Source organism: Hyaena hyaena, unplaced genomic scaffold (assembly GCF_003009895.1).
Source record: "Hyaena hyaena isolate Hyena2069 unplaced genomic scaffold, ASM300989v1 scaffold_253, whole genome shotgun sequence".
Lineage (NCBI taxonomy): Eukaryota > Metazoa > Chordata > Mammalia > Carnivora > Hyaenidae > Hyaena > Hyaena hyaena.
Genome location: NW_024080887.1, coordinates 1,692,975 through 1,837,153, shown reverse-complemented (window position 1 = coordinate 1,837,153; position 144,179 = coordinate 1,692,975). Strand labels below are relative to the sequence as shown.

General features: G+C 41.9%; 3 protein-coding genes and 1 long non-coding RNA gene across 10 annotated transcripts; 2 read left to right on the top strand and 2 right to left on the bottom strand.

The window, feature by feature from the left end:
• Positions 1 to 58,391: 58,391 nt before the first annotated feature.
• Positions 58,392 to 71,244, bottom strand: LOC120240602. The gene is made up of 3 exons (XR_005530661.1): positions 71,037 to 71,244; positions 70,347 to 70,427; positions 58,392 to 58,787 (listed from the first exon to the last, which is right to left on the bottom strand). It is a non-coding gene; the product is annotated as an uncharacterized LOC120240602 (long non-coding RNA).
• Positions 71,245 to 92,537: 21,293 nt separating this feature from the next.
• On the bottom strand, positions 92,538 to 104,619 carry PTTG1 (PTTG1 regulator of sister chromatid separation, securin). Of its 7 annotated transcripts, XM_039245349.1 has the most exons (7): positions 104,508 to 104,554; positions 101,366 to 101,493; positions 100,780 to 100,880; positions 100,192 to 100,376; positions 98,415 to 98,508; positions 93,460 to 93,618; positions 92,538 to 92,672 (listed from the first exon to the last, which is right to left on the bottom strand). In XM_039245349.1, exons 3-7 carry the CDS (start codon positions 100,868 to 100,870, stop codon positions 92,596 to 92,598), a joined length of 606 nt encoding a protein of 201 aa, XP_039101280.1. In that variant the 5' UTR covers positions 100,871 to 100,880; positions 101,366 to 101,493; positions 104,508 to 104,554; the 3' UTR covers positions 92,538 to 92,595. The 7 variants fall into 7 exon arrangements, with proteins under 7 accessions (XP_039101280.1, XP_039101278.1, XP_039101281.1 ...); XM_039245347.1 differs by lacking the exon at positions 101,366 to 101,493 and having other exon boundaries at positions 104,508 to 104,619; XM_039245350.1 differs by lacking the exons at positions 101,366 to 101,493; positions 104,508 to 104,554 and adding an exon at positions 104,167 to 104,185.
• A 73-nt stretch (positions 104,620 to 104,692) lies between these two features.
• SLU7 (SLU7 homolog, splicing factor) lies at positions 104,693 to 122,215 on the top strand. The gene is made up of 16 exons (XM_039245344.1): positions 104,693 to 104,791; positions 106,971 to 107,156; positions 110,149 to 110,302; positions 110,646 to 110,726; positions 111,021 to 111,185; positions 112,073 to 112,141; positions 116,464 to 116,511; positions 116,697 to 116,828; positions 117,091 to 117,188; positions 117,365 to 117,432; positions 117,567 to 117,706; positions 118,560 to 118,721; positions 120,514 to 120,618; positions 120,775 to 120,846; positions 121,168 to 121,284; positions 121,895 to 122,215. Exons 2-16 carry the CDS (start codon positions 106,987 to 106,989, stop codon positions 122,072 to 122,074), a joined length of 1,761 nt encoding a protein of 586 aa, XP_039101275.1. The 5' UTR covers positions 104,693 to 104,791; positions 106,971 to 106,986; the 3' UTR covers positions 122,075 to 122,215.
• A 2,895-nt stretch (positions 122,216 to 125,110) lies between these two features.
• Positions 125,111 to 131,358, top strand: ZBED8 (zinc finger BED-type containing 8). The gene is made up of 2 exons (XM_039245333.1): positions 125,111 to 125,514; positions 128,941 to 131,358. The coding sequence occupies exon 2, from the start codon at positions 128,986 to 128,988 to the stop codon at positions 130,768 to 130,770; it is 1,785 nt and encodes a 594-aa protein (XP_039101264.1). The 5' UTR covers positions 125,111 to 125,514; positions 128,941 to 128,985; the 3' UTR covers positions 130,771 to 131,358.
• Positions 131,359 to 144,179: the final 12,821 nt, after the last annotated feature.

Genomic DNA, 144,179 nt, shown 5'->3' with positions numbered 1-144,179 from the left:
ATATTTATATCATTTTTATGAAATGATATTCTGAAACTTAATCTTTTGAAACTTACTGAGAAATATGTCAAATATACAGAATAAGCTCTACTTTCTCTGACAACCTATTCTAAGAATGATAGCAAAGCTAGTTGCTTTGGTTAAATATAATTCTTTTTTTTTGTTTTGTTTTGTTTTGTTTAAATGTAATTCTTGCCTAACGGCAGGACTGAAGATAAAATGATTTTGAAGACTGGATATCTTCATAACATCCTCCTAGGGCAGGAGTGACCAAAGAGTGGTGAGACTGCTTAGCATCCTCTGGGTCCCCCTGTAAATATCTCTCAGTATCACATTAACTTTTTCTTAGAAAAACCCATATACATCCTAGTCTATGTTTTGAATCGTATGTAAAAGAGCTCAAACAGAAGCAGAGAGGAGCTTCCACCAGAGCCCAGAACAAATGAAGTGGGTTCATTTCCCTTCCATCAGCATCTCCTCCTCCAACCACTGGATAAATAGTTCTTGCCCAATATACACACTTAATGATAAAGGAAGAGCAAAGGACCAGACCCTGCCTGGAAAGGTTTATCACCTAGGTTAAAAGATTTGAACACATAGACATTAAAAGGGAACAAACATTTCAGGGGAAGACATGTGATGCCAAGTGAGGTGAATGAATTGTAAATGCCATGGGACTTTAAACCACAGAGAAATCATTACTGATACTTATAGAAAAGACTTAGCCAAAAGAGATGGATCAGAAGCTAGGGCTTAAATAATGGCAAGAATTGGAAGGACATGAGCGAGGGTGTTCCCAAAGGGGGAAACAGTGAACAAAGGACCCAAAAAACGAAAACGATAAGATGTATGAAAGTGGGAAGGCTTATCTGAACACATGTAGGCTGTTTGATTAGAGGTGGAAACTGAGGCCAAACCATGAAGGGTCTTAAGAACCAGACAGAGGAGTTTATATCTGCCCTTGCTCCCTCCATCCCCTGGATGACACTAATCTGATGAAATAACTCACACACAGGGCTTACTGACAGACGCCTTGCCTCCTCACCCTCAGAAACCCAGGAACGGCAAAGACCTTTCCTGCTCCATGCAAAATCCCATCTATTGGTTAAAGCTGTAAGAGCTGTACTGTGAAAGATTCTAAGGTCACACCTAAGCTCACCGTGAGTGTTGTGATTTATAATTACCACCTGTCAAGAAGTGCAGTAGGAATAACAGTGCAGATGTTTTGTATTTGCTAACTCTGCTCTATCCAAAAACTATCATAGTGGGAAATTCAGGCATTGAGTCTGTAATGGGGAAAGTGTTGTGGAGTAGGAAAGGACTTACAATTTCTGTTAGGTTAACTACTAACATTATCTTTGCTTAAGACCAACCCAAAAAGACTGTTATGCCCCAGACTATAAGTAAAAATACTTAAGCACTTGTGCTAACATCTGGCCTTGGTAGAGTACTGTAATTGACTAGTGCTGTCTGCCATGAGCTCAGCAGTGAGAAGTAATGCTATGCATACCCCATACTTACTATGCCTACCTTGACCAAAAGGACCACATTAAAAGTATTTTATGCATCAGAATCAACTGATGCAAGAAGTCAGGTATTCTTGTTTGATTTGGTTTGGTTTTTCAAATTATATATGTTTTTCAAATTTTATAACTAAGTTGGCAGGTACGCTTTCTCTATACTTATGTAATCAATGCATAAGATCAGCCCAAAATAGATGTTATGCCCTAGAATGAATTCGAGGCAGGACCACGGAGCTCACTCACAAGAGAGTTAAAACAAGGGATTTTAAAGGCTTTAATCATAGCAGCTGTGTTTATCTTAACCTGTTTTTTCTGTGAGACCTAGAGACCTACCCAGTACTTGAAAACTTGCAGCCCCCACTGCCCATGATTCCTGGTGCATATCAGCCCTACTCTTTCATCTCCCTGCCTCTAATTTTCTCTTCTGTTGGAAGCCCTTCATCTCCTTCCCTACCACACTCTTGGGGACAATGGAGTTTGTCGGCAGGGAGAGCAGTTTTTTTTTTCCTTCTTTTTATTCTTCCTGTAAATGCAAACAAGCAACCAACACTACAAGAACTTTCATATTTGCAAACACCCCAGGGTGTTTCACAAAAATCAATCTGACCAAAAACCATAAAATATAAATTCACCTGATACAAGCACATGATGACTATGGAGATTTCTCCCCCCCACCCCCACCTCTACATTACACAGTGTCCATACAAATGACTCTGGAAACTGCACCAATTATTAGAGCCACTGGTTAAATCTGAAGGTCAGGAGAATTTGCAGGAAAAAGAAAGCAAATGAAATGTATCTTTAAAGAGGGCCCTCTGCCCAGGAGAGGCTGCTTTGGAGCACATTCAAACAAAAGTAGATGCTTTTTGCAAGATATTTTTCACCTTCCCTTTATGATACTGCCGGTATCTGGGAATCACAGCCCCACCATCCATTCCCAGAGGCTTTTCCTAACAGGAGTCTATGTGATGTGCTTCTGTGATTGTGGAAGAAATGAGCATTGCACTGGGCACAGGGAAAGGCAGACCAGACCGGGGGAGCATAGCTACTGAATAGTTTTGCATATAAAATGTTTACCTTTTTCTGATCATAAGAAAAATTCTTACTTTGTGTTGAAATTTTACAAAATACAAGGACAAAGACTAAAATCATGCCTAATCTTTCCCCAACCACTGCTTAGTGGTCTCCCAAGGTCAGAACAGAATGTCCTTGTGCGTACACAGAATGAAGATTCATGGGCCTACCCCCATAGCTACAGAAGCCAGATTTCTGGGGGTGGATGGGTTCCCAGCATCTGCATTTTTGAAAGGCCCACTCAGCAAGTCTTACAAGGTCCTAATGCAGATACCTGTTTCTTTTGTTCATCATTGTATTCCAAAAGTTAAATAAGTAAATAAATTCTATCTTTTCTCCTTGCACATAGACTTTCCTTCCCTTTTTTCTGAAACATGCCCTCACAGCTTTCACTCAACAATAGGTAAGGCAATTGCCATTGTCCTATGAATTTTGGGAGCACTTACAACAAACTTATAAAGCAATTATTTATGCCCCCTATTTATTTTTTTAAGTTTATTTATTTTTATTTTGAGAGAGAGAGAGAGCCCTAGCAGAGGAGGGGCAGAGAGAAGGTGAGACAGAATCCCAAGCAGGTTCCACACTGTCGGTGCAGAGCCCGATGAGGAGCTCAAACTCATGAGCCACGAGATCATGATTATGACCTGAGCCAAGATTAAGAGGCAGATGCTTAACCAACTGAGCCACCCAGGTGCTCTTAGACCCTCTACTTCTGATGAAGAATCCTAGATAGAGAGAAGTCAGGTAATTTGTCCAATGTCACACAGCTAGGAAATAGTAAAAGCAGGTTTAAACCCCAATGGTGTAGATCCAGTCTCCGTGCCTCACCTCTGCATCCAACTTGAGTCTTTTCTCAGGTTTGTAATAACATTCTACCTTTCTTCATGGTAATATGTACTCTACTGTACAGATTCACCAGAACTTAAAAAATTATTGGACAGCTCTTCTCTGTTTTTACACTATATAAAAAGCATGTTAACTAAATTTTCCCATAACCATATTTTTTCCCTTAGAATCACTTCCTGAAAGTGGAATTACTAGATCAAAAAATCTGAACATTTTTTGGGCTCTTGATCATATTGACAAATTGTCCTAAGATATTTTAATAAGATAACACATGCACAGCAGCACAAAGGTGCCTATATATATCTCCATTTAAAAAATACAGAAAATTTGAATATCACTAAAAATATGTATTTGTGGCTGCTGTAATTTGGGGAGTATTTTAGTTCTTTTTTAACAGGGACACTTCTCACAGGACAGGATCCTGACAGTACCTGCGGACAAAGAATTAAACAGGAAGAAAGACATAGTTCTTTCCCACATCTCCTCAAAACACCTTAGGTACTCCTCCCCCCACACGTTTTGGGGTGTATAGTTTTATTTTATTTTGTTTTACCTCTGGACCTTTACTTATGTTACACACCCAAGACGTTTTCATTTCTATTCAGTGCACAAATTTACCTCCTCATTGTTCCAGCCTTGGTGATCATGCTTCTCACAAGATTTATGAATCTTTGAATGCTAAAACTCAACAGAAGCCTTGTCTACTGTGATTACCCACTGACTCCTAATAAAGAAACTGAGGCTCAGCCAGTCTGAACAAATTGGGTCACACAGCACAGTCTGGATTCTCAGAGTAGATGCTCTTCACCACCATCCTCCATTGCCTCTTTCTTGGCAGAACTTGTCACCTGTGAGACAAAACCCAGGCTGCAAATCAACCATTCCCAGGGCTGACTAGCCTAACAATGCTACTGCAAAAAAATAAAAAGAAGAAGAAGAAGAAGAAGACGACGACGACGACGGCTGACTTCTCCCTATGCAGAGGAGAGAAAGAGTGTATTCTTTGCCAGAGCACTCCAAATGTAACCATCACTCCTCCCATCACTGGCTTCCAACACTTTTCCTCTGGTGTAACTGAAATCATTATCGATCCAGAGCATTCTCTAAATGAGCTAACAATCTACTACAGTCTGCAGACCAGCCAGGCTCCTAGGAGCACCTGCTTGATCAGTTCTTCCTGGCTCATATTTACTCTGAGAAATTGGAAGTTAAAAGTAAAAGCAAATGAAGATGGAATTTAATTATGCTGAGCAAAGACACAGTGTTCAGGGAATGCTGTTCTTTTCTTCTGATAAGCAAAAGACAAAGGTTGAGTTGGCACCCAGGCATTGCCTGAGTTGACAACTTCGCTCTCTACCCATCCCCACATCTCTCATCCATTGATTGCATGTAAGCTCTGTGGGGTCAGGGACTCACTCCTCTCACTCATCATGCTGGTATCTGTTAGGACTGATAAAGAGGTTTAGACTGACTTAAACCATTCTGAGTTGATTGTTTTCCAAGTGAGCCCAGAGGAAGGCAGCCTCAGCTTGGTCTGACAGCTCAACCAAGTCATCAGGATCCAGGTTGTTCTATATTTCTGGTCTAACTTCCTCATGTTTGTTCTCCCTATGGAAGCTTAGTGCCCCCAGGCTCTGGAGCTCCAGGCGTCAACTCCCCTCTCAAGGCAGGAGAACAGGAGAGGGGCTGGCACCACCTTTCATGTCAGAGCTTTTTATCCAGAAAGCAAATGCTTCCCCAGGAGTAGCCATCCTTCTTTTAACATCTCATCTAGCTTAGGATCACACTACTACTAGATTGGGGGAGGGGGGGGAGTGGAGGGGAGATTATTCTGCTCAGTTTACAATAATCATGGGGTGCCTGGGTGGCTCAGTCAGTTAAGTGCCTGACTTCAGCTCAGGTCATGAGCTCATGGTCTGTGGGTTCGAGCCCCATGTCGGGTTCTGTGCTGACAGCTCAAAGCCTGCTTCAGACTCTGTGTCTCCCTCTCCCTGCCTCCCCCCACTCCCAGCCCTGCTCATATCTGTCTCTTTCAAAAGTAAATAAACATTAAAAAAAAATAATCACAAGTCTTCACTGAATCAGACAAACTCTTGCTCCAGTAGAATTTCCTATAGAATTGAAATTCTATGAGAAAAGGAGAAAAAAAAAGGGTTTGACAAATAACAAACCATATACCCAGCACACAGCAAAAGGCCACACATAGCAAGCACTCAATGAAAACATATTCAATAAGTCAATAAACACCTTTGTTCTGTAGCTAAGACTGGAGAGAGGAGTGTGGATTGAGTTCAAAGAGGAAAACAGAGGAGGATGGAAGGAATGGGGTGGCATCTGCTTCCCATCTATTCTTGGAATAGGTTTAAGCTGCCATGGTTGAGGGAGTGAAGGCCAAAAACTGATAGGATAATAATTCATGAGCATGACCATAACTCCTGGTGATATTTTGGATGAGGGATGATGGCTAGGGGCTCCTGGCACTATTCACAAGAGTCCAGTGATTGCAGGGCACAGGACTAGGAAGGGGCCCTTCTCTGGGTCACTACCTAGCCCAGCAGTGCTCTGCTCATGAGAAGTTGCAAGCTTTGAGAGCATCCAGAAAACCCCTCCTTTGGCACAGAAAGCCTACAATGTCCTTGTGATGGACACTGAGGAAGCTTCAGCAGGTGGCTTTCCAGGCAGTGAACTCTATCAGGTGGGAGCAGAAGAGAGGTGGGAGGAGGCCATGTAGACACTGCAGTTGACAGACTGGCTGTGGGAGAACTCGAGCTGAGCCTTGGCAATCCCAGAAATCACCAAGACCTTGAGGGGGCAAATGCTGTCAGCCAAGCAGGTGCAGGCTTGTACCAACACAATTTGTATTTCCAAGCTGGTGACATTTGGATTGCACATGGACAAGACAGAGTTTGCTACAGTTTTAGCATACAGAGAATTGTGGCCTACTGATATTCTCAGAGCAGGTGACATTGCCAGTGAGAAGCCAACCTGGGAAGACAGAGTTCAACTTCTCTCTTAGGATTTGAGGATTATGTAGACAGAACAGGTATCAGGAGAACAGTTGGCAGCCAGGACTCCCACTACCTCTAGGCTGTACATGGAACAAGATCCACTGCTCTGTAACTGGTTCCGATGGTCCTTTCTGCTCCTCTGAGCCTCATTTATAAGATAATTTATAAGGCAATTTCCTCATTTATAAGGTAAAGGGATCACATTACATCTTTAAGGTCCTTTCAATGCTAGCATCCTATTTTGCTAAAGAATCTACAAACAAGAAAAAAAAGTTAAAATAAATCAGAGTGAGCATATGAATAAAGTTGTGACCAGACCAACAGGCAGTAAGACGCAGTGGTTGAGAATTCAGGCCCTAGACCCAGCCAGGCCTGGTGTTAGGGCCAAGATCTGTCACTTAGTATATGATCTTATGCTTTGAAGCCTGAGATGGGTTTTCCTCATCAAATGGAAATAATAATAGCAATCTCATGAAGTAGTGCTGAGAACTCATATTGCCTAGCAAAGTAGCAGGCAAATACTAGGTGCCTCAAAAATGGGCCTTCCAACAAACCAAAGAGATGAATCCCTAAGTAACAGTCTTCCTTTAGGACTTCAGAAATCTCAATATCCTGGTTTTGGTTTCCAAATCTTTGTTCCAAAAGAACTCTCCATTTTCTGACTACCAACTTTGAGTTCAAGGAATGGACCAGAATCATCATACTTTTCTGAAAGCTTGATAATTGCGTGTTTTATATAAGGTATTGCAAGGGTTAACTCTAGACTCGGAAAGGTCTCTATTCCAGGAAGGGCCCACCCTTTTTCCCTTCATGGGCTTTGTCTTGTTGGATAACCAAATAAAAGGCTCTGCCCACTTACATTCAAAAATCTATTCATTAATGGGATGCAATTCACATTATGTGCCACTAATTACCCTAGGAAGGTAGTAAAAATTAAAAAGGACCTAGAGTTTAATTGTTTGATAATGACAGGGAGTTCCAAAGTGCTCTCTTGAGTAATAAAATTAACATTTAAACTAGTTCAGCCAAAGAACCTTCCCTTAAATATAACTCTTCACTATTAGTATGGCTTATTTATTTATTTTAATCTTCGGGCAGCTCCAAAATATCACAAATTTATACTGAACTCCGAGAATCTGCCTAATGTTCCAAGATGGTAACTAGAGTATTTATAGTGTTTTAGGTGAACGATGGATGGACCCCACCATACACATGCACAGACAATAAAATCATATTGTCCTACATTTATTTAGCCAAAGGTAGAGAAACTTCTTAGAAGCCACAACATCTAGGAGAGGGAGGCTGGAGGAAGGTACCAAAACACTGCCTAGAATTGGGTCCTACAAAATTTCAAAAATCAAATTGTTGCTATAGAGTCATTCTTTTACATGAGCCTGTATCACTGTTCCAGAGCCCTCTCTGGGCTTTTGTTAAAAGGAATATGGTGGTTTTAAAATATGCCTGTAATAAGTGGAGTTTAACTTCCTTTCCCTTGAACATAGTGATTTAGTGATTCTCTTCTAACAAATAAAACATGGCACACGAGATGCTGTGTGACTTCTAGAATCAGGTTCTAAAATGGATTCAGCTTCCACCTGGCTCTCTTTAGACACTTGCCCTTGGAATCCAATACCTGGGTTGTAGAGAAGCCCAAGCACATGGAGACGCTATATCTGGCTGTCCCAGCCAGCTAGGCCCCCAGCCAAAAGCATCAATTGCCAGACTTGTAAGTGAATAAGCCTTTAGATGATTCCAGCATGCAGCCTTCAACCCATCCCATCTGAGGCCCCAGAGACATATCATGCCCCCTGTGCTCTGTATTCCTAACCCACAGAAACCATGAAAGATATTAAATAATTATCATTATCTTATGCCACCAAATTCAGGGATAAGCTATTATGAGGCAGTAGATGACTCAAACAGGAAGGTGTACAGACGTTGGGCCTACTGGTTATTAAATGTAACCTTGAGGCCAGCAAGATCTCATTCACAGGGGGTCAGTCTCAGTTGTCTCTGACCTCTGCCCCAGCCAGCAGCATTTCAACGTGCTGGTCCCTTGCCGAGCAATGTCACAGGGTATGACAAAATAAACTATTTAGCTCTGAGCAATTTTAAGGTTGAAGGGTTGTCTTATAATTCACAGAAATAGGGGGCACCTGGGTGACTCAGGTTGGAAGTCTGACTTGTGCTCAGGTCATGATCTCACCGTTCATGAGTTCAAGCCCCATGTTAGGCTCTATGCTGACTGCTCAGAACTTGGAGTTTCCTTTGGATTCTGTGTCTCCCTTTCTCTCTCTGCCCCTCCCCCCTCTCAAAAATAAATAAATATTTTTTTAAAAAATAACTTTAATTCACAGAGATAGAGCCACACGCAGTTTATCTACCCGGGATGTTTGCTTGCCCTAAAGAGACACATATTGGCATGGATAATCCTTGCCAAGTAGCTTTTCAGAGAGTCCCTTTCATATTTTGGTATATTTCATATATGCTTGGGAGAGAGAAGAAGCCAGCAAGGAAGAAACAGCTGTGTTCTGGGATGGCCCATGCCCACCCCTCCTCCTTCAGTCCTAACTTCACGCCCCATGTCCACTGTCTCACACATCAGCACTGTGCTATCCTCCTAGTCAGGCCAGCTATCTTCTCATTCAGTCATTTGTCCAACATGTACAAGTGCTTACCTCATCAAGGGAGACAGATATTAAACAACTAATCATATAAATAAAGAACTCCACTCATCATAAGCACTTAGTAGGGGGACATACAGGATCCTCTGAGGAGCTAGGGATATTTAAGCTGAGACCTGAAAAATCAGAACTAGTGAGGCAGACAGGGAAGGGGTGGGGACATAGGAAAAGCCTTCCAACAAAAGACCACACAATAGGAAGAAAGTATGTATATGCGGAGATCTAAGGAAAGATAAGTCAGGATGCCAGGAGTGGAAAAAACAAGAGAGAGGATGCTCCAGAAGAGTCTGAGATGAGAGGGAGCAACCAGATCATGTGAGGCCTTGTGAGCAGATTTTGTCTGTATTCTAAGGACAGATAGCTACAAAATATTTAAAACAGGGGTGTGACATGGTCAAATTTCTTCTGCCAAATCACTTCAGTCCACCTAACCCCATCATTTCCCATCTGCATGTATACCTCTTATAACCCAGATCACATTCTATTATAGCTAGTTGCTTAAGTATCTTCTCTCCCCAACCAGGCTGATAGCCTCTTGAGAGCAGAGACCATGTCCTAACCATATCTGTAATTCCATTAGGCTTCCTACTTCCCTGGGTATCAAGCGCAAACTCCTTTTATGTCCTGGCACCATATGTCCCTTACCCACCTCCTCAGTATCACCTTGAGTCACTTCCTCTGCTCTTCAGTGATCCATCATGTTCCAGCCAGACAACAGGTACATCACTTTCTAGGGGGCCGAGATGCCCTAACTAGGATAGCACAACTGTTTAATATTCTCAGAGCAACCAATGCTTTACCATCACAGCACCTACCAGGATTTTTTACTTGATTTTTTATTAGTGATTTGATTCTGTCTCCCCTCCTAGACTGTCCATTTCATAAAATCAAAGAACTTGTCAGCCTTGGTCACCATTAGATCCTCAGTACCTGGCACTATGATGCTCATAGTTGGCATTCCACAAAGAGTTGTTGAATGACAGAATAAATGAATAAGAACACATGAATAGGTAAATGAATGGATGAATTAATACATGATCCCAGTGGCCACCCAGGCCAATTCAACAGCCATTGTTGGAGACCTGTCTCTGATTGCTCTCCAGTACCTTCAATGACATAACCTCTTTGCTGCCCTCACTGACTTTCCATCAGAAAAAATCAATGCTAGTGAAGGTTTTATGGAACAAATGGAAAATAGAAATGGATAGAGAATGCCCTTCTGGCAAACTCTGAGTAGCTATTATCTTACTCCTTCTGCCAAGCAAGAGGAGGAAAGCTGGCAAACACCCACATTCAGTGAACAAGTCCATGTAAATGTTGATGTGCATAGGACTTTGGCTGCATTCATAAGCTCCCAAGCCCAGGGCATTTCAAAATCTTTCACAGCAACTAATGGGGTGAAATAGATCCCTCCAGGTCAGTGCATCTCAAACTATCTCTGGTAAAAGGCCAGGTTTTATTCTTATTTTCTATCCATCAGAGATCAATACTTTACAAAAAACAGAAATTATTCACTTGGATGAGGCAGCAATGTCAAATTGCTATAAAGTTTCTAAATGCTTACTTCCCATTTCTGTAATCATTTCATCATGGGTAACAAATATTTTGTAGGACTAAATCCAATTGCCAACCACACTTTGAATAGCACTGATTCAGGTCAGTACTTATGCTCCCAAAGCCTAATTCCTAGCCATAACAGACACTACTAATCAATAATCGATTGTTACATATTTACACATCAAGCCAATGTCTGGCCTTAAAATCTTTCTCTTCCTAGTGCTCAAGACAGTCACCACCATGTAAATAATTAGGGACCCCACAAGAAGTTAAACCTATTTACCATCACTGCTCTGTAGGGCCCACAGATTGGCCACTTATCATATCCATGCCCAGGATAGGGAAATGTCTATACTTTTGTCTCTAGTCTAGAGAAAACTTCATGAAGAATGGCCATCATCATCAAAGAGAGTCCCTCCTGGACTCATTCAGTCCATTAACAATCTTTTTGCTGCTTGAGAAGCCCTTAATTCATACGTAATAAGAGAAGATATAGCAGTCTATATCACATACAGAAATTTCTGGTGTGTTCTCAGATTTGAACTGTGTGGATCACAGTCAGGAACAAAATGACTGGCCCTTCACTCTTTTGACTCTTTCTTCCCTCAAATTCTCCATTCCTACGACTCACCTGCTTGTATTTCAAGTTGTCACAGGGGCTCATTCACAGTGGTTGTTTTCATTTCTCATTATTCTCTTCGTTAAAACAGTGAAGGTTTTCATTCCTTCCACATTCAATCTTTTCCCAAGCAAGATTAAAACTCCTTAGCCCTTCTCTGGTAACAATCAAGCTGTAACCCAACCTCCAGTCATTGTCCCTGAGAAGCCACAGAAGAAGAATACATAAGGGAAAATTAATTAATCTGTTGTCTCTGGGCTACATATCTGAAGTTAACGCCGAAGAAAGACAAGTTTCACTTCGAACCTTTACTCTCAACCTTGCCTGTAAAGTTCCCTTTGAAACATTTTTGCAACTTCTTCTTGGTCCCTGCAAACCACAGATTCACAGACTGTTAGAGCTGGAATGTGTCATCCAGAGCATCTGGCTAACCTGGAGCCCTCTTTGGACCAGGGGAAAAACAATGAGGCTTGTCTGAGGAGTCAGAAGGCTGAGGCCTCTCACTGACTAGCTGGATAACCTCAAAAGAGCTAATTTACCTCTCAGAGACCATTCTGAAGAAACAGACAAGATCCTTAAAATGGATTGTGACCCAATCACAGGGCTAGTTGAGAACTAGATGAGACAAGGTGAACAAAAGTACTTTGACAATGAGAGCCCCATGTGAATGTGGGTATCTTAACTGTCCTTCTGATAGCACCACAGTGAACAGAAGGCCCACACCAGAGTAGAAACCCTGGGAGTAGAAAGAAGGGAATGGATGATCCAACATGTACTTTGACAAAGGCCTCTTGGGAGCTGGAATGCATTTAAGGAAAAGAATTGTCCAGGAAGCAGGGGGTAGATGTCCCCGTTTGCAGCCAAGGCAAGAGATGACACTAGCTTGAACTAGCATGGAGATCATGAAAGGAAAGTGGACAAATTCAATAATATTCATTATGCAAAATCATCCAGGCTAGGAGATGGACTGGACTTAACTAGATGATGGTGTGGTTTGATGAGATAAGAAACAACAGGAGAGATCCAGGTAGGTAGGGCACAGATGGGAGATCAGGCTTGCTTTCAACGTGCTGAGTTTGAGGCACCTTTGAGACATCCAAGTGGAAATGTCAAATAGGCCACTGGAGCTGAACATATATGTGTGACTCAAGATCTAAAAATGCCAAGTATACCCACATAGTTTGGAATTAGAATTGTTGTCCAGGATAAGATCACCTAGAGAGAGAGTACAAGATAAGAAAAGAAGTGAACCTAGGACCAAGTCTTGAGAAACCATCACATTTAATGGCAGAGTAGGCTGAGCCTCTAGAGAAACCAAGGAGAAACCAGAGAGACAGAAGGAAAAGCAGAATAGTGTTTTTAACCAAGGAAAGAACATAATTCAAGAATGAAGAAATGGCCTTAACACCAAGTACTGATAAGAGTTCATTTAAGATAGAGCCTGAGGGGTGCCTGTGTGGCTCAGTCAGCTGAGCATCTGACTCTTGATTTGGGCCCAGGTCACGATCCCAGGGTCGTGGTATCGAGCCCCGTGTCAGGTTCCACACTAAGCATGGAGACGGCCTGAGATTCTCTCTCTCTTCCTCTTCCCTTCTCCCCAGCCCATTCTCTATCTCTCTCTAAAAATAAAAATAAATTAAAGGTTTGTTTAAAATACTGAAAAATATCCATCGGATTAGCAATGGAGGCCATCAGTGCCCTTTGTCCTTTCATGATAGAGATCAAACTCCAGGTCCTTTCCAGGCACAGTCTATTGCCTATTCCTTGGCCCCTTTACCATCCAAGGTTCAGAATGGACCTTAAATCTCTGGGAAAACCAACCTTCCTTGGGGTCCTGAACACTATGACTAATTCAACACAACAGCTTTAGCTAAGCCTATAACTTTCAGGCAGCCCTATTCCACACTACGTATTAAGAAATCCTGTCTACTGACATTGGTTTCTTCCAGATCATAGATAGCAAATGTGCAGCATGCCTATTAATACTCACCAAACCTGGGTCCACCCCAGCCATCACTAATCAATCACAAGTCCTCACCTAAAAATGTGTGCCTCTGGAGGTCACTATCCCTATATCTCACAGTGCAGGATGGTTGTACAGTACAGAACCCTGAATCTCTGCCCACCTCATTGTTCCCCATTCACTATCTTCCCCTGAGGGAGGCTAGACACAGAAGACACAGAGATGAGACACACTCTGCACCCAATGTCCCTTTGTCCCCGGTTCCATGTCCCTGGCTGACTGGCTGCACCCAATCGTTGGCCAGGCTGTTGCATCTATTCCCAATATTGATGTGATTTGCAGTGATTTACTTTGGAAATCAAAGCTGGGGATTGTGGGCTTTATGTGAAAAGCAGTCCTGCTGCACTAGAAACGGGAAATGACTCGGCTCACAGCAGAGCGGTGTCAGACATGAATATCCACCAGGTCCTGCCCAGCACGGACAATGCGCATGCCACCTCACCAGCCTGATTTGGGAGGATAATAAGGTAAACAAAAGAGCAGATGATCACGGAGGCTTATTTGCAGTCTGCACAGTATATATTTAGCCATCTTGTGACAGGGTTGCAGGCCCTGTGTGGCAGTCACCCTTGGGAAATTCAATCCTTGGGGGTGTAGAGGTGGGACAGGGCTGGGAGAAGGTAAGGAGGACTTAAAATGCCACTTTAGGGCACAGGAAGGAGGGTCAGACCAATAAGCTGTCAGCTGGGGACAGCAGAGACTTACTGATTAGAAGCGTGGCAGAGAATGTAAAAATGTGTAAGGGGACATCTTTAATAGTCTGTAAACTGCCCACCACAGAGGCACTGAAGACTCTTCTCTTCCCTTTGCGTCTACCCAGTCTACCATCTGCTAGATGCCATTTCCCTGTTCTGTAAAATGAACAGGCTAGAGAGGATGATGCTGTGACTCCATCCATGGTAAGATAAAGAGAGGCAACCTATGGGTGTGCAATGAGACGGGTGAGTGGGGAGCTGTAGGCTTGTTAAAGCCTTGGGGCAATCATAACAGCACATCCTGACATCATTAAAAATGGTAGTGCTGATGCCACCCAACAAAAAAAGAACTTCCATTAAAATGTATCTCAAAGGATTAAAGAGTACACACACACACACACACACACACACACACACACGTATCTCAAAATTAAAATCATCATTAGAAAGAACAATGGCAGTGCTAATCTATATTAGTTGAAATTGAAAGTATTGATAATAACTTGCTAAGTGAGAAGGGCGCAGCCTTGTGAAGTGGCCATTTATTGTCAATAAGGCAGCAGTGGGATGGGAGACAGTGATCACTGGAGGTGGGAGGGGGCTCGTCAAAGAGGAAGGAGAATGCAACCAGAGCCTCACCTCTCCCCGGCTGACTCCTCCCACTCTGTATTTTGGGACTAAGGTGTCTGGGAATGTGAATCCCAGAAACTGATGCTGCCAGAGACAGGTTTTTATACACGGCTTTTGTTGTCACATGTTTTGATTTGGTTTGGTTTTTTGTCTCTGCGATGTTTGATAGTGGAATACATAGAAGGAGAGCCCAATCCACCATCCTTCCCCAGCCTGAGGCAGCACAGGGAGTGTAAACAGGAGTGTGAGTCCTTAGGGACCCAGTCTGCTAGGGCCCTTCTTAGAACAAGACTGTGGTTTTAGGCAAAAGCTGCTTCACCTCTCGGTGAGACCCAGTCTCCTAGAGATGGTCTTGTCTGGGCGTACATCTTGTAATTCTACAATGACAAGGCAGAAGGGGCCTTATAGATCAGCCCTCACTCCCAGAGTGGGCCTGTTTCCATGCTGTTCTCAAGCCAGCAGCCTCCTGAGCTAGTCCAATAAGGCTCTGGATTCCAGGATAACGGAGGGTTTAATGCGAGTTTCAGGGAGAGACCTGCTCCTCACAGATATTCACCGAGTCCCCACAGCAGATTCAATGCCTCATCCCCATTAAAGGCAAAGTGGATTCTATCATGTTGTGATTTGAAAGACCAAGAGTTTCTCTCCACTTGCCAAAACTCCACCGGTAGTTCTCCATTCCTTTGTGTTAAAGTATATTCATCTGCTAAAATGAAAGGACATGTGAGTCAGGCAACAAAACTTCATATGAAAGAGCCCCCAGAATTAGAAATTACACAAATGGGCATCTAAGGGGCGGGGAGAGAGCAGTTCTCCAGGCTCGTTTTCACTGCTTGGCTTCTTTGAATCAAAGGGACTTTTCACATCTTGCCATGCTTTAACAAAGGAGCAATTTAGGTCCAGAGGGGCTCGGTCTCTTAAGCAAGGTCACACAACACACTGGGAATCAGGAATGGGGTCCTCTGGCTCCAATGCATCCTGCAAAGGACTTGTAAAGATTACATTGTACTCTGAGACCCCATTCTTTTGTTTTACAGACAACAGGAACCTCGCTCACCAAAATCCCCGTTTAAAATTTTTCTCTTCTGGCACTAGCATCTATAGCGAATGGCATTGTCATTGTAGGTAAGCTCCGTGTATATGAACCCACACAGGAAGAGCTTGGGCTTGGGAACTTGACTGTCCCGCACCAGCGCAAACCCTATCGGACTGCCGGTGTTACCTGCCGGCTTCAGCGGCCTTCTTCCAGGGCCTTAGTCGTTAGCCTTGGTGCTCCTGCCCCCTAGTGGCAGCAAACTTTGCTGCAGTCACGTTCACCAGACCAACGAAAAGAAGGGAAAACCTTGAGAAGAGACAGAGGCAACCCGCATCCTTCTCTAAAAGAGGCTGGCCTGGTTATAGGGACATTTTTTTAACCTCGCACACAAAAACGCGACGAACTAGACATTAGCCCGCAGCAGATTTGAACCTGCGGAGAGGTGAGGCCAGAGCACCAAGGATCCTCCTAGGTTGAAAACAGATTATATAATTGACTCAGGGATTCGTGAGACTAGGAGGCTCTGAAAATCCCACGGAGGCAGGAAAAGAGGACCTAAAATAGCAGAAGAGCGGGATATTGCCATATGGCGGCCCCCCTCCCATCCAGCAATCACCAGCATGAATGAATTCAAAGTCCTGCCCCCAACTCCTCCCAGACTGCTGGGTGTTCAAACCACCGGCCCCCACTCTGCTTAGCTGATTCCTGGTCCTTCTGTGCGTCTCAGTTCAGAGCGTCCCTCCCTTCAGCGGCAGAGATGCGCTCTCATCATGAGCTCTCAAGGCACCAAGTGCTTTCCCTTCATGGTCCTGATTCTGTTTCTTTGATTACTTTCATGCCCCCACTGAAGTGTCAGTTCCCTGAGACACTGAGGCTACTTTATTGACTATTGAATATATGCCCTTAAAACAGTGATTAGTACATAGAGGACTTTAATCAATACTTTTCAATGGAATTAATAAAATTGCAAGCGTTAGTTGAATGACTAAATTACATGTTTACAGGATAAAAAAAAAAATAACAGTTCTCATCTCAATGGAAAAAGAAGGCCTCATTTCGGGGCCCCAGGGCTGTGCCACAGGGACTATGTGATTAGTGTCCTTCTTGCCTGACTCAGGACCTTTCTCGTCTATGAAAGACACAAAGATCTTCTGAGGGTGGAGACCTCCCAAATCACCCCAAATGTTCACCATCACCCTTGGGGTGGGTAGCTGCGCAGGTGTCTTTACCATAATTATCCTTTTTGATGGTCAGCTTCCCCAGGCTGAGCTCTCTTCCCTGCTGTGGCCAGAAAATCTGACTGAGACTGACCTTTGGGGCTGCCTCTCTGTGTGACCTCAGATGGTGCCTCCACAGTGGCTTTCCATTGTCCCGTTTGTAAAATAAGGATCTTGGGGTATGCAACATCAAAGTCACCAGTTTTCAGGTGGCAGAAAACCCAACTTAAACTGCCTTAAGGGAGGAGTGAAAAGGGGATATATATTGCTCATGAAACTGAAAAGCCATTGATTCAGGGTTGACTCAATCCAGGGTATTAAGCAAGTTCATCTAAGCCTGGTTTCTCTTCTCCATCCTTCAGCTCTGCTTCCCTCTGTGTTGCTCCCCTTGCAGCAGGTTCCTTATATATGGGGGTCTTCAGCATTCCAGGCTTTCATTCTTTTGGCAGGAAAATAGAGGGGATTTCTCTCAAGAGTACTGGACGAAAGTCCCAGAACTACCCCCCGCTGGTAACTTTGGGCCACATGCTCATCTGTGTCACTGTAGTCAGGAGAAATTCTGGGCTCTACCTGAACCACATGATTGATAGAAGCAGAGGCCCAGTACCCGGAAGATGATCAGGAAAACACTCTCAGAATGTGGGGGAAGAGCTGCTAGACAAGCAAAAACAAAATGGAACTGCAGAGTGAGTGATCTGGAAGGACTTTTCCAGCTTTGAATACCCTGATGTGACTCTGATTTGATGGCAGGGAAGTGAAAGGGAGAGCAAAGCCACAGGCATGCTTTAGAGTTAGTCCAACTCCAAACCCTTTCAAAAAGCCTAAATGCCAAATGAGAGCCTCACCCACTCTGAAGGGAGAGAAGGGTGACATGAGCAGCCCTAGAAAGCAAGCAGTGACGTTGACCCTCCAGAAGCCAAGGGGCATAAAATGAATGGTGTTTTGATAACACCACTAAAATGGAACATTTCTATTTCCCGAAAAGATGGACACTGTCAGTGAGATACATAAAAAAAAATTTTTTTTAAATCTTATTAAACTTTCCCTTTCACTGCTTCTTTGTATCTCTGGTTGAAATGGAGCAGGATGCAGGTTGCCATGGTGATGGCTGAATTTTAAATAACAGGGCTCAGGAGCTCAGGCTGCTGACTGTACCCGCCCCAGGCAGGAAACTGGGGGAAGGAGAGAGGCAAAGTGAGCAAAGGAAGAAAGCTGCTGGGCTCATCCCAGGATGCTAACTTCTCCAACTTGTTCTCCTTTGTACTGGGAATAAGGCCCAAAAATTGCAGACTCTGGTTTCTTTATAGAATGAGAGAATGTAGAGCCCAAATGCATAAGGACAGAACCCTGAAAGTCACTTTGTCTAGTCCCTCCATGATTCACTCTTGTGACAAACGGATTTCTCCTGCACTTAACATCCTTTCCCGGGAGCAGTGAGCCCAACCCACCCAAGTTTTAGAAGGGCCACTGGAAACCTGACCCTAAGAGAAACATTTGAAGACCTAGAGACCTTGAGAGTGAGAACCTATAGGATTTTAAGTGAAAGAGGAATTTGAAGGTAAAAGTCCAGTAGCTGTCAATTCAAAGAGCCTTGGCCACAAATCCCAGTTCTGCTTTTCTCTCTAGAACCATCTAAGAATGAAATGGAGAAATTCAGGAAATGTGAGTTCCCTGTGACTGGACATACTCAGGCCGGCATAGGCCAGGGAGGAGCTGACTGGCAGGAATGTGTTTTTTTAATGTTTATTTATTTTTGAGAGAGAGAGAGAAAGTACAAACGGGGAAAGGGAGGGGCATAGAGAGAAGGGGAACAGAGGATCCAAAGCAGGCTCTGTGCTGACAGCAGAGAGTCCAATGTGGGGCTCAAACTCATAAACCGTGAGATCATGACCTCAGTCAAAGTCTGACACTTAACTGACCTAGACACCAAGGTGGCCAAAAATGTATTTAGGTAGTGGCCAGCAAGGGAGGGGACAGGCCCTGCTGAGGAAAGCTCAGAGGAGTGGCACAGCAAGGCCTTCCCCCAGAAACCTTCTACGGTCCAGGCCAGGGAAAGAGGAAACCAGACAGCACAGTTGGAGAGAAGCAGCAACCAGGAAGCAGGAGCTCTGCTTTGCCGCCTAAGCGCCATGGGGACTGGCCCTGACCAGGACAGTCTCGTGTCAGCGGCCTCTCTCTGCTCGCCCCCACAGACCCCAGGAGAAACTCACATTCTCAGCTGGCCCATTCCTTGTCTCTCAAACAAAATGGCTATTCTGTATATGTTACAGTGAAGGTCATTCTGTGTATGTCACAGAATGGCCTCTAGAAGTTAAATAATAGTAGTAATAATAAGGACAGACACATGGGCGCCTGGGTGGCTTAGTCGGTTAAGCGTCCGACTTTCGCTTAGGTCATGATCTCGCGGTTCGTGGGTTCGAGCCCTGTGTCGGGCTCTGTGCTGACTGCCAGCTCAGAGCCTGGAGCCTGTTTCAGTCTGTGACTCCCTCTGTCTCTGACCCTCCCCTGCTCACGCTGTCTCTCTCTCTCTCTCCTAGAAATAAATAAAAATATTTAAAAAATATATTTAAAAAAATAATGACAGACACAAAAAATGTTCCTTACAGCTGGGAAGGAGCAAGATTATTGAAGCTGAGTGAGTCTGACATTTCCCACAGAAGCTGGGTGAGCAGAGGCACCAGGAGAAAGGGAAAGAGCCAAGCAGATGGGGTCCTTGGGCCTGTGACCCACACCCTTCCATGACCTGCATCCCTATGCCCATCCTGTGCCCCAGACCTGATAATACAGCAGCTTGGGACCTAGGATTCCCCCACCAGCCTTCCTGGGCAGATTGGAATGAGCAGGGGAATGGCAGCACCATAAGAAAGAGAATAAAAGCCAAACTTAGAGCGAAGGGAAGTGGCCCTCCATTCATACCACTGGCTCATACTCCTGTGCCTTCCTGAAGAGCATCAGGAACTCAAAGACCTCCAGCCATCCAACCAACATTGGCCTTGGTCCATCACTGGTGGCCCAAGACCTACTGGCCTCTCTTTTCAAGGGCAAATTTAGGTCCCAGACCACCACTTCTGCCCTCATAAAGTCAGCCCTGCCTGTCCCGCATGTGCACACGTGCACGCGTGCACACACACACACACACACACACATCTTGAACAGGGGCAGGAGCTGCATGCGGCCTTAGAAATAGCACCCAGTAATCTATACACACTAAGCTTGTACAGGCATGAAACAGCTCCTGAAGGAAGCCCAGAATCCATCAGCAGAAAGGGATGTGGAGACCTGAGGTTAGAGCAATGGGAAGGAAGGTGGTGTATTTTCCACTACACAACTTTTTGAAAAAAAAAAAATTCTCACATACATAGATGCCTTTTCAGAAAATAAATTCTGTTCCTCTTTTGAGAACACACATACTAAATCCCTCTTTGTACTGGCCACTCAAGGTCAGGAAAACCAAGTCTCAGTTCTATACTGCCAATAATACTGAAGCAGTGTGCTGCCAGCCTGGGTCTTAACCACCCTTTGCCTCAGTTCCTGGGGCTGTAAAAGGGGTTTGGAGAAACCTACTCTGCTCTCATGACAGACACAACAGGAGTTCAATGAGACACAACGATAATAGCAATGATAAGAGTTAAATATATTGATTGCTTATCATAGCACAGGGCTATTATCTCAATCCTAAAACAAGCTTGTAACATTACTATAAATCTCATTTTAAAAGACAAGAAAAACAAGGCAGAGAGAAGTAACTTGCTCAAAGGCATGCAATTACATATCCAGGTTTCTGACTCCAGAACCAACACTGTAGATTAGTATTCATTATTCTAGATGCAACTTCCTGTCCCAAGAGGTTTAGGTGAGTGTGCAGATAGCCTCCATCTGTTTTCCCAATATCAGAGTCTCTGCATTTGTTTAAGACAGTTTAATGAGTTGCTAGAACATAGAGATAGGGATATAAGCAAACTGGTATCCTAGTCCTAGATGTTAGGATCTATTTCATGGCAGAGACTGGGATGGTGGATGTGCCTCTAATGGCAAAAAACCCCACATGAGGCTCCAACACACACAAGTAACTTGTTAGGGTCCCACCCCCTGTCACCATGGCAATGAGGGACCTAGGATGCCAGGCCTCAATGGCTGTTCCTGATTTACAGAGCCGTCCTAATTCACACTTTCCCTTTCAATCTCCTCTTCTCTCTCCCATGGACTTAACAACCCTCTGCAATATCTACTAACTGACAGTCATGCAGCCCCTCCTTGAACACCACGAGGGACAAGCAGAACACTATTCACCGGGCCCAAACCATTCTCAATCCATGCTTACCTGCTTGCAAAGTCTCCTTTCTATTGCCCTAAAATCTGTCTCCCCGTGTTGTCTCACTCTCTGCCTCTTCTTCCACTATCTCTGCTGCTGCCACCCATTCCTTATCTTCTCTCCCCTTATAGATTGTCTCTGCCACATAGCTTCTGCTTCCTCATTCTTGCTTCTGTTTTCTTACATTCTGTATGCCCTCTCTTGCCCTCTATAATGGCCTCTCTCCATGAACACTTCAGCTTCTGGGCCACCACCAACTGCCTGATTTGCTCTTCCTCCCCCACTCCCCAGTTCAAATTCCCAAAAGAGACAATCAGATTGAATGGACTTGTTCCATTTTGAATAAAGCTCTTCAAATAGTCTATAGATTAGCAGCTCTTGGGTCCACACCCAATCTGTTGTGGTTGGTAAAAGGTTGGACCATATGATAGAAGTATGGGCTGCCCCCAAGAAGATCCTAGGAGTGGCCTGTAGGCTATTGGCTACCAATAAGTTTAATCTTACATACTAACTGCATTAAAAAAATATTGGCTGATTTACAGACTGTGCTGAGGACTCAGGAGTTACATCTGAAATCACTGCAATATGATTAATGGGTTTTATTTGCCATGGGCACACACACAAAAGCCTCAGCCTATATGCCAGTTACTTGCCATTTTAGTGTTAGACCATGTGGTCTGATGAGAACAAAGTAAGTGGAGGCATCACCTTCCTCATTCTGAATTTCCTGCTTCCCTTTATAAGGGTAAGATTACATTTGGTAGTTTAGATGGCTGGATTACACCATAACTTCACATTGAACTTCAGCCACATGAGACCTCTAAGCCTTTCATGCCTGCTATTAAAACACATTTCTCCCATTCCATACCACACCAAAAAGAGAAAGAGAGGGGTGCCAGAGTGGCTCAGTCAGTTAAGCATTGGACTTTGGCTCAGGTCATGATCTCACCATGTGAGTTCGAGCTTCGTGTTGGACTCTGTGCTGACAGCTCAGAGCCTGGAGCTTGCTTTGGATTCTGTGTCTCCATCTCTCTCTGCCCTGTACCTGTTCTCTCTCTCTCTCTCTCAAAAATAAACGAACATGAAGCAAACAAAATTCTTAAAAGAAAGAAATCAAACAGTTAAATTTTACATTTTTCCCTAATAAAGCTCACCTAGTTTAATTTCACCTGTCACTCCAGCCTACTGATTTCTTTTTAATGTTTTTATTTATTTCTGGGGGAGAGAAAGAGAGAGAGAGAGAGAGCATGAGCAGGGAAGGGCCAGACAGAGAGGGCGACAAAGAATCTGAATAAGGCTCCAGGCTCTGAGCTGTCAGCACAGAGCCCAACTCGGGGTTTGAACCCACGAACCGTGAGATCATGACCTGAGCCGAAGTTGGACGCTTAACCAACTGAGCCACCCAGATGCCCCAAGCCTATTGAGATCTTACTGTGAATGATGTCCTTTCTCCAGCCTGTTTGATAAATTGCTCACACTATGTCTGTAAGCCTCTTACCCATGAAATGGAGGTTAAATGTTTACACTATCTTCCTCACAGGACTGACACAATGGAGAGTTTTGATTAGTTGTTTCCATGGACATACTTTTCACTGTTTGTGGGCCAACCACTCAATAATTTCAGAAAATTATTTTAGACCCCAAGTGCATATGGGTACTTGTCCATTGTGTCCACAGTGAAGATAACTAAAAATAGTTTAACTATTTCATGGAGGAGGCTCCTTTCTTACAACAAGCTGCTGTTCGTTGAACAACCATGCTGGGTGATAGATGCTTTCACACATTATTTCTAACCCTTACGACAATTTCAAGAGGTAGGTTTTATTACTCCCCCCATTTTTCTTTTTAGGGATAAGACAACTGAGGCATAAAGCATTCAATCACTTTCTGAGATCACACAGATGGTGTGCCGTAAGGCTGAATCCCAACCGTTGGCCCAAATCCTGCATTCCTTCCATTGCATCACACGGCTTCTCCCTGAGCGTACCTCTCTGAGTGACAGCAAAACTTGGTGTCAGTGACTGAAGGCAGAGACTAGGGGTCAGGAATACAGTTACCCATGGGTTACGTTTTTTACAAGCACATCTGTATTAGGTCTCTAAAGGTATGACGTATCCATACTTGGAATATTATGCAGTTATTAAAAAGAATGAGGTAGGGGCACCTGGTTAGCTCAGTCGGTTAAGCATCTGAGTTCAGCTCAGGTCATGAACTCATGGTTCACAAGTTTGAGCCCCACATCAGGCTTTGTACTGACAGCTCAGAGCCTGGAGCCTGCTTCAGATTCTGTGTCTCCCTTTCTCTCCACTCTCCCTCTCTCTCTGCTTTTCCCTGCTCATGTCCTTGCTTTCTCTCGATCTCTCTCTCTCTCTCAAATATAAATAAACATTTAAAAAATAAAAAAGAAAGAGAAATCAGTGCTGGACCCAGGAAAGAACTAACTGAACTAAGATGCAAAACTGGTCATTGCTTTTCTTGTGGGTCTTTGAAAGTACTCACATCTGAGGTAATGTCAGGTCCAGCCCTACCCCTGCTAATGCTCTGTCTCTCTGTCTCTCTCTCTCACAAAAATAAATAAAAACATTAATTTTTTAAAAAAAGAACAAGGTAGATCTACATGTATCCATACAAAAGATATCCAAAATACTATTCTGATCCTGGCTTTTAACATGGCATTCACATGTGCAAGTGAGAAGTGGAGAATTGTAGGCGACTTCCAGTTTCCACTCTTAATATTTCCATTTTGATTGAATTTTTACATTTGTATATTATTTTTGGAATAAAAAAAAGAATTTAGGAAAACAGTGTGTCAAAATCAGCATTTCCCTCGCCCTTCAACTCCTGAATGTCATGCATCTATCGGTGGGATGCACAGAGATCTGAGTCTCCCACATCTGTGGCAACAAAACAAGAAGCACACTGTCTCACACATGAAGATATGAGGTAGGAGAGCACCTGTGTTGGTTACCTCAGTGGCTGACTGCATGTGATGTCTTAAGGCATCTTTGCACCCTCCCTCCTCAGCATGCCTCCTGGCTCCCTTTAATCATTAACTGGCTGTCACAGTACGAGGCGTCCCAAGCAACTATGATAATATCCAGTGACAGAGAAGACAACTACTTTTTAGCAGCAGGATGAGCCTATTCTAGATACCTCCACAGCAGACTTCTCACATCCTGTTAGTCAGAATTTCCCTGCCTCCTGCTAATCCAATCACTGATAGATGGGATGAAGTCATCAACTTTGGACCGCTCCCTGGGACTGGAGAGGCCAGCCCCCTTTGAGGCACATCATTTGCCTACTCTGAACCATACTGGGGTTGTTAACGGAAAAAGGGGGCGGGGGGGAAGGCTGATAAGTACACAGTTCGTGGTGTTACAGCTCTTCCCTAAATCTGTTATGATACCGTGCTCCTCTTACGAGTATTCTCACCCAGCAGTTCTTCATCCCTCCTGACCCACCCCTACCCATGCATTCTCAGAAGCACATGGTTTCTGAGTCAGGTATGCTGGCTTTATAAACTATTTGAATATCAAAGTGTCCTCTAAAGTGCTCCTAATTTTTTTATCATTACTTATGCTGAAAGGAATATTGACAAAAACCTCTACTGAAGATCCAAAGCCATGGCCCAGTTGGTTTGAGAAATTGAGAATTCTAAAAGCAAGCAAGCAAGCAAATCATTTTTAGTGGTAGTAATATATGACTCAGTTTAGCAGAATATGCAGTTTTTGATAAGAAGAATTAAGCTGAATAGATTTTTTTAATGTTATTTATTTTTGAGAGAGAGAGAGAGAGAGAGAGAGCAGGGGAGGGGCAGAGAGAGAGGGAGACACAGAATCCGAAGCAGGCTCCAGGCTCTGAGCTGTCAGCACAGAGCCTGAAGCAAGGCTCAAACTTATGAACCGTAAGATCATGACCTGAGCCAGGTCAGATGCTTAACCGACTGAGCTCCCCAGGTGCCCCAAAGCTGAATAGATTTTAGAGGAGAAATCTAAAAACAGACAGAACTGTCTTAGATGTTTTATGGTATAGCTTTCTACAAGTAGGGTCCAATGTGCTCTACCAATCCTCTGCAAAACTGGAAGAAGGTACCACCCTGCATAGTTCACCCTTTTGTCCATTTGGGAAGTCACCAAGATAAAAGTCTCAAGCTCTGTGTCACCAACTTGAGAAATCTCTGATATGGGATTGATTTTTCTGGTACAAGAGGCTGCAGAACATGGCTGCCACAGAGAGAGTGAGGAAGAGGAGCTTCCCCAGACTCATCAAAACTGGACCTTGAATTCAGTTATCATAACATCTTCCCCTACCCCCATCATCACTATCTGTCCCCTAAAATGCCCTTGCCTTTGGCTTGCCCCTTGTGCTAGATGCCTTCATTTGCTCCTCCCAATTCGCTATTTTCCCCAGTCCTGCTCTGTGCCCCCAGAGGGTGGCCTGCAGGATGTATCAACAGGCTCCTTGACCTCTGACTTCTAGTTGAGTCTGGCACTGGCAGGAGACCAATGGGAAGAAACAGAGAGCACTTGGTGAGTTTGGGTGTTTATTCTCCAAGTTCCCCCCCTTTGGGGTCCCCAAGCTCTAGCTTCATCAGGAGTTCTCAGTGAATAGTCCTAATTCCCCTATCCTAGTAACCCACTCCCTCATCTGCCATAGCAGGGGTAATAGATTCCCCACTATTACTAATCTCGGGCTCTGCACTATGCCTTGTGGTTTCCCTACACCCTGCCCACGCCTTTGTAAATAGCTTCTTTATGAAACTCTGCTTGAGTTATCCTAATTTGAGGGTGCCATCTGTTTCCTGCTAACACACCTCTCTAATTTGATCTTATATGGGCTGAATGTTTTGCTTGGTGATATTTCTGTGCTCCTCCCTCCCAAATCACTGCTCTGCACAGGGCACCTCAGCCTCTGAAGTCTCATAGAAGTGGGTTCAAACCCCCACTCCACCTTCTATGGCTAGAAAACCTCAGACCAGTCCTTTTACTTCTCTGAGCCTCAGTTTCTTCATCTGCAATATGAGAGTGGTAATAATAATAGTGGTATGCTCTCCATAGGGACCCTGTGAGAATCAAATGACAATAGGGAGTGGCGGGGAGTGGGAAAAAGTACAGAGCTCTCCCCGTATCCTCATGGGAGCAGCCAGCTCCCCAGATCCTGTCATGAAGAAAACCCAGACCAGAGTTGCTAATTCTTCTGATACTTCAAGAGGCCAGAAATCTAGATTTCTTTTCCTTTTTAGTTTTTTTTTTTTTAAATATTTATTTATTTGGGCGGGAGGTACAGAGAGAGAAGGAGGGAGAGAGAATCCCAAGTAGGCTCCACACTTAGCACAGAGCCCAACATGGGCCTCGATCTCACAATCACAAGACAATAACCTAATCCAAAAATCAAGAGTCAGACACTTAACCAACTGAACCTCCTAGGCACCCCAGAAACCTAGATCTCTATATCAAATCTCTCCTTTAGTACAATATCAGTACCATAAAGATAGTAATGACTATTTTATTTATTACTATATCCTAGTGTCTAGAATACACCCAGCACATAAAAATGATCAAAAAATCTTTGTGGAATAATTTTTCCAATTTTTGAGTACTAGCAACTAGCGAGGGTGAAACCAAACCAGGACCAGGCAAGTGCTGTGTGGCTATGAGAGAGAGCCCCTCCCTGAATTTTGCACCCTAGGCATGTCACTCACCCCAGCCCTGACCCTGAACACAGCACTCTTGTGAGTTGCTCCTTTGACTTCTGCTCTAGAACTAACCACAATAGAAAGGTGCAAATAAATACTGGACACTTTGGGGACACCTATTAATTAGATAAGGCTATATTTTCATGAGGTGGGGTATTACCATTATCTGCAGAATATGCAGTGGACACGGAGCTCACCTGCATCCAGGCACTTAATCATTGTGCCCAGGGCTGGGAGGAGATACAGCAGCTTTTTTCAGCTCAAACAGCTCACGGATCCTCCTTTTCCTCTACCACAGCCTCAGGATACAAACCCAGTGAGCTGCAGATTTGTTACCCAGTTTATAAATGCCAAGGAGACAGCTCTCCAGCAAAAGAATGACTCGGTGGACACATTGCAGATAAATAATGTATGAAACCACTTCTATTTTAACGGCACTTTGCAATGACACTAATATTGATGAAAAATGTTAGCATGTGTTATATGGTGCTATATTCAGTGAGAGATTGGGTTTGGCAGGCTCTGGACCACTCTAGTCTGGGCCAGAAATGTGAGAAATAGCAATTCCTAGCTGAAGGGTGTTAGCCCCTATATGAAATAGGCTCATTGGGTTAAATAAGACAAACACTTGACCTTGGCAAGTATATTGTGGTGACTACTGCTGGCTGGCTGACCCAGCAGTCAAATCCCTCTCCTGGTCAACTTCTAATCCACAGGTTGGAAGAGTTTCCAGTCTCTTATGCATTCGGCAGTGGTCACATAAAACACAGTGAATCATGAGTGGGATTCTGCTGGGCAGAGTAAAGAGTTCTGGGAAGAAAATGCACTTTTCTGATAAAAGGAGCAAAAGTAGTTGGTCAGCACCACCTGTTTCCCTCTCTTCCTGCGGGATGTGGATGGGATGTCCAAAGCCATTGCAGCCACTTTAAAATCAAGAAGCATGGGAGAGAAAGACTTCAGTGATAGTAATCTTGATGTCCCTGAGCTTCTAAAACAATGCTAATAGGTGCCCATATTCAAACTAGGGAAGAAAAAACAAATGCCTATTTGTTTAAGGCTCTGTGAGCTAGATGTTTTGCTCAAAACAAATGGGTCCCTTCTGATACTTATCTTAACCTCTCTGTGCTTCTCTTCAGTATAATAGGAATAATAACAGTATCAATTGTTGTGAGAGGCAGGGGCTTTAATGAAAATGAATTCAAAGTCTTGAAATAGAGCTTGGCCCATTCTAAATCCTGAACACTAGCATCATTATGTATTCATGAACAAACAGCTACTAGACTTTTTTTACACTCCTAAAGCCATCACAAATAATGCCGGAATCAATGTAAGCAAAAAACTAAAAGGAAATAGATATAGATACAGATACATGGCATATATAGATAATAAATAGATGGATGGATGGATGGATAGATAGATAGATAGATGATAGATTGATAGATGAATGCATGCAGCAGATTTGGAGTCAGGAGATACAAAGAACATTCACTCCATGAACAACATATGCAGCCATTTAAAATGCACAGTAAAGGCCACAGAAAGACATGGGGAAATGCTTACGATAAAATTTTGAATAACAAAACACAGAACACACAGACACATAAATTGCATTTAAAGGATGATCCCAATTGTATTTAAAAGAATTTTTTTAATGTTTATTTATTTTTTAGAGAGAGACAGAGTGCAAGGTGGGGAGGGGCAGATAAAGAGGGAGACACAGAATCCAAAGCAGGTTCCAGGCTCTGAGCTGCCAGCACAGAGCACAATGCAGGACTCTAACTCACAAACTGTGAGATCATGACCTGAGCTGAAGTTGGACACTGAAGCAACTAAGCCACCCAGATGCCCCGATAGTATTTTTAAAAACAGTGAAAATGAAAATAACCCGAAATGATAATCTCTGAGTTTATGGATAACTTTTTTCTCCTTTATGATTTTCTATCCTTTCCCAGAAAAAAAAAAAAATATATATATATATATAATCATTGTACAATACAAAATTTTACATGATTTAAATTTCTTCTTTTATGAGTTTTTTTTGTTTGCATTTTCAAAATTCTTTGCAGTAAACTCCTACTATTTATTTAATAAGAAAAATAATTTTGGTTTTTTTTTTAAGTTTATGTATTTATTTTGAGAGAGAACATGCACGCAAGTGAAGAAGGGACAGAGGGAGAGGGAAAGAAAAGAATCCCAAGCAAGCCCCACATTGTCAGCACAGAGCCCAAGGCAGGGCTCACTCCCACAACCCTGGGATCATGACCTGAGCCAAAATCAAGAGTCAGATGCTTAACTGACTGAGCCACCCAAGTGCCCTAATAATTTCATTTTTAAAACAAAGAAACACATTTGTTGCCCAGAGACAAATGGAATCTGACCAGTCTTAGTAACATCATAGGACCCAGAGCGAAAATACATTATGGTTTCTTAAAAGCTACCAACAATGTAATTTTAACATATTTTAAAGTATGACTGTGCACCAGAGGGTGAAATTGGTCAAGGGCTCACTCCTGCTTACCAAAGACATAGGCAGAGGAATAATTCAGTGTGGCCTCAGTATATACTGTTCTCTTTTTAGTCACACTAGAGAAATGGATGCAGGGGATTCTTTTTCTTTCCTTCTAAGTTTATGGGTAGTCCTGTGACTTTTTTAGACAAAAACTATCTTTTTATTATAGAGGTTTTGGATTTGAGGGTTGGCTTCACCAGTTACTAGCTGTATGACACAGAGAACAGAAAAGTCACAGAACCTTTTGAAAACACCATTTTCCCATCTCTAAAATTATGGATATATCTACTTCACTGGGGAATGCCATGTTCAGCAAAGATGATGTGTGCTAAAGTGTTTTCTAAACTGTAAAGCCCAGTTCAAACTTTGGCAAAAAGGACATCAGCTCTAATTAGACAGCCTTGATTAACATCCTGGCTGTGACACTGAATAGTGTGTGAAATTTAAGCAAGGTATATAACCTTCCTGAGCTTCAGTTTTCTCATCTAGAAAGTAGAGGTCATATTTTTCCTTATCAATAAGGCACCTGGATCATTGTAAACACCTAACATAGGAAAGCTGCAATTACATTGCCTACACTTTCTCAAGGATAATCAAAGTTAGCTCTTCTGCTTCAAACAGCTGCCCCAGGAGATGGGAAGAAGAGGGGAGTTCTTTCAAAAACAGTTCCCAAAAGTACTTTAGTGTAATGAAGAGCAAAGGGGAACTAGGGAAGATGCCTGGTTCCCTACCCACCCCACCCCCAGAGCATTTTTCCAGACTCTCCAACCATCCAAACACTCAAGCTCTGAGTTACCACTCTGAAATGCTATCAAAAAAGAAAGCAAGAGAGTCTAGATGCAAAAATATATACCATAAAACCTTGGTTTGCAAGCATAATTCATTCCAGAAACATGCTTATAATCTAAAACACTCATATATCAAAGGCATTCAATAACCCATTAGCTCAGTTGTGATCATGACATTCAGCATTGCATATTACTTGTATTGCAAGACATTGCTTGTTTATCAAGTTAAAATTTATTGGAAATGTTTGCCAGTCTTGCAGAACACTCACAAAACAAGTTACTTGTAACCCAAGGTTTTACTGTATATATGAAAAGGAAATTGTGGAGGTTAATTTTATGTGTCTACTTGACTGAGCCACAGGGTGCCAAGATATTTGGTTGAATATTATTCTAGGTGTGTCTGTAAGGATGTTTTTAGGTGTGATTAATATTGGAATTGGTCAACTAAATAAAACAGATTATCCTCCCTAATGTGGGTGGGCCTCATCCAATTAGTTGAAGCCCTCCTCCAACTGACCTCCTGGGAGGAAGAGAGAATTTCTTCTCCTTGATTTCTTGAACGTTAGTATTTCCCTGCTTTCAGACTCAAACTGAAATTTCAGCTCTTTGTGGGTCTTGAACCTGCAGCCTTCAGACTGGAACTACACCTTGGTTTTCACAGTTCTTAGGCCTCCTAATTCAGACTCCTGGGTCTCCAGCTTGCTGACTCACCCTGCAGATCGTGGGCATTGCCACTCTCCATAATCAACATGAGTCAATTTCCTATAATAAATCTATCTACCTACCTTCCTGAGAGAGAGAGAGAGAGAGAGAGAGAGAGAGAGAGAGAGAGATACATATATACTATTTATCTGGAGAACCCTAAGCTGGAATCTTCACCTTAACTGACAGAGATTTAACTGCAAGAGGACTTAAGGAGCCGCTGTGTTCCTGAATCACGTATCTCCACAGCCACGCTGTATGATTAGGCAGCAACTATTGAGTAGTGTGTCCAGCTTCCCACTGTGTCTCATCAACATGAGCTGATAAATCATGACCTCCCCTATTATTTGAAGATGGCAAATCAATACTTCCATTATTATTATTACTCCCAAGGCACCTTTCCAGAAGCATCTGACCTGCTCTCTCCCAAGCACAGAGCAGAAAGGATGATGAATCTGCTTCTGAGACCTCATCGATCACAGCAGGAAGGAATGGAGAAGATAGGAAGAAGAGACATAAGGTTCAGCGGAAAGAGAGAGAAAGAAAGCAAGCAGAAGTTTGAAAAGTAAAAGCTCAGTGTTTTCCTAGAACTTCCTTGATGGAAGCCCTTAGGGGTGATGGTTAAAATGGAAGAACCCTGGAAGAAGATGCCAAGTCTATAGGTCAGGGGAATGACCCAAAAATTTGCCTTAATGAACCACCTCTTCACATGACTCTATGCACCTAAAGTTTGTAGCTTAAAAACTTAGAGATCTGCTATTCACTTCTGGAAGATTACTGGTGAGGAACTCCAGGTTTTGGGGTCCTGTAGGTCATCTCTCGGAGACAGGTCTTGCAGAATACCTGTATGCACATTTGTAGGAATGGGACAGCATCTGTTATGTCAACATGAGCTGCCTTCCAGTTTAGTGCAGTGGGGATGTCCCTTGACTGACACCTAGGGTTCTAAAACCCTACTGTGCATTAGTCAGTCAAAGAGCTTGTTAAAACAGAAATTGCTTGGCCCCACTCCCAGAGTTTCTTATTCTGTAGGTCTTGAGCAGAGCTTGAGAATTTACATTTCTAACAATTTCTCAGGTGATACTAACGTTGCTTGTTCAGGAAACACACTTTGAAAACCACTGGTTTACATAGTAGATGGATTCTTGGAAAGCAGCACATACACTGAGTGTTCTTTTTTTTTATTTGGGCAGAAAAGCATAAATAACAGAGGGGGAAAATCACCTGCTACTAGAAAAAAATACACTATATATTGGACTATGCTTACCTTCTTCACTAAACATGTCAGGGACCTCCCTCCACTCTTCCATGACACACCTCTGCAGCATAACTTGCAACAAATGCACAGCACTAGCACCGTCCAGATTCATCAGAAGTGTGTGTGAAATTTCCTTCAATAACTTTACTGTTTGAATTAAATATGCCCAGTGTAAGAACTAAACAACAGAGAAAAATACAAAGAAGGGAAAATGTATCTCAATTCCCACCACCCCAAAGATGATCCCTGTTTAATAAACTGATGTACATCTTTCAAAGCATATATTCCTATATATTTATAATTTTACATAAATTGAATCATATAATCTAAGCTGTTTTATAACCTGCTTTTGCTTCTTACATAAGTTTTGATAAAGCAAATACAACCTTAAAAATCCTCAGGAAATGTATTACTTAATGGAATATTTTCTTTTTTTGAGAGAGAGAGGGAGAGAGCCTGAGGGAAGGACAGAGGGAGAGGGAGGGAGAGAGAGAATCTCACCACAGCCTCCATGCCCAGCCCAGAGCCCAAGGCAGGACTCAATCTCAGGACTGTGAGATCATGACCTGAGCTGAAATCAAGAGTTGGTCACTTAACTGACTGAGCCACCCAGGTACCCACATAATGGAATCTTAAATTCAAATCCTCTTGGGAAATGAAACAGTCTTTTATTTTTTTTTTAATTTTTAAATTTTATTTTAGAGAGGGAGAGCAGGAGAGGGGCTGGGGAGAGGGGGCGGGACAAGAGAGAGAGAGGATCTTAAGCAGGCTCTACACTCAGCACGGAGCCCAACATGGTCCTTGATCCCATGACTCTGGGATCATGACCTGAGCCAAAATCAAAAGTCGGACACTCAACTGACTGAGCCACCCAGGCACCCTGAAACAGTCTTTTATATGGGGAACATTTACTCACAGATCTATGGCACTATCATTTTTCAGTGCATGGGTGTGTGCACGTGTTTGTATGTATTCCATATTTCATTTATGAGGTTTGTTTTAGGAAGACTCACCTGTGGTAAGGATGAGCCTTTTGTAGTAAGTCAGAGTTCTGGGTCTGAGTGTTCACAGAACAGCTGGTCTGAAACCCAGAGCATTTGGAGCTTCTGGTGTCAATTCTGGATTTCCTCCAGCAGCCTAGGTCTAAAGACGCTGATCTCTGGTCTCAGTCGAGCTTCACCAATGTTCTGGTTCAAGAATGAGTCACTGGCTAGGGGTCTAGTAAGCAAAGGGCGGAAGTGGGCAGGGTGACATGGGTGGGGGAGGCTGTTGATACTATCAGCACAGCCGAGAGCGTGCACATGTTCCACACCCGTGCCAGGGGGCTTTCATAAGAATCAAGCACCTCGTTACATCCATAGAACGTAGCTACAATATCCCTTTGCTAATTGGTCCCTATTTTCCAGACAAGGCTTGGTGTGAATGCAAGAAATGCCCTGAGCACAGTGGCCATCCATGGTACGCACTCGATCAACCTCAGTGTCACTGAGAAGAGAGTGTGAGAATATGCGTGCTTTGGTGACTCCCACTTTGTGCCTGCCTCTCCTCTCTGGGCCAGACTGCACTTCACTTCTGTAGACTATACAGAGATGGACCTTTCAGGACACCAAGAGATGGTGATGGACCAATGAGTTTCCAAGAGATAAAACTCCTTATTCCCCCATCAAATCTAAAACCTAATGAATGTCCAGGTATTACTTATACAGCCCCAGCACTCTGCCTAAAGGTAGAAATTGTCATCATCATACCAAACCTGAGCCTCAAAATAAATCTAACTGACTTGCTGACAGAGGAAGACAATGGAAGGGCTTGACCCACCACATGCAACTAACCATGCCAGCAAATGGAGAGAGCCTTCAAAACCTCTGTATCCCTCTTCCCTTTGGGAGAAACTAGGGATCCTGGTAAAGTCTAATTACAGCCTATTTTGCCTTGCTAGTAATACAAGGACACAATGTATCCTAATGTATTTATAGAAGGCAAGGAAGTAGAGATTCAAATAAAAGGACAGAGTCCCATAAGAGGGATGTACCCATGATTCTCATCTTCAAAAGGGTTTTATCTCAGTTATCTCAGCAATCCATGCTAAAGAATAACGGTCACATTCTATTAATTCTGTCTGATCCCATGAAGAGGGGAAGATATCATTACGTGGCAGTTCTGGGTGTCTCAAGCTTCATTAGTGATTTTCCCCCGGAGTCTCCTATAACAGCATGTAAGGCAGTACAGTACCTGGATGGCCGGAAGTAATCAATATATGTAAAGTAGTAGTGGCAGCAGCTGTAGCAAGAATGACTTGCAGAGAGCATTCATTTAGCCATTTGGGAAACTGCTCTGCATAGAATTCAAGTTTTCTCACAATCAATTGAATGCTTTTCCCATGAGCCCAACCTCCCTATTTCTTTGGAGTCAGAGACTTTGCCCATCTGCTCCAGTCTTCCAAATTCTTCTGCCACCCTTGGGTCTGCTGTCTGCAATGTCCCCAAGTCCACGACGACAGAGATATCCCAGCTGAAGAACTGAACTTCACAGGTCTGACACTGACACAACCCATGGAATTCAGTTCTCAAAGCTGAGGATACACACCCAGCCTTCCGGAGTCAGCACAAAGCCCCCCTCCTTGCGGTCCTGGCTCATCCCAGCCCTGCAAGATATGAGAGAGAAAAGGCAGGTGAATCCAGGTCAAGTCGTGGCACTCACAGGTTCTAAGAATCAGGAGGGGTGTGTGTGGTGGATATCATCAGCACTAAGCAGCATTAAATGGTAGAGCTGGTCTCTCCTGCCTCATGTCCCTGACACATGTCATCCCTCTTGCCTGGAAAACTCTTCCCTTTCTTTAACACCAACTCATCCATAGGTTCTCACCCTCCATGTCACCTCCTCAGAGAGACCATCAATGGCAGAGACTGCTAGCTACTCACCCAAATTTTGCCCCCCCTTCATAGTAATAGAACCCCAGAATTTAATCTGGACACATGAACACCTGGGACATCCCCGTCATGTGTGACTGGCTCTGAGCGGAAGTGATGAGACTTCAGTGCCCCTTTCCTCCTTTTCACTGCTTGGACTATAGACATAGTAGAAAGCCCCTTCAATGGAGGGGAAGAGCAACATGTTAGTAGATCCTTGAAATTGTAGGGCTTCTATATAAGCTTTAGACTGCTTACACCTGCTGTACTGCACCAGCGAGGATTAAGCATCTGCCTCATCTAAGCCAGTGCTATTTGGGGATCTCTGCTGGAGCACCTGAATGTTAGAGTTTTTCTAATACCTTTTCTGTAACCCCCATTAGCCTCCTGCTATTCTTTTATAATATCCAGTTCTTTCCCTAGCACTGACCATAATTTGTAACTATAAATTTCTCTGGATAATTATTTGATTAATATTTATCTTCCTAGCAAGATTATGTTTCCCACAAAGGCAGAGACCATGCTAGGGTTCTTTAAATATATATAACAGGGGGCACCTGGGTGGCTCAGTCAGTTTAGCATCTAACTCTTGATTTGGCTCAGGCCATAATGTCATGGTCGTGAGATCAAGCCCCAAGCCCTGCGATGGGTTCCTCTGAGCCCAGAGCACGGAGCATGGAGCCTGCTTGGGATTCTCTCTCTCCCTCCCCCTCTGCCCCTGCCCAGTTCACTCTCTTTCTCTCTCAAAAAATAAAAAATAAATAAAATATGTATAAGAGGTTTATTGAGATATAATTCATTTTCCATATTATTCACTTGTACAATACATTGGTTTTTAGTATATTCACAGACAGTGCAACCATCAACATAATCAACTTTAGAACACTTTCATCATCCCCAAAATAAACCCAGTACCCATTAGCAGTCACTCCCCATTTTTCTCAGCCCTAAGCAACCACAAATCTGTTTTCTGTCTCTAAAGATTTGCTCATTCTGATTGATTCATTTTATATCAGTGGAATTGTACAATATGTGACCTTTTGTGGTCGACTTCTTTTACTTAGCATGATGTTTTCAAAGTTTATCTATGTTTCAGCATGTAGAAGTACTTCATTCCTTTCTACGGGTGGATAATATTCCATTCCATTGTATTGATATACCACATTTTGTTTATCCATCCATCAGTTGATGGGCATTTGGGTTTTTGCCTATTATGCATAAGGCTCCTGTGAACACTTGTGTACAGTCTTCTGGTAGACATTATGTTTTCCTGTCTCTTGGGTTTATACCTACGGGTAGAATTGCTGGATCATATGGTAACTCTATGGTTGACCTTTTCATGAACTGCCAGACTGTTTTCCAAAGTGGCTGTGCTATTTTACAACTCTACTAGAAGTATAGGAGGATTTCAATTTCTCCACCAATACTTGTTATTCTCTTTCTTTTGATCATAGCTATCCTACTGGGTGTGAAGTGGCATCTCACTGTGGTTTTGATTTGCATCTCCCTGATGGTTAATGATACTGAGTATCTTTTCATGTGCTTACTGGCCATTTGTATGTCTTCTCTGAAAAAATGTGTATTCAGATCCTTTGCCAATTTCTTAAGTGGGTTGTCTTTTGTAACAGTTCCTTGTATGTTCTGAATACAATCCCCTTAAATATGATTGCAAATATTTCTTTCCCATTCTGTGGGTTGTCTTTTAGCTTTCTTGATTGGTGTGTGTGTGTGTGTTTTTCATAACATTATTTCCAGCTTTAGTTGTATAGACTCTGTAGGTATTCCAGAATTAAAGTAGGAAGGCAGGAAGGCAGGAAGGAAGGGAAGGAGGAAGTTAGTTTTAGAAATCATGTGGCTTAATGTCCTTATTTTATAGATGGGGAAACTGAAAGCCTAAAGACATTAAGATGTCAGCATGATGGATAAGAAAAACAAGGAACTAGAACTTGGAACTAGGTTCTGGTCCCAGCTTGTCTCCTATCACTGTAAGAATTAGGCAAGTCATGTAACCTCTCTACGCATCAGAGGCCTCCTCTTTCCAATCAGGGGCTGGCAGCAGCAAAGTGAGCCATGCATGAGAAAGCATTGCTTGACCATGAGTTATAATTGAGGCCCAAGACCATACAGCTTAATCAATCACATCAGAAAAAAGGTGGCGGCTGGCCCAATTTTGATTCAGGGTGCATCCTGGGGCATCATAATTCATTTTCTAGGTTGTTGCTGATTTCTATCATCAATTGGGAAACATTCTGGTTCAATGCAAGGAAGGAGGCACTAAGTCCCAAATCACATAAATGCTGAGCCTTCCTACCCACTGAGGGTCCTAAACAAGAAGTGATCCTTCCACTCAGTAGAGCCCTAAGCAGGGATTTTGTCTTATTCACTACTGAATTCTTAGCACTTAACACTGTGCCTGGCATATGGTAGATGCACCAAAATATTGTTTAATTAGTGAATGAATGAATGAGCAAATGAATGTTAACTGTAATATGAATCTGAATCCCAAAATCTTAATGAAGCAGATGAGAATGAATTTACCAGGTAGAAGGATTCTGAGGTAGCATCTGTGCATATCTAGAGGCAGTAACACAAAATGGTTAGAGAGCAGGCTTTCGAGTTTGGCTGCCAAAGTCCTACTCCCAGCTCTGCTACCAGCCAGCTGTGTGATCCTGGACAAGTTACTGACCTCTCTGAGACTCACTTTTCTCACCTGTACTTTAAGGATAATATTAGCTCTATGGCACTGAGTTGTTGGGATTCAGCCAGGTAATGTTTCTAGAACATAGTGCCTACTATTCAGTCAATACCCAATAAATGGTAGTTTTATATCAGAATCAGGAACAAATGATGTGATAGATTAACAAAGTCTGTCACAAATACAGAGAGGGAAACAGGCAGCCACATATTTTCATCTCTGTTTATACTTACATTTGTTTCTATCTATCACTGTGCTACACCCAAGACTTTCACTCCTGTTCCATGCCAGGCTTCAGGCTCTGTTCATCCATGGCCCTAAGCCAAAGCTCCAGGCATTTTTTAATTCTGGTTGGATCCACACAATTTGGTGATTATTATATGCACATCCTGTATTGGTCATGCACCACCTACTCAGAATGATCCACTGGGTGTTTGCTTTCCTGCTGGGCATGTAATGGCTTCTCCAGCACCCTCAACTCAATGTAGCCTTTTAGACTTAGAATACAATGTAATGCACAATGTAAATACCAGCACTGAAGGGCCTCACCTGTTTTATTTCTTAAGTCTTGCTTCCCTCTTTTATGTGAAGGAAAACCAAGACATGGAAGGGAGGAAAGTGATAGCCTCACTCTAGAGTGCTCCAACATAGATGACCCTGAGATAGGACAGCCAGCAAAAATCTAATGGGAAGTGGGGAGCCACACAACATAGTAACTGCCAAGAGCCAACTGTTTGCCAGAACCAAACAAGTCACCTCATGTGCAAACTTCACTTTACTCTTACAAGCCATAAGAAGCAGATAATTTTGCCATCTCTGCTTGACGAGGGTAGAAAAATATTAAGAAGGAGGAAGTGGAGGAAGAAAAAAGGAAGAAGGAGGAGTAGAAGGTAAATGGTTAAATCCTCACCCTAGCACACACAACTAACATTTCTAACGATTCTGCCCCACTACCTGCCTCTTAGAGAAGTTACAAAAAAATAAATAAAGGTTTCCTCCATAAAGTAAAATAAGGTGGCAAGGTACAGCTATGAAAAATAAGTAACCGTAGGAGGCAACATATAACACATACTCAGTCTGGCCTCAAAAAAGGGAGCCAGCAGCTGGTGGAAGGAAGACCTCACTCTAAGACTGCCCCCTGGGAAGATAACCCTCCTCCCACAGTCTACCTCTGTTCAGTAAGTGGAATCCAGGGCATATTGACTTGTTTCTTTCACACCCTCCATGCAACTCTCTGCAAGTCCTGAGAACTCTTCCTTCATAGCACAAGGAACCTAACCCCTCACCTGCACCCCCACCACCGTTTCCTGCCCCAGAGACCCCAGCAGCCACCTCCTCACTGCCCCATTCCACTCTTGCCTCTACAATCCACCCTCAAACAGCAGCCAGAGGGATCTGATCAGCAGGTAAATCAGATTATGGCACTTCCCTGAAGAAAGCTCTCCATGGCTTCCTTGCACATCCAGTGCAAAGTGCAGAACCCTCTTAGTATGACCTGCAGGGCTTGTGTGGTCTGGCCCCACCCAGGCTTATTTCCTACCATCCTTTTCTCACTCATCCACTCCCGCCCAACTGGCTTCCTTGCTGTTTCGATTCCTCCACTCTATTTCCTTTTCCCGGAATGCTCTTCATCCAAATATTTGCCATGTTCACCTCTTGCTTCTCCCAGACTCAAATGTCACCTCATCAGGATCACCTGACCCCAGAGCCAAAATAATCACAAACATGCCAACACTCACCCCTGTGTGCTCCATCCCCTCACCCTGTTTTCCTTCTTCATAAAATGTCTTATTCTGTGATAGTCATGGTTACTTATTTGCCTATCTGCCACATAAGAATGAAAACTCCATGGGGGAGCCTGGATGGCTCAGTTGGTTAAGCATCTGACTGTTGATTTCAGCTCAGGTCATGATCTCACAGTTCATGAGTTTGAGCCCCACATCGGCTTCTGTACTGTCAGTGCAGAGCCTGCTTGGGATTCTCTCTCTCTCTCTTTCTCTCTCTCCCCCCACCCCAAAATAAATAAATAAACTTTTTTTTTAAAAGAAAAAAAAGCTCCATGAGGCTATGCCCTTTGACCAGAATCATGCCTGGTAGAGAATCAGTCAGTTTGCAACCTGAGAACTTTTTTTTTTCATTATCATCCCCTGAATGAGCCACTTCAGATATATTTTCCTAATCACCCCCACTATGAAATTTTAATATCACGGATATATCGTATGCTGTTACATGCTATTTGTATATCTGTGCTTCAGACATATACATAAAAACATAACATACATATATGCATAAAAAACACTAAGATTTTTTTCACCCCCAAGAGCCAATTTTCATGCTCTGGGGGCATATTTCCCCCACCAGAAATGCGTGTAACAGGTGCTTGATAAATATTTCTTGAATGCCTAAAGCTCCTGAGGTGACCAGCAAGCTGAAAGACAGACATCATACAAGGTATTAAGTGCAGCTGGGGAAATTCCAAGCGACCTCCCCACCCCAACCCTGCAAACTGTAGTATGAGTACATCCTGTCAGGCTGTGTCTGGTGGCTGCCCAGGATTTTTCTAATTCAGGTTTTCAGCTTGATGTTTTAACCCTAATCAGGTTTGCATCTCAGCTCTTACTGCTATTTCGGGTGCTTACATTCACTTTTCCTCCACCTTCCTCTCATCCCCAAGCACACTTTAAAACACAGAGAAGTCCCCCTCCACTCATGCCCAATGCATGCTCCATCCCATAAACTATCACTGAGCTTCTGTGTGAGCTACACTCTGGAGATAAAAAGTTGATTATGCCCTTTAGGAGCTTTTGGGTACATGAGGGTAGACAAGCAGGACATTTAGTACAACATGCCAAGTGCCTAGCAGGAGAGACAGTTTGCTTTGAAAGGGCAACTGCATCAGCCCGAGGGAATCTCTCCTTCCACAACATCCATCCATCCATCCGTCCATACATACATACATACATACATACATTTGCTCATTACTTTGTTCATTTATTCATTCTCAGTCATTTAGGGAGCACCTGCTCCATGTCAGGCCCTGGGACAAACGCTGGAGGTATTGCAGGGAGCAAGAGGAACACGGCTCTTGTCTTTGACCCCATGGAGTTCACCAAATAACAAGATCTCAGGAATAATCATACATAACAAGTGAGCTGTGCCAACCAATGGAAAAGCACAAAATCCTATAAAGCACTTGGTGGTTAGGAAGTGACATTTAAGAAATCCTGGAGGCATCTGGCTGGCTCATTTGGTAGGGGTCTTGATCTCAGAGTTTGGAGTTCAAGCCCCACATTTGATTTAGAGGTTGTTTTAAAAAATAAAATTAAAAAAAAAAAAGGAGGGGGATGTCTGGGTGGCTCAGTTGGTAAAGCCCCGAAATGTTTTTTAAACTTTTTTAAATGTTTATTTGTTTTTGAGAGAGAGAGAAACACAGAGTGCAAGTAGAGGAGGAGCAGAGAGAGAGAGAGAGACACAGAATCTGAAGCAGGATCCAGGCTGAGCTGTCAGCACAGAGCCTGATGTGGGGCTCAAATTTAAGAGCTGTGAGATCATGACCTGAGCCACAGTTGGACGCTTAAACTGAGCCATCCAGGCTCTCCTTAAGTGCCCAACTCTTGATTTCAGCTCAGGTCATTATCTCATGGTTTGTGAGCTACACTAACAGTGCAGAGCCTGCTTGGGATTTTCTCTCTCTCTCTTTTTCTCTCTCTCTCTCTCCCTCTGCCTATCCCCTGCCCTCACTCTCTCTCTCAAAAGTAAATATGTAAACTTAAAATATATGTATTTTTAAAATAATTTTAAAAGGAAGAGGAGGAATGAATCCTGAAGGATAAACAGTCTGTGGTTTGGTGAGGAGCAGGCAAAAAGGCATATAGGCAGAGGGAACAGAATGTTCAAATACTCTGAGATAGGATGTGACTGGGCACAGGTGGGGACTGGCAGGGGTCCCTCGGCTGGGGCCAGTAATGAGACCGGGGATAGTGTAGAAGTAAGGGAGGCCCAGACAGCCAAGGGCCAGTTCCCATCAGCCTTACTCAGGAATTTGGAGTTGACCCTAATAGAAGATAGAGGAAACAGGAAAATACTGTGATCTCCATTACACATTTTTAAAAACACTTTTTTATGTTTATTTTATTTTTGTGTGAGATAGAGACAGAGCATGAACAGGGGAGGGGCAGAGAGAGAGGGAGACACCGAATCGGAAGCAGGATCCAGGCTCTGAGCTGTCAGCACAGAGCCCAATGTGGGGCTCGAGCTCACAAACCGCGAGATCATGACCCAAGCCAAAGTCGGTGCTTAACCAAGTGAGCCACCCAGGCACCTGCCCCCACCTCATTGCACTTTTTGAATATTCTGGATGAGTTTGGCAAAAATTGGGAGGGGAGCAAGAAATAATCCTGTGTATCCATCACCTAATCACACAATTTAACACTTGATCCCACAAGGTCTTGACTCTATCAGTACAAGTCCTGCGGGACTACGAAATTCTCAAAGGCGGGTATGATATTTTTCAACCTCTTTACCCCCAACCCATAGCAACAGTGCATTGCACATGGTAGATGATTTGAAAACATTTCTTGGGTAATTATTTTGTGATAAATTCTAGGCTTTTCTTATAATTAACAACTCCTTCTCTCTGCCCATAGGAAGATCGTCGCTTGTCCCCACTCTCCTACCCTCTGCCCAACTGACACATTCTTGTTCCATAGCCCACCATAACCGCCAGAGCACCTGTCTACGGGCTGTCTGAACAGTTACTATGTTGCGGGGACAGGGGACATCAGAGGCTCCCCCTGTACGAGGCACACAGACCCTCCAACCTCAGGTTCCTCAACGTCTGCATCTCCAACAAGGCAGTACTTTGTTCCTGTGCTGCCGATGCAGCCAGGTCAAAACGAACTTAAACAGCACAGCCAGAATCATCTCTCTGCCAGGATGGAGAGCAAGACAGAGCGACTCAGAAAAGGAAATTACCTCCCATTTACCAGAATGTACTCCACGCTATGAGCCGTTTTGTCAACTTTATGAGATTTGTAGTCAGAAAACATGGACACACACACCAAAAACAATAACACAAAGAATGGATTTTTAACCATTGACCATTTACATTTATCAACACAACTGTTCTCACCATTATTAGCATTTCCCCGGTGTAGAGCCCAGGAAAACTGAAGTTGTATTAAATCAATAAAAAGTTAAATTCGTTTTTAAGACAGAATTCTATTATGTAACTCTATTGGGCAAATGTATAATTGATCCTATGAAAAGAAATCCCTCACCTGATTTGGTCTCGGTGCATTATGATAGTAGCATTATTCACTTCTATTTCCAAGACTCCATCCCCTTCTCTCTGATGTATTTTTCCCACCATTTGAGGGAAAAATAAAAACTAACCCAAAAGCTGTTATGAATATAATCTCACCAAACAAAATTACTACTGTGGCATTCTGCTTTTGCTATATAGGGTTAGAAGAAAGGAATGCATTTTCAGTATGTAAGGCTTTTAGGAGATCTACTCATCTTGTTATAACTTTACAAATCTAAAATCTTTTCAAAGCTAAATTAATCCTTGTCTTCCAGTTCACTCCCAAAAGGTGTAAAGGAAATGCATCCAACATACTTTATATGCTCACTATTAAAAAAGTTCCTTTTATAGCACTTTATTTTTAAAAAGATTTTAAATAGTCTGCATAATTATCTCATTTAGATCTCTGCTTGTAGCCTTAGGAGGAAAGCTGGAGCAGACATGGTGATACTAAAGAAACAGAGACAATAAACCTTCACCAGTAAGAAACTGCAGAGTTATCCTCTAGTACTGAACTTCCTCGGTACTTTGTGTGAAACAAAATTCCCTTAAAACCATGAGGCACCTTCTTGCAATGAGAAAAGAGACTTAACAGAACACAGCTCCCCAAAAAAATGATTGCAGCCACATACCAGATACCGAGCATCTCCATGCTCCGGGGCCCAGTCGGCCAGGAAGCAGACAGAACCTAGCTTAATGCAAATTATGTTTAAAGTCTGCAGAAAATGTCTGATGGCTGGATTCGCTCAGCAAAAACAGACAATTCTTTTCTGTCTGGTCTTCCAGCCTATCCACTTCAAATTTGGTAATTGTTTCCTAATTCGGGGAAAAATCATTCAAAGCTCCACACACCTGCATCCATGGCCTTGAATGTCTGACCCCGGTGCATAGGCTCTGCCCATATCTGGGGTCCATGCCCTTGTGGTTACTAAGGTACCATCAATGGGGACTTCTCTGACTCCATCCGACTTACACAGATTTCAAGGTTCACCTATCCAGACGGTCTAATTTCCAGGGTTTATTTCCCTTCAGAGCCACAAATTGTCTTATCTGAACTGGATGAGTCCCCTGCCCCTCGCACAGTGCCCAGCTCAGGAAGGACACTCAAATAAATAATAACCATAACAATTGTCATAATAGCTACGATGTATAAGTACTTATGTGCCAGTCACTGGGCTAAATGAATCACCTCCTTTAAAATTCACAACAAAGCTAGGAGATAGGTACTATGATCCACATCCCCTTATCGAGGAGAAAAGGTTATGTGGTTTGCCCAAGGGCATGCAGTCAGCAAGTTAAAGAACTGGAATTTTGGCTTAATTATTTCAGCTCCAGAACTAAAGGCTGCCAATTACCCAGCTGCACTGGCTAAGTAAATTAACCAAGCCTCACCAAGGTCATCAAACTAATAGCCTTGCCTGGACTCCTGACCCTCCAGCCCAGACCAGGGCATTCCTCTCTCCTCTGCAAACCAAGTCCTACTTTCACTGGAGGAAGTGAGCCCTGGACAAAGGTACAGACAGTCCACATGTCCCATGTCATACAGATCTTCCTAAACACTAAAAATAATCGTCCCCATAAGACAGGCTCTCCAGCAAGCTTAATAGCAAACATTATGGTTTTACAAAAGCTGTTGCTATGAAAAGAAAAAAAAAGGGGGTGGGGGAACTCAGTAACCTGAATTGTCTTCCATCCATTCCCCTTGGCATCTCAACATGATGATGCATTTCAACAGAAAATGAACACAGTGCCCCCAATGCCATCAAGTGAATAAATCATGTATATCCTCAGTCTTCTCCTTTCCCAGATTTCTCTCTTCCCACTGTCATTACCACCTTGCTTAGAAAATCATTTCTGGGCTTTTCTGCTACTCACAGAGCTGGATTGTCACTTAAAAGCCTGTTAACTAACTGGAATTGCTCTTTAGTAGATGCAAATAAAATTCACAGGCAGCTCAGATGAGTTTATCATGGGAGCTGATTAATTAGTAGTTATGGAGCTCTGAAAATACAGTTCCATGTCATTAACAAAGACATGTAATCTTTTGGTAAATATTGTTGATTTAAATATAGTTGCGCCATGGTGGAGAAGATATGGAGGCAGGAGAAAAATGGGAAGTCTGTACGGTTACTAGGAACGAGAAAAAGCATAAAAGATTTTTAAAATAATAGTAATAACTACCATTGAGCTAGGGTCTGACCTAGCAGGGTCTGTTCTGAGTGCTTCATGTGTATTTGTTCCTTTGGTCCTCAGGACCATCCTGGGAGACAGGCATTCTACACGATAGGAAACGCAGGCACATAGCTACTAAGCAGCAGAACCATGGCCAACCCTCAGGCAGCTTGCAGAATAGTACTTCTCCACTGCTGAGGGGGACCAGAGGGTTGACACCTAGGCACACGTGCAATGTCTGCAGAAAATTTTGATTGTCTTGAGTAGTAAAGGGTGCTAATGGCACCTGGTGGGTGGAGGCCAGGGATCCTGCTAAACATCCTATAATGCACAAGACAGTCCCCACAGCCAATGATCAGTCCCAAAATATCAATAGTCCTGAGGAGAAACTCTACTCCAGAGTCTCATCCTTACCACTGTGTCCAAGGCTCGTGCTCAGAGAACAGGGCGTGCTGTACAAGGGGCAGGTCACTAATGATGACCTCCTTCCCTATGTACTAGAGAGATGCATGTGTTCCTTCCTGGCCAGTCACCTCAGCAGCAACATCATCCACAAACAGGGTTATTAATGCTTTACCAGCCTGAAGTCTGGATGTAATCCTTTAAAAGCCCCGTGAGATCTCAGATTCCCTACCATAGCTATGAATTCTCCAGAAATAATATTAATTAAACATACGATTTGGGGACAGAAAGAGCAAAAACATCAATAAAACAAGTGAAATTCTAGAAAGACATCTGTATCTATGCGAGAAATTAGGTCTAGGCAAAAATATACCTTCAAATCAAAAACCAGCTAAGAGGGATATATAGGACTGTCTGTTATCCCTGCAACTTCTCTATAATTCTAAAACTACCCTAAAGTTAAAAAGCTATTTAAAAAAAAAAAAAGCAGAGGGAAAAACTGACATCCATAAAGGACAAAATTAACTTCAGATCTGTCTTGCATTTATCAAATATATACTCACATGGATAAAAGAAGTAACTGCAAATAAACAGTAGATAGCAATTAAAACTATAAAGTTTCCTAAGTAAAGGTAAGAATAACTCTTTATAACCTTCCCTTTGGAAGGGCCTTCCTAAACAAGGCAAAAAAATCCCCAAAAACCCATTAAGAAACAGACTGGCAAGTTCGAGACCACCTAGGCTTGTTGAAGAAGGAAGAAGTATCAATTCAATAAAGAAGTCATCAAAACAGTTTTTGCAGCTTTCCTCTGGGAGAAATTTCACAGCCAAAGCTTCGAATCTCCAGTTACAGAAGTCAAAGGGAAAGGCCCTTGGGCGGATACCCACTGGCATTCCTCTCTGATTAGCTTTAGATTTAGGAGGGAAATTCTCCCTCTTTCTCTCTGCTCCTGTGTCACGAGGTTGAAGGAAGTCCCTGGCAATCAGATGGAATGTTGTTGAATGGCTCCAACCCTACAGCCTAAGCCTTGGCCCTGATAGAACAAGGGGCTCTTATCTTATTATTTTAATATCTGAGCTGACCTGGGTGACTTTCCTCCAGCAGCGGGAGCAGCTGCTACAGGCCACACAGCTGTGATCCCTGCACACCAGGTCCCCACCAAAATGGTGGCATGCATGACTCTCCCCAGTACCGCAAGAAACGAAGCTAGAGAAATTTCTCAGCTCCACACCCAATGCTCTTGTATTACCTTCCCCTGACATCTATGAGGTTTAATGCCCAAACATCTAAGAAATAGTAAAAATCCAAAACAGTCATTTTTTCAGCATGATCTTGTGTTTTTATCCCTAATAAGGAATGTATCCAAATAGTCATGTCTTTAAGGATACAAATTTCTGGCAGAGTAAGGAATCTAAGAAAAATCTATATAGAGGGGTAGGCAAGGCTCTCTGTCACCCCTCCAATAGTATAGCCATCTGTCTGCATTTCCCCCAGAATCTTTTTTAGAGAATCATAGACTTTCCTGGAGAAAGGACAACAAATAGCATATTACACACTATTATCAGAGCTGGTCTTAGTGGAAAAAGTCAGAAGATATGAGTTTGAGTCCATCCTGGGCAGTGGGTTCTTGAATGGGTCACTCGACCTCTTTGGGTCTCAATTTCCTTAGTAGCAAAATGGGTATAATTCATTCATTCAACAAATATTTAATAAACTCCCATTATGTGCTAATTCTACTTGTCTTTACTAACCTTACAAATTTTACGGAAGAATTACATGACCTATGAAAATGCTTTGCAAACTGTAAATCATAAAAATACTTCAGTAGTTTTGTTAAAATCTTTTAATCTGTTACAATTGTTGTTATTATTATTATTAAGAATGAGGCCAGAACCAAACTAAGGACATTTTGGCACAATCGAGAACCACCAGTGGAAGAATCACCATTTGAATCCAAAAAATGCCCAAAATCTGGCTTTTAGGGACCATGCCCATGACTGTAAACTGTGAACAGCCAGAGAAAATAAATATTTGCTACAGATTTAACCCAAAGGCCTACACTGAAAAGATGAGACTGCAGTGAATTCCCACAGGGCCCTTGGAAAAAGTGGGATGACAGGAATTCAGAGACAGGATGACCAAGAAGCATCACTGGCCTTTCTCAGCACTGCACCCCATCCCATACCTGGACCTGGGGAATCCTAAAAGGAGACCACCACCTACCCCACGCACTAGCAACCCTAGCAATTCCAAACAATAGGAGCAAACCCCAAAGTCAAGGTTTCCGCAGTTCTGAGGAGTACAGTGCATCATGAGAGCAAGGTGGTTTTTATTAAAAACAACCAAAGAGAAATTCGTTCTGTTCAAAAACCCAGAGCTAACAACTTGGGGGCAAATGTCAGCACAGCACACCGTAATCGAAAGGGTTTGGGGCAAAAACAAGTGCAAGCCTGAGCAGGCAAATGAAATAATGGGCACTGAATGTGAAGGTCCCAAATGACAAGAAAAAACAATAGCACAATAATTAACCTTTCAAGAAAGAGAAGCTACACTACTTGCCCAATTAATATACAAGTCAAGTTCAGTATGTTAAAAAAAATTTTTTAAAATAACCTCTTGTATCAAAGATTGAATCAGGAATAGGAAACAATAAACAAAACACAGCAGCCACAATCCCCATAATCCCCCACTCCCTAAGCCCCCAAATTACATCATATGTATGTCCCATATTTACATGCTATTGTTACTGCAAGAAAGTTTATGACTTGCTAAACAGAGGCCACAGTCTACAACTCCAGGGTTTAAAGCATATTATTTGATGATCCATATAGGTTCTATGCCACTTCCCAATCCCACCCTACCCCATCCTGAAAATAACAAAAGGTTAGAAATAGTTTCCTTCTGGAAATGGAGTCACATCTTAACTAAAGCAGTGGAAATGCATCCAAGCCACTGACATTTTTATATTTATAGACCATAACAAGAGTCTCACCTATTTTAACTCTAATGTCATTCAGATGCCTTAAACATCTTGATTATATCTTTAATGTGCCATTTACTCTGCAATAATCCACCGTACAAAGACTGCTGCCTCTCAGAGAGAAGATAAGTACATAATAAATCAGCTTGCAATGATTATTTTTCCCAGCTCACACTCACAGAGAGCTCCTAAAATTTCATTTTACTTTATCTTTTCCAATGCAGCGGCCCGTTCTCCCCCTCCTCATTTTGCCATTTCCTCCTGTCCATCCAGCCCTCCCCTTTGGCATGGCTTCCTGCCCAGGCTTTACCACTCCACTCGGCCCTGTCGCCGCCGTCCAGGGAAGGAAGAGACCTGTCAAGTGTCTTGGAGCTAGAGCATCTTTTCTGGAGAAAGGCTCTTGCTCACTGGAGTAGAGGAAGGCACGCAAGGGCCTATTTGCATATGCTTTTATTCCATTTCCACACCCTGCACGCAAACGCTCTCTGGAAAGTCCCTTCTCAATTCCCTCCTCAGAGCAGAGAGGGGTGGGGCAGGGGGGAGAGGTTGGGCCAGAATGGAAGGTTCCAGCCTGACAGTGTCAGCCTCTCCCAGGGGTGGGGAGGCCTCAGCTTCCCTCCTGCTGTTGGCTGGGTCTGGACCCAAGGGTCAGGGCCAGGGTCCCTCTTCCAAGCGCGCCCCTGGGAGCAGAACAGTGCTTGCTCTGGAGAGTTCGAGCAGGATGCCGTGCTCTGCTCCAGCCTCCCCGGAGGAAGTTCTGGTCAGGCGCTGGGTCCCGGGCTTCCTGTCTGTACTCTCCGCAGCCCCGCGGGGAAATCCCAAGACCTTTATCCGCGGCCCAACAAGCCTGATGGCTTTTCAAGTATGTGCAAGCTGAGTTTCGGTCAAAACCTCAATTTAACGTTAACCAAAAATAAATAAATAACATGTGTGCAGGCATTTATTTTAAAAGAAAGAAAGAAAAGAAAGAAAAAAGACAAGAAAAGGAAAAGAAAAAAGAAAGAATCAGAAAAAAAATGAGGATCAGGCAGAAAGTTCTTTTTCTTGCTGTGGGTACAGGAGGCCTGGATTTGCTCAAGGTTCAGAACAAATGGATGCTTTCAAGTGTAAACTGACAGCTTGAATGGAATGCTGTTGACCTGGGAGGTGGGGGACCCAGAAATTTCTCTCCCTGGACCCTTCTCCAAAATATAGATGCACCTGTGCTTCACTCAACTAAGGATAACATTATAGGCTAATTTTTAACGGGCATTTTACTGTGCACCATGCACTCTGCTAAACATTTCACATGCACAGTCTCCTGATCCCGTAGCAAGCGTGCCGGGCAGCCAGTAGTATGATCCCCATATTACTGATGAGGGGATTTTATTTGTGAGGAGGCAAGGGTGACTTGCCCAAGGTCACACAATTAGTAACTGCTTTCATGGGTGCTCTTTGTGTCTTCTTTCCCCAGAATGGAAAGGAAAGGCCTTTGGAATGTGCAACTGCAAAGTAAGGTCCCCAGAGAAGATCAGTGTAACCTCCCCACGCTGGAAATTTACTCACGGAAGGAAAAGAGCCAGTTCAAAGGTTTTTGCTTCCAGGTAGAGTTAGTCATAACCCTGACACCACCACCCCCCTTCCCAGAAGGTGTTCACTGCTCCCCTTGCTGGGCTCCCAAAAGGTTTTTTTGAACTTCTATTAGAGATAACTTTTTAAAAAGCAAATATTTATTGAGCACTTACTATATGCCAAACACTGTACCTACATACATGCATACAGGTTCTTACTCAATCCTTCCAACCCTAAAAAGTGGATACTGTTGTTAGACCCCAATTACAGATGAGGAAACTGAGGCTCTGAGAGATTTAAAAAATTGCCCCAGGTCACACAGATGAAAGTTAGCAGAGCCAGATTTCCCCTCCTTAAATCTCTGAACCCCATCTGCTGCATTACACTGACTCTCAACAGGGTCAACATCAAAACTGTTTCCAGATGGGAGACTCTCTCTGGTGGCAACAGGAGTTTCTTAGAGGTGTGGGCCAGGCGCCAGGCACAGAGACCTCTCTGAGCTGACCTTCAGGCACTATTCAGCATTTGCTGAAGCACTGGATGGATGAGCAGGAGGAAGGATAAGATGACCAGAAGAGTTAAGAGTACTCTTAACCCATCCCACATTGAACTAAGGAGAACTGACCTATTTGTGAAACTTTTATAAAAGGTTAAGAGCTGCCTAATGTCAATTAGTGATGATCTTGTTTAAAGAAACGTGAAGTCATTTGGATCCATTTTAAGGGCCAAGGGCAGGCTGCCCCAAAATGGGCTACTTTGACATATTTGTGATTTTAAGCAAAAATTACTAAAGAGACAGTCTGTGCAAGGACCCTCAGACCCTTCTTTGTCCCTCTGAAAGCAGAAAATAAATCTCCCACAGAAAAGGTACCCTCCCTAGGGCACCTGGGTGGCTTAGTTGGTTAAGTGTCCAACTTCAGCTCAGGTCATGATCTCACGGTCCGTGGGTTCGAGCCCGGCTTCGGGCTCTGTGCTGAGAGAGCCTGCTTCAGATTCTGTATCTCCCTCTCTTTTTGTGCCTCTCCCACACATTCTCTCTTTCTCTCTCTCAAAAATAAACATTAAAAAGTTAAAAATTTTTTATAAACTATTTGTAAAAAAAAAAAGTTAAAAATTTTTTTAAAAAGCTTTCTAAAAAATATGAAAGAAAGAAAGAAAGGAAGGAAGGAAGGAAGGAAGGAAGGAAGGAAGGGAAGAAAGAAAGTCACCCTTCCTCCCTCCTGTACCAGGAGGTAAAGAGACAGCCTTATCACCAGAGATGGGGAAACAACGCTTGTTACTACTCACTAATTTCCTACCCCAGCCCAAATTCTAATTGCAGCTCCCAGAGTTAAATCTTCTTTGTCTTGTTGATTTCACACAGACTTATTTGTCTTTTTGTCCTAAAAAGTATAAAAACTGCCTGCCTTGGTCATTTCTTTAGGTCTCAATTTCACTATTGGGCCTCCAGGCACCCATAATGAAATTTTGTGGGGGGTTTTCTCCTATTAATCTGTTCCATGTAAATTTAGTTCTTAATTCAGCTGGAAGACCCCTTGAGGGTACAGAGGAATTTTTCCTTCCCTTCACCATTAAGTGGGGCTAGATCCAAATGGAATAAACAGGAAGAATCCAGATCTGGCTGGTTTCTGCTAACAAGTTCATTACCCCATTCCAATCAGTTAACCTGACTTCTGCATTCCTAAGGGCTCCTTCACAATACCTGGGGCCCATCCAGTACAGTTTTCCAGAAATATGCAAGAGGCAGGATTTAAACGCCCATATGCTGCCAGCAATAAGCATCTCTGTTATCTGCCTCTGTTATTGCCTCAGTAGGAATAGACTTAAAATCTTGAGCCAGGTTTTCATGGACAATATAGGAATTTATCCACATCCTTTTATAATCAAAAGTTATTATAGCATTTTTGTTTTATTTTGTGGGGAGCAGGTAGGGTGGAGGTGAGCTTAAACACTATTTGTGGAACTTATGTGCCAGAAAAAAGTGCTAAGCACTTTTCCTACATTATCTCATTTAATGTTCATAAAATGGGTATCACCATCTCAATCTCACAGATGAGAACGTACAGACAACGGAAGCCCTGAGAAGTTAAACACCTTTCCAGTTACATAGTTAGAGAGGCAGGGACAGGAGGAGGAGATGGTGGAATGAGTGGGGACCTTTCTGGGGGACAAGAACACTCCCTTTCCTGGTTTGAAGTCTCATCTAACTAAATGCCACACTTATGCTCTTTACAGGAACTCGAAAACACAAAGATTAATAGGATTATTGAGTTGGAGCTATTTTCTACCCAGTTACTTGGAAAGCAATGGGAACAACATCAGTAGAAAGTGTTGAGCCCTGCATTGTCTCATTTTAAATCCAAGCAGGGCCACCCTTCCTTTTGAATAACTCACTCACTGCTGCCAACCCTCTACCATTGTATTAGGCATTTCCAAATGCATCCATATCCCACAGTCAATATTATATACAGGCAGGCCTTGATTTTGCACAATACTGTATTAGCTGAAACTAATGATATATGAGTTGAGTTAAAGCCCATAAATTGTTACCAGGTTATGATGTTATGTTGGGGAGGCATTTAATTAAACATGTATTAACTTTGATTGTGGTTTTCATTTTGAATTTTGGAACCAACTTCTCCCCCATAGGCCATTGACAAACACATACACACAGTGTCCAGAGTCTCTAATGTGTTACCTGGCTCCATGTTTAAAAGACAGCTTTACCCATGTTTCACAATGCACAGATAGGAAGCTCTAGGATCTTGCCTCTCTTCACCTTAGATATCACAGTGTCGGCCCAGGGTACAAAAATGTCAAACTGGAAAGATGAGCCTCAAAAAGCATGCCCCTGAGTACTACGAGGATGTCTCCACCTGAGGTCTTTGATCCGCTACTAGGAAACTGTGACATATCTGGCTATGAAAAATACCCCCAAATGTCACGATGATGCTTGTGTTTCCAGCCCACTCAGTAGCTGAGATGCTTGGGCTTCTTGAACCCAGGAAATCCCCCAGGAGACAGCCTCTGGTGCAATAGGGGTTAGAGCTGGTACCTCAGCCAGCTTACAGTTCAGCTGGAGCCGAGTCAGGATTCAGACCCTTGCCTGTGCAGGTCCACCTGGTGGCCTGCTGCTATCTGAAGGAAACTACCATGTAACCAAGTGCCCTTCTGCTCAGGTGAAGGCCTCCAGGCTGCCACAACCCGGCTTCCCCCTCCCACCATCTTGTCACATAACTGTCTGGCACCCATGCCTATCCAATGTTTTAATTTCCCATAGATGAACACTTGTCTCTCCAACTAGTTTAACACCTATACAGGCAACAAGGACTAGTAGAGAGAGCCAAACATCAGACTCTAGCTGAGAAAAACTAACATAGCTTCTAATTAACTTCTAACATGATCAAGAATAACTCCTACCTGACATGGGTGAGTTAAAGCCTAAATTTTAAAAAAGGAATAAAGTGCCAACCATAGTACATGGTCTATAGCAGGGTCTGGAAAATGACAGCGCAAAATGATTACCTACTAAGTACCTTGGTATTTCTTGTGTGGCCTTTCTCCACGCTGGACATCCAGACAGCTATCTCAAACATCGCACAACAGGGTAAAGAGAGCATACTAGCCTGTTGTATAACAAGCTGGAAGACAGTGATGATCCCAATTGATGTTCCTGAATTCAGAGGGTCTGCTCCTGAAATGAAAATGTGTGAGTGGAGAATCAAGACTCCCTGAGGGTAGAAATACCATAGTGGGCCCCAAAGAGAAACAGAGCATTCCCACCACCGCCAGCAGGGGACAGATGATGGAGCACTGACACACTGGGATCCAGCAAATGAAGGAAGCCATCAATAATGTAACAAAGATTTAGCCAAGCAATGCTCAGGAGTAAAGCTGTTATAAAGTCAAAATACTGGCAAAAAATCTATCATCCCCAATAGGGAATTGATTAAATAAATTACAATGCATTGACCAATTAAGCATATCTACTCTATTTAAAATGATGATGATAGGGGTGCTTGGGTAGCTCAGTCGGTTAAATGTCCGACTTTGGCTCAGGTCATGATCTCTTGGTTTGTGGGTTCGAGCCCCGCACTGGGCTTTGTGCTGACAGGTCAGAGCCTGGAGCCTGTTTTACATTCTGTGTCTCCCTCTCTCTGCTCCTCATCTGCTCATGTTCTCTCTCTCTGTCTCTCTCTCTCTCTCTCTCTCTGTCTCTCTCTCTGTCTCTCTCTGTCTCAAAAGTATATAAACATTAAAAAAATAAAATAAATGATAAAGAATTCTTGATAATATTTTTAAAAAATCTTCTAGAGATCTTTCAAGAGGGAAATAATACTATAAAAAGCTTCTTGTCATGTAATTTCTGTAAGAAAAAGTGAAAGTAACACACCAAAAAGATAAGAGTAGTTATTTATAGAAGATGTGACTATTCTGACATTCTCATCGATGCTTCTACTTAAAAAAAAAAAAATCCAAGTGCACTACTTGTATAAAAAGGGGGGAAATGTTAGTTTGAGAGAGAAAAAGGAAGAAAGAAAAGGAGGAGAAGGGGGAAAGGAAAGGGAGGTCAGAAAGCAGGGCTTCATAAACATCTTCCCACCAAGATGCTTCTCCTCTGCAAACCTTTCTGCTCTGCTTCCTTCAAAGCTTTGGCTGGGGAAGAACAACACTAGCCATGATGCTGGTAAAAGATTATAGATAAAAGGCTAGCAACATACACAAAGCATTAACAGAGAGTAAATATTCATAGATCAAAGTAAAATTTAAGAGTAATTTTAAGCCAAAAGTACTTTGCCTTTCCCATGTACTCCTCCTAAAAGCATACAAGGGCCCTAAAACAACCCAAAAACTTTCAACTAAGTGGAATGATCCAGAGCAGTATAATATAGGAACATCATCTTCTTCAAAAAGCATCCCAAGACAAAATATCATTTGCAGCAAATGGCATTAAGGAAATGATTTTGTGGAGAATTACTTAAAGTCCCAACCTGGGTCTGGTAAAAACCATGGTGTAATATTGAAGCAAAGCATCTGAAGCCAGACTGCTCAGGTTGAAGTTTTTCACTTATACTCATCAAACGGGCAACTCACTTGACTTCTTTCCCCTCTGTTGCCTTATCAGGGATAGGAAAAAAATTGTATCTTATGGGGTTTTCATTAGCACCAAATGAATTGGTATGTGTAAAATGTTTATAACTATGGCCAACATATAGTAGGGTACTCCATAAATGAATGATTGATAATACTCATAGATGGTTATTATGTACTGGCTACCTAGCATCCATTTCCTTCCCAAACACTATTTTGGATCTCCTTAATGAAATCACTACTCCCCTGTTCTCAACTCTATTATGTTGAGTGGGATTGATCCTATACTCCCCTTCAGAGGTGGTCATTAATTGGCTTAAATCACTGTTGCAAGAAATGATGATTTGCTCAGGAAAGGACATATGACCCATTCAGGCCAATGAGAGAGAAGTGATTCTGAGGCTTGGGAAGAGTCTCCTAAAGAAACTCTCTCCTACCCACTAGACGATACAGTATACGAATGTGGGGCTGTGGCTGCCATAGCTATTTGGCTATCATAATAAGGCCTGGATCAGGCCCACCTGAGGCTAGCCTACTGCTACACAATTTGGTTACATGAAGCAATAAACTGTTATTTAATCCAGTTTGGTCTGGCCTTCTGTAAATTGCACATAAGAAGCTCTAATTGATTCACTTTTCTGAGATGAATAATCCTTTGCATTTCTTTCTCTTTGAACGTTCTAGGCATTATCTACATTAGAATTTGATTGAGTCTCAAACCCTCTTTCTCTGAAGAAAATGAAAAGAAATAAGCCTTCAGCTACCTTCAACCTTTAATATCTCAACTATTTCAACCCACTCCAATTTCTTTTTTTTTTTTTACAAACAGTTTATTGTCAAATTGGTTTCCACATAACACCCAGTGCTCATCCCCACAAGTGCCCTCCTCCATGCCCATCTCCCCCCTCCCCCCCGACATCCATCAGTCCTCAGTTTTTGTCAGCATTCAAGAGTCTCTCATGGTTTGCCTCTCTCTCTTTCCCTCATTTCCCCCCTTCTTCTCCCCCTTGTTTCTCAGTTAAGTTCCTCCTAATCCTCCTATACGTGCAAACATATGATATTTGTCCTTCTCTGCCTGACTTATTTCGCTCAGCATAACACCCTCAAGGTCCATTCATGTTGCTACACATGGCCAGATTTCATTGTTTCTCATTGTCATCTAGTATTCCATGGTATAGATAAACCACATCTTCTTGATCCATTCGTCTGCTGATGGATACTTAGGCTCTTTCCATGTTTTAGCTATTGTTGAACCCACTCCAATTTCTAAGATACCTTCTAAAACGATCACTTGAAAAATGGTCCAGGTATTTGGACTAAGAAAAGCACAGAAACTAAATCAAATGCATAAAACTCTACGTTGTGTCTTTAAATTCAGTAACTACTCAAAGAGAGAGAATAAGAAATATGATTTGCAACAATGTATTTAACCATTTGGTAAAATTGCACTATGAAATTGATGTCTCTCAGATTTTCTGATGAGCTACTTGAAGGACAGGGCAGGTTATCACACAACTTTAAAGCACCACAGCACTTAAGCCAGTCTCTCCCATCTAATAGACTTGTCAAGTTGAAATGCCCATCATTTAGGCTACACCCTGCTCAGACCACAACTGCAGCCATGTACTGAGCATCCACTGTCCACCAGGGACTTTGCCGGGCAATTCACACATATTCTTTTAGAGAATTTACCTCAAAGCACATCTGCATGGTAAATACTAAACTCCCATTCCTATTTATAGAGGAGGAAACAGGGCCAAATTGCCCCAGGGACACACAGGTAGTAAATGATGGCACTAAGATTAGAACCCTGACCTAATATGTAAAAGACACATTGACAGTGAAACACACATCACATGAGTATCAGGAGAAGAACAAAAGATCATGTGGTTGCAAGATGTAAAGGTCAAGGGTATTTGAGGTAAGAGGCAGTGTGATGTAGAGGAAAAAGACACGAGCTCACATCACTCTGCAATGATAGAGCTTCATGACCTTAAATAAGAAAAAGAATCATTCATCTGTTTGTTCAACAAATGTTCATTATAGGTCTACTACGTGCTTAATATTCAAGAAACAATAGTGAATAAAACAGACATGGTCCCTTCCCCTTGTGAAACTTGCAATTCCATTAGGATCCTAGAAAGAGAAAGCCCTTTCGGGTTCACCTAGTCCAATTCTCCCTTTGACAGTTGGAAAGACTGAGATACAGACAGGGGAAAGACTTGCTCAAAGTTACACAATGAGTTGGTGAGTGGTAGAACTGGACGAAAGCCCAGATTTTCATATGACCTACTGCAAAGTTGCATAAGTGGGAAGAAGGTTAACTGACTCGCCCACCCCATAGGACTCCCCAAACAGCTGAGATAGAGTATCCAAAAGAAGTTGAAAGGTATATAAAGATATTCATGGCAGCTCTGTCAGAGAAGGCACACACAAGCACATAAATACAAAGCAACTTACATGTGCTCCAGCTAGAGACTGTTAAGTAAACTATGGCACATTCATATGATGGATGCTTTTGCTATTATCACAAGTAATAACAAAGGTTAGTTTTGTTGGTTTGGTCTGGAGAATTGCCATGGAGTTTTGTGAAGCAGGGGGGAAGGCAAGTTGTATAATGAACATAACATAATCCCATTTCTTGTTGACTTCTTCATTTCAAGAAAACATAGATGTGTTTCGTATATTCATATTTAAAGATAAAGAAATATGTGAAAAAATACACATCTTTGGTTTTCTCAGGGGGGTAGCACTGGAAGAGGGGAGTAATTCTTAACTTCTTTATATACAAACTTTACTTTTGATCATTCTTTTTTGAATAGGTAATATATTGACATGGCTCAAAATACAAAAGAGGAAGTATCATACTAGCTCCATTCTCCAAAGGCTCTAAGCTCCCATGGACTGCCAGTTTACTACATATCTTTTCAGAGATACTTCATGCAAACACAGTGATCTCTGTATACATGCAAGATACAAAACATCTCACCATGCATTTGTTCACTTGACAACAAACACACCTTAGATATCGTATTGTCTCAGTCAATTTGGGCTGTGTAACAGAATACCATACACTTGGTGGGTTCAACAACACATATTTATTTCTCACAGTTCTGGAGGCTGGAAATCCAAGATCAGGGTACCAGCACTGTCAGGTTCTTGATGAGGACCCTCTTCCTGGTTTGCAAATAGAAGGCTCATATGATGGAGAGCAGAGAGAAAAAGCAAGCTGTCTCTTCTCCTAAGGGCACTAATCTCATCATAAGGATTCTACCACCATGACCTAATTACCTCTCTAAAGGTCTCACCTCTCAATGCCATCACATTGGAGACTGGGCTTTCAACATGCACATTTGGGGGCAGAAGGATACAAACATTCAGTCCATAGCACGGATCTTATTCATGTAAGACGAGCTTTCTTTTCTCCAGCTGCCTTTATATGACCAACACCTTCCTCATGGTCATTTAGGTTGCTTCCTAGATGTTTTTGTCTCAATGACCAATTCTGAAAAGAGTAAATTTTTTAAATTACTGTTCTAAAATTACATCAGATGTCAGTCTTCAGTCACACTATGTCAAAAATCTTCAATGGAACCTGGTTTCATTCAGAGCAAAAGTGAAAACCCTTCCAATGGCCTGAATGACCCAGTGAGATCTGCACCCACCCCCCATCTCTCAGCTCTGGGAACTTATTTTCTACCATCAGCCCTGCCCTCTCCAGTGAGTGACAAAGGCCTCCATGCTGGTCCTCAGAACTTTCTTCTTCTCCACCACTCACTCCATCACGGTTCTGAGCAAACATCACCTTCACAAGGAGGTGCCCCACAGTTTGCATAGCACCCCCCCCAGGACCTCCTATTTCCTGTATCCACATGCCACCATGTTTCCACCATATTTGTCACCTTCTAACATATCACATAACTTTCTGATTTATCATGGTAGCTGTCATCTGAACACAGTAAATGGCACACAGGACAAGCTTAATGGATATGAGTGAATCGCACATAGGTGTGAGCATATTTTATTACACATATCTTTTTAACAATTAAAGTATTTTAGAGTATAGAAAAAAGGAAATATATACTGTATTTGGAGAAAGGAGAAGAGTTAGAGATATAGTTACCATTCCAAACAAGACCTTTACCTATAACCATAGGGCATATTTCATGTGATTTGTTTGAATCACTCTGCACACATCTCAAGCAATCCTCATAATAATCTGTGAGTTAAGTGAGTACAATTGTTACTTACTCCTTTTTAGGACTGAGGGAACTTGGGCTCAGAGCAGTTCAGTAATTTGTCCAAGATCACACAGTAGGAGGGGGGAGAGTCCACAGCATGGATCCAAATACAGGCACCCTGGTTCCAGAACCATGCTTTTACCTACTAAGCTTCAACTAAGATTTCCATTCATGCCAGTGGCCTTTTGAATGCATTAGGATTCACTAGCACTTAGTGAAATCCTTGAAAGCCACTAATAAATCACTATAATCTGAAATCTTGAGCTTTATTTTCACATGAGCACACAATGTCAAGAGAATTATGAGCCTGCTCCAGGCTGAGAAGGCCACCTTGTAGTGTGCAGTGAAGGTACCATTTGAATCCAGATATTTTTCAGTCTTGGCTTACCCTTAAGCACCACACGATGCTGTCTGCACATGGGCCAGAATGAAAAAAATAAATAAATAGGTGGGTCATGTGCTCGTAAAGCCCAAAGAGCTCCCAGGAGGTTCTTTGTCCCCAAGGACTCACAGCAGCCACCCAAGCTGCCATGCATGATCTCTGGCAAGTTTTGACTTGTAAGGTTCTTTCAACAGGAAGCATTGCCGGCTCAGATCTTACCTTGATCAGTGCAGTGGCTGGGAACTCTCAAAGCCACGTCAACAGGCACGAGAGAGATAATAGCCAGCCGTGAAATGTTATCGGAGAGGCAGCAGACAGTCATCCTCCAGGCTACCAGAGTGCCTGAGTGATGGGCAGCACACACCAGGCCCTGGGGACCCAGTGACTGTCACTCTCCACATCTCTTAACAGAACCACATAAATCATATGTCCACCTTGGGTAATGGATCCTTTCAAGGCAGACGGCAGCTGACATTTAACGTGCTATCGACCTAGAGCAGGCTCGTGAGTCTCTTGATGCTGTTTGCACTTGTGAAATAAAAATAAAGCATTAGGGCCACACTTCTATATGGGTGGTTGCCTCGGGTTTCACATACTTAAAAATGCCACCAGTCTAGGAGTTGGGAGGTCTGCGTTGAGATGGTATCAATTATTTTCTGACAGCCATATGACATCTGAGTCTCGGTTTGTTCATCTGGGGAGTAGGCAGCTGGGCCAAGGGCTGTGAATTCAGGCTCAGTTCCACCCTGTCCCTGGTCAATCCCAGGGCCTGGGGTCCTCCTGCTGTGTCATCCCTCACTCTAGCCAGTACTGGAGGCAGGCTGAGCCCCTAATTAGGGTCTCAGAAAAGCAGGGACACCAAAAAAGGAATGCTTTAAAAGCAACAGATACTTGAACAAAGCATTGAGGTGGTCTCTGTGAGGAAACTTCTGAACTTTTTTGTTATATTAATTGGTGATTTTTTTACTAATGGGGGGCAAAAACCATAATCATTCCATATTTATAACCTTATATGACCCTGTTCTGAAACCTAGAGGCTTCTGACCTGTCTTCCTTTGAAAATATCTTTTAAAACCTCTGTGCCTTGGTCTCCTTTTTTAAAAAGGGGAACAATTGCTCAGAGTTACTCCCTAATGGTACACATTTGTATATGAGGGGATACAATCACTCACCATGAGGATGAGAAAGGTGTGACAGGGTATTCTTTGCAGCGTTGTTTGTAATAGCAAAATAGGAAAAACAAGGTAAGTGTCCATCACCATAGTGTTCATTAACTCAATCATGGGCACACTCAGTCTCTAGAATACCAGATGCCCTTAAAGTGAATGCAGATCTGTACGTGTGGAATAGAACATTCTCCAGAACCCATTTCTTTTTCTTTTTTTTTTTTATTAATGACTTTTTAAAAAATATTTTTATTTATTTCTAGGAGAGAGAGAGAGAGAGAGAGACAGCGTAAGCAGGGGAGGGTCAGAGAGAGAGGGAGATACAGACTCTGAAATAGGCTCCAGGCTCCGAGCTGGCAGTCAGCACAGAGCCCGATGCAGGGCTCGAACCCACGAACCGCGAGATCATGACCTAAGAGAAAGTCAGACGCTTAACCGACTAAGCCACCCAGGCACCCCTCCAGAACCCATTTCTAAATGAAAAAAATCAAGATGCAGACCAATGCATAGTAGACTCCCACTTGTGTTTCTTTTAGAGAAATCTATATTCACATATGTTGATTTATACATGGAATATTTCCAGAAGGATAAACAAGAAACTGTTACCAGAGGTTGCCTCAGGGGATTAGACAAGGCAGCCTGAATGAGAGGGAACAAAGCCTCATTTCCATTCTATATACTCTTGTACTATTTAATTTTTCTATTACTCATGTGCAGAACTTCTATTTAAATAAACAAAAGGGCCACATCTATGTACCATATTGCTATCAATATTAATGATAGAAGATAATGAAAGATCATATTCTGTCAATACTAATTAGAGAGAATTCCCCCATTTCAAAGGCTGTGGAGCATTGACTATGTGCAAGCATTGACTATGTGCAAGGACTACAGACTAGCCATGTGGAGGGGCCTGAGGCTAGATCCTTTCTTTAGTAGGGCATGGTAGTTACCATCTCACACACTGGAGGGAAGTGTGCCAAGCATCTACCCCTGGGCAACTATGGGGAAATCAGGTCACCTCCCTGAACCTCTGTTTTGTTATCTGTGAAATGAGGATCAAGAGCCTGTTCCCTGGCCTCATTCCAAACTGCTGTGGTGAAGAACAAAGGAAGGCAGGTGAAGTGCCCAGGCCTGGTTCTTAGCAAATGGCAATGAGCACAGGCTACTGCGTGTACTCATAGAAAGACACTATGACGTGTATATTTCTCCATTTGAACTCTAGCTACTTGCTCTTCCAAAACCAGGAACCTCTTAGTTTTTGATAATCCATACCCCTTTCTATCCAAACTTGCTATCTGAACTCAGGAACAAAACAGATTTGGAAAGGAAGGGTTATTCTCACTCTTAAGAAGTTTAGAAGAGGAATCTAAGCTAAGACTTGCAAGATAGGTAGGCAGGTTCAGTTGGGGGGGAGAGGAAGGAAATCCTTGCTGAGGAAGCAGCATGAATCAAGAGAATGCGGCACCAGGCACCTGAGGAATGGCCAAGAGCCCAGTGTTGGTACCCGCATCCCAAGACACAGTGGGTCCATCAGGGTAAGACTTCAAAAGCTGTGATGAAGAGCTTCCAAAATAAACTGATTCTGAAAGCTGAGGAAGAATGGAATTTCTTGATCTAACAAAGACGTGATAACGGCAGTGGCAGTGGGAATGAAAAAAGGAAGATGAAGCCTGAGAGATCCCAGGATGTGGACTAGCTAGGGTTTGGATGTATCATTGTGGATAAGCGAGGAAGAAGCTGAGGAGGTGAGGAGGAAGCTGAAGACAAACTCCAGATTTCTAGTTAACGCAATAAATCTGAGTTTTCCATACCAGGAGGAGGGAGCAGTGGGGGGTTCATGTGAGTATAATGTCACCAAACACAATCCACTCTGTTTTAACTTCCAAACCATCAGGGGATCTGAGCAAGCTTCTCTTTAATTCATCCCATAAATATTTACTGAGCACTTACTGTGTGCTAAGTACTAAGCCATGAGCCAGAAAGGTAACGGTTAAGAAAACACAGCTCTTCCAGGTGATGTATGGAATTGTTGGATCACTATACTATACACCTGAAACTAATATAACACTGTATGTTAACTAAGTGGAATTAAAACAAAATTTAAAAAAAAAAAAGAAAAGGAAACATATTGCTTGATCTTGTAGTCCTTAAAATCTATTGTGCAGTCTAGGCAGGTTAACAATCACAATCGTGCTGGGACTGGAGAATTTACGGGAGATTGAGATTTCCAGTAGGGGCACCTTCTCCAAGCTTGGGTGTCAGTAAAGCCTTAGGAAAAGACTTCAAAGCTGAGAATAGAAACAGAAGGATTCAAGTAGACAAAGAGCCAAGAAACAATATTCCAGAGTTGACAGTAGATGTGGAGGAGGTAAAGAGGTGTGATTTGGTGGGATGGAGATGGGGAGGTGGGGAGTGAGAAGAAAGGAGGCCACAGTAGGACCAGGTCATGCTGGATGGTGCTAGGAGTTTGTGCACAGACATCACTCTTTGGGCATTTGTCAGCACCAGCATGACCCAGTACAGACCTTGCTCTTGTAGCTTCAGTGTGTACACTTAGGAGGATTACGTCTGGGCACATGGCCTGGGGAGATGCCCCACCAAGACTGTGCAAAAGCAATAGTCAGGCCAATGATTTGCAACCAAGTTTGGATGGAAAACAATGAGTTTGCTTTTGTATCAGATTTCTAACTAGGGATTTTTTTCAGCCCCATCAAGGTCATGTGCACTGAGTTCCTTCTTTCTCCCTCTAAAAACAAAACAAAATAAAACAGCAATGCAAAATCCATGTGAAGGTGAGTATCTTGGTGTGACAAGGTGGGACATTTGTAAGTTACAGAACCTTGTCTACAGATTTCTCCCATCCCTTCCTCGGACAATAATAGCTCCCAAGATTCTTATAATAATTCTCTCACTTTCAAGACATAGAAAGTTAAGAGCTGGTTTTATTCCAATGTTGGTTCTGATGCTTGAAACTTGGTTTTGTAACTTGCCCAAGGTCATCTAGCATTTTGTGGGTCTACAGGCAGGATAGCTTGATTTATTCTCTTTTTCTACTTCTCTCTCCCACTCTCTTCCTTTCATTTTTTCTTCTCCTTCCCCACTCTCAGTTGCACATTATGGACACTTACTTGTTTGCCTTTAACATAGAAGTGGAGGAGAAAGTACAAGAGAATTAATAAGTCTAGTCATGTAGGGAAACCAAAGACCTGCAGTGAGGCAGCAGAAGAGCTGGAGCCTTCTATAGAAACTGGCTCTGGATCCAAGGAGGCTGCAAGAATAGCAGCGCAGGAGGTAGCCCTTGCCCTAAGGTCTCTGCCCTGCCATTGCTGTGACTCAGCTCTTTTAGGGAAGATCACTCTCTCTCCTTCCCCTACCAATGCTTCTCACGGCAGTGTTTCGCAAAAGTTGATCCCTGGGACATTAAAGAGACATGACAATTAAGTGTAATTCATGACCCTGGGTAGGCCCCTGGACTGGATTAAAGACACTATTCAGGAATACTGATGAGATTGGAAGAACAACTAAAGAGGAGAGAAGAGTATTGTATCAATGTTAGATTTCCTGAAATGGGGCACTCTACCATGGTTGTGTAAGAGAATAGCCTTCTGCTTAGGAAATACATTCTAAAGGATCTAGGAATAAAGGGGCTTGATATATACAAACTACTTTCATTTCAGGGGAAAAAATGTGTGTCTTGTCTGTGGAGAGAGAATGAGACAGAGAGAGAGAGAAGCTAATGTGGCAAAATGTTTACAGCTGGTGAATCTGGTGAAAGAGTACACAGAATTTCTTACAACTATACTTGCAACTTTTACATGAAGAACAAAAATGTGGTCCTGGACCAGACAGACACATCAGAATCTCCCAGGGGTGGTTTAAAATACCATACAATTCCCAAGCCCCAATGCAGAGCCATGTAATCTGCATCTCCAGAGCTGAGCTCTAGGAACAGGCATGGCAAACAAGTTATTGCAAGTGACTGAGTATGCACTAAAAAGGGTAATGTACATCTGCCACCTCAGGACCAGTCTGGATTCCTCTCATATATTTCTTACATCAAAGCTCTCAGTAAAGAGAGATTCCAGTGGCCTACCCCATCTTTTCACAAGAGGCCTCATCACAGACTGCTACAAACCCATCAATTGGCCACTTTGGGGTCAAATGCCTGGTCCAACATCACTGACTGAGGACCAGGGTATCACTGTCCTCTTTAGGATACCTCTTTTGACCAAACTAGATTTACCGTTTAAAAGGTGATGGGGCACCAGGGTGACACAGCATCTGACTTCGGCTCAGGTCATAATCTAGCAGTTCATGAGTTGGGGCCCCGCATTGGGCTCTGTGCTGACAGCTCAGACCCTGGAGCCTTCTTTGAATTCTGTGTCTTGTGTCTCCCTTTCTCTCTGTCCCTCCCTCCCTCTTGCTTTCTCTCTCTCTGTCTCTCAAAAATAAACATTTTTAAAAAGTTTTAAAAAATAAAAGGACTTAAAAAAGGTGGTGAGGGAGCAGCTGGCTGGCTCAGCTGGTGGAACATGCAACTCTTGACCTCAGGGTTGTAAGTTCAAGCCCCATTCTGACTGCAGAGATTACTTAAAAATAATTTTTAAAAATCTTTAAAAATGAAAAATAAAAGATGATGAGAAGAAAAGCCCTGTCATGGACTCATCTAGCACAACCTTAATAATGACCCACAGGGCAAAGTCTGTCAACAGATGCCATATGTTTCCTTCCACAAAAGGAAAATTGGCTCTGGAAATCGCAGTTAATAGGGAGGTTTTAACCAATATAAATGTTACCTTTGAAGAGTAGAAACTTAGGAAGTCTATACAACTTTAGAGCAAATATTTTCCACAAGTACCAATGATTTTATTCTGTATTCATTGACCATGTTATACATTTGAGTGCATGAGGCATGAAGTGGCCAACCAGCTTATGAAGGCTTCGTGAACATCCAGCTTTCCAATTAGGAAATACTACCTGGATGGTGCCATTTGGTTTAGGAACTATACCAAAAAGTTGGACTCTCAGTGCAGAGCCCAATGGGGGACTCAAACTCACAAACCATGAGATCATGACCTGAACCGAAATCAAGAGTTGGATGCTTAACTGACTGAGCCACCCAGGCACCCCTTGGAAGCATATTCTTGAAATACCATATTGCTGGTTTGAATTGAGAACTTGGTTTAAAACCCAGGAGGCAACAGGTCAAGAAGGAGGGATGAGAAGACCATCGTGATTCCTTTGTTCCCCCTCCCACCAAGTCTCACACCCATTTCTGCCCATCTAATCCACCAGCCAGTCATGTAAATTCTATTTATGAAACAAATTGCCAAGGCAACTGTTTTTCTCCAACTTCACTATCACCAGCCAATTCCAAATGACCATTCTTTCTCCCTCAACCATATGTCTCCTGCTTCTATTCTTTCCATACACACAGCAACTAGATTTTTTTAACTTTTTATTTTAAATAATGCCAAACCAACAGAAGAACATCTACTTCCGGCCACGATGGAGTAACTGGAACTAGATTTACCATCCCACATGAAACAACTGAAAAACCAAACAAAATATATGAAACAAAGGTTTTCAAGACCCTGGACATGAGGTGATGAAAGTCAGTGATACCTTAGAGATGGGAGACAGTTGAGGGAAGTCCCACAATTGCCCCTAACTCACTACCTTACTAAACTTTCCAGGCCATGACATGGGAAGGAACAACCCAGCAAATACCTCTAGTTGAGAAGACAGATCTGAGAGTGCTTGAAGTCCTTAGTGGCTAAAGGTCACAAGAGAGACCAGAGAGAAGGAGGTGTACAGAGAGAGCCCCAGAGCTGTACACAGTGTCCCACTTAAGTGTTCAGAAGAGTATTGATCATGGCAGGCCTGTGAGAAAGCTATTCGAGGCCAGGGGAAGAACCACCAGAAAGAATTCAAGGGAAGAGTATCTATCATTCACTTGGCATCAGCATAGCTAGTGCCTGGTGGCCCCACCAAACAGGCTGGGAAACATCATAATCCATGGGGCATTGGTAGAATAAAAAGAAGGGTCTTACCTTAGTCAAGAGCTATAATTAACACTGGACTAGATGTTGCCCTGGCCTTAACAACTCTTAAAAGCTCTTAAAGGATTAATCTGTTTGTAAGTAACTGCATCCCAGAGCCAAGCTCAAGACATTTCCTATGGGAAAAGAAAACTATCCAGCACGCAAAAAGTTAAAATTCACAATGTCTGGCATCCCATAACAAATTACCAGGCATGCAAACAATGAGACCCATACAGAAGAGAAAGAACAATCAGTTGAAACTGGTGCAGAAGGGACACATATGTTAGAATTAACAGACAAATATGAAGACATCTACTATAGCAGTAGTCTATACACTCAGAGTTAAGTATAGTCAGAGAATATATTTTTAAGACTCAAGTCGAACTTCTAGATTTGAAAACTATATCTGAAAATTGTACTGGATGGGGTTAAGAGCAGATTAGAAAAATCTAAAAATTCAAATATGATTCTGGATAATCATATCTGTCTATAGATATTCCTTTTTTCCCCTACTTTTTCTCCACAGTCCTTTCCTTTCTAAAAAAAGTAATCAAGACATATTTTTAAAACTCATTGTTTTAAACAAATGAGTGCAAAGAAGCCAAAAGAGGTTAATGGATTCCCTCAAAGTTTCATAACTATTTAATGAAAGAATCCAAACTAGGAGCAAAGTATATTGGCATTCAGAGATATTTCCCTGTTACATAATAGTGCTTCTTCTTAGGGTTAGTTATGTAATAATAAGGCAGTAATGAAATATTTTTATACAAATTATTAGATAAAACAGTTTAGGTATCGCTCTTGGAAATGGACCTCAATTAACACCAGATGAAGTTGTTAAAGATCTAAGAAACTATGTGCTAAAATTAAAACATAATGATCATCCAAGAGGGCTATTAGAACTATTTTTCCTCCTGAAATCTTTAAAAGAAGGACTTTTTTAGTCCAATTTTGAGGAATGGTTTAGGCAAAAATCATGCATATGGGCATATTGTTTCTGCTTTGTTATTAAAGAGAAATAAATATTATATTCTCTAATATTATTTTTTCATGTTTATTTTTATTTATCTGTTTATTTAGAGAGACAGAGCATGAGTGGGGGAGGGGCAGAGAGAGAGGAGACACACAATCTGAAGCTGGTTCCAGGCTCTGGGCTGTCAAACAACAAACTGTGAGATCACGACCTGAGCCAAAGTGTGACATTTAACCAATTGAGCCACCCAGGCACCACTCGAATATTACTTTATATGGCAACTTTTATCATGCTAATTTTTGGCAGTTCCAAAAAGATATATATTTTTTAAATCTTCATTAGCATTCTCCACCCTTCTGGGGAGCCTGGGTGTCTCAGTCACTTACGCGTCCCAACTTTGGCGGCTCTGGCCACTATCTTGCGGTTCATGCATTTGAGCCCTGCGTTTGGTTCTGTTGTGACAGCTCTGAACCTGGAGCCTGCTTGGGATCTTGTGTCTCCCTCTCTCTCTGCCCCTCCCTGACTCATTCTCTCTCTCTCAAAAATTTTAAAAAAGTAAAAAGAATTCTCCACACTTCCATATGGTTTGTTCTAACAAAGAATTTATACTAATGATTTTGGAAAGATATAAAATCATACTCAAAAAAAAAAGAGAGATTAAAAATTCTGGAAAAAATATTAGTAAAAGAGAAGACACAGTAGTAGAAATCATACAAAATGGAAATACACAAAGTAAAAAGCTGGGAAAAAAATGAAAAGAGAATCAGTGGACTATGAGACAGTTTCAGAGGCCTAATATACATGTAATTGGAGGCCCAAAGAAGGGGGGGGAGTCACAGAAAGAAAAGACTATTTGAAAAAATGGATGAAAACTTTCTAAAGTTGATAAAAACTATCAACCCAGAGACATGAGAAGCCAAAAAACCCCAAACAGGAGAAACATGAAGAAAACATCATAATATAATTGTTCAATATCAGTAACATGAGGGTGGTTGGGTACAAGGAGAAGTAGCTATTAAAAGAAAAAGCCATTAGGCACAGAACAATAGGGATAAGAATAATAGCAGATTTCTCCTCATTGAAAAATAGCAGATTTCTCCTCAAGAATATCAGTGGAATTTCATCTTTAAAGTACTGAAAGAAAGAAAAACACCTGTCAACCTAGAATCCCACAATAAAGACTTTTTCAGACATACAAAAGCTGAAGGGTTCATTAGCAGCAGATGCATACTTCAAGAAATACATTGAAGAAGTTCTGCCAACAGATGAGACCTAAGATGGTCATCTGGAGCCCACAAAGGAGTGAAGAACACTGGGGACAGGGGGTGGAGGTGGGGAGGCATGTTTTCTTAGTTCAATCTTTTTAGAGGCGATGGACTGTTTAAACAACATGATGACGTTGTAATATGGGGTTTATAACGTATTAGAAAGTACAAATGTATGACAGTAATAGCACAAAAGGCTGGAAGGGGAAGAAACACAGGTACACTATTCAAGGTTCTTACACCATACGTGAAGTATCAAGTGATAATAATATCACCTCAAAGTAGAGTGCAATGAGCTAAACATGTATACTATAAATTCTAAAGTAACCACTAAAAGAGAAGAGAAACACACACACAAACAGTTATAGCTAATAAGCCAACAAAGAAGTTCTTTTAAAAAAAAAAAAACAAAAAACAAATGGCCCAGGACCACACAATGCACTCGATTGCCATGACTCTAATGTGCAACAGTTCCTCGGCCCTTCTTTGTCTTTTGTGACTTTGACATTTTTGACGATTACAGGTCAGTTGGGTTGTCTTTGTTGTTTAGCTTTGTTTGGTTTTAGAATGTCCCTCAGTTTGTGGTTCTCTGATAAAATCAATTTTACTGTAAATCAGATCACAAGAGGGCCCTACTTAAATGGCTCCCGTGGCTTCCCCATCCCTTGCGCTTAGATCAAGCATGTTGTTACAGAGCCTTTCCTGATGTGGCCTTGGCCTTCCCTCCACTTTTATCTCCCATTACACTTACCCCGTCATGCTCCAACCACATACTCGCTCCTTCCTTCCTTCCTTCCTTCCTTCCTTCCTTCCTTCCTTCCTTCCAGCATGTTCTCACCTCAGGGCTGTTCCCCATGCTATTCCTTCTCATCCTTCCTGTCTCAGTTCCTAAACACCACCCCAGAGGCATCTTCCCTAATCACCCCTTCAAAGCAGCCCTCCCCCAGAACCAGCCCCTGCCACTCTGTTTAGTTTCTTCAGAGCACTTACCACCATCAGAAATTGTCTTGTTTGCTTCCTTTCTACTGAAATGAAAGCCTCGGTCAGAGAGGAGTTCTCAGTTCTCAGTACCTACAATGGAACGAGGCACACAGAAGGCCTTCAGGACATATTTTTGGGGAAAAAAATGAATGAAGAAGGGACAGAATGAGCCAAGGAAGAGAAAGAAAAAAAGAGGAAAGAAATACACTTTGGAAGAAAGGAGATCCCAGGGACATAACTACATCTGTTCAGAGTCTTCCACGCACTAAGGCCTCTCCTGAGCACTGTACATGTACCAGCTCATTCATGGACCAGTCAGAATCTTAAGTCACTGAATTTCTGAGACCCCAGACCCTCCACCAGGAATGTGAGGAAGACCTCTAACCACAGCTTCAGAGAGACCTAAGGAGGGATACTCAGGTTATCTAAAGTGACCTCCACAGTGGGTGAAAACCAGGTAGAACAGCTACCCATCCTGAGTAGCTGAACAAAGGTGTGAGGGGATTGGGAGCCATCTCTTGTGCTTAGCTCTCCTTCCTGAAGGGACCCTGAGAGCTTTAAAGACCTCATTTTTACCATAAGAACTTGCCTCCTAAACTGAAAAAATTAAATGTCAGAATGCAGAGAGAGAACATGAAGGAGCAGCACAGAGATGCAGAGATGACATCTGGGGGAAGAGTTCTGCTGATTTTCAAGTACCTGGTTCCAGGCCATTGCAGAGGTCCGGCTTCCCTGCTGCCCTTGGTGCCACGAAACACTCTGTAGCCTCTGAGAGTCCTTTTTACTGAAGCCAGCTCTGCTGGTTTCTGTTTCTGTTGAATGTCTGTTGATTTGGGAGAGCTGTCTTCAATTATTGGGCAGCGGTGGTGGGGGGGGCTCCTCCTTCAGGGTCTTGGTGGGAAGCAGAGAGCACACCCTCTACAGATTGGGAAATGTCAGTCATTCACTTTCCCAGTGTACCTTGCAGCTGGGATAGTTAAACACATGACCCAGGTTCAACCAATCAGATGTGCACAGGCAGTAAAACAAGGCCCTAGAGACTTCCTTTTAACTGGAGTGGAGACAACTTCCATCCCATGATCCTGGCGGCAGCAGCATTAGCCTGATGTCTATGCTAGACGGGGGCTGGGTCATCATGCAGACTGCTATTGTGAGGGACACCTGACCTCCCTTGTCACTGTCCTTTATCTCGCACCCGGGCTGTAGCTATGTTGACATTACTGTGAACCACCTGACATGCTTTCAATAAATTCCTTTTCTGCTCAAATCAGCGAATGGGTTTACAATACCTGCAACTGAGAACTCCAATGAATCCAGTTACTTTCCACAAGAGTCGTAATTCAAGGAACCCAGTCTTGCCTGAGTTTTAAGTGTATATTGTGAGCCTTCTCTGCAGCCACTAATTAACGCTGTCTACTGAGTCCACAAAGGGACAGCAAGCCCTCGGCTAGAAAGTGTCCCACTGCATCTTATATTTTGGTGTGCAAGTACATGTTGCACAATCTGCTACTGGCCCATTTCCTGCTTTTGTGTGAATTAGGAAAAGGCTTGGCCATCAGCTGGGGATGCCTCGTTCAGGGAATAACCTGCATGGGGTGTGCAAAGGCCCTGGTGGCACATCTCTCCACGGCCCTGCTGAGCTGCAGCTGGCTGAAAGGGAGGGGAGAATGTGCTAAGCACTTGTTTACAAATGGACAGATTCTTCATTTGGTTTGGGCTCAGTAGGAAAATCAACTTGGAAGCCATGGGCTTCACAGAAGCTTGTAAGCTGAATGAAGCACAGAATGGTTTGCAAGCTGGAATCCAAGGATGGGTTTCCAGGGGAGTCATAAAATACCCTGAATTTTATATAAAATGTGTGGGGACATGCACTCTTCTGTAGAAAAAGTCTAATTTTCATCAGCTTGTCTAAGGATTCTGTGACCTACCTACCAAACCCACACATAAACTATAACTCTAAAACCACTGGTATAACTTGATCTTTCATTTTACAAATAAAAAAAGGAAGAAGCAGAAATGTTCAGAAAGGTCACGGAACTCATTAGTGGTCAAGTCAGAATGAAAATCCAGGTCCACAGCTTATCTAACAGAACTCTCTCTTTGGGGTAGCACTAGGTAGCATTTCGGTAGCATTTAGGTAGCATTCACATGGTCATGCCAACAAGGTGTCTTGGGTAAGAAAACGCTACCTTGTCTGGAATGTACCAGAAGTGGCAGCAAGCATGAGCAGTGCTGGTCTTCCAAACACCAGGCTCCCAGTGCCCCAGTTACCCTGCCCACCCCCACCTGGCCTAGAACAGGCCTGCCTTGGTGGTAAGGCAGATCAAGGGCCCAGGGATAAACCTTGCCCCACTACTGTTCCCCCCACTTTCCTGTTCTATTCACACACTTGCATGTGCCTACACCCAGGGCCCAGTCAGAGATACAGGAAGCCTGGAGGCTAGAAAGCCACAAGTCACTCAGCTTTAAACAAGCTGAGTGCTTTAAAACAAGAAAAAAAAAATTTTTTTTAACTTTTCTAAAAGTCCTAAACCCATCATCAAGGCCACGTGTGGATGCAACGACCTTGTACATTCACATTCACCTTTCTCAGACAAGGCCTTCCCTTCTTGGGTACCTATAATATTCATTTATCAGCTTAAAAATATTAGGAACAGGGCCACCAATCACATCCCCCAATAGCTTATTTCTAAGGTTTACCAATTCCTTTAAAAAAAAAAAAAAATCCTAGGAATTAACCACAACAAGCAACAATAACCGCTAACATATGAGCCAGACACTATACTAAGTACCTGACATACATATTATGATTTCATCTTCACGCTAAGGATAAATACTATTACTATCCCTATTTATAGATACAGAAGTAAAGCCAAAGAAGTAACTTGGTTAAAGTCACAAAACCAGGAAGAGCAGAGCAAGGATTGACATCCAGGTCTCCTGGACTCCAGAGTCTCAGTTGTTAGCTGGTCTGTTCTGTTAGGCTAAACTGCCTCTCAGGGGAGAGAGTGCTGGTTGGGGTTTGTGAGAACCCTTGACTTTCTCCAGGGCCCTTCATCAAAAGTTCTAAACACAAAAAGGAAGGATACCTTCCTTAAGTCCTAGGTCTTCCAGTGAAAAATAGGGCTTCAGAGAGTCTTCAACCATTAGGTCCCGAAGAACTGCAGAGGTTTCTTCTAATCTTCTCATATTGAGGACATAAAGAACCAGAGGGGTAAGTGACATGTGGAGGACACACAGTTAGTAAGTTGTCCCTTGACCTGCTGAACCAGGGTCCCAGAGGGGGAGACATTTTGTCCACTGTTGTATAGGGGATAATTTTAGGGGCACACAGACAAAGCTCTAAATAATGTGGATTCTCAGGGGCACCTGGGTGGCTCAGTCAGTTGAATGTCTGACTTTGGCTCAGGTCATGATCTCATGGTTCATGAGTTAGACTCCAGCATCAGGCTCTGCACTGCTCTCTATCAAAGAAAATGATGAGTGAATGAACGGATGAATAAAATGGGTTCTCTTACTGAGAAAAATATCCCTTGATGCCTCTTTTAGTCCTGATTAAGGAGACTCTGTCCATTCAGTGTGACTATGTCTGCAATAGTTCTTCAACACTTGTTAAACTCCCTTTTTATAGAGAGAATGGGCCTTTGGTGGGAAACACTGTAGGAATCAGCAAGAATGTGGCAACATTGTTGTATTTTGTTTTTTATAGGTTACCCTCTAATTATGCTAGGTGATACAAGTTTTCCATTTATACCTTAATTTAAAATTTCCATTTAAATATATGCATCTAGGTTAAAGAAAAGTTAAATGAATTTAAGGAAAATATTAAATGAATATTGATCACTTGCTATGATGCAAAGTAACCTCGAAAAGTTCAACGGAAGTAAACATGTTACTTCATCGTCACTCTTTAAGCAAGTGGCAATAACTACAATTTTAAAGCAGAAGAAGACTCTAATCATGGTGTATTCAGACCAGAAATCGACTAACTTGATCGTCAGCTCCATAGTCTGACTTCCTGTCTTTATAACCCCGCCCTCACCACTCAGAGCCCCTCAGGGAAACTATCAGGCCATCATAGGAGGAGTCCCCGCAGACTTGGCCCGAGCTGTTCACAGCCACGGAAGAGGTGTGCCGCCCCCTGGTGGACAGCTTGGAAAGTTGTGCCGCCAGTTTTGGTGGGTATGCACATAGGCAGGCCTGACACTCGACTGTTATGAGGTCCCTCCCTGTGTATTATATGTAAGCATACATGTGAACATAGATCTGGAACCGTCTTAGAATTTCACATCAGGACAGTAAGGGGGGTTTTGTGTCTGCTACGACTGAGAACTACTGTCCTAGAAAAGTGAGACTTGCTCCTTACTTTGAGGGCTTACAGCCAGGGCTGAGGAGCCCCTAAAGCAGATTTCATTGTACCAAGTGTTATTCCTTTGCCTGACCAAATGCTCTCTGGTCTTCTTCTGTCCAAACCCTGCCTCCCACGAGGCCCAGGCCTCCCCTTCTCCAGTTCACAGCTCTTGCCCTTCTCTGCAATCAGCACACACTTCTCTACAGAGTTAATCTACCCCATCTCTGGAGGCTCCTCTTCATCCAGGATCAGTGTGTAACACTCCCTTTTTCAGAGTTGCAGGGCTTGAACTAGATCCACCACAATGGACTTTATACAAGTTACCTAACTAACCAGAGCCTGGTTCCCCAGCTATTAAAAATACCCCTTGGTGTTGCTCTGAGATTCCATTGCATGATTCACTTGAGGCACTTAGCACAGCCCTGGAATAGAGGAGATGCGCAGCGATGTCAGGGGATACAGTCTCCCTTCTGCCAATCCCTCTCCCCCAGTTTCATTTCAAGAGGTCTCAGTAAGTGTGTATTGACTGATAAAAACAGTGTCAGGATTTGCAGATAAAACTTACCACACTCACCAAGCTGAGACAGAATCTGCACTTCCCATCCAACTCAGCTAAAAGAGTTCCAAATTACAGAAAAGCAACAACTGAATAAATAAGAAGGCAGGGGGTGCCCTCTAGTGGCATAGTTATATTATCTCAGGAGGAAAAGTATGTTCTGGAAATGGAAAGCAATGATTTAGCATAATTATTGAGGAGAAGGATAAAGGGTTAACCTGAGCCAGGCAGTGATGCCTGAAAGATACAAGTGGGAGCTTACTCTCTCTTCAGTGGACCATTGTGGACGGCTTTATTATCTGACTTTACCCCACAAGAAGTGGTTCATTCAAGGTCAGGTCATTAGTCAAGGGTAGAGCTGGAAATTGAAACCAAAGATGTCAACCATAAATTTAGAAATCTCTCCCCTTCAGAGGGCGGCAAACCCCTTCAGAGTCAGATTCATAACCTATGCATTTTACATCCTTCACAGGACTTAGCACAGTTATGCATAGAATAGATACTTGATCAGTTATATAATGAAATAGTAAACACTTATGAAATGATCATTCTGTGCCCAACACTCTGCAGACCGTCACTAATATATTACTCTATTTGTTGTTCATAATACTGTAGGAGATAGCCTACTTTACAGATAAGGAAACCAACTCTCAGAGAGGTTAAGTAACTTGCCTAAGATCACAAAACCTGGGTTCATGCCTAAGCACACTAACTCCAGAGCCTGGTCTCTTATCTACTAAACCACTAGTTTTCAAACTGTTTGATCTCAGGATTCCTTTATACTTAAAAACTATTAAGGACCACAAAGAGCTTTTGTTTATAAGGATTATGCCTATCAATATTTATTGTATTAGAAATTAAAATAGGAATTTCAAAAATATTTACTAATTGATTTAAACATTGCAATAACCCTCCTAATGTTAATATATTTTTGCGAAAAAATTTCCCAGACTTTAAAAAGCCATTTAGTGAGAAGACTGACTACATTGTTTTACATTCTTATGGATTTCTTTACTATCTGGCTTTAAAAAGACAGCTAGTTTCTCTATCTGCTTCTGTGTTCAGTCTGCTGGGATATCACACTTCAATTAGCTGCTGCAAAACTCCACTGTCCACTTGTGAGAGAAGAGAATGCAAAGGGCAATAACATCTTAGTATTATTACTGAAATACTCCTGATCTCTCATGCACCCCTGAAAGGGCCCTGGGGACCTCTGGGATCTCCAGACACTCTTGAAGAACCACTGCAGTCTATACGGCAAATGAACAAAGGGCCCTGCCTTCCTGAGAGTCACTTTTGCAGGGAGTTCATTCCACTTGAAACATTCCTATTGACTTTGCAAATGCTTTTTCTTCTTTTCTCCTCCTCTGCTCCCCCCCCCCGCTCCCCCATTCTTGTTCTTTTCCTGGCAAGTGCATGCCTTCCAAGTCAACTTTGTCTTCCTCTGTGCTCTGGAGGCAGCCCATCAGAGGGGATGATGAACCTTGAGACAGAATCCCACAAGCAGTAAGGAGGGGCTCTGTTTTAACCCTATATGCCTCTAAAGACCAAGTATAAACTTTTAATTCCTATTATTCCATGTCTAGGGAAAAGAACTGAAACATCCTTGCTCAATTTCATCCAGACTAAGAAACCTAGCATTGAGCAGTGATACTCCTAGTTAGGTTTCACTAAAAGAAATAGGAGTTCTTAGTAGCATACTTCACACCTGGAGGGAATCTTGGCTCCCAGTTGCCAACCCTCCCCCAGCCTCCTGTCAGCATAAGTGCAGAGGGTGCCCCACTCCGTCTCCACTACCTCCAGGGATCCTCACTGCTGCTTCCAGACTACACTCCCTTTCTCTGCCCCAAAACCTCAGCTCGGAATCTCACGTCCAGACTACACCATCCTTGACAATCCTCCCAGGAGCTTGTCCTCCATCTGCCTGTCATTCATTCCTGTGGTCATCTGCTAGACATTGTCACTATCAATAACTTCAAACTCTTCATAACCTGACCTTCAAGCACCCCAGTCTCCATCTTCCCAGCTCAAACTACCCTCTTCTCAATAATCTTTTGGTCCCCCAGGGATCTGCACTTAAAATCCAAACGTTTTTATGACCTTTAATTTCCTACATGATTCAATGCCTGTCCACCTCTCTGGCATCGTCTCCTAAGCCTCCCTCTATTACTCACTATGCTCCAGCCCCACTGACCTTTCTGCAATTCCTCAAACAAGCCAAATCCATTCCTACCTCAGGGCCTTTGCACTAGCTCTCCCCGCTGCCTGGATGGCCCTAGCCCTGGAAGTTCTCTGCCTTGATTTCTCATTTCCTTCAAATCTTTTCTGAAGAGAACCTTCTCAGTGAGGACCTCCATAACCTATTTACAACTTCAACCCATCCATCCATCCACTCACCCACAGGACATTCCCCCTTCCCTACTTTATCTTCTCCATGGCACCTATTCCTCTCTAGCATATGGTATAGCTTACTACTACTTTGAAGATAGTTGGTTTCTTCCGGCTAGGATGAGGGCAGAGGTTTTTATCTGTTTCATTCAGTGCTATATCCTTGGTACCTAGAATATGCCTGGCACATAGTGACTGCTCAATATTTTCTACACAAATGGGGGCACCTGGGTGGCTCAGTTGGTTGAGCATCTGACTTCAGCTCAGGTCATGATCTCATGGTATGTGGGTTCAACCCCCTTGTCGAGTTCTGTGCTGACAGCCTGGAGCCTGCTTCAGATTGTGTCTCCCTCTCTGCCCCTCCCCTATTCATGCTGTTTCTCTCTGTCTCAGTAATAAATAAACATAAAAAACTTTTTTTTAATTTTCTGCACAAATGAAGGGAATTGGACTGTGCAGATTTGGAACAACAAAAATAAGAGCTTATTAAGTCATCTTATACATAAAATTTTGGACAAAGTACCCACATTCCCTCTCTTGACTCGACTGTCCCCTTCAGCATCTCTCCACACCATCCTCAGCCCTCGGCCTCTGCCTAAAATGCAGGACTGAAGGACAACTTGTCTTACTGCTCTAGTTACATGCCCAGTTTTCAACCTAGGAATGCAGAACATTGTGCTCAACTAGTTTTTGATCTTTCTAGGAAGACGGAGCTGCTTCTTAACCACGTCTCTGCCCAATACCTTCAGGTTGGTTGCCCATAGGCCTCTGACAGGCTGTCCCTTCCAGTGTCAGTGCAATTGTGCAGGAAACCAGAAGCCAGCTGTGGCCTGGGCTCTGAACCGCATACCAATGGCAGGCAGCTCCTACCTCTGCAGTGGCCCTGCAAGATGGAGGGGAGGAATGATACGTGCCATTACCATGGAAACCCTCCCACTCCTCAGGCACCAAAGGAAGGCTGGGCCTGCAGTCTGTTCCACTGTGTGCTCAGAGAAGAGAAGTGGCTTGTCAGTCCAGCCTCTTCTTACGGGAAAAGAGGCCTCTTCATAAGGAGTGTAGTCACAGATCCTCCAGGGATCCTGTGCGTACAGGGAAACAGGCAGCCACTTTGCTGCCATACTTCCTGCTGTAATTCAATCCCACGAACTGTCTATCCCAGGCAAGGCTGTGGACTTGAAGACTGCAAAGATAAGTATCCCCTTAGCAGACGCTTACTTTGTCTGGAGCAGAGGAATGGAAGATCTGTTGCTTGAGCTCATGTGGCTAAGGTCTCCAAAAGTCACAAGTACAGCATGTCCTAAAGGCAGTTCTGTGCTTGCTGAGGGATGCATAACCAGCCATCAGGAGACAAATGAGGCCTAAGAGAGGAGGTGGTCAGCCTTGTGTGTGTGCAGGGAAAAGCCAAGTTCACCATGGGAAAGAAGGGTTCCTCCCCCTCCTACGGCCAAGAGTAGCTCCAAATGAACCACACCTGAGGACTAGGATCTGCAAGGCAGGGAGAATGGCATTTTGTCCCCCAGATGTGTGCCTGTTGAGCTGCAAAAATTGTAGGCCAACCTGGTGCCATCTACAGAGCCAAGAAGGGCTCTTAGGGGAGCATTCTGGGCTCCTGAGGCTATGGTTCCTTTTCAGCCTTCAAAAAAACTGAAAGGGAGGATCATTGGCATGTGAGAACTTGACCTTTAACACTGTTGCCTGCTCCTGGTGCAGAGACTTCTCACCTGCTAGAGTAGCCCCAGACTGCAGGGTCTGAAGATCCTTGGACGTGGTATATCCAGGAAACCTTCACCCCATCCTGTCCTCTGTGGCCCTCAAAGGGTACAAAAAGGACCTTGGTGGTTATTAAGAGAGGGAGCCCTGGACAAAGCAATAGGAGGGCCCACCCAGGAGCGCCATGGAAGAGGCAGGGCTGCCATTCTTTTCAGAGGGGCGGGAGTTCCCTCTCCATACGGAAATACATGTTCTCACACACACGCATACACAGAGTGGATGCTACCAGCATTGCACAGAGCCCCACATGTAGACCAAAGCCAGGACATTGCCCATAACCAACACATGGCCTGTCTCTTCTCCTCCTGGCTGGCCTCCCTGGCTGGCCTCCTGGCTGCAGGAGGCCCACATGTGCCCAACATGTGCAGGGAAGATGGGAGGAGTGCTCACCACACATGCTTTGGTGCTTTGGTTCCAGCTCTAGCCTGTGCAGGAGAGAAGAGCTTGCAGTGAATTTGAGACTGAGGTTTTTGTTTTGTTTTGTTTTTTAATGTTTATTTATTTTTTGAGATAGAGAGAGTGAGCAGGGTTGGAGCAGAGAGAAGGGAGGTACAGAGAATCACAAGCAGGCTCCATGCAGTCAGGGCAGAGCCCAATGCAGCTCAAACCACAGACTATGAGATCATGACCTGAGCTGAAATCAAGAGTTGGATGCTTAACCGACTAAGCTACTCAGGCACCCTAAGACTCCAGTTTTTTTAAATATAGTTTATATTATATATAGCTTATAGTTTATTGTCATATTGGCTTCCACACAACACCCAGTGCTCATCCCAAAAAGTGCCCTTCTCATTGCCCATCACCCACTTTCCCCTTTCCCCCAACCACCATCAACCTTCAGTTTGTTCTCTGTATTTAAGAGTCTCTTGTGGTTTGCTTCCCTCTCTCTCTGTTTGAAACTATTTTTCACCTTCCCCTCCCCCATGGTCTTCTGTTAAAGTTTCTCAAGCTCCACATAGGAGTGAAAACATGATATCTGTCTTTCTCTGACTGACTTATTGCACTTAGCATAATACCCTCCAGTTCCATCCATGTTGCTGCAAATGGCGGGATTTCATTCTTTCCCATTGGCAAGTAGTAATTCATTGCATATACAAACCATATCTTTTTTTATCCATTCGTCAATTGATGGACATTTAGGCTTTTTCCATGATTTGGCTACTGCTGAAAGTGCTGCTATGATCATTGGGGTACAAGTGCCCCTATGCATCAGCACCCTGTATCCCTTGGGTAAATTCCTAGCAATGCTATTGCTGAGTCATAGAGGAGTTGTATCGTTAATTTTTTGAAGAACCTCTACACTGTTTTCCAGAGCAACTGTACCAGTTTGCATTCCCACCAACAGTATAAGAGGGTGCCCATTTCTCCACATCATCGCCAGCATCTTCAGTCTCCTGATTTGTTCATTTTAGACACTCTGATCGGCGTGAGGTGGTATCTCAGTGTGCTTTTGATTGTATTTCCCTGATGATGAGTGATTTGGAGTATCGTTACATGTGTCTGTTGGCCATCTGGATGTCCTATTTGGAAAAGTGTCTATTCATCAGATACTGAAGTTTTAAAATGATCAGGACTGAGGCTTACATTCCAAGTCAAAAATTAATTTTAACCAGAAGTAACAAGAAAGCTATAGAATCCAGTAAAATGCTGTTAAGCATCACCCACCACCCAGCAGGGAGGAGAAGCCAACAAAACACCGTCGGTAGCAGTCAAAAAGGAAAGCCAGTTCCCGTGCCCACCCTGTCTACACGAACCTTCTCTGCACACAGGCAGGCAGTGCCATGATAAGAACACAAACAGGACTGGAGCTGCCTAGCAGGTTGGAGGGTAGGAAGCCGGTCCCCCAGGCTTGTGCTCTACCCCCCACTACTCTCTCTGGGGAAACCTGGGACAAAGGCAAACTCCCTGGCCCTGCCTCTGCAAAATGGTAACAGTGGGCATGGTGTCATCATTTGGCCTCTAGAACCTGGGTCCCCAGGTACGGATGACATAGTCATTCATTTCAGCAAACACCTGAGCACCTAGCATGCACCAGGCACAAGAATATAAGAGAAACAGGGCAGACCTGAGCCAGCTCCTGGTGTAGCAGAAGACACAGCTAACCAGACAGACACAGACTAGCCTGTTAAGTGTGAGAAGTTTAAGCGTCTGCAGCTAGCTGAGCAAATAAGAGGGAAGCAGCCCAACCTGGCGTTGTCAGGGAAGTAGCTCAGTGTAGAGCAAAAAGATGGATAGGAGTGAGCCAGCACATCAGAAGAGAACTCACACTTTGTCTCCCTCAAAACCACCACCACATTCTGGGGAAACACATGGGCATTATCCTGAGGGCAGCTGGTCATCACTTAAAAATGCAGTGAGGAGGGGCATCTGGAAGGCTCAGTTGTTGAGCATCTGACTTCAGCTCAGGTCAGGATCTCGTGGTTTGTTAGTTCAAGCCCCACATTGGGTTCTGTGCTGACAGCCTGCTTCGGATTCTGTGTCTCCTTCTCTCTCTGCCCCTCCCCGCTCATGCTCTGTCTCTCAAAAATAAATAAATGTTAAAAAAGAAAAAGGTTTTTTTTAATGCAACAAGTAATGACTGCTTAATGGGTACAGGTTTCTTTAGGGGAAGGATGGAAGTGTTCTGAAAATAGTTAGTGGCCATGGTTGTACAACACTGTGAATGTATTAGAAGCCACTGAATTGTACACTTCAAAATGGTTGAAAATTTTAAACGGTGGATTCTGTCATATGAAATTTACCTTAGCAAAAAACAAAATGTAAATGACACCTGGAGGGAATTTTCAATTCCAACCAAGACAGAGTAACTAGAACCAATCTATCCTCCTGCCAGTCACTGAAAACAATATAGGAAAGATGGTTTCCAAGAGATTAGGTATCAGGCAACAAAGGACAGCAGTCCCTGAGAAATGGGAAATAAATGAGGTGAGCCCCGCTATGATTGCCCAGCTCACTGGTCTAAGAGTTTCTAGGCCAGAGGAGGGAAGAAAAAGAAGAGCCAAGCCAAGTCCTTGAACTAGAGAGACAGAAAGGAAGGAAGACCATGGCAGCAAGGCAGCCGGCCAGAGCACTGGGGAGGAGAGTGCTGCTTAGAAAGAATCCCAGAACTGAGTCCCCTCTAGGACTTCTGTGCTTGCTTGTTCGTGAGAAAACCTCCTGAGGGCTAGAGGGAAAAGCACCAGAGCTCACACAAAGCTGGGAAGTGTGTCTGTTCCCGGTGGCCAGACTGGAAAACCTCATGATCCAGGAACTGTGGACAGAGGAGTCTTACCTCATTCGTCGAAACATTTAAAATAAAACTACCACATGACTTCGCAATCCTGCTTCTGGGTATGTAACACCCAAAGAATGTGAACACAGCATCTGGAAGAGATACCTTCACTCCCGTGTTTGTTGCAGCACTATTCACAATAGCCAAGATGCGGAAACAATTTAGGTGCTCATTTACAGACAAATGGACAAAGTACGTACACACACACACACACACACACACACACACACACACACACACTGTAACACTATGCAGGCATGAGAAAGAAGGAAATCCTACCATGTGTATCACACGGATAAACCTTGAGGGCATTAGGCTAAGTGAAACAAATCAAACACAAATACCATATAACCTCCATTACACATGAAATCTAAAAAAAGCCAAATTCATAGAAACAGAGAATAGAGTGGTGGTTGTGAGCAGCTGTGTCGTGAAGGAAACAGGGAGCTGCTGGTCAAAGGGGACAAACTTCCAATCAGAAGATGAGTAGATCCTCTGGGGATCTAATGAATAGCATGGTGATTATGGTTAATAATATTGTATTATATATTTGTAAGTTGCTAAAACTAGGTCTTACCACAAAAATGGTAATTATATGATATAATGAAAGTATTAGCTACATTTACCAAATCAGCACCTTATACAAGGTTGTATGTCAATAATATCTCAAAGCTGGGAAGAAACACAACAAAACAAAACAAAAAGCCTGGATGTTGGGGCTAGACAGACATGAGTTTGATCCCAGACTCCAACAACCTATCAGCTGTGTCACTTAAATTTTAGGAGCCTGTTTCCTCATCTGTAAGATAGGGATTCATTTGGGAAACCTGGGTGGCTAAGCTGGTTAAGCATCTGACTTTGGCTCAGGTCATGATCTCACAATTCATGGGTTCGAGACCCGCGTCAGGCTCTGTGCTGACAGAGTAGTAGGAGCCTACTTTGGATTCTGTGTCCTACCCCCGCTCCTCGGCTTGTGCTCAGTCTCTGTCTCTTTGTCTCTCTCTCAAAAACAAACACTTAAAAAAAAAAAAGATAGGGATTCATTTGACTATTGTAAAGATAAATGGAAGAATATATATTTTTCTTTTAAAGAAAGTATTACTTCAGGAGTAGAGGGAAATTAGTCCTCATGTTGCCTAACAAACTTAAAAGCAAGTTAAGCCTGCTCAAGATTCTCTCTCTCCGTCAGCCCCTTTCCACCATTCACACGTGCTTTCTAAAATAAATCTTTAAAGAAAATAGCAAACAAAATGTTAAAAAAATATTTACTGAAAAATAAAAATACCCAGCACACACACACAAAAAGGTAAAATTCATGTCTGGCATCCAATAAAAATTTCCAGGCATAAGGGCGCCTGGGTGGCTCAAGTCGGTTAAGTGTTGGACTTCAGCTCAGGTCATGATCTCATGGTCTATTAGTTTAAGCCCCACATCAGGCTCTCTGCTGTCAGTGCAGAGCCTGCTTCAGATCCTCTGTCTCCCTCTCTCTGTCCCTCCCCTGCTTGCTTGTGCACATATGCTCGCTCTCTTTCTCAAAAATAAACATTTAAAAAATAAACAAAAATTCAAGAAAAAACCCATTCATAATAGCAACTAAAACTGTTTTATATTTTATTTTATTTTTTAAATGTTTTATTTATTTCTAGGAGACAGAGAGAGAGAGACAGCGTGAGCAGGGGAGGGTCAGAGAGAGAGGGAGTCACAGACTGATATAGGCTCCAGACTCTGAGCTGGTAGTCAGCACAGAGCCCGACGCGGGGCTCCAACCCACGAACCGTGAGATCATGACCCAAGCGAGAGTCAGACACTTAACCAACTAAGCCACCCAGGCGCCCCTAAAACTGTTTTTTAAAAATTTCCAGGCAGGGCGCCTAGGTGGCCCAACCCATCAAGCATCTGACTCTTGATTTCTCCTCAGGTCGTGATCTCGGTGTTTGTGGTTTTGAGCCCTGCGTCCGGCTCTATGCTGAAAGCTCAGAGCTTGGAGCCTGCTTTGGATTTTCTCTCTCTCCCCCTCAAATAAACATTAATGAAAAAGTTTTTAATTAAAAAAATTTAAAAAATAAAAATTGGCAGGGATAGTAAGCTGTAGGGAAACACAGCCTGTAAGGGGCGGGGAGCAGGGCAGGGACCAAAACAACTGAAACTGACCCAGGACTGAGACAGATGTGAGAATCAGCAGACAAGGACATTAAAACAGAGGTAACTATTCCGTATGTTCAACAAGTTAGGCAGAAACATGTAAAATTAAAACATACACACACAAAATCAAGCTTCTAGAGTTGAAAACTCCATCTGAAATGAAAAGGAAATGATACCATCACATTTGCCGAATGGGAAAACTCACCCTGGCTACCGCCTGGAGAAGGGCTTTGGGGAAATCATATTAAAGTAGGTATAAAAAGCTGCTACAGGGGCACCTGGGTGGCTCAGTCGGTTAAGCGTCCAACTTCAGCTCGGGTCATGATCTAACAGTTCGTGGGGTCGAGCCCTGCATCGGGCTCTGTGCTGACAGCTAGCTCAGAGCCTGGAGCCTTCTTCTGATTCTGTGTCTCCCTCTTTCTCTGACCCTCTCCTGCTCACGCTGTCTCTTTCTCAAAAAATAAATAAAACATTTTTAAAAATATTTTATTAAAAAAAAAAAAAAAGCTTTTTCTGCCCGTGGACGCCGCCGAGTAAGCATCGATAAAGTCTCCCCTCCCACCGCCGTCATGTCTAAGTCAGAGTCTCCCAAAGAGCCTGAACAGCTGCGGAAGCTTTTCATCGGAGGTTTGAGCTTTGAAACAACCGATGAGAGTCTGAGGAGCCATTTTGAGCAATGGGGAACGCTTACGGACTGTGTGGTAATGAGAGATCCAAACACCAAGCGCTCCAGAGGCTTTGGGTTTGTCACCTATGCCACTGTGGAGGAGGTGGATGCGGCCATGAATGCAAGGCCACACAAGGTGGATGGAGGAGTTGTAGAACCAAAGAGGGCTGTCTCGAGAGAAGATTCTCAAAGACCTGGTGCCCACCTAACTGTGAAAAAGATTTTTGTTGGTGGCATTAAAGAAGACACTGAAGAACATCATCTAAGAGATTATTTTGAACAGTATGGGAAAATTGAAGTGATCGAAATCATGACTGACCGAGGCAGTGGCAAAAAGAGAGGCTTTGCTTTTGTAACGTTTGATGACCATGACTCTGTAGACAAGATTGTTATTCAAAAATACCATACTGTGAACGGCCACAACTGTGAAGTAAGGAAGGCTCTGTCTAAACAAGAGATGGCTAGTGCTTCCTCCAGCCAAAGAGGTCGAAGTGGTTCTGGAAACTTCGGTGGTGGTCGTGGAGGTGGTTTTGGTGGGAATGACAACTTTGGTCGTGGAGGAAACTTCAGTGGGCGTGGTGGCTTTGGTGGCAGTCGAGGTGGTGGTGGATATGGTGGCAGTGGGGATGGCTATAACGGATTTGGTAATGATGGAAGCAACTTTGGAGGTGGTGGAAGCTATAATGATTTTGGCAATTACAACAATCAGTCTTCAAATTTTGGACCCATGAAAGGAGGAAATTTTGGAGGCAGAAGCTCTGGCCCCTATGGTGGTGGAGGCCAATACTTTGCCAAACCATGAAACCAAGGTGGCTATGGCGGTTCCAGCAGCAGCAGTAGCTATGGCAGTGGCAGAAGGTTTTAATTACTGCCAGGAAACAAAGCTTAGCAGGAGAGGAGAGCCAGAGAAGTGACAGGGAAGCTACAGGTTACAACAGATTTGTGAACTCAACCAAGCACAGTGGTGGCAGGGCCTAGCTGCTACAAAGAAGACATGTTTTAGACAATACTCATGTGTATGGGCAAAAAACTCGAGGACTGTATTTGTGACTAATTGTATAACAGGTTATTTTAGTTTCTGTTCTGTGGAAAGTGTAAAGCATTCCAACAAAGGGTTTTAATGTAGATTTTTTTTTTGCACCCATGCTGTTGATTGCTAAATGTAATAGTCTGATCATGACGCTGAATAAATGTGTCTTTTAAAAAAAAAAAAAAAAGCTGCTAGAACATCCCAGGGGAGAAATGGTGGCCTGAAAAGGAAGAACACCAGCACTGGAAAGACCTGAGCCCTTATGGAATATTTAAGTGATGGAAGTGGCAGAACTGGGTGGCTGCTCAGGTGATGGATGGATCAGAGCAAGGAAGTAAGTAGGACCAGGGGACACAGAAGATGCAGGGAAGCAAGCAGTTCTTCAACTCCAGAGCACTGACTGTGCCCCATGTGGAATCAGCAATAGGCAGAGGAAGTAGAGCAGATGCAATGCAGGAGGCAACAGGGACTCATGCTGCCTGCAGGGGCCATGCCAGGGGCAGGAATGGGGCTTTGGGACCTAAAGGGCAGGGGAGGGAGCCTCAACAGGGAATAAGAAGCGCCAGGCGGGGCCTAGATCATGCAAAGCCTCCCGGGCCAAGGAGGTGAGTTCACATGTCCCCCAACGTACAATGAGAATCTACTAGAAGACTTTAAATGGGGGACAATTAGAGTTGCATTTAAAACATCACTCTGGCAATGGTGAAGAATGGGTAAGAAGCAGAATGCTCAAGCATTCTGTGTGAGAATGGGCAGTGAGAGGGCTGTGGTCATCAAAGGAAATCATAGTTTGCATTTAAGGGGTGAAAAGAAATGAACAAACTAGGAATATAAACTAGAAGCAGAATCTTCAGGCTGGCTATGGGGATGGATGTGGGAAGAGATGGAGGTAACAAAGATAGCTCCCAGGTTTGTAACAGGAGTAAACGCCATTTATTGAGATAGAGAATGCTAGCAAGAGGCAGATCGCAGAGGGAGAAAACCAGAGCTCCAGTTTAGACAGATTAGATTTGAGATCTCGTAAGCAACTAGAGAGAGTTCAGGGGAGAGACCTGGGTTAGAGACACCAATGCAGTACAGAGGTGGGATTTCAAACCACAGGAATACGAAAGATCACATGGAGTTTGTAGAGAAGAGAGGCCAAGAGTGAGCCTTACAATCGGACACTAAAGAAAGACGTGGAGACAAAGAAGGGTTTTTAGTATAGAAGGGAGACTATAGAATCTGGAGGCTCCACCAAAAAGCAAACATGTGTGAGAATGGGTGGGGGGAGATAACCAAAGAGGGGAGGTGACCCAGAGCAGATGTGGAGGGATGACAGGAGGAACACCTCTGTTGCAAGATGCAGGGGGCTTGTAAAACGAATGGCAGCAAGAAGACATTCCTGACTGAGGGATCCCACGTCTGTTACGAGGGGGGAGGCTCGGCACCTGAGAGGCAGGGCAGGGGTGGAAGCAGGAACAGACAAGCTTAAAGAGTGGAGATGTAGGAACCTCACAAGGGGAGAATGGAGATTTGTGTAAACCTGCCAGGCAATGCCATGTGTCCAGGTCAACACACAAAGTTGGTTGATCCTGAACCCGTACAGGCACTGGGTCATTTTCTCCAGGAATGATCTTCAGCTAAGGGCTCCCATACCAAAGCACCATGTCCCACCCCAGCCTCCTTTCAGGCTGTTTCAAAATCAGCTGGACGAGCCCAACCCAAGACACAAACTGGGTATTCAGGCTTCCCAGAACCTTAGGGGCTCAATGTAAGGCCCAAACCTGATGTCCCCAACCCCACAATGAAGTCTGTGAGCAAGAAGATAGGGATTCATTTAACTGTTATAAAGACAAACGGAATAGATATTTTTCTTAAAAAAAAAAAAATTAACCTTTCCAGCCTCCAGAGAGAAGAGCATTTTTTTCCTAATATTTATTTTTGAGAGCAAGCAAGCATGAGTAAATGAGGGGCTGGGGGGTCGGGGGGAGGATCCCAAGCAGGCTCCATACTGACAGCAGTGAGAGCAATGTGGGGCTCAAACTCACAAATGGCAAGATCATGACCTGAGCCAGTCAGATGTCCGACCAACCAAGCCACCCAAGCAGCCCACATTTTCTCTTTAAGTGGTGTAATCCTATTAATATACAAATTTTTAGAAGTGTAAACAATGCTAGTCTCCCATAGACACATGCAAGGTTAACTCTGGTAAGGAATGAATGATCAGCTTTATGGACATTTTTATACTCACAAATAAACCTAACCATAATAGTAACTAAAAGGCTTACTATGTGTCAAGCCCATTTTGAGTGTTCATGTGTTAGCTCACGTACTCCTGACAACCTTTCAAGATAAATTCAATCATGGGTCTCGTGAATGAAAAAAAAAAACAAAACCAGAAGTTCAGGGAGATTAAACAACATGCTCAAGGTCACAGACTAAGTTGCTGAGCCAGGATCTCACTTTTTACTTCTTGTCACTATGCTTTTCTATCCCATGTGTATTTAAATAAAAGTGATCTTTGGCAGCCGAGTAGCTGTCAGTCAGACATCCAACACTTGATTTCAGCTTAGGTCATGAGCTCATGATTTGTGGGATCAAGCCCTGCATCAGGCTCTGTGCTGACAGCCAGAGCCTGCTAGGGATTCTTTGTCTCCCTCTCTCTCTCTCTGCCCCTTCCCTGCTATGTGTGAGTACACACACACTCTCTCTCTCTCTCTCTCAAAATAAACTTAAAAAAAAAAGTAATACTAAATGATGATCCTAAATATAACCCACTCGTGACACTGAAAAAGTTCCACATCCACATACATAGATCCTTTTTAATGAATACATTTCATCCCAATGTATATCTGTATATTTTCCCATTATATACTAAGCAGCAATAAACATCTTTGTGAACACATCCGGGGACCCTCAAGTGAGGGATGTTCCCATACATTGTTGATGCTGTCCTGTGCCTCTCCCCACCATTTGCCACCCGTCAATATCAATTCCTCTTGAAGCCTTACTGTTCTCTGCCATCACTTCAAGACCATTTAATCACCTACTGCAGACTCTAAAACTGGTCTCCCCACCTCCAGACTGAAGTTCTGAAACACAAACCTGGCCCTGTCAACTTCCCTCTTTAAAACCTTTTCAGATGCTAAACCCCCTTCTACAGTCTACAAAGCCATGTGGCCCTGGCTTAGCTCTCTAGACTCGTTACCAACTACACTCCTTGCCCAAACCTCAAGTAGGAGAAGGAAAAAAGGCGGGGGAGGGGGAGTTTTCATTTAATAGGCTGTGTTCTCCTGCCCCCTGGCACTTGCAAAAGCTGTTCCCTCAGCCCAGAACACTTCTCTTCCATCAAGTGTTCATTGCATGTTCCTCCTCAGGAAGCCTTCCCTGCCCTTCCAGAAACTGGGCTGGCAAGCACTCCCCAGCAACTGGTTCTTCTTGCCCCTATGTTCACTTTCCTAGATCGTGATAGTGTTTCATGCCAGTCTCCCCCAATGGACAACAGGCTCCTGAGGGCAAGGGAAACATGTTACTTAGCCATCACAGCCTTGGTCCCTAGCAGGGATAGGCCTGCTATATCTGTGGATGCCAGATCCAATACTCTCCCTTAAAGCCATGTGTCCTAGTGGTCTTATTTTATGCTTTTATTTATTTTTTAAATGTTTTATTTATTTCTAGGAGAGAGAGAGACAGCGTGAGCAGGAGAGGGTCAGAGAGAGAGGGAGACACAGACTCCGAAACAGGCTCCAGGCCCTGAGCTGGCAGTCAGCACAGAGCCCGACGCGGGGCTTGAACCCATGAACCGGGAGATCATGACCTAAGCAAAAGTCGGACGCTTAACCGACTAAGCCACTCAGGCGCCCCTATTTTATGCTCTTTTAAAAGTCTTTCTAGGAGCATCTTGGGGGCTCAGTTGGTTAAGTGTCCGACTTCAGCTCTCAGGTCATGATCTAGCAGTCCATGGGTTCGAGCCCCACATTGGGCTTTGTGCTGACAGCTCACAGCCTGGAGCCTGCTTGAAATCCTGTGTCTTCCTCTCTCTCTGCCCCTCCCCTACTCATGCTTTTTCAAAAACAAACATTAAAAAAAAACATTAATGGGGCACCTGGGTGGCTTAGTCGGTTAAGCGTCCGACTTTCGCTTAGGTCATGATCTCACGGTTCGTGGGTTCGAGCCCCGCGTCGGGCTCTGTGCTGACTGCCAGCTCAGAGCCTGGGGCCTGTTTCAGTCTGTGACTCCCTCTTTCTCTGACCCTCCCCTGTTCACGCTGTCTCTCTCTCTCTCTCCTAGAAATAAATAAAACATTTAAAAAAAAAAAAACATTAAGAAACAAGTAAATATAAAAAAGTCTAATTCCAGAGAGTCGGATTGATTCACTTATATTTAAAAAGTACAAGTTTTAATCATGTTTTTAAATTTTTTTAATGTTTATTTTTGAGAGAGAGAGAGACAGAGACAGAGAGAGACAGAGCATGAATGGGGGAGGGTCAGAAGGAGAGAGGAAGAGAGACACAGAATCCAAAGCAGGCTCCAGGCTCTGAGCTGTCAGCACAGAGCCCGACATGGGGCTTGAACCAACAAACTATAAGATCATGACCTGAGCTGAAGTCAGATGCTCAACCAACTGAGCCACCCAGGCACACCTACAGTAACTTTTTCAATCAAACAATGATCAGATTGGGGCGCCTGGGTGGCGTAGTCAGTTAAGCGTCCGACTTTCGCTTAGGTCATGATCTCCTGGTTCGTGGGTTCGAGCCCTGCATCGGGCTGTGTGCTGACTGCCAGCTCAGGGCCTGGAGCCTGTTTCAGTCTGTGACTCCCTCTCTCTCTGACCCTCCCCTGCTCACGCTATCTCTCTCTCTCTCTCTCCTAGAAATAAACATTAAAAAAAAAAAAAACTAAAAAAAAAAAATTATCAGATTACAGACTTTTGTCTGTTAAACACTCCCACTAGTTTTCAGTTTTAAGCAAATTGTATAGGATACCAGCAATAATGATGAAAAAGAAAAGGTTCAAATTCTAACTTGATTATGTAGGTTATAGACATTTCAGGGGAAAGGTGTCCTATATAAGTTGGTATTAAGTAAGATCAATTTAATTGCCTATATGAACCAGGCAAGTAAGTGATCAGAGACAGAAGGAACACTTGAGTTCTCCCTTCAGGCCATCTCACCAAGCGTCTGTAGTACAGAAAGCCCACACTCTACCTAAAGGCAGCCTGCACTTCGCTGCCAGTCTCAGTACTGGAAATAAGGGCCAACTGTCTGCTTTTCCAAGAGAAGCTCCAAAAACCAAAGGTAGGTAAAACTTTGGAATTTTAAATGGGGGCAACACTTTTTTTGGATCATCCCTCCCATTCCTCCGAAAAAGAAAATCCATGAGCAATTGTTTGTAATCTCTGATATTTTGATTCCAATCACAGATTTGGAATCAAATTAACAGCTCTTTATGCCTCTAGTTTATCAATGAACTTCTAAGCTTCATGGTCCTCAACTGAAAAATCAGGTCATAAACAAACACGATGATACTTATTAAACACTTCAAACAGATCACAATATAGTGTAAGCAACTAAACGGAGTTTCCTACAGGTGAAGAGTGGATATTACCATCTGTAAATTATCTGCTGCAATCTTCAAAGAACCTAATTGAAGATCTCGCAAGATTTAGAGCCTTTCAAATTCTGATTACTAAATAGTGAGTATTAAAGTCATTAGAAGCCAAACAGAACCAGCAATAAAGAATGCTTAGCAATAGATATTTAATGAGCTGGAAGTGGCTCTTCTAATTAAGAGATCTAATAACTGTCACTAGTTAATAGCCACAGAAAGGCAATAAAGTACACATTTAGGGGTATATGTTTCAGGGAGAACAGTTGCAGCTTCTAAAATCAGCTATTAAAACAAACCCAAAGGTTTTAAGGTAAGCTTTTCAAATCAGATGTACTTCTATTGTCAGGTGACAGACCCTTGCCCAACACTTCCACTAATTTTCATACCGTTTTAAGTAAATTCCACAGAAAACCAACTACAATATTAGGAAGAGTCTATTAAAGAATTGCTTTATTAATACAAAACATACAAACAATTGAGTGCTAAGAAATTTAAATATCTAAGTCATAGCAAACAGGTGGCAATTCAACATCCAGGGTCGACAGAACACTTGGAGACTGCAAAAGATCTAGAAAACAGGAATTTCTTATTCAATATCTGCAAACTCTTTAGTCACCATCCATCTCAACAAAGATGTTAGTTGTCAGTTTTGCTCCTAAATTCTTATTTTCCCCTTTGTCTAATGAATCCCTACCCCCACCCCAGTTAGACATGCACGCATGTGTGTACGCACACACACACACAGCCCAGTTAGACATGCACATACACACTTCTTTGAATGTGGCTAAGATCCCAGAACTAATCTTCATTAGGAAATATATCTTAGACATAACTGAAACTCTATTGTTTTTAAGGACCCAAGTAAGAGCCAACCATATCATTAACTTACAAAATAATATACGTTATCCCATCAGAACGAATAGAAAACATACTGATGGGTTTTGATCATCAGTTTGAGCGAAGCCTCAAACCTTGTCAGTAAAGTTTTGCCATTCTATGCTACTGTGCTCAGGGCTCTTGGTCCTAGATTAGCTTTGGATGGAACTTGGAACTCTCATTCCAAGCAAGTTTATTACAGTTCAAGTTATAACCTAAGAAGTTATACACTAAATTTAATCTTCCTTTCTGTATCTAAGACTGTCTAGATTCCAGAATGACTTTATTTTATCTGGACATTTGAGACTAAAAACAGCACCAATTGAGAGCAGTTTTCATTATTCTGAAACCCTATCCCTAAAGTTTGAAAGACAGAAATTACTTGTAGGCTAACCTTCCATACAACTCTGCCCCCACGATAATGAAAGTATTCTGACAAGTAATTTGCAGCTCTTCTAGAAAGACACTTGTTCACTTACTAGACTCCCATGGTTGAGAGGGCATCTTCAGAGGTGAAGGGGGCCCCAGGTGTAACAGCTTTTCAAGTTCCCTCTCCTCATCAAGGATCATGAGAGGCACTCCATTCAAGGGGAGGTGTGCAATCTGGTGCTCTTCAGGCAGGTCAAAACTCTCAAAATCTGCCACAGAGACAAAGCACTTTATCAGAACAGTGGTTCTCAGGGTGCTCAGTGGACCCCTGGGGATCTGAGACCCATTTAGTGAGTCCACGAAGTAAAAATATGTTAATAACAGTAACGCCTTCTACTACTGTGTTGACATTTGCAATGATGGTATAAAAGCAATGATGGATGGAATTGCTTGCTGTGCCACAAATCAAGGTAATGACAATAAACTGTATTTTGTAGTCCTTATATTCCTCAATATCATTGGCTTGCAGCTTCACATATCACTCACTTTACCATATGCAGTAAGAAGTATTAATTTTGTCAGCTCTAAACCCTTAAGAACATGTCTTTTAGTATCTGTATGATGAAGTGAGAAGTACTCCATAAAGCACTTCTGCTGCATACTCAAGTACCACGGTGAGCTCAAAGAAAAAAAAAATCTGCGTGATTATTTGGTTTGCAAGCTAAACTGGAGGACTTTTTCCTGGAACACTGGTTGAAATAACAGAAAGACAAAGTGTGGTTACTCAGACTTAGATATTTGTAGCACATTTCCTCAGAGGAATCAAAGAAATCCATCACCTCAAGGAAAATAGTATCTGTTGCAAACGATAAAACCCACAACTTCAAGGAAAAAACAAACTAGAATTTTGAAAACTTATCTGTAATCATTAGCTTTGACAACTTCCTAATACTTACACTTTTCTGATGAGATCAGTGGTGACATTAATGAGTGTATATTTGACACTGCATAATGAAACACTTCAATGTTTGGATGATCTACATTTCCCCATGAATCATTATTTCTAAACGATCAATGTGTGATTAAATGTATCTTTTATTTTTGCATTTAAATTTAAATTGAAAATAAAATAAATGGATTTTATTTTTAGAGCACAAATGTTCACTGACAGGGTTTCAGATTACACATTGCAACCATACATTCAGAAATTGCCACTTGTTGGGTTTTAGTGTGGTATGAAAGAACTCTCCACACTTATCTAAAAAGACTATTAAATGCTCCTCCTTGTCCTAACTACATATCTGTAGGAGGCCAGATTTTTTTTCCATGTACTTCAATCAAAACAGGAGATGTGACAGGTTGAATGCAAACTTGGAATATAGGTGTTGTATGTTAAGCCAAATTAAGCAAGTTTTCAAAAATATAAAACCATGCCATTCTTCTAGATGTTTTAGAAAAGTTATTTTATGTTTAAAAAAAAGTTACTTACATTAATATAATGGGGGTTTTTTGAGGATTTTTTTTTTAATCAATTTTAATTCCTAATACAGGAAATTTAAACAATACACAAAAGTTCTTTGGGGTCTTCACTAACTTTTTTAAGAGTGGTCAAAGACCTTAAAAAAAAAAAAAAAAATCAAGAACCACTGTGTTTAACACTCCTTATAATCCAAATGCCTTACTTCTTAGAATTATTTTAAAAAGATTTTTCTTAGGGCACCTGGCTGGCTCAGTTCGTAGAACATGCAACTCTTGATCTCAGGGTCATGAGTTTGACCCCATGTTGGGCATGGAGATTAAAAAAATTTTTTTTAATTTTAAAGTAATTTTTTGAGGGGGGGCAGAGACAGAGAGGAGGCCCAGAGAGGAACGGGGGAGGGGGCCAGAGAGGGACAGAGCGGGGGACAGGGATGGGGGGATAGGGATGGGGGGTGCAGGGAGAGCACGAGTGAGGGAGGGGCAGAGGGAGAGGGAGGGACAGAATCCCAAGGTGACTCCATGCTGGACATGGAGACTCAAATCCCAGGACCAACCAGATCATAACCCAAGCCAAAAAGCAAGTCAGATGCTTAACCAACTAAGCCACCCAGGTGTCCCTAAAAAACTTTTTAATTAAAAAAGTACAATAGATTTTTCTTGACAGTAACAAAAATAAAATTTAGATTCTTTCCTTTTTTCAAGGGGGTTAGCATTTCCTCAAAAGAACAAAGATGGGAGAGAAGCATTATGTTCTCAAGTGTGAAAGTTCTTTAAAGCCTAATTACTAGGAATTACCCTACTCTTTCCAAGACTGCTAAAACCCAGAAGTTAAAAAGGAACTGAGTGATAGGGGACTACTTAATTTAAAACCACTGAATTATAAAGGAAACCATAAGCAGACAAGACTCCAGAGGAAAAAAGTCTGCAATCTAATAGAGCTAATTTCTTTTATCCACAAAAGCTGCTGAGAACATCATTATCAAAGGAAAACAGAGATACAAACAGGAAGTTAAAAATACTATAGAAGGCCAATAATCAAATATTGGCTCACTACACAGACATGCACCCCAATTAAAAACCATGAGATACCCACGGCCTTTTTGATAAGGTAAGGCTAAGAGTGTTTAAACATTTGCCATTAGAGATTGAAGGGGAAACAGGCACCCTCAACCTCTGGAGGTGGGTTTGGTAATTTATGCTATTTTCGAGGACAATTTAGCAGCTCTTTCCTCAAACACAGCCTATTGTAGTCATCCTTCTTGATCAACATGCATAAATCTACCTCATCATTTTTTTTTTTTTTTTACAAATAGTTTATTGTCAAATTAGTTTCCACATAACACTCAGTGCTCATCCCCAAAGTGCCCTCCTCCATGCCCATCCCCCCCTCCCCCCCACATCCATCAGTCCTCAGTTTTTGTCAGCATTTAAGAGTCTCTCATGGTTTGCCTCTCTCCCTTTCCCCCATTTCCGCCCTTCTTCTCCCCCTTGTTCCTCCGTCAAGTTCCTCCTAATCCTCCTCTACGTGCAAACATATGATATTTGTCCTTCTCTGCCTGACTTATTTCGCTCAGCATAACACCCTCAAGGTCCATCCATGTTGCTACACATGGCCAGATTTCATGTTTCTCACTGCCATGTAGTATTCCATTGTATAGATAAACCACATCTTCTTGATCCATTCGTCTGTTGATGGACACTTAGGCTCTTTCCATGTTTTAGCTATTGTGGAGAGTGCTGCTATGAACATTGGGGTACATGTGCTCCTATGCCTCAGCATTTCTGTATCCCTTGGGTAAATTCCTAGCAGTGCTATTGCTGGGTCATAAGGGAGTTCTATTGTTAGTTTCCTGAGGAACCTCCACACTGTTTTCCAGAGGGGCTGTACCAGTTTACATTCCCACCAACAGTGTAGGAGGGTGCCCGTTTCTCCACATCCTCGCCAGCATCTAGAGTTCTCTGATTTGCTCATTTTAGCCACTCTGACTGGCGTGAGGTGGTATCTCAGTGTGGTTTTGATTTGTATTTCCCTGATGTACCTCATCATTTTTTAAAAATGTTTTTTATGGGGCGCCTGGGTGGCTTAGTCGGTTAAGCGTCCGACTTTCGCTTAGGTCATGATCTCGCGGTTCGTGGTTTCGAGCCCCGCGTCGGGCTCTGTGCTGACTGCCAGCTCGGAGCCTGGAGCCTATTTCAGAGTCTGTGTCTCCCTCTCTCTCTGACCCTCCCCTGCTCACGCTGTCTCTCTCTCTCCTAGAAATAAATAAAAATATAAAAAAAAAAAAAATGTTTTTTATTTATTTCTGAGAGAGAAATAAATACTGCTCACAGGGTGAGCAGGGGAGGGTCAGAGAGAGAGGGAAATACAGAATCTGAAGCAGGCTCCAGGCTCTGAGCTAGCTGTCAGCACAGAGCCAGACGCGGGGCTCAAACCCATGATCATGACCTGAGCCTAAGTCAGATGCTTAACTGACTGACCCACCCGGGTGCCCCACCTCATTATTTTCTTTAATGGCTGAATGGTAACCATTAGCATGGAAGCATTTACACTGCATCAAAACTTAATCACCTACCTTTGAGACTCAGTAATCCTTCAAGTTTACCCTCCAGCTATACTCACAAACTCACAGAATTTCAAGAACACTAACTACAGAACTGTATTATATAAAAGCAAAAGACAAGCTGGATGTACAGGATGACTAAATGCCCTTTGGACAAAAGGGTGAAAGTTCCAGCTCCGTAATCTAGAAGGTCCTGTGTGACCTTCCCCGAGTTTCATCTGTGTTGTCCTTCCCTCTGTCTTCATTTCCCAGAACCCCTCCAACCTTTGGCTCTGCCTCAGATCTCTGCACACACTCTGTGCTGTGGTCTTGCCCTGCCCCTCCCCTTCTTCACCTGGCTATCCCCAGATAGCCTTTAAAACTCAACTTCCTGTCATATCCAGAGAAAGCTTCCCCACTTTTCCAGGTGAGACTCAGTCCCACTAAGGGACCGGTTTTTCTCCTTGGTCACTTACAGTGAGACGATTTGTTTGGGGTTTGACTTTCCCTCCCACTCATGGGCTCCTCGGGGTGGGGCCTATCTTGTTAACCACTGCACCCAAAGTCTGGATGCAGTAGCCTCTCCTCAAATGGGATTAAGTCAAAGCTTGAAAAGATAGCTCTATAACAGAAAATACTTGATTCACATAGCAGGTTGAAGGAGTAGAAACGCACATGTTTTCACAGACTATGTAGATTTTTTCACCACTGTTCAACTTGACATAAAGCCCACTTTCTAAAAGCCTTGCCAGGAATAATGTCCACTTTAGACTTGTTCACTATTAATGAATACATCTTATTGCCCTTATGTGGGAAGTTTTTGAGGTCGGGAACAATGTGCTCCACATCCTTGCACCAATTCCCCTTCGGGCCTAAGAGATTCCTTACAAAAAAATCCACCATCAAATACATTTGTGCAAAGACCAGATTCAGACAGTCTTATTACAATTTGGGGTCACAGGTCTATTCATATTAAATTAGAGCTGAATTGGATTCTAAGAGAAACTCAAGACCCAAGCATCTTTGTAATACCAAAAAAATAGTACCTAAAGGATTGAAGGGAAAGAATTTTTCTATTTCAGGATAGGTGTCATCCGAGGCTGGAACAGTGCTTTTTGCTTTGACAGTCTTCTCAGTTACCTAAAACCACCCAAGAAAATATGAATTAGAGTGGAAGCCTTGTCAACAGATTAGTACAAAAGATCATAAGTCTTTAAGATATGTGACTGCTTCACCACTTTCACAGACTTCTAAACAACTGTAATCCTTAGTTCTCATTAATCACATACAAATGCAATTCAGCAATTCTAGTAGCGTAGCTGAAGAATTAAGTCTGTTATTTAAGTATCAGTACCTCTCAGCCTAAGTTACCAAGAATAGAACGTTAATTCAGAGCTAATCAACTCAATCACTCAACCTGACACAGAAAATGAGCATGAGTCACGCAAAAGGAAACTAATCATAGAAGTCATGTTTGGCTATCGGAAGTGTGCTTTCCATTTGTGTTTCCATCAGTGTCACCTTATTTATTTGCTTAGTTAATGTTAAGTGAAATACACACGGAGTAAGAGCCAGCAAAAGACAGTCAAGGACTTTAAAAGCCTGGATAATTCCCTAGTCTAACTTTGGCAGATAGGCAGTCTACAATAGGTCAAAGCAGAAGCCTACATATTCTTGATTTAACCTTACGTCATATGTGTATGCCTAGAGGAAATATTTTTTTTTAAGTTTGAGAGAGACGGGGTGGGGGGGGGGATGTTGAGAGACAGCCACACTGCCAGCGCAGAGCCCGATGTGGGGCTTGAACTGACCCAAGAAGCCCCAAGATCATGACTTGAGCCAAAACCAAGAGTCAGATACTTAACCGACTGAGCCACCCAGGCACCCCTAGAGGAAAACTTTAAAGTAGGGTTTCCCACATTTCAGTACTATGTCACATTCTCATTATTTTTGCCATAGCCTTGCAATACTTGACTATAACATTTCTTGCTCAGCTTAGTTTGTAAAAAAAAAAAAACAAAAAAACAAAAAAACACTTGGGGCCACCTGGGTGGCTCAGTTGGTTAAGCGTCTGACTCTTGATTTCGGCTCAGGTCATGATCTCATAGTTTGTGAGGTCAAGTCCCACATCAGGCTCTGTGCTAGCAGTACAGAGCTTGCTTGGGATTCTGTTTCCCTCTCACCCTGTGCCCCTCCCCTGCTCTCTCTCAAAAATAAACAAACATTAAAAAAAAATAAAAATAAAAAAGACACCGTGTCCTAAAGCACACTACAAGTTTCATTTTGATCTAAAGTATTAGTGTTCTTCCTACTATACATTAAGACCATTATTCGAATAAAGTATTAATCTACATGCTGAAGTTATCTTTCACAGCAAAGTTTACTTAGTCTGGGATGCATGGACTTGCAACTTGTGCACACACACAAAGGTCAACATGTTAGCAAAGTAGAGTACCTGGTGCTTGCTCTAGGAGGCCAGGAGGAGGGTGGCAGCACATATTGTATTGCTATGTGACCTCCTGCAAAGCTCCCTCCCTCTTAGTACTTTCTGTGTCTGTAAGTAGATACCACCACAAACCAATCTGCTTCGACTCTAGTTAAGAGCAGGTGAGGCAAAAACATTCACCAGCTGCTTGTGAGACTTCTCATCTTGAGGCACAGAGAAGTCCACAAAGAGAATAGGATTCTCCCCTGCTAATCGGTGTTTGGTAGCCTATATATTTCCTTCTATTCACAAGAAAGAAAGGTAAGGTGCCAATAGTCATTTTAAAAGTCAAAAGTGCTAAAGTGTTTATAGACAACCACTTTGTAGCCAACACTTACCTTTTTGGCAGAGAAGTTTGGCTGCTTCTGTTTGAGGGGTCCGTTTGTCTTTACTGAATTTTCTGTGGCTCTGTTGACAGTTCCTAAAGCCTTTCTGGTAACTTTAGGTAAGGCTCCTTGAGCATCAAACATTTTGCCTACACATGGTGTTGAAACCTGAGATCTTCCATCTAAAGCTTTGACTGCTGAAGAAAAAAATCTTACCATAAGTTTATTCAGGCAAGGAAAACCTGCCCAAGTTTAAGGCTGACTGTGAGTATAAACTTGGCCTAACTCTCATCCCCAGACTCAACCCCCATTTTTGACAGTGGCTTGGCCATATGCCTAACAGTACTTCAGTTTTGTGCTCTCTTAAATCGTCTCTTAAGATACTTAATTGAGATACTCTTTTTCATGTAAAGAGTTTAAAAAAAAAAACGGGGGGGGGGGGGGGGGGGGGGGGGGGAGAGACCCAAAACAAGCAAATCACAATAGTAGCATTCTGCAGTACTTGACTCCAGGTGCCAACAAAGTACGCTCCCGGACTCCAAGCCACGCCCACAATTGGTTCACAGTACCTGTGGCTGTGACTACTGCCCGTCTACTTACGAGGCTTGGACCGCAGCTTCTGCCCATCCTTGGGAACCACACGGGTGCCTGGTTCTCCATTCTCCTTATCAACAAAGATCAGGGTAGCCATTCTGGATCAGCTGCGGGTGCGAAATACATATTAGACCCTGGAGGTTACGGAAGATGAGAGAAGCGAAGGTGTAGGTAGCAAAGACCAAACTTTCTGCCCTGGGCACGTCCACGCGAAAACTAGAACTAAGGAGACAGCGAACCCCGTTCTTGAGCCAACAGGCATTTAATGCTCTTAACTCTTGAAGCCTGGGTCCGAGGCTCTTAATTCCAGAAGAGTCGGCGGTTTGGGGCTGGCAAGTGCCCGTACTCCTCAGAACCGAACTGCCGAGGACTGGAGGAGGGCGCCCGCAGTCCCCGGCCGCGGCTCAACCTAGCTTGGCGCTACAGACCACCTCGCGGAGCCCCGGCCCCCAGCTCACCCACTTCCGCGCGGGACCCGCGGGCCCAACACTCGCGACCTCTTGGTTCACCCACGTGAGGACCAACTGCCAAACTCTTCCAAGACGCAGCCTGCAGCGGCCGCGCCAGACCCGGTGTTTAAACCACAACTCACGCCCCGATTGGTTGTCCGGGAGGCGGTACCGTGGGTGGGGCGGAGGCTCCCAGGAAGAACCAATGCGAAGAACTAAACTCCCGGTGCGGTTCTGGAAAGCTTTTAACGGGAAGTCAGTAGCTTGCTTCCTGGGAAGAAAAAAAATCAAATCGGCTGACAGCTTTACTTGTAGGTGTTTTTAACTTGCTCCTTACAGAGATAGAAAGGGAGTGAATATGGTCTTCTATTCCAAGAAGTAAATGATTTTCATGATATCAAGATACAGAGATTTGGGTTTTTTTTCCTGAGACACTAGGATGTCCAGGAAGTTTTTAAATGATTGTGAGATTCAAAAATTCAAGGCAAAGTGCCAACAGAACTACTTTCCTAAAGTCTTTAATTAATTATTTGTCCAAAGAGTAAATTGACCAGATCAAATATAAAAGAAGAGGCAGCACTGGCGGAAAGGCATTGCAGTCATTAGAAAAATAACTGAGGAACTATGGATACATACACTTGTATTTCAACTAGATATATGAAAAAAAAACCCATAGTCGAGTGGAAAAACAACTTATTCCCTCTAAAGAACAACTGCAGAGCAGAATTAAAAATTAAGAAACAATGTAAATACAGATCAAACAGCAATGTTTGTGTCATTCCTTTAGGTTTGTGATGAAGAATGGACTGATTATTCCCTAATCGCAGAACAACCCTCAACGTTTCAGGCTAGGATGCAGCGTCAGGAACCTGGCTTATGAACAAAATGATGATCCTAAGGAGTACATAATTCAGACTTTTACTAGATAATTCTATCTGTTACTAGAATTCATTTTAAATCTCTAACATCTCAACAATACATTCATCAAAGCTGCCTAGAAAGGCCTGGTGGGGGGAGGGCAGAAAGATGAGAAAAAGTTCTGGGGAATAATAAAAATACAGAAAAGGAATTTTAATTTCCAAATTACGGAGAGAAGTTATGCTTGGAAAATTAATGACCTTTTCCTATTTCTATAAGTAAATGGAAACAGATTGAACACATACAAGGTAAAGGAAAGAATTCAAAAGACCAAAGCTGACCAGTGTCATCCAATCCCTACTCCCCACAGGTCACTAGATACATTCTAACTTGGCAGTAAGTTGGGAGAGAGTAGTTGAGGCTATGTTATTTTCAAAAGTTTTCACACTATACCTGGCACAGATGCGGTTCTCAATATATGTCAGTTCATTGGCCCTTTTCCCCTGACATTTCAGGACCAGAACTGAAGGATTGATTCGTTCAATAAATATTTATTGAATGTTGGTTAAATGCTAGACAGTGGGCTAGGCATCAAGAAAAATGATCCTAACTAAAGAAGGTAAAAAGGAGGAAAAAAACCACACACATTCATACCTTTATTGCCCCTTCCCTGTTCTTTTTCTTTATTCCTACTCCATCCCTTATTTTCACCCTGTACCTCCTTCTAAATGTTTCAGCTCCATATTACATCATCAGCACACAAAAGTGTTCACTTTGAAACCAATCTGTACAGCACTAAAGCTTCAAAGTGGGGATTCTTTACTTCCTAAGGTCTTTGGGTGCAAGATTTACATGTCCCCAGGGTAAGTCTTCCCCTTACAACAGGAAGCATGGTCTCTCAAGGTCATGCAGTAAAATGCTATAAACCACCCCCTCTGAGTGATTGGTGTCTTGTCACCAACGATACCCCAGACTCCCTACTATTTTGGAGTTACCCAATTAGTAAATCACCCTCACCTTATAACAGCACCTAGATCCTAATCAATCCCAGTTAACTCCAATTGTGATTTGCAAACAGTAACCTATCTAGTACTGACCCTTGCTTCTCTACACGCTCCTCCAAATCCTCCGGAAGGAACCCAAACCTTTCAAAATACCCTTCCCTCTTATCCAGCATATTTTATGATTCCTCTGGGAGATGTGCTCCCTGACTTGTGCCTGGTGGGTTTGTTTCCCCCATAAGATTTAATGGTAATTAAATCTCTACACCCAAAATGAGGCTCAAACTCACAACCCCTGTATCAAGAGTTGCATGCTCTACCGACTGAGCCAGCCATGTGTCTTGTGTCTAGTGGTTTTTAACAGGCCTCATACTTCCAAGCAAATTGCAATAATTTGTTTAAAAGGATAAAAATAAAACGTAGATGATTCAGAGACTACTTACTTTCAGGCCATTCTCTGACCTTTTCTATCCCTTCACCTATTGCCCTATAAAATCAAAATTAGTATTTATGTTCTAAACTCTAGGCACTGCAAAGTTTTAATAAGGAAAAAAATAGATTATGATTGGCTTCTATTGAAGCAAGGATGTTAACTATTTTCACCTTTACTTTTAAGAGCAATACATGTTGGAGCGCCTGAGTGGCTCAGTGGGAAAAGCTTTTGACATCGATTGAGGTTATGATCTCGCTATTGGTGGGTTCCAGCTCTTCTGTGGGGCTGTGTGTTGACAGCTCAGAACCTGGAGCCTACTTCAGATACTGTGTCCCCCTCTCTGCCCCGCCTCTGCTCATTATCTCTCTCTTTCTCGCTCGCTCAAAAATAAACGTTTCTTAAAAATTAAAAAAATAAAAGCAATACGTTTCTTTGAGGAAAAAAAGACAACAGCACAAAGAAAGAAAACACAGGAAATTCTACTACCAAAATTACTGCTTATTTTGGTATTTTTATCTCATTTCATATGTGTACTTTAAAAGGAGGGCTGAGATATCAGATACTATTGATTTCCCGAAACAGAAATTGTCTTGTAGTATTTTTTTCTAATGATAAAACACAAGATCACTTGGGTGCAGAAAGTCACAATTAACTAATAGTCCCTTATGTTTTCATAGCATCTGCTATTCCTTTCACAGCGACTTTTTACAACTGTAAATTATTTGAAATTACTATTTTAAGTGTCTTTTTCACTCTGTATGATTAAATTCGAGGACATAAAGACACTTTTTCTTCACCACGTCCCCATGTCACACACTACGCGGCTAATTAATACTAATTTTAACAGTTTTTTTTCTCTTAATACGTCACGAACTTTCCCATTCATTTTATACCTCTGTAGAGAAACTTAAGCTGCTGCCTGTCCTCCGGACTTTTTTTTTCCCAACGTCCTAAGATTCTGCGATTCTAAAAGAAACAATAATTCAAACGTACGTTAACAGGGAAACAACTGCTGAAACTTAACCCCCTTTCACAGTCCCGACGGGGGGGGGGGGGGGGGGGGGGGGGGGGGAAAGCACTCGAGATCTCGCGATAACAACGTCGCGTGGGCGCCTGAGTTTCCTCCTCCCCTCTCCAAGATGTTAGTGCGCAGGCTGTCGCTCCTCCGGAAACTACCGAAGTGGCTGCTGGGAGAGGGCGGAACAACAGGAAGTAAACATTGACGGATTGCTTTCGTCTCTGTCGGAAGCCCTTGGCGTCCGCTGTGGCCGGACTGGGTGAGTAAATGTGGAAATTTGGGGATCAGGAAGAAGTGAAGCTGGAAAAGTCTGGAAAATAGGCCAATGGCTCCTAACTCTTATATATATCCTTACGGAAGTGATGAACGCCAGGTTGAGGAGGGAACGGGGATTGGAGACCGAGAAAGCAGCCGCCGTCCTAGGCCTCAGACACTGAACTTGTACCTAGCCAGACCAGGAGTGCGTCTTCAGTAGTTTTTAGAGTAAGAATGATCGGATGTTGTTGGAGCTTCACTGTCCAGCTGTTAGCTACTTGTGGCTCTTGAGCTCTTGAAATATGGCTAGTCTGAATACCTTATAAAATGTGTCAGATTTTAAAGACTTATTTTATTCTCTTTTAGGTTAGAAGACACATTTGTTTTTATGTTTTAATATGACTACTGGAATGCTTAAAATGATGTATGAGGCTGACATTATATTTCTCTTGGACAGTGCCTCATTGAAGGGTGTTAAGCTTGTGTAGTAGGACATGATATGATTAACTACGTATTTTGAAAAAATAACACTGCAGTGTGGAGAACTGACTGGAGAGAATGACAGAAGACCAATAAGGAGAAGTAATGACTTAACACTGAAACAGTAGCATTGAGAATAGAGAGAAGTAGATATACTTTAATGCTATTCAGAACGTGAAAATAACAATACTTAGTGACGAAATAGATGTGGAGATTAGCTGGAACACATATGTAAAGGGATGAGTGGTATTTTTCATTGAGAGAGGAAACAGTGAATGGAAATGAGATTTCATGGAGGAGATCATAAATTTCAATTAAGATTCGTTGAGTTTTGGGGTGCCTGGGTGGCTCAGGCAGTTAAGCATCCGACTTCGGCTCAGGTCATGATCTCCCTGTTGGTGGCTTCGAGTCCGCATCGGGCTCTGTGCTGGCAGTTCAGAGCGTGGAGCCTGTTTCAGATTCTGTGTCTCCTTCTCCCTCTGCCCCTCACTTGCTCACACTCTGTCTCTCTCTGTCTCAAAAATAGATAAACATTTAAAAAAATTTTTTAAACAGATTTGTTGAGTTTAGGTGTCACTAAGACCTCTAAGTGAAGATGCTATGAAGTAAGCAATTGGAATATATGTATATGAAGCTCAGATAAAAGATCTAAAGAGGAGAAGTAAGTTAGAGAGCCAGCAGTGATTATCGTGGCTATCAGAGCCTTAGAAATAGATGACCTAGTCTACCGATAGAGTCCAGAGTAATGAAAGAGACTCTAGAACTGAACCGTGTAGAATCCAAAACTAAATAACTAGGCAGAACTAGATAAATCTGCAAAGAAGACAGGAGCAGCAAGAGAGATTCAAGAAAAAGCAGGAGAATATAGTGTTAGTTAGGCCAAGGATAAGAATATTTTGAGAAGGGAAGGAACAGACCTGAAAAATGTATAGTGGACTTAGTACATTGATCATTGATAACTCAGTAGTAACTTTTTAGAGAGGTAGGGGTTGGAAACTAAATTAGAGTGACTAAGAAGGGAAGTAGAAGCTAAGAAAATAGAGTCAGTGGCTATAGATAATTCTTAATGCATTTCATCTTTTTTTTTAAGTTAATTTTTTTCCTCTAACAGTTTATTTTTTATTTCTTTTTTTAAATGTTTGTTTATTTTAGAGAGAGAGAGACAGAATGCAAGCAGGGGAGGGTCAGAGAGAGGGGGAGACACAGAATCTGAAGTAGGCTCCAGGCCCTGAGCTGTCCTCACAGAGTCCAATGTGGGGCTTGAACTCACGAACCATGAGATCATGACCTGAGCAGAAGTCAGACACTTAGCCGACTGAGCCACCCAGGTGCCCCAAGGCATTTCATCTTTAAGGAAGACAGACAGGACATTGTTTAGTCATGTAGGGTTAATGTGCTAGAAAATTTTGAGACATAGAAGTAAAAAGAGAAACTCAGGAATGTTAATGAGAGAGTCTAATGAAGTTTTAAGTATATTTCTGTATGTTTCTCTGCATTTATAAATTAGAGTTGAGGGAGGAACTGCAAATATTATATAGAGACTTTGTGGAGGGGAAAGAGACCCTTCCCTTACAGGTACTATAAGAACTTATGAAATATAAGCCAGACTGTAGTATGTATTATTAGGATGTGCTTTTAATACTTTTACTGATGAGCTCGTGAAGGCCTAGTTTATATTAATATATGTTTCATTCTTTTCATAGAGGAGTCCAGATAACCATGTCAGCTGCAGCTGTAGATGCAGTTAATGCGGCCCCCCTCTCGGGGTCCAAAGAAATGAGCCTGGAGGAACCAAAGAAGATGACCAGAGAGGACTGGAGAAAGAAGAAGGAGTTAGAAGAACAGCGAAAACTGGGTAATGCTCCTGCAGAAGTTGATGAGGAAGGAAAGTAAGTTCTTTATTTTCCGCATCATCTGTTTATTCAGAATTCAGATTTATGGAGTGCTTGGGTGGCTCAGTCAGTTAAGCATCCAACTCCTGGTTTCCATTCAGGTCATGGTCTCGGTTTATGAGATCAAGCCCCACATCCAGCTCTACACTGAACACATAGAGCATGCTTGGGATTGTCTCTCTCCCTCTCCGTCTCTGCCTTTCCTCTGTGCACATGTGTACATGCTCACTCTCTCTCTCAAAGTAAATAAATAAACATTTTTTAAAAATTGAAATTTATGTCCACATAGTAATTAGTAATTTCTCATCCTTTGCTTTAACAGGAAGCTATCTTTACCATTTACATCCTTTCTGTTTTTATTATTTTATCAAATTCATATATGTAAGGTTTAATAATAAAAAAAATACTGAAGGACTTAAAATGAACAACAGTCATCCCTTTCAATCCCTCCCACTCCTCGTTCCAGCTGCAAAAGTGACTACTTAAAAATCTTTCTATTTTGAGTTTTTCCAGTTGATACCTCCATATCTCTAAATAATATACCTACATTGGGGCACCTGGGTGTCTCAGTCAGTTAAGGATCCGACTTTAGCTCAGGTCATGATCTCACGGGTTGTGAGTTCGAGCCCCGTATTGGGCTCTGTGCTGACAGCTCAGAGCCTAGAGCCTGCTTCACATTCTGTCTCTCTCTAACCCTGCTCCACTCCTGCTCTGTCTCTGTCTGTCTCTCAAAAATAATAAATAGGGGCGCCTGGGTGGCTCAGTCGGCAAAGCGTCTGACTTTGGCTCAGGTCATGATCTCATAGTCAGTGGGTTCGAGCCCCACGTTGGGCTCTGTGCTGGCAGCCTAGAGCCTGGAGCCTGCTTCAGATTCTGTGTCTCCTTCTCTCTCTGCCCCTCCCCTGCTCGCTCTCTGGCTCTCAAAATAGACATTTAAAAAAAAATTTTTTTTTTAAAGAAAAATAAATAAATGTTAAAAATTTTTAAAGAAGGTACATTTAAAAAAATGTACCTACTTTATTGTTTTAATCAATTCTAGACATTATTAGCTAGCTTCTTACTTCTTTCATAAGATATATTTACTAACATACACCCCAGTCTTCCGTATCTATCTCCCCAACTCAGTTATATCACTATTCTTAGTTTCTATATAGGAAATTTTTTCACTCTAAAATAAATTATAAATTACTTTGCTTATTTTTAATTTATTTTTACTATATTATAGAGATAATCGAGCATATTGTCTTCCCTCTCCCTCCTGCTGCGTTATCTCTGATATTAAGAGTCTATAAAAGTTTACCTTTGTAATTGTAATATCAATTATTTTCATATTTTCTTCTTTTTTAATTTTTATTTATTATTGAGAGAGAGTGTGAGTGAGCATAAGTGGGAAGGGGCAGAGAGAGAAGAAGAGAACCCAGAGGAAGCTCCACGTTGTCAGCGCAGAGCCCTGTGCAAGGCTCGATCTCATGAACCATGCGTGAGATCATGACCTGAGCCAAAATCAAGAGTTGGACACTTAACTAACTGAGCCACCCAGGCACCCCTCAAATTTTATTCTTTAAACAATGTATATATGGCACAAAAACAGACACATCGACCAGTGGAATGGAATAGAGAACTCAGAATTGGACCTACAAATGTATGGCCAACTAATCTTTGACAAAGCAGGAAAGAGTATCCAATGGAAAAAAGACAGCCTCCTTAACAGATGGTGCTGGGAGAACTGGACAGCAGCATGCAGAAGAATGAAACTAGATCACTGTCTCACACCATACAAAAAATAAACTCAAAATGGATAAAGGACCTGAATGTGAGACAGGAAACCATCAAAACCCTAGAGGAAGAAGCAGGAAATAACCTCCTTGACCTCAACTGCAGCAATTTCTTACTTGACACATCCCCAAAGGCAAGGGAATCAAGAGCAAAAATGACCTATTGGGACCTCATCAAGATTAAAAGCTTTTGCACGGCAAACAGTCCATAAAGCTAATAGACAACTTATGGAATGGGAAAAGATAGTTGTAAATGACATATGAGATAAAGGGCTAGTATCCAAAATCTATAAAGAACTCACCAAACCCCACACCCGAAAAACAAATAATCTAGTGAAGAAATAGGGAAAAGACATGAACAGACACGTCTCCAAAGAGGACATCCAGATGGCCAACAGACACATGAAACGATGCTCAGCATCCCTCATCAAATACAAATCAAATCAAATACAAATCAAAACCACACTGAGATACTACCTCACGCTTGTCAGAGTGGCTAAAATGAACAAATCAGGAGATTCTAGATGCTGGCAAGGATGTGGAGAAATGGGCACCCTCCTACATTGTTGGTGGGAATGTAAAGTGGTGCAGCCCCTCTGGAAAAGTATGGAGGTTCCTCCAAAAATTAACAATAGAACTCCCCTAGGACCCAGCAATAGCACTGCTAGGAATTTACCCAAGGGATACAGGAGTGCTGATGCCTAGGGGCACATTTACCCCAATGTTCATAGCAGCATTCTCAACAATAGCCAAAACATGGAAAGAGCCTAAGTGTCCATCAACTGACGAATGGATCAATAAGATGTGGTTTATCTATACAATGGAATACTACATGTCAATGAGAAAGAATGAAATCTGGCCATGTGTAGCAACATGGATGGACCTTGAGGGTGTTATGCTGAGCGAAATAAGTCAGGCAGAGAAGGACAGATACCATATGTTTGCACATATAGGTGGATTAGGAGGAACTTAACAGAAGACCATGGGGGAAAAGAAGGGGAAAAATAGTTGGGGAGAGGAAGGGAGGCAAACCATGAGAGACTCTTGAATGCTGAGAACAAACTGAGGGCTGATGGGCATGGGGGAGAGGGGAAGGGGGGTGATGGGCATGGAGGAGGGCGCTTGTTGGAATGAGCACTGGGTATTATTGGAAACCCACTTGACAATAAACTATTTAAGAAAAAAATATATACATATATTTTTTTTAATTACAGAGACATCAATCCTCATATACCTCAGTATATTTCTTCAGTGCCATGGTATATTGATCCATCAAAAAGACCTACTTTAAAGCACCAGAGACCACAACCAGAGAAACAGAAACAATACAGCTCATCTGGAGAATGGTACAAGAGGGGTGTAAAAGAGGTATGTGGGCAACTTTTATGTATATCCTTGTGGAAATGGAGATTTTATTAAGAACTTAATGTAAGAACCTTGGATACTAAATTAAATTGAAACAGATTATACAGTCTTTTACCTGGAATTAAAATTCACAATACATACTATTTTAGTCTGTGTTTTCTTTTATAAGTTTTAATATATTGCTAAAGTATTTAAATTTTCTCATTTATAAAGTATAGAGACTCTAAGTTGTTTTTCTCTTAATAAGTAAATCACTTCATTAGATGATATAGTAGTGAGAGCCAAAATTATTTCTAATTTATTCAGGTAATTAGAATATTTTGTTTTTCTTTATATCCATTTATAGAATTCCATAACTACTAAGTACCGCAAGGGAGCATGTGAAAATTGTGGGGCCATGACACACAAAAAGAAAGATTGCTTTGAGGTAAGCTCACCTTTGAGAATTTGAGAAATTTGTCAGAAAGTCTCTTTCATTTTTTGTCAGATAGCTAATTCTGTTTTTCTAAAATTACCTAAATTTTGGCATAAGTTAAATAAAAATTTAATTTGAGTGAAATTAGATTAGCCCCTTCAAAATTTACTGCTGGGAGAGTAACTGAAAATTGAGCAGACCATAAACACCCATGGTGTGTTTACACTTGCTTTGTAAAGATCATCTAAAATTTTCCTCTGGGCTATAGGAGCTGAGGGAAAGATTTTATTTTATTTTATTTCCCAGAGACCCAGGCGAGTTGGAGCAAAATTTACAGGTACTAATATAGCTCCAGATGAGCATGTGCAGCCCCAGCTGATGTTTGACTATGATGGGAAGAGGGACCGGTGGAATGGCTACAATCCAGAGGAACACATGAAAATCGTAGAAGAATACGCCAAAGTTGATCTGGTGAGCAAAGTTCCCTGCTTTCCCACACTGCTTAAAGAATGTACATTTTGCTGTTATCACTGATTTAGCAACTCTATTTTTCTAGTCTTCAAGCAATATAAAAATGGTGGCATTTTTATAATAGCAGTAGTAGACCTAATGGAATAGTAAAGATAAAGTGGGCTAGCCCTACTGGCAGCAGTGTCTTCTTATTTGATTCTTATATTGTTTTTAGCTTCCTGAGGTTGCAGAAGATATTTGAAGCATGAGAACAGATTAGTATCTAAAGCTTTTGGCTTTTTAAAGTTATAAACTCTTGTCCCTTCCACACACACCCCAGCCCCACTGCATCTTGCCCATGGACCTGTTTTTACAGTTGTCTCACATAGCATTTGAGAGAGGTGAGAGGGGAATAGGATAACTCATTTCAGAAAATTGAATTTTATTTTAATTCAACCTCAGTTTTTTTCTGTTATGATTTTACCTACTCATCCCCATTCCTTAAAGTCCATAGTCATACTGCCCTTTTTTTCTTTTAAGTAGAGTTTACATTTAAAAATTATGGGATATCGCATAATGTAAGTTTCATCTGTTCTCGAACAATGATATGGTAATCCTTGGTCTGCCTGGCAAGGGTCAGTCACCTGGAGTCAGGTGACAGCTGCCCCTTCTGGACAGAGCTTGTGCTCTGCAGTTTAGTCACTGTTGCTGTTTGGCTCAGTTTACATTAATGCCTGTTTCAAACAGAAGTTACAAACTCCTGATCTGGAGCTATAAGAAATCTCCTAGAGATGACCTTGTTTAGTGACCTTTCTGAACACAATAAATTTGTTGATTTTAAATCTAAAAAAACTAAATGTTCATTTGAATGTTGTAAAGTTAATTTCAAGTGTTTCCTTTTTTATTAGGCAAAACGAACACTGAAAGCCCAGAAACTCCAAGAAGAATTAGCCTCAGGGAAATTAGTGGAACAGGCTGTAAGTAATAAAAATGATCAATAAAAAAAAATTCAAACTCTTAGTAAACAAAAAATGAAAATTAAAACAATTCATTTTATCTCTCCAATTAGTAAAGATTTTAGCGGGGTCGGGGTTGGGGTTGGGGGGAGGGGCGCGCCTAAGTGGCTCAGTTAGTTAAGCATCCAGCTTCAGCTCTGGTCATGATCTCACGGTTCATGAGTTCAAGCCCTGCATCTGTCTATCTGCTGTCAGCATGGAGCCTGCTTCAGATCCTCTGGCTCCCCCTCTCTCTCCCCCTCCCCTGCTCTCTCTCTCTCTCTGTGTCTTACAGAAACAAAATAAACATAACAAAACAAAACCAAACCAAGATTTTAGGGACAGAGAAGTGCTATTCAGAGGAAAGAGTAAAACTGGCACTCATACCATTCACGGGAATATACCTTGACACAATCATTTTGGAAAGAATGTTGCCATAAAATATTTATATACATTTTCTGGAATTAAATTAGAAGATGCTTTCATCCTAAAGAATTTTCTAGTAATCAGAAAAAAAAATCATATATGCAAATATATTCATTGTAGCACTTTTTAAGATAGCACGAAATTGAAATAGCTTAAACAGGAACAGGGAATTGGTAAAGTAGACTCTCCTGCATCTGCATGATAGAATGGGGCATGGCTCTTAAAGTTGCTTTTGTCAATACTTTGTAACTACAGTGGATACCACTTACATTTAAATAACACCTGAAAAAATACTGTAATATCACATAGGAAAAAAGATCAGAATACTAATTCTCATTCAATGTAGAATTAGTAAATTTTTCTTTGTATTTTTACTAGTATTTTCTACATTTTCCATAATGACTATAATAATTTTATAGCTTACTAAGAATTTTTATAGTAAAAAGATATAGCCAATTTTTTACTTATGACAACTTGATAGTTAATGTATATTGTGAATATTAAAAGTTTTCTTTTTAACAAATTTATGGCACACATAAATAATAAACTAAACATTTGGAATTTAAATTCCTAAAAGGGATTCTTGGCAAGTATGAATTAGAAACAGACCTAAGTAAGCACCAAGTGAACAGTCCTTGAGGCCATTTAGCAGGCAGGCTCATAGCCCGGGTTAACAGATAGATGCTAAAATCCAGCTCTGTCTTTGGCCAGCTAGATGATCGTAGAAAAATTAATTTACTTTTCTGAGCTTCAGTTTGTCATCTCAAATTGAGATAACATGTACCCCTCAGGAGGTTTAGCATTCATATCACATAGTAAGAAAATACTTGATAATTGGTAACTGTTGTTAACACCAACTCTGGAAAAAGGAAAACAGGCTGTTTCTCTTGTTCAATATATTTTCTGTTTATCATAAACATAGTAGAATTTATCTTCCCAGTAAGCATACTTAAATGTATACAGGGGACTGATGATTTTTGCCCACTTTAGTACTTGGATATTAATATTAACTACATATAGTAGAATCGTCTACTATAGAGATTGAACAGCATTCAAATAGATTTCTATACAGCATTATAAATTTTTTTTGTTGAACTGGCAACTTGTAGGTAGGTACTCCAAGAAAAAAAAAAATTTTTTTTAAAAACAGGGGCCCCTGGATGGCTTAGTCAGTTAAGCATCCAACTCTTGATTTTGGCTCAGGTCATGATCTCACAGATCATGGGATCAAGGCCTGTGTCAGGACTTGGTATTCTTCTTCTTCTCTCTCTGCCCCTCCCCTGCTCACGTGCACTCTCTCTCTCTCTAAATAAACTTTAAGAATATATTAAAAAAAAAAAAAAGGTCACCTAGGTGCTCAGTTGGTTGAGTGTCTGACTCTTGATTTTCAGCTTAGGTCACAATCCCAGGGTTGTGGGATCGAGCCCCACACTGGGCTCTGCACTCCAAACTGAGTATTGGAGCCTGCTTAAGATTCTCTCTCTCTCTCTTTCTCTAAAATAAAAAATAAAATAAATGAAAAAAATTAAAAAGAACACATGTATCTGGGGAGCCTGGCTGCCTTAGCCATTAGAGCTTGCAACTCTTGATCTCAGGCTTGTGAGTTCAAATCCCACATTGGGTGTAGAAATTACTTAAAAAATGAAATCTTTATTTAAAAAATGTCTGATTCTGAAAATAACACATATGCATTGAAAAAGATTTGGAAAAATTATAAGGAAAAAAATCAGTATCTCCTATGTTAACTACAAACATTTGAAGTAGACCTTTCTAGGTCCCATTCCACCTCCCCCTGGTACATCTCTACACATGTATAATGATAATACAACTTGTTTTTTATGTGGATTTCATCTTTGCATACTTATCACTTCTTTCAGTTAAACAATAGGAGCAAACATGAGGTCATGTTTTCTGTGTAATTAAACAAAGACAGACCTATTTATTTTTATATAAATTCACATGGTTCAAAACTCCAAGCAATTTAAGAAGATAGGCAGTAAAAAGTCTCCCATCCTTGCCTGCATCTACTCTATCTCAAAACCTCAACCCTCCCTCTAATCTGTTTTATTTTTCTTGTGTATCCTTTCAAAGTTTCTTACATAAATACAAAGAAAAACAAATATATAATGTTATTCCCATCTCTTTCTCCCTTTTTTTTTTTAAATTTTTTTTTAATGTTTTTATTTATTTCTAGGAGAGAGAGAGAGACAGCATGAGCAGGGGAGGGTCAGAGAGAGAGGGAGACACAGACTCTGAAATAGGCTCCAGGCTCTGAGCTGGCAGTCAGCACAGAGCCCGACGCGAGGCTCGAACCCACGAACCGCGAGATCATGACCTAAGCGAAAGTCGGACGCTTAACCGACTAAGCCACCCAGGCGCCCCTCTTTCTCCCTTTTTAACAGCAAAAAAAAAGGGAAGGGGCAGTAAATTATATGGTTTTATCCTGCACGTTGAATAGAATCATATATTTTTTTTGAGAGCGCAAGCATGAGCAGGGAAAGGGCAGAGAAAGAGGGAAAGAGAATCCTAAGCAGGCTCCACGCCCAGTGTGGAGCCAGACATGGGGCTCAATCTTAACAACCATGAGATCATGACCCCAGCTGAAACCAAGAGTTGGACGCCTGACTGAGTCACCCAGGTGTCCCAGATAGAATCACATTTAATGAATGTTTAGTGTTCATTGAGTGCAGCAATGTATATACCCAGTTGTCAATTACTAATTTGATTTTTACCCAACTCTTTGATAACTATATACAACACTGTAAGTCACATTCTTGTACATATCTCTTTATTTAATTGAAGTATTATTCCCTTAAAGTAAATTCTTTAATGTATAGTTGTTGACACAATGAGTACTTTTATTTAAAATTTTGATGTCATATCACTCAGAGGCCATTCAGGAAAGCTGTACAAATTTATGCTCTCACCAATATATTCTATGTGTATCTATCTCTGTCTATCATTCTATTTATATAGGGAGAATGGATAGACTGATTGATTCACACACATATATTTCCATATTCCCCCACTAATGCAATAAGGTACCCTTTTTAACCTTTGAAGCTTTTTAAAGGGACAGAATAAAACACTGACTACTTTGGTATAGATATTTTGTGAAATTAGAGAAAATCATGACCAATTACTAATGAAGAAAGAGTATCTTTGTGCCAAGGATCTTAGACTCTCCTTAAATTACAATATGGTGTCATCTGAGTAGATTCCTTCATTACCTAAATTTTACAAAAGCTGTTTCGGCTCTAAAGATCCTTATTACATGATCCTGTAACATTTTCTTTTTGGACTTGATAGAAAACTAGTAAGGTTTAGCAAAAATGGTATGTCTAAAGGTTAACATATAAGAAATGAATATATATTGATTACATTGATCATCTTGATGTTCTTCTTACCTTGTTTGATTATAATCCTGTATCATTGAAAATTCTCTAGAAATTTACTGGCTTTGTAGACTCTATGATAAAATTTCATAATGACATACTTGTATTCAGAACTTAATGTTCATTACAATGAGAAATATGAGGATTTGTTCAGTTAGATTTAAATTATATTATTTTACCTATGTATTTAACGTGTGAATCAATAGGTGCACCTGGGTGGCTCAGTCAGTTGAGCATGCAACTTTGGCTCAGGTCTCATACTTCATGAGTTCAAGCCCTGCTCTGTGCTAATAGCTTGGAGCTTGGAGCCTGCTTTGGATGCTGTGTCTCCCTCTGTACCCCTCCCCTGCTTATGCTTGCTTGTTCTCTCTTTATCTGTCTCAAAACTAAATAAATATTTTAAAAAAATAATAATAATAAAGTGTGAATCAGTAGATTCAGTGGAATAAAGTTACAAATTCTTTTTCTTCTTGCTTGATGCAGAATTCTCCAAAACACCAGTGGGGAGAAGAGGAACCAAATTCTCAAACGGTAATAAATATTTGCCTTATCTGGACATACACTAAATTTTTCAATTTCTGATGGCTAATAACAATAACTAATAATAATAGTTTTAAGGAATATAAGTGAATAAGAGTTTGATTAGAGGAAAGCAAGAACTAGATGCTGCTCTTTTTTTCTTGTAATTTGTTTTTCCCTCTTTCCTCTTCCTTCAGGAAAAAGATCATAATAGTGAAGATGAGGATGAAGATAAATATGCAGATGATATTGACATGCCTGGACAGAACTTTGACTCTAAGAGGCGAATTACTGTCCGGAATCTCAGGATTCGAGAAGATATTGCAAAAGTAAGCCTTGCCAACTTAACATTCACATTGAAGAAAAATCTGTCTGCCTGCTCCAAATTTTGTCTACTCATCTGGGATCTGGACAGTACATGGGTGATATAGGTAGTCATTCCAAGATTAGGTATCATTCTGTTTTTTCTCTTTTGTTCTCCAGAAACGCGTACACACAACTGATCATGATTGACTCCTCTGCCTAGTCTGTTGAAATCTTTTTTAACAGAAGTAAACATTAATGCAGTCTTTAACCATATTTCCCTTCTAGTATTTGCGGAATTTAGATCCAAATTCTGCTTACTACGATCCCAAAACTAGAGCGATGAGAGAGAATCCCTATGCCAATGCAGGAAAGAATCCAGATGAGTAAGTGTCAAGTTAAATGTATAAACTTCAAGACAGGGCGGAGGTTGGGGGAGAGTTTTTAATCATAAAACTGTATCTGGGTTAAAATGAACATCATTTATGGTTGGGTCAGAAGAGAATGAACTTTCCTTAAAGAAATTTCTGAAACAATTTGCTTTTTAAATTTGTATTTACAGAGTGAGCTATGCAGGGGATAACTTCGTTAGGTACACAGGAGACACCATTTCAATGGCTCAGACACAGTGTAAGTATTTGCTCTAAGTCAAGGTATTTTATATAAGCTCAAAAGAAATTTGAGAGCATTTTTAAACATTTGTTTTCAAGAAGCATGCAATAAGTGGAGCTGACAAGACATTAAGATGTGTTTGATGTTTGTAGTGTTTGCTTGGGAAGCCTATGACAAGGGATCTGAAGTGCATCTGCAGGCCGATCCTACAAAACTAGAGCTGTTGTACAAGTCCTTCAAAGTCAAAAAAGAAGACTTTAAAGAACAGCAGAAAGAAAGCATCCTGGAAAAGGTACTTTTGACCAAAATGCTTAAAGAATGTTCATTAAAGAGAAATGACTAGTTACTAATCATTCAGTTTACATTTGGAATATAATTTGCTAGGAACAGTCCTACCCTCACATTGACTAAATCACGTGCATATATTATCAGTAGAGCTGTATCAGGAAGCTTAAGCAGAAAAAAAAAAAACCTCTAGAAAAACACTACAGTTTAAAATAAACATTTGTTGTTTTTGACAGTTTTGTATGTCAGCTGGGTCTCCTGGTCTCGGCCTGCCCATCTGAAGCTGGATGATCTAGAATGGCTTCATTCTAGTCTCTAGCAGTCAGCAGGCTAATTATCCTAAGAGCCCTCATCTGGAACAGCTCATGTCTGCCCCGGGTGGGCTGTCATCCTTTGGTAGGCGAGTCCAGCTTCATATGACTTTCTTGGGGTACCAGAGGCTAGCAACAAAAGTATGCCCCACTGCACAAGTGCTTTCCAGACCTTTGCTTGCATCACATTTGCCAGTTTCCCAAAGGCCTGAACAAATAACATGGCCAGGCCCAGATTCGAAGGATGGAGAAATAACAGACTATCTCTTGAGGAGAAGAATAGCAAAGTCATGTGGCAAATGGGCATGTAGACATGATTAAGAGGAATTGATGGCCATCTGGTAATCTGCCACACTCAACACGTAAATAGTGATTTTATTTGCCTATAAAAATTATGTGGCTTTTTCTTTTTCACTGTATTTTATATAACAGAGTCCACGAAGAATATTCCTTTAACGTTTCTGACTGGAAATAAACTCATCAATAGAAATTTGAATGCAAACCTTTGCTATAAAATGTATTTAATAATAATGTTCTATGTTCTTTTAGTATGGTGGCCAAGAACACTTGGATGCCCCTCCAGCTGAATTGCTTTTAGCTCAGACTGAAGACTATGTAGAGTACTCAAGACACGGAACAGTCATCAAAGGACAGGAGAGGGCTGTCGCTTGCTCCAAGTATGAGGAGGATGTGAAGATCCACAATCACACAGTAAGTGTTAAACTAGAACCATTTGGTGTCCTTGTTAGCATTTTTCTGAGTTATATTTTCTTATTACAGCTTCATTAGCAAATCATTGTTGTGCTTGTTTTTTTTCTTACATTTTCATTTTATTTTATGAAATTTTTCCATAAGTACAAAAAATGTAAAAGAATACTATTATGTTCACCCACATATCTACCACCTAAGAGTCGGAAATTTGTTGCATGTTGCCATATAGGCTTTGTCTGGGCAGAGGGAAGGGTGTACGTATGCTGATATTGTATGTATACATACACATATAAATATATTTGTACTTTTCATACTAAAACACTTGAAAATTACAGATATTACGATATTTCACCCATAGGCACTATATCATGTATCTCCTAAAATTAAGGATATTCTTCTACATTATCACACTTCAGAAAATTAACATGGACTCCTTAATATTATCTAATCTATAATTTTTAATCACATCATCAAATATATACCAAAATATCTTTAATGTTTTATTTTTTTTATTTATTTCTAGGAGAGAGAGAGAGAGACAGCGTGAGCAGGGGAGGGTCAGAGAGAGAGGGAGTCACAGACTGAAACAGGCTCCAGGCTCTGAGCTGGCAGTCAGCACAGAGCCCGACGCGGGGCTTGAACCCATGAACCGCGAGATCATGACCTAAGCGAAAGTCGGACGCTTAACCGACTAAGCCACCCAGGCACCCCTATACCAAAATATCTTTAAATAGGTGGTTTGTTTTTGTTTTTGTTTTGAGTCGTAATCCAATCAAGTTTATTTTGGTTGTTAACGTCTTTTTTTTTTCTCTATCTCCCTCTGTCGTAACTCCCCTTTTTCAGGACAGTGACTCTTAAAACGATCAGACCAGTTATTTTGTAAACTGTCTCACATTGTTTTGACTGGTTCCTAGTGATACCATACAAGTTATTCCTCTATCCTCTGTATTTCGTATAAACAAATTCAGATCTAAAGGCTTGATTAAAGCTTAATTTTTGTTTAATTTTTTTATGTTTATTTATTATTGAGACAGAAACAGAGCATGAGTGAGGAAGGGGCAGAGAGAGAGAGACACACACACAAAATCGAAAGCAGGCTCCAGGCTCTGAGCTATCAGCACAGAGCCTGATGCAGGGCTCAAACTCACATGCCATGAGATAATGACCTGAGCCGAAGTCAGACACTCCAGCTTAACCAACTGAGCCACCCAGGCACCCTAAAGTTAAATATTTTGACAAAAACCTAAGTGATATAGTGGAATTCATACTGCATCACATCATAAAACATTTTCCTTGCTATACCTTTGAAGTACGCAAACTACAGTTGTCTCTCTAAGTTGGGTCAAAAACAGAACTATAGGAGCCAGTCCACTAAATTATATATGAGTGAAGTGAGTCAGGCAAAATTTACAAACTAGAGAACACAAACCCTCTCTAAAAGGGGCATCCGCTGGTCAGCAACAGCCAATTCTTGCCAAGTAGGAATGTGGGCCCAGAATTTCCTAGTCCTTCTTAATTTTTAAAGAGAAGTCAGATACCCTCTTTCTTTCTTTCTTTCTTTCTTTTTTTATAGTTTTGGGAATAGAATGTAAGACCATTATAATTTAATGCCTGCTTCTCACACTTGAGAGCAGGCTACCCTCTCCTTATTAGCTAGCCCTGGAATCCCTCCCAAATTTTCCTCCCAAATTAACTTTTAAAGGACTGTATTATTTTATACTTATATCAACAGTATATGAGAGTCCTTAGTTTCAGGTTCCTTTTTAAGTAACAGCTGTCTCTCTGCATGCAGCATATCTGGGGATCTTACTGGAAAGAAGGCCGATGGGGATACAAATGCTGTCACTCTTTTTTCAAGTATTCCTATTGCACTGGAGAAGCTGGGAAAGAGATTGCTGTAAGTAATTGTCCTCTAGTTCTTGTAAGTGTAAAACAACCAAAGCTCTTAAGTCAGAACCTATGTGAAACATATTTCTCATGTTTCAAATTTTAACTTTTTCTTCAATGATGGGTAACTATGATACTCAAGTCAAATGGCTATATTTTCCCACAGAATTCAGAGGAATGTATTATAAATGATATAACTGGAGAAGAATCTGTGAAAAAACCTCAGACCCTCATGGAGGTAAGTCTATAATCATTTGTCCTGAATTTTTTTCTCAATGTTTATTTTTGAGAGAATGTGCATGCACAGGGGAGAGGGCCAGAGAGAGGGGAACAGAGGATCCCAAGCGGGCTTTCTGATGACAGCAGAGAGCCCAATGCGGGGCTCGAATTCACAAATCGTGAGATCATGATCTGACCTGAAGTCAGACACTTAACTGATCGAGCCACCCAGCACCCCATGTGTCCAAAAATTTTAAGTGCTGGAGGGCAGACTTTAAAATTTGCACTAGAACTTAATGTTTTTGCATTAATAACCCTATATTTCAATCCTCCCTATCAGATACATCAAGAAAAACTAAAAGAAGATAAGAAGAAGAAAAAGAAGAAGAAAAAGAAGCATCGAAAGAGCAGTTCAGATAGTGATGATGAAGAAAAGAAACATGAAAAATTGAAAAAGGTACTTTGTGAAGTCAGAGTGATGACAATATTCTTTATTTGTAGCGAACTTAAGAAATTATCTAGTCCTATATCCAAGCTCATTTTAAAAATGAAGAAGTGAGCCCCAGGTCTGGGTGATTTGCTCAGGCCACCTTGTATAAGGCCTAGAATGCAAATGGAGATTTTTTTGTCTTAGTATTGCCTGCTGCTTGGAATGTTTGATAAATTATCACTAATGTGCAGAAGAAACGTGCTTTGTAAAGCTGTTATTTTAGAGTTCTTGACATACATCCAGAAAGAATTGCCGTCTAGCTCTAAACTTTGTAAGTGTCAGCAAGTCCTTGGGAAAAGTCAGAATTGTAGTTTCCACCAGAAGTATCAGTTGTGGACTTATGTTAATAAAATGAATCTCACTGAATCTCTGTTATTAAGTAAAAATTTTTTACATTGAAAATGTGATAGAATGTCAGCCAAATAGTGATTAGTTGTAGCTTGACAGTAGACGGGCTGACTCTCAAGCTCTTTCATATAAGCTAGGTTTTTGATATAGCGGTTTACATTCAGTGGGGTCTTTTGGTACTCTGCTACTGTTGGTGGAGAAAAAACTCATGTTTTTTCTTTCACTGTAGGCACTGAATGCAGAGGAAGCCCGCCTTCTTCACGTCAAGGAGATCATGCAGATTGATGAGAGGAAGCGGCCTTACAATAGCATATATGAAACTCGGGAACCCACTGAAGAGGAAATGGAAGCCTATAGAATGAAACGTCAGAGGCCAGATGACCCCATGGCCTCTTTCCTTGGACAGTAGTAACTAGTTATGGACAGTCACCCAAGATAGACACATAGATACATTCTTTTGTATCTGTATTTGTATTTGTAGGTAGAAAACCCCTTGACTGCTCTTTTTGCTGCCTGACTTTAATAAAGCTTCCAGAAGTCTCTTAGTAAATTCATTTCTTTGCACACCGAAGAAACAAAGAAGAAAAACAAAGAGGAATTACATTAAGTGAATATTAAGATTTTATTTCCAATTTTATATTAGGTGTTGTGGAAAGAGGCTTTGACTCTCTACCTAACAAGAATGTCTTCTACTCAACATTTATTAAGGCTTAAACTTTATTTCCACAATTCATATGGCCCTTTATCTAGTTAGCATGCATTTTGAAGACAGATTACTTACTTTCTCAAAATCAGGGTTTCATTTTTTTCAAATTATTAGTATAACTCTAATTGTACTTATTTGAGAATCATTTGTTTTTGCCCTCTAAGGTTTCCCTGGTCTGAAACTAAAAAATTCTCTCTTGGGCTTTGGGTTACTGAAAGGAAACCTGTAGAACATTTGAATAACTTTATCCCCCATGTCAGTCTGTATAGTAATAATTCTGTTTTCTACTTGGTTATAAAATTCTAATTTTTAAAATATTTCCTTGTACCTTACACCCAGAATAACAAAAATTGAGCCAATGTTGGAATGGTCTTTTACCATTCTGGACATGAGCCTTTAGACACAGAAATCCTTTCCTCTATCATAGAAAATACGGTTTGTGATACTGTTTTAATTGTGATTGCCTTTATGTAAGAATCATGAATGTTAAATTTTAAAAGATTGTAGAATATCCATTACACCTAATCTCCACAGCAAGCAGGTGTCTGTAATATTTGCAAAAAGCAAAACCTAAAGTTGAAGTTTTCTTCAAAGAATTAAAAGGATAGTTTGTAGGGCTATTAATAACTGAGACCACCATGATCCTCAGGCCTCTTCAAAGAACATTGTGAAGATAGTACTGACAGTGAGAGTGGGGTCAATGAAAATAGCTTGTTTCAAACCTCTGACATATAAGTCCATTGGCTTTTTAACAGCTCACCAAAACTGATTAGGATATGGCTTTAAGTTACCATCTCAGAAATTGTGCTGGTAAGAGTAATAAATTGTCAAGTAGTCTGAATATAGTATGTAGATTCAGACTAGTATGAAATTAAAACAGCAATGCAAATAGAGCTAATTCTTACCTATTTCAAGAAAGTCAATGACTTATGTGTTCATATTCCTACCTTAACATGAAGTAGTTCAACAAAGTGACAATGTCTATTTTGTATTTTATTTATCTTTTGGTAATAAAGAATATATAATTAGAAAACTGAGTGGTTTGTAGCATTATTTCAAATACTTGGCAGAAAAGTAGTTTATGGGACTGGCAGAGGGCTTAGCCTCTTTGATTCTGAGTTAGCAAATTTCAGGATCTTTTTAAATCAAAAAATGTGTCACCTTGGGGCGCCTGGGTGGCTTAGTCGGTTAAGCGTCCGACTTTCGCTTGGGTCATGATCTTGCGGTTTGTGGGTTCGAGCCCCGCATTGGGCTCTGTGCTGACTGCCGGCTCAGAGCCTGGAGCCTGCTTCAGATTCTGTGTCTCCCTCTCTCTCTGACCCTCCCCTGCTCGCGCTGTCTCTCTCTCTCCTAAAAATAAATAAAACATTAAAAAAAAATTTTTAAAAAAATGTGTCACCTGACTTTTCTGAGTCTCTGTTTCCTCTTCTGTGAAACCTAATTTATTGATTTTAGGAAGAATTCTATAATATCTGAATTCCTCTCATTTCTACTTCACTTTGGAAAAAAGATAACACCTGGAACAGGATTCATTATGTGAGCTCTGATTTTACTATCTCACTTAATATCTGCCTGTTGAGTGCTGGAACTATGTACTGTAATTTTTGCATATTCTCTCTGCAGAAGAACTTAATGGAGTAATGGATAATCCCCCTATTTTACACTAAGCCCATGGGCTTAATAAGTCCAGGTAGCTTGCTCAGGTCCTGAAAAGTAAAAATGTTAGGGCCAGGACATAAAGCCAAGTATCTATGGACTCTAAAGCCTACTCCTTTCTCTACTATTTAAGGCCCTGCTTTCTGGACCAGAAAGACTGGTCTTTTGCAATTTCTCCTGTTGACAGAAATTCAAGCAGGCTTCACTCTACCAGGCTCGCCCTGCACCTGAAAATAATGCATCTATCCCACATTCTCTGATACTATCCCTCTCCCCAGCCCTGCGGGATGCTTCTACCAAGACAGACTATAGAAAGATGATTAAACTGTTCTTTCACTAAGTTTGTAACAATTCCGGAAGGAAATATCCCCCAAATAGGGAGGAGGTCTATATTGGAGTTTCAGCAGTTTTCTAGTTTCTACTCTGGAATTTCTCCTCTAAAAATCTAATACAGGTTTATAACTTTAATATGCTATTGAAACGAATTTTATATAAAATTGAAGATCTTTTCTCTAGAATGATTCTGAGGAAATTCGTCCACATGCTTGAATTTATGGGAAGGAGTGATCCGCGTGGGCAAGAAGTCACATGCTCTAAAAGCTCATCTCCACTCCGAGTATCTTAATGGAATTTATAGCCTCATACTTGTCTGAATGTTCAATTTGGAAGTATAATGAGCTTCCTTCCCTTACCCCCTTGATCACACATAGAAAATGCTAATTATTGGAGTGTTACAATCCAAACCCAAAGCCTGACACAAACACAATTTTAATGCTCTGAAGAACTTCGTGTACTCTACCATACCTTCCGTTCCTTAGGTTCTATATTCATCCTCTCTGGCACACACACACACACACACACACACACACACACCAGTTCCACCTATTCATCCTCTCTGACACACACACACACACACACACACACACACACACACACACACCCGCTCCACCTACACAATTAAAAAAAAATGGAGAGGGCTAACACGCATGCTCCCTACTCAGGCCAGCCTAGCCCTCCGCCGGTGGCTAAATGCGCCTGCGTGCGGGGAGACACCTCGCTCCGTCTGCGGGCGGGAAGCCACAAGGAGAACCCGGATGGAACCCTGGCGCGGCAGGGGTGGAGGTCGCTGTGGACGCTTCTATCACCGCGCCCCGAAGCTTCCTGCGCGGGGACCGGACCAGAGGAGCCGCCGCCCTGACCGGTTCCGGCGCCCACCGGCTGGACCCCAGCCCTAGCGGAGAGCGACCTGGAGTCGGAGACGGGCGCCTGAAAGAAGCCCGAGCATCCCTTGGGCCTGCGCCCAGGCTCGGAGACCGGCGGGTGGAGACCCAGCGGAGTCTTCTTTGCTCGCCGCCGGCGCCCTAGCTCGGCCGGGCCGCTTCCCAAGCGCGCGGTCCTTAATAATGCACCAACAGGTCCTACCAGTTACGAGCTGCGTGTGCTTTACATGCATGCTTAATCATTAAAGCTCCCAACAGTCCTGTAAGGTAGGTACTATTGTCATCCCACTTGAGGAATCGAGGCTTGGAAGGGACCCAGCCTCCAGGTGACAAAGCCAGGATCCTAAGCGTTTGCCTCTGGGGCATTTGCTCAGTTACTATATTTCCGTTTCTCCGGGCTGTTGCCTTTACCTGCTGGGTGTACTGATGAATCCCGACGCCCGGCCACCCGCACCTCCCTTGGACTGGCATGGGCAACGGCTAGAAAGAAGTTGAGTGGTGTTTGCTCTGGAATTTGGGGTTTACGATTGCACTCGGGTGTTGTCAGTGCCGAAATCTATAGTTTAGCATTTCCCAGAGATTTCTGTGATATGAATGTTCACTTTGAACTGTTGTGATACCTTTTCATATCTACCCTTATACCTCATAAACTTGCAAAAACATTTTTACTTTGTTAGATCACATCTTTCACTCTGCATCTTGAGATAACTCCCAAACTCTCAAAAGAAGCATTAAAAAAAAAAAACCAATTATGTCTATCTTAATAAGGTAATGTGTTTTTTTGTTTATTTTACTATTATGGAAAATTCCCCACATAACACAAAAATAGTGAGAATAGTGTAATGATGCGAACCCATCATTTAGCTCCAACAGTTACCAACTCAAGGCCAATCTTAATGTCTTCTGTCTCGACCCCACTGTGTTCGTGCGTGTGTAGGCGCGCGCGCTGAAGTAGGGTACTTCAAAGGAAATTCCAGACGTCTTATCATTTCCCTTGTAAACCAGTAAGCCTGTATCTCCAATACATGAGTACTTTTTCTCACACAAGCATAGCATTATCACACCTGTTTAAAAGAACAGTAATTTCTTACTATGATGATGCCTTTTTAATGTTTACATATCTTAGGATATTGTGATTACTACTAAATACCACAGAGGAGCAAATGAAAACTGAGGTTTCTAAAACAAAAGGAAGCCCGTTGGGCGGTAGATTCCTCTTTCAGGATCTTGAACATCCCTGCTACCCATTCTCCCTTTTTGAGGGGAAAGGGGAGGCATGCTGCAAATGAATTTTTCTAAAAATTCTTTTGTTCAAAACAGGTACATTTTCAGTCAAAACATACTTGAGTAGCATAGTCATGGTGGATTGGAATAGACTCTTAACTGGTCCTGTAATAATATCTAATGAGACTGAAGCAAAGCTTTTTCACTCACTTCTTCCGCTCCCCAAAATATACATCGTAAATATACATAAGAGGATATAGAAAGATAAGCATTTTTATGCTGATGTCATAATTTTATTATCAATTAGGAGAGGTTCTAAACAGAGTTGGTCCTCTAGTCTTCATAACTTGACAAAAGAAAGCTTAAGATCAACCTTTAAACTTCAAATCGTCATTGCTGATTGGCAGACATCTTCCGACTTTTAATTGACTCATAACAAACAGCTATGTGGCATGTCACCTTATTAGTTTACATAAAAGTACATTTTAAAGCTAGTTAATGTGGCACAGTCACTAGAAAATTAGTGTTTTAAATTAATATTCTTGGCTTATTGGAAGGTTTTTTTATGGCCAAAGTGGGCATTTGGATTTAAAGGTATCCCTGTTAAGTTATTTCAGCCACATTCTGTAGTGTCGGACTTTGGAAACTTAAGAGAGTCACTTGTTTATCTGGGAGATAAAACTTTTCTTTTATATCTATTTATTTTATTCTTTTATTATTTTATTGATAGGGTGAGCGAATGGGGGACAAGAGCAGAGGGGGAGAGAGAAAGAAAGAAAAAGAAAATCTTAAGCAGCCTCCATGCTCAGTTAGGAATTCGATGTGGGGCTTCATCCCACCCTCCTAGGATCATGACCTGAGCTGAAATCAAGAGTTGGACACTCAACTGACTGAGCCGCCTAGGTGCCCCAGAACTCTTTTCTAAGGTATATTTGACCCTGTCTGTGGATTATACCTTGCTCATTGCTAACGAGGGAGAAAAAGAAAAGGCCTGGCTTTCTTTTCAGGTCCTTTGACTTTCTTTGGAGGTTATTATCAACTCAGAAACTTAAATGCCTATTAAAGCATTTAGACTATTTACTTAGCAACCTAGAATATGTGCAAGGTAGGGGTTGGCCCAAAGGACTTGTCTTTATTCCTTTAAATGTGACTACTCACTATGATGTGTATTAGAATCACCAGGACAAGATTTATAGTCTTTTCTTTTTTTTAAAGTAATTTTTATGGCCAACATGGAGCTAAATCTCACAACCCCAAGATCAATACCGACAGAGCCAGCCAGGTGCCCCAAGATTTAGTCTTTTGTCCTTCTGTAGAAGATGATTTATTAGTTCTAAAGTATGCAGGGAGATATATAATTTCAAAGGGTTCCCAGTGATTGTGATGAGTATCTGTTATTAAAGATTACTGTCCTAGTTACTTTTCATAAGGATTATCTAAAATGTTTATGTAGAATACAGATTCTGAGCCCCTACTGTAGAGCTAGAAAATGGGAATCTCTGGGGGTGGGGCCATGAATCTGAATGTTAACAAAAGACTTTGCTGAGTTTTCCATTTACTAAATGAGGAGTCACCACTTTCTAATCCTTGTCCTCAGATTGAAACAAATTTTAATTGTGGGAATACTGCTTATTTTCCTTCCATTGTTTCAGCTTCTTTCTTGACTGCTTTTACTGATGGGTAGTTCTGTGAAAAAGCATCATGAAATTCCCATTGTAACTCAGGGTGTCCTTCTGTGAGACAGGTTTCTGAAGTCTCAGTAACAAGAATAGTTGTGTTTCTCCTGAGCAACTTGTTTTCCTTTTGTGCATGGACAACACGAATCATGGACTGGTAGTGTGTTAACTTTGGAAGCAAGGAAGCTCCGAGCCAGATCTGTATCCTACTTCTGTGTCAAAGGCAGCTTAATAAGACTCATTTGAAATTCTCTGCTTAAGTTGGAGTCAAAGTCACTCAAGCATCAAATAGTTTTACAGACCTGTTTAATCCTTAACTGCTAAAAAGAACTAGCCAGTATGTCAAAATGTACCCTTAGAGCATTTAGTGAATTATTTCCTTCTCTATATCCTTGTTCATAACTGCTGGTGTCGTATGTCCTTGGCGTAGAATGAAAGGTGGGGGTGGTAGTGAGATGCCCTTTCAGGGAATACAAAATGTACCAGATTTGTTTGGAACCTACATCATTGAGAACAAATTAAGCCATAACTTCAGTTTACCAATAGAGGATTTATGGGTGTTCCCAATTTACATAAGTCCAAATCTCCCATACGTAACTTGCTGGTAAGTGGTACTAGCTGTGAGCTAATAGCTTTAAGTTGGACTTCCATGCTGCCATGGTTTACTTGATACTGACATGTTACAGGATATTTCTTGACATTGTACACATGACAGGATGGCATGTGATGTGGCTTTGTTTTAATTCGGTTAGCCACTGATTTTTAATGTGTGGGTTATATTTTACTCCCAAAGCAAAATTCTGCAGCATCTCTGGAATACTGAGAATTTTGGGGTGCCATGTCGAAGAAGCGCAAATGGGATGATGACTATGTTCGTTACTGGTTCACCTGTACATCGGAGGTTGATGGAACTCAACGGCCACAGTGTGTATTGTGTAACTCGATATTTTCAAATGCTGACCTCAGACCATCAAAATTGTCTGACCATTTTAACAGACAGCATGGTGGTGTAGGTGGGCATGATCTCAATAGCCTGAAGCATATGCCAACACCATCTGATGGGAGTGAAACCTTGAAAGCATTTGGAGTTGCATCTCATGAGGATGCCTTATTACAAGCATCATATCAGTTTGCATATTTATGTGCTAAGGAGAAGAATCCTCATACAATAGCTGAAAAATTAGTGAAACCATGTGCGTTGGAAATAGCACAAATAGTTTTGGGACCAGATGCACAAAAGAAGCTTCAGCAGGTACCTTTATCAGATGATGTAATCCATTCTAGAATTGATGAAATGAGCCAGGATATCTTACAGCAAGTTCTAGAAGACATTAAAGCCAGTCCTCTTAAAGTGGGTGTTCAGCTTGCTGAGACAACTGACATGGATGACTGCAGTCAGCTAATGGCATTTGTACGATACATAAAAGAAAGAGAGATCATAGAAGAATTTCTGTTCTGTGAACCTTTGCAGTTAACAATGAAAGGTAAAGATGTGTTCAATCTCTTCAGAGACTTCTTTTTGAAGCATAAGATCACACTTGATGTATGTGGCTCCATTTGTACTGATGGTGCCTCTTCCATGCTAGGAGAAAATTCAGAATTTGCTGCTTGTGTAAAAAAAGAGGTACCTCATATTGTGATTACACATTGCTTGTTGAATCCTCATGAACTTGTCACAAAGACCTTACCTACAAAACTGAGAGATGCTCTGTTTACTGTGGTGAGGGTAATAAATTTCATCAAAGGACGAGCTCCAAATCATCGCCTCTTTCAGGCTTTTTTTGAAGAAATTGGAATAGAGTATAGTGTCCTCCTTTTCCATACTGAAATGAGGTGGCTTTCCCGAGGCCAAATACTTACTCATATTTTTGAAATGTATGAAGAAATAAATCAGTTCCTTCACCACCAAAGCAGTAATTTAGTTGATGGATTTGAAAATAAAGAGTTTAAAGTTCACTTAGCATACCTTGCAGATTTATTCAAACACCTAAATGAACTTAGTGCATCTATGCAAAGGACTGGGATGAACACAGTGTCAGCTAGAGAAAAGTTATCTGCTTTTGTTAGAAAGTTTCCATTTTGGCTAAAACGAATTGAGAAAAGAAATTTTACCAACTTCCCTTTCCTTGAAGAAATCATTGTTTCAGATAATGAAGCAGCCAGCATTGGAGCAGAAATAACCCTGCATCTGCAACAGTTGAGCAACTTCTTCCATGGATATTTTTCTGTTGGAGATCTTGATGAGGCAAGTAAATGGATACTGGATCCATTTCTTTTTAACCTGGATTTTGTTGATGATGGTTATTTGATGAAAAATGATCTTGCCGAATTACGAGCTAGTGGCCAAATCCTCATGGAATTTGAGACCATGAAGCTTGAGGATTTCTGGTGTGCTCAGTTCACAGTGTTTCCAAGCCTGGCAAAGACAGCTCTACAAATCCTTGTACCATTTGCAACTACATACCTTTGTGAGTTGGGATTTTCATCACTTTTACATTTTAAAACAAAGTCCAGAAGCTGCTTTAATATGAATGATGACATCCGTGTGGCTATTTCAAAAAAAGTTCCTCGTTTCTCAGACATCATTGAACAAAAGCTACAGCTACAGCAGAATTCACTGTAAGCTGATACATTTTTAATGTATAATTTTTAATATATTCTTAATTTCACTGTAAAATTAAACTGCAATTCTATTTCTTCTATATTTATGGTATACCAAATCCCATGAAAAAGTGCAGCTTGTTTACCTTTTCACTTTCACATTAAGTCCTGTGAAAATGTTCTGAGAATAAGAACGCAAGCAGCAGTAAAGACTAAGTACCACTGCCTAGTTGATACATAGAATTCTCTTAATTCTAAGTATCTGTTTAACCTGTTGATGTGATACATAAAGACTCATAAGCACTAGACTATCCAGCTAAATGGTACACTAGGCTAGGAAGGGAGCCAGAGAAAAGAGAAGATCTCCCAGAACATGCCTCTACATCTTAAGAGTAAAGGTTGAAGGACCAAATGAGAGATTGAGGCCTTGCATCTCTGTAAGTGTTTTTATGGGGAGGTTAATGGGATCAGAAGAGGGGTATGAAATGTTATAGTGGGAGAAGGGATGATTCTAATTTACATAAGATTTACTTTTAAATGTTTTCTTTGGAGTTAGTTTTACAATGTCCAGTCCCATGCTCTAAATATCATGACATTAATAAATATTCTAATATCCTATTAGTCACTCTTTGTCTTCTTTTCAATTACATCAGGGCTCCAAGTCATTGAGGCTGCTAAAAAGAAGATACCAGAGCCTCACCCTAGAGATTCTGATTTAGCAGGTCTGTGATAAGCTCAATGGCCTTCATTCTTAACCAGCTTTCTAGATGGCTCTGATGGATTCTTTCAACCTCTAGCCGCATCTTATTTTTCCTTTACCCCACTTTTCTTACTTACTTTACATCTTATGCTATGTATAATGTTCTAACATAGTTCAAAACTTCTGAGTGGACCGGAATATAAAAAATAAATAAATTGACATGAAATCACTGTAGTAATTCAGGGCTATCAAAAAATTTCCAATGGGAATTTAAGTTAATATACTTCTGGATAATCATTTGGTAAAATATACTTTTTAATAAATTTACATTTTTATTTCAAAAGTTTATTATCTTATCAAAGTAGTGTGCTAAAAATGAGTCCTATAATGAAAAGCCACAGTTCCTTGCCTGCCCGATTACCATAACCATCTCTGCTTTAACTTTTTGTGCTTCCACCCTTCTAAGTAATATGTTTACACCAAACACATTTTGTGTTTTGTGTTTTGGTTTTTTATTAAGTAAACTCTACCCTCAACATGAGGCTCAAACTCACAACCCCAAGACCAAGCATTGTGTGCTCCATTAACTGAGGCAGCCAGGTGCCCCAACATATGCCAGTTTTGATTTATCAGCTTTATTTTTTGTAAGTTTATTTATTTATTTAGAGAGAGCGCGCACAAGTAGGGAGAGGCAGAGAGAGAGTAAGAGAGAGAATCGCAAGCAGGGTCTGTACTCAGGGCTCCATCTCACGAACCATGAGATCATGACCTGAGCCCAAACTAAGAGTCAGACGCTTATCCGACTGAGCCATACAGGTGCCCCAATTTAGAAGGTATATATTGGCTCCTCTAGATACTAGGTAATTATTCAATTTATAAAATGTTCATCTCCCCTACTATTCCCAATTTTTTATTATTGTATTAATTTTATTAATTTTAGTTCCCTTTTTGATTATTCATAACCCTTTGGGGATTTTTTCCCCTCTGGGAGTTTACCTCCTAGGAAGAATTGGGGATATCCACAAAGTTTTATTTATAAAGCAACTAGTTACAACATTTTTAGAATAGTGAAAAGCTGGGAGAAAAAATCCTGAAGGGGAATGGAATCTGACTAACTTCGGTGCCACCTGCAAATTAAAGTTTGTATTTCCTACATAAAACTCAGCTTCATCACCCTCCATACATAAATGCATACTGTCCATCTAAAAACGTAGTTAGAAAATATAAATTTTTTCTAGTATAATCTAGCGTTAAGAGCAGTGGGAAGAATTTCCAAAGCTAATACAGGAATAAATCTGGAAGAGTATGTATAAAGTTTCATATGTATGTGTATCTAAGAATAGGAAGGAAAAAGGATGGAAGCAAGCTCATGTAACGAAGCATTGAAACTAGCAGTACAAAAAGGCAAAACTAGAACACAAAGCCAGAAGCAATGACCTTTGATGGCAAGTATTTCATTAAGTCCACTAGAATTCTCTCTTGAACCAAATTCATTAATTTCTGCTCTGAAACAAAAACTCAAAGGTTTTTTTAAAAGTTTATTTATCTATTTTGAGAAAGAGAAGAATGAACAGGATAGAGAGAATTTCAAGGAGTCTCTGCACCATCAGCTTAGAGCCTGATGGAGGACTCAAACCCACGAACCATGAGATCATGTGCTAAACCAAAATCAAGAGTTGGACACTTAACTGACTGAGCCACTCGGGTGCTCCAACTAAAAAGGATATTTTAAAGGGAATAGCTGAGTTTTTAATTTATTTTCAAATTCAATTTTATTTCCTCCTGATCAAATTAAAGAAACTACAGTGTCTGCTAAAATGAAGAAGAAACTTAGATTTTTAAGTTAATTTTTAAGTTAATCTCCCACAGGGGCATCTGGATGGCTCAGTTGGTTAAGCGTCTGTCTTTAGCTCAGGGCACGATCTTACGGTTCGTGGGTTCAAGCCCCTTGTTGGGCTCTGTGCTTACAGCTCAGAGCCTGGAGCTGCTTCGGATTCTGTGTCTTCCTCTCTCTCTGCCCTTCCCTCACTCATGCTCTCTTTCTGTCTCTCAAAAATATAAACATTAAAAAAATTAAAAAATAAATTTTTAAAATATCCCACAAAGATACACATGTTGGCACTTATAAGTCATATGTTGGTTTGTTTTTCTCCCAAGAAAGAGATATTTTTCTTATGTTTTTACTATACAATTAAAGTCACTGGTAAATTGCAAAGAATCAGGATGAAGATGTAGTCTTTATGACCAGCAGATGTCACTCTCTGTGTATGATTAGTTGAAAGTAAATGTAACCGCATCATAGATTTTGCCAAATATCTGATTTTAAACATCTCTAGAAAAAGGATTAGTAGCTCAAATTAAAAATGCCTCTCCTGTGCCTCTGATGGCTTAAAATTGGCAGACAGAACGATGGTGGAGCATTGAGAAACGGGTAGGAAAAATAACATAAATGGCTTTTTCTCTAAAACTGACTTGAGCATATGAATATTTTGACAGCTACTTTTCTAAGCCAACAAAAGCTGCCTGAAGGGGGTGTATAGGTCAGCACCTACTCCTTTGCTATTCCATGACAGTTAATAAGGCTGGCAGAACTACCAAAGGCAAAGCCATACCTGGATAATGTGTCTTTTCCAGTGAGAGTAAATTGCTGTCGCTTCCATGATAGAAGGGATCTATGTAATACACCTGCAACTTAGTGCCCATACCAGGGCTCATTGTTGGTCTCTGGTCTCTGCTGTTGGCAGGTCAGGCACTCAGTAGGTCAGTCTTGGTGAGGGGACATCCATGTTGCTGATGCTGATAAGCCAACATCCTTGCCAGCATGGCCACTCTTATACTTGGGCCCATTGAGCTGTCCTTAGGATGACTGAAAAGGAGGCTAATAGATACAAAGTACATCATCTTGTCCTGATTATTGAGAGTCTCCTCTGTCTTTATTTAGCTTCAGCAAGGCCATTGAGAAGTCCTCAAGCCAAGGTCAGCTGTTATAAGAGACCCATATATACCTTAGTATTCCTGCTTCTCTCAGTCATTTGCTGGAAGCAGCCCAAGGGAAGTGTAAACCAGCCCAGGTGTGGTGATGAATTTCAAAATACAACAGCTGGGGCTCATGGTTAATTATGTCCCCTGTAGTTGTATGTCTAGAAAGTACATTCTTACAGATGTACAGTGTCCTTTGGTGAACACTCACTGGAGCACAATAATCTTCAATTCTCTACTTATTCTAAGAGATCCATCCACACAGCTCAACCCCAGATCTTGTCACTTGTTTTACAAATCTGTTCTTTCCAAGTCCTGAATAGTCATCAAATACTTAGTTAGCTGCCCTGGGATACTAGAGTTTAGATCCATACTTCTGGACAGTGCTCGGTGCAAACATAGTAGACAACCAATTGTACTCAGAATTCTCCTTAGGAAGATTCCCCTTCATTAGGGTATTTCAGAAACGTACTCAATTGAGGTGGTAATGCAGCAGTTTCGTAGCTACCAGTTGGCACCAGCCTATTAGGCAAAAATAAACTACAAACCAGACCTAAAATTCTTATTAGTCAGCTAGTCATAATTAACTCTTCATGTAGCCAAAGTTAGAGACTGAGAAAAAGGAAGCCTTGTAACAGGAGGAGGTGTCAAAGGAGTTAATCCTTGCTTTGTGCACTTGCTTGTGCTTTCTAGACCTGCCTGATCTCTCTCCCTTGTATACCATTTCTACTTGATGATTGATTGCTGCTGTGCACAGTCCAGTTAATGGCTTGCTTGGTCACACAGCTCCCATGGAACTGGTTCTCAAAAGCAAAATCAGTTATCTTCAAAGAGGGTGTGGATTTGCTCCCAAATCCTAGAGGTATATGCTTTGATTCTCCTACTGGCATTTGCCTGAGGCTCCATACAGAACCCTTACTTGCCACATTAAGTGTCCTTGGATCTGCTGGTCCTAAGTTTCAAGTGACCAAGTAGCTAGCACTACAACATGGACTTTCTACAGAGCCTTTTCCAGTCCACCCAAAACTGGCAGTGTTAAGGTAAATGGGTCAGAGTGATACACTCAAATATGATACGTATTGCCTATAAAAGCCAAAAGTCCCACCAACTTCAAGACTCTGTTGCAGTGGTAGGTGATAGAAGGTACAGCCACATGGGTTTCAGCTCGAAAGAACTATTGCAACATGCTTCAGACCACCAGCACATCAGAAACTTCACCAAGCCACACGAGTCCCTGGATTTTTATGGGGTTTAGCTCCCACTCTCCAGTCTGCATTTCATCAGTGAAGTGGACCAGTGTGATATACTGTGACATGTCAGGATGATCCCAGTCTCTGCAGATTATATTATAACAGACAGTAGGTTGAGGTAGTCCTAAAGAAAGACTGTAGAGGTGATCTCTTGGTTCTGCAAGTAACAACAAGCTGCTTCTGGTCATCATTGCAAATTGATATGGGGGGGAGGGGGTGGACATTTGCCAGATCACTAATGGTATATGAAGGGCCATATGGGTTGTGTTGATTTTGTCTCATAAAGACAGCACATCTGAAACAGCAGCTGCAATTGGAGTCATCACCTGCGTAAGTTTATAGTAATCCATGTAATTCTCAGATCCATCAACTTTTGGCAGAGGACAAACATGAATTTAAGTGGAGATGTGATAGATACAAAGCCTGTGGTGATGGCAGTAATCTCTGCAATTTCCTATAGGGATGTGCTATTGCTTTTGGCTTACTGCCTTGGTAAGGAGGCAACTTTCTAGGGTCTCCTTCCTACTTGGTCATTTTTACAACAATAACCCTCAGTACATGGATCAGTACATGGATCGGAGAGGAAATTTGGGGATTCTGCCAGTAATGAAGTATGTCTAATGCAATTTACATGTTCAAGAACTAGCGATACAACCACTGGGTTCACAGACCTACTAGCCTCTCTTTAATTTTAAGTTGGATCAGTATCCCATTCATTACCTGATGACTGTTAGCCCCCATGTTGACTGGTGCACCATTGTAGTGTTTGGGGTCCCAGAAATTACTGCCATTTCAGAGCTAGTGCTTATTAATCCCCAACAGATTTGAGGATTTTCTTTTTTTTTGCAGTATACAGTCTGCATTAAAGATTCACCCCATTAAAGACTGCAGCTCTCTGGGGAAGTCTTGAAAGAAGGTTTATAGTATACATAGTGGCAGTGTTGAGTTCTTAAGAGAATTCAGCATGTCCTTCAGTCAAGGGGCTCTGGGTCTGACAGCTGGCTTAGGTCTGGAAACCAGAGGAGAGGCTATGACTCTCTCTGTAATGACTTTAGTCAGACTTCTGAGCACCAGGCCTAGAGTTTTTCCTATTGTGCTGATTAAGTAATATTTGGTAGACTTCCCATCTATTTCATTCCTAGGTCTCTGTACCAACTCGCTACTGTATTAGGGTTCTCCAGAGAAACAACCAATAGGATGTGCGTATATATATACATAGGAAGATATTTATTATAAGGAACTGACTCATATAATATAGAAGCTGGCAAGTCCAAAATTGGCAGGGTGGGCTAGTAGGCCAGACAGGCAGGAAAGGGATCCAGTCTGAAGACAGTCTGCTAGAGATTGCTCTCTTGATTGGGAGACTTGGTCTTTTTATTCTATTCAGGTCTTCAACTAATTGGATGAGGCACACTCATACTTTGGAGAACAATCCACTTTACTCCAAGTCCACCAATTTAAATGTTAATCTCATCCAAATATACCCTTGCAGAAACACCCAAATAACATTTTCCCAGCCAAATTGACACATAAAAGTAACCATCAACAGCTACTATCAATGATCCCTGGTGGTCAAAACATTCTGATGGCTGTTTTGTCCCTGCTGTGTATTATGTTAAGTGTATCCACCTTATTTCTAATGACTTGAACACTGCCATTTGGCCTCTGCTTTTCTAGATCCCTTCAAACCCAGTGAAATTAATGAACAGCATTGAACCGGTGAGAGCATCTTCTACCATTATACCAGCTTACAGAGAACAACCACCACAGAGATTTTCAAGAATATGGATAATCTCCTCTTTAATGTACTGCTCAATACCTTAGTGAAGGAGTGTCTGCTGGGTCCTCTTGAACCATACCCTAAATCTTTTCATTTCTTTCTCTGCATTTGCCAAGAAAGTTCTGTGATTTGAAACTTCTTATATTTAGGTCACTGTTGAGTCCAAATAAGCAAAATCTTAGTGCAAGTTAGCACATTAGAGAACCCCTGGTGAGTATACCTATATCAGTCATTTGACTGTTATATTCTGTCTTCTTGGGTCTAATGCTCTTAGACTTCCATTCCACACATATTCACTGGGTTTCTGCCTATATAGATTAGAAAAATCTTGCAGTTATCTTAAGTGATAAAATCTTTCCTTCAGGATCAGACTCTGAACTTGTTTCCTTGCAATATGCTGGATCTGACCCTAGTTATGGGTCTAGTGGCAACAAGGAGCATTGGCATAGATCTTGAAGAGCGAAGGCATCTTCTTGAAAGGCACCTGCCTCAGGTGAGGTTATTACACGGACTTTAAGGAAAGGAAGCCTAATCTCAGACACGGAAGGTGAAGACAAGGAAGACTCAGAATGACTTAGGGGTTAAGATTTTCAGCTTCCTCCAAGCTCATGCAGATGTCCTCACCCCAAGTTATGGAATTAGACACTGTCCCAATTCTCATCCCAGCTTTCACTGGAAGACGTAGACTCTGAAATCAATTTACATTTAAATTCTTCAACCCTCACAATTAAATATTGTGTCTGAGTTTGCAGTACAAAAGATTTGAGATACTTTTAGGGCTGCCATAGAATCTCCCTAACCAGGACTTGAGCTGAGACTTTAAAAACCTGAGCATGTCATTTTCTTTGTGTAAGCCCTCCTGTGCTCTCAGAAGAAGGCATCCCACCCCACAAAGCTCGAAGTCCTCATTATTCCCGGCCGCCGCTTGATCTCCCAAGGCACCTGCTTCAGGGAGTTGTTCATCCCAATAGTCTACAGCCAGTAATTGGATCAATCAGTACCACTCCGTGTCACAGGCTGCCGGCATCCCATTTCCATGACAAGAAGCTCAGTATCCCATTCAGGTCTAAAGACAAATCCAAACACCTGCAAAAATTCCATCTTTGAGGGTCTGTTTTCTGAGACTTCTGGTACCAATTTCTGTATCAGTCAGGAGACACAAAATCTACAGATTACTTTCACAGAGAGAATTTAGTATAAAAAATTGTTACCCAGACATTAGACAACTGGAAAAGCAAAAGGAATACTGGAGTAAAAACACCGAAGGTAGTTACCAGCCCAACGGCTGGAAGAAAGAAGAGCTTGGGATTAATAAAATTTGGTAGCTTGGATAAAGGGACAGGAAAGGCATCTGCCAGCTGTTACCAGTATGTCTGAAGAAGTATAATGAGGCTGGTTCTGAAATTGTGGAAAAAATGTAAACTTGAACCAGCTGCTCCCATTGGAAAGAATTCTGTCATTGCCAGAGTGAGGAACTGTTGTTTGGGTGACACTGACAGTAACAGGAAGCAAAACAGAAAAGAGCAAGTTCCTGGCCACTCCTCTAGAATCCCAGTCTGCCTCTAGTGCCTCCTGTTGGCAGACTAACAAAAGGTCAGCTCGCAAAGAAGAAACCATTTGCAGAGTCCCAGCCTCATAGAGCAGAGTGAAGCTAAGAGACTTAATAACTGTGTGTGTGTGTGTGTGTGTGTGTGTGTGTGTGTGTGTGTGTGTGAGAGAGAGAGAGAGAGAGAGAGAGAGAGGAGAGAGACCTTTTTTCTTCATAAGCAATAGCACACATAAGGATTTTTATGCCAATCATAAATTAAGTGAATAAGACATCTCGAGCTAAGTGTCTTCTGAGTGTTATTTCAAAGAAATCTGTAAAAGTCTTTTGAAATACAAGATTTAGAGAAATTGGCCTCTTTTCACTGCACAATAACAGATAGATTAAAATTTTCTTTCTAGACACTAGCCAAATCTCACCTATGCAGTTAAATCATGCCTTGTTTCCTCAATCTGGGATTTCTGCTTTTCTTTCTATTATTTCTCATAATCCCTCCTCAAATTGTTCTGGCAAAACGTGGCAAGGCCTTGGTTTCTATACTCATTCCCATGCTGCTCTGTCTCAGAGCTTGATTCTGTAAAACCTTAGACTTTCTTAGCAAGGCACGCCCCTGAAATCCAAATGTCTGTTCGTTTCTGGTCCCCACACTGACTTGAGAAACGTCATCAAGAGCTTTTTGCATTAGACTCCAAAATGTCTCTCCAACCAAGGTCCCTCGAGTTACATCTGGAAAGTGGTTGGATCTTTTCTGGGTCATTTCCTGTTGAACATAAAGTAGTATCTATTTTGGTCTGACTTCATTTGCGCTGGGACTACTTGCAGGCTCGGGGCTTTAACTCTCCGGAAACCTTAGGCCAAAGAAGCCTCTCTGAACTCTCCGGTTCCTTTCCTTCCCGTGAAGACTGTGATGGCTGTGCTTGCGGAAGCGCTTGCCCCACTGACTGTGGCCCCAGCAGCTTAGGGCCTGATGAGGGCTGCGTGCTCATCGCACCTCTGTCCCCGCTCACTGTGTAAGCTTGGGATGGGCTGCTTCTGTGCCTCCATTCCTTCAGCTGTTTGATGGGAGAAGGACTAGTCCCAAACTTGAAGAACAGAACAGAATGCTCTGTGAAATGTTTTTTATTTACAGAAATTATATAACTTTAGGGGGAGGGTCACTTTTATTAACTCTCTCAGCTCTCTGCCACATCCCCAGATCCATCAGAGCAAAGGAAAAATTTCCAAGAAGTGCAACACAATATATTCTTTTGTTTTAAATTTTATTGAGGGGAGGGGTATGCAATAAATACTAGATTCCCATGGTTTAAAAGTCAAATTATTGGGGCGCCTGGGTGGCTCAGTTGGTTAAGCGTCCAACTTCGGCTCAGGTCATGATCTCACGGTTCATGGGTTTGAGCCCCGCGTCGGGCTCTGTGCTGACTGCCAGCTCAGAGCCTGGAGTCTGTTTCGGATTCTGTATCACCCTCTCTCTCTGACCCTCCCCCTGCTTCCTCTCTCTCTCTCTCTCTTTCTCTCTCTCTCGGAAATAAATAAAACATTAAAAAAATTTTTTTAATAAAAAAAATAAAAGTCAAATTATTCTGGGGGCGCCTGGATGGCTCAGTTGGCTAAGCATCTGACTTCGGCTCAGGTCATGATCTCATGGCTTATGAGTTTGAGCCCTGCATCATCAGGCTCTGTGCTGACAGCTCAGAGCCTGGAGCCTGCTTCAGATTCTGTGTGTGTGTGTGTCTCTCTCTGCCCCCCCCCGCCCCCCCACTGACACTCTGTCTCTTTCTCAAAACTAAACTTAAAAAAAAATTTTTTAAGTCAAATTATTCCAGGGGTGCCCAGGTGGCTCAGTTGGTTAAGCATCCAATTATTGGTTTTGGCTCAGGTCATGATCTCACTTTTCGTGAGTTTGAGCCCAGCAACTGGCTCCACACTGACAGTGCAGGGTCTGCTTGGGACACTCTCTCTCTCCCTCTCTCTCTACACCCTCCCCTCCCTCCCAAAATAAATAAATAACTTAAAAAAAAAAAAAGATTGGGCTCCACCTCATGTTTATTTAAGAAAAAAAAGAGTCAAATTTTTCCATACTATGGAAAAGAACTCTTCCTCTTAACAGTGTTTCCCAGTTCCCCTCTCCAGAGACAACTTCTTGGGTCGCAATGTCTTGTCTCTCTTTCTTGAGACAGATTATGCTCATACATCCATGTGTGTTTGTGTACATTTTCCTCACCCCTTTTTAACTTGGTTGATAGCAAACTATACACACTGATCTACTCCTTATCTTTCTCTCTCAATAACATATCTTGCAGATAATTCCATAATAGTACATAGAGCTCTGCCTCTGTGTACGTATGCATAATGATTTATTTAATTATTTAATTAGTTTGTTTAATAAGTTCCCTATGGCTAGCCATTTAGATTGTTTCCAGTCTTTTATTAGTTCAAACACAGTTGCAACACTTCCAGGATAAATTGTGGAAATAAAACAGCTGCATCAAAAATAAACTGTGTATTTTCAATTTTTATAGATCTACAATGTTTCCTTGCAGTTCAGCTATCATCTTGTTTGATTCTAAGTGACATAATACCCAGGGCAGCCAGCATTCACTCCAACATCATGATCTTTCTGTAATAGCATCAAGTCCTCTCTTTCAGCACGTCTCTCCCCAGTGCTGCCACATTAGCAAGACCCCATCAGGAATAATCTCATCCTAGAGAACTCTGTAGTCCCAAAGCCCCTTGTTGAAAGTAAACATTGACAATCTAGGTCATGGCCATTAGCTATTTGGAATGATTCATCAATCATTTTAAACCCTCTTTTGTACCAAAATTGGAGAAAGGGAAGGGTGGAAAAAAAGACAAAAAGGAAGGCCACAAACATCTACATTTTAATCATGGATGGAAGTCAAAATATTGTGGACTTTCATTGTCTTGACTCCACAGCTGACTACCAAGTCACTGAAGGACTCTGCCCTCTTCGTCCACATGTGTGAAATGAAGACCAAAAACCAAATTATTCCTCAGGACCTTTCATCTATTGAAGATCCAGATGCAGTGCAGATCAGGGGCACTTGTCCCCCTAAACTCACCATATTCAAAAAGCAAGAGATGTCACAAATCAGTATATGATTAATGCCCAAATGGGTGGTACAGTTGAGAAGGCATTTAGACAGTGGTGTGCTGGTAATTAGGCTGGAGGCTGGGTTGAAGGAAGAGAGTCTTGATTTCTAGTCTTTGTTGATTTCTGTCATATAATTACTCCCACTATGACAATTGCAAACTTCAGATATGTCACTTAACTCAGAATTGGAAAGAGGAACACGGAAGTGGCTGCTGTCTCCAGCAAACCACTAGTTAAGAATTCAAAGACAGCATATTCTTCAGACTGTTCTGTGTTGAGAGGCCCTTCATGAAGAAGAGATTTGAAATAGGCACTGAAGGATAGTACTATAGGAGTCTTCCCATGACTTACCATGGGAACAATTCATACCAGCTTAAAGAAAGAGAGAGAATATGAGAATGTGAATGTTGTCCAGTATCTGGACAAAGGTTTCCAATAATGTAGTCAGAGCACTCTTTCTCCCATCTTTCAGTTCTTGCATCTGCTTCTATTTGTATATTGATGTCATTGACTCCTCCCTCAAGCAGGCTCCCTCCAAATGACAGAAAAAAAGGCTAGCGCAGCTAGCAGAGAGAAGAGAGGGGAGAGAGAATCCCAAGCAGGCTCCTCACCACCCAGGGCTGTATCTTTACAGTTAACAGTTCAGAAGAAGAGCAGTACTCTTTTATGGAAATCACATGGGAAGTCTCTGATTATTTCTGCTTGAGTCTCATGCCCACCATTTGGACTCTTTACTGGGCACAAAAGAAAGAGGTACCTGATCCACATGCCCATGCCCCTGCAGCTAGAGGGCAGGCAGAGTACTAAGATGGACCACTTTTTCCCTACCACCCAATATACATGAGAATCACCCAAATAAAATTCCCCAACGGACAGAGGAATAATGGGCAGGTAAAATCCATGAATCTCTAGTAGACATATGGGTAAGGCTTTGTGGAGAGGCAGAAGAAGGGTTCTAGTTAGAGGGAACTGTGTAAGTGGAGGTACAGACACATAAAAGTTGAAGGAGTAGTTGGGAGTCCACAAAAGGATGACTCTAACCAAAGCAGAGCTACCCATAGGACAGTAGTTCTCAATGGAGGGCAATTTTACCCTCCTTGGGACATTTGGCAATGTCTGGAGATGTATTTGGTTGTCACAACTTGGAGGCAGAGGGATTGTTGTTATCATCCATAGAGAACAAAGATCCTGCTAAACATCCAACAATGCACAGGATAGTCCTGCCAGGGAAGGCTTATTGAGCCTCAATGTCAGTAGTGCAGAGATTGAGAAATCCTGACATAGGAAAAATAGAAGTGTCTGGGAAGATGTCAAATCACAAAGGCTTCCAGTTAGTGAGGCTACAGAAAGGCTAGAGGGTTGAGGCTTTATCCTATGACCATTACACAGAGAAGCATTAAAAAGGGTTGGGGACAGCTAGTGTAGCTCTTACAGTTCCTTCTTCCTCACACCTCTCTCACTCCTCCTTTGCCACCTTTACATGGCTGGGTCATTTTCATCCTTTGTGACTCAGCCTAGATGTCACCTATTCAAGAGATCTTCCCAGACCCCCCAATAAAGTAAATTCTCTGCACCACTATTCTCTCCCACAGTTCCCTCTTCTTTCTCTTTTATGACTCTCTTTTATTTTTTTAATGTTTATTTATTTTGAGAGAGGGAGGAAGGCAGAGAGAGAGAGAGAGAGGGGAGAGAGAATTCCAAGCAGGCTCCTCACCATCGGCACAGTCTGAGGCAGGGCGCTATCTCATCAACTGTGAGACCATGGCCTGAGTTGAGATCAAGAGTCAGACACTTAACCAACTGAGCCACTCAGATGCCCCTGAATTATGTGTTTGAGTGCTACTTCAATACCTATCTCCTCATAAGTACCAGCAAGGCAGGGAGCTCACTTATTTTGTGCACTACCATGACCTCAACAAAAAGCAGAGTTCCTTGTGCACTGTAATTGTTTGATATTTAATCAATCAATTAATTGCATTGAAGGTTCCTAATAGGATTGGAAAGGTGAAATGGAAAGAGTAAGGAAAGGTGGCCCATTCCTCCCTGCTATTCTGCTCACACTCA

Bases quoted from the DNA above. Each gene is read 5' to 3' on its own strand.
- PTTG1 (XM_039245347.1), bottom strand. From the start codon at position 100,870: ATGGCTACCCTGATCTTTGTTGATAAGGAGAATGGAGAACCAGGCACC. The intron at 93,619-98,414 runs GTACTATTTTTT...TCTCTGTGGCAG, and splicing joins CTTTCCCTTCAATCCTTTAG to ATTTTGAGAGTTTTGACCTG. The intron at 92,673-93,459 runs GTAAGTGAACAA...CCTGTTTTCTAG, and splicing joins CTCTCAACCATGGGAGTCTA to ATCTTTTGCAGTCTCCAAGT.
- SLU7 (XM_039245344.1), top strand. From the start codon at position 106,987: ATGTCAGCTGCAGCTGTAGATGCAGTTAATGCGGCCCCCCTCTCGGGG. The intron at 116,512-116,696 runs GTAATAAATATT...CTCTTCCTTCAG, and splicing joins AGGAACCAAATTCTCAAACG to GAAAAAGATCATAATAGTGA. The intron at 117,433-117,566 runs GTAAGTATTTGC...TGATGTTTGTAG, and splicing joins TTCAATGGCTCAGACACAGT to TGTTTGCTTGGGAAGCCTAT.
- ZBED8 (XM_039245333.1), top strand. From the start codon at position 128,986: ATGTCGAAGAAGCGCAAATGGGATGATGACTATGTTCGTTACTGGTTC.